The 142617-nt window shown below is 43.9% G+C and overlaps 8 protein-coding genes and 1 long non-coding RNA gene across 23 annotated transcripts in view; 6 read left to right on the forward strand and 3 right to left on the reverse strand.

Moving 5' to 3' along the window:
* The window catches only part of LOC115129132 (uncharacterized), an 8531-nt gene extending 3324 nt beyond the window's left edge, over nt 1–5207 (reverse strand). The window contains exons 1-5 of the mRNA XM_029659238.2: nt 4410–5207; nt 2711–4271; nt 1667–1695; nt 1175–1303; nt 99–165 (exon numbers count right to left, since the gene is read on the reverse strand). Coding sequence (XP_029515098.1) covers nt 99–165; nt 1175–1303; nt 1667–1695; nt 2711–4271; nt 4410–4690 — 2067 coding nt within the window. The 5' untranslated portion in view covers nt 4691–5207. The remainder of the gene's footprint in view (nt 1–98; nt 166–1174; nt 1304–1666; nt 1696–2710; nt 4272–4409) is intronic.
* Nucleotides 5208–12732: 7525 nt separating this feature from the next.
* LOC115129235 (uncharacterized) lies at nt 12733–16629 on the forward strand. Its single transcript, XR_003863641.2, has 2 exons — nt 12733–14825; nt 14941–16629. It is a non-coding gene; the product is annotated as an uncharacterized LOC115129235 (long non-coding RNA).
* Nucleotides 16630–37740: 21111 nt separating this feature from the next.
* Nucleotides 37741–64614, forward strand: LOC115129234 (N-terminal kinase-like protein). 7 transcript variants are annotated; one of them, XM_065018441.1, is made up of 18 exons: nt 37741–38168; nt 39038–39178; nt 39490–39612; nt 41602–41822; nt 41979–42069; nt 42233–42388; nt 42527–42685; nt 43072–43179; nt 43297–43410; nt 43588–43743; nt 55099–55287; nt 59400–59475; nt 60872–61078; nt 61905–62074; nt 62237–62323; nt 62687–62992; nt 63190–63268; nt 63394–64614. In XM_065018441.1, the coding sequence occupies exons 1-18, from the start codon at nt 38061–38063 to the stop codon at nt 63516–63518; spliced, it is 2616 nt and encodes an 871-aa protein (XP_064874513.1). In that variant the 5' UTR covers nt 37741–38060; the 3' UTR covers nt 63519–64614. The 7 variants fall into 7 exon arrangements, with proteins under 7 accessions (XP_064874513.1, XP_029515219.1, XP_064874512.1 ...); XM_029659359.2 differs by having other exon boundaries at nt 37744–38168; nt 62237–62332; XM_065018440.1 differs by having other exon boundaries at nt 37744–38168; nt 63391–64614.
* Nucleotides 64615–66101: 1487 nt separating this feature from the next.
* On the reverse strand, nt 66102–70242 carry LOC115129233 (phospholipase A and acyltransferase 4-like). 2 transcript variants are annotated; one of them, XM_029659351.2, is made up of 5 exons: nt 69878–70242; nt 69515–69623; nt 68253–68398; nt 67324–67455; nt 66102–67121 (listed from the first exon to the last, which is right to left on the reverse strand). In XM_029659351.2, exons 1-5 carry the CDS (start codon nt 69890–69892, stop codon nt 66990–66992), a joined length of 534 nt encoding a protein of 177 aa, XP_029515211.1. In that variant the 5' UTR covers nt 69893–70242; the 3' UTR covers nt 66102–66989. The 2 variants fall into 2 exon arrangements, with proteins under 2 accessions (XP_029515211.1, XP_029515212.1); XM_029659352.2 differs by having other exon boundaries at nt 68262–68398; nt 69878–70130.
* A 7669-nt stretch (nt 70243–77911) lies between these two features.
* LOC115129232 (neutral alpha-glucosidase AB-like) lies at nt 77912–102316 on the forward strand. Of its 3 annotated transcripts, none has more exons than XM_029659349.2 (22): nt 77912–77962; nt 86550–86660; nt 86893–87001; nt 87143–87270; nt 87605–87784; nt 89361–89442; nt 91493–91571; nt 91778–91874; nt 93915–94095; nt 94249–94402; nt 96191–96426; nt 96602–96728; nt 96845–96924; nt 97002–97142; nt 98703–98901; nt 99131–99439; nt 99553–99629; nt 99749–99823; nt 99993–100106; nt 100205–100317; nt 100408–100508; nt 100729–102316. In XM_029659349.2, exons 2-22 carry the CDS (start codon nt 86560–86562, stop codon nt 100836–100838), a joined length of 2793 nt encoding a protein of 930 aa, XP_029515209.1. In that variant the 5' UTR covers nt 77912–77962; nt 86550–86559; the 3' UTR covers nt 100839–102316. The 3 variants fall into 3 exon arrangements, with proteins under 3 accessions (XP_029515209.1, XP_029515207.1, XP_029515208.1); XM_029659347.2 differs by lacking the exon at nt 77912–77962 and adding an exon at nt 85048–85549; XM_029659348.2 differs by lacking the exon at nt 77912–77962 and adding an exon at nt 86222–86246.
* On the forward strand, nt 80925–84944 carry LOC115129231 (integrator complex subunit 5-like). The gene is made up of 2 exons (XM_029659346.2): nt 80925–81141; nt 81366–84944. The coding sequence occupies exons 1-2, from the start codon at nt 81062–81064 to the stop codon at nt 84337–84339; spliced, it is 3054 nt and encodes a 1017-aa protein (XP_029515206.1). The 5' UTR covers nt 80925–81061; the 3' UTR covers nt 84340–84944.
* A 1247-nt stretch (nt 102317–103563) lies between the features above and the next one.
* LOC115129228 (pre-mRNA-processing factor 39-like) lies at nt 103564–110825 on the forward strand. Of its 2 annotated transcripts, XM_029659338.2 has the most exons (14): nt 103564–103666; nt 104240–104481; nt 104699–104824; nt 105646–105764; nt 105920–106087; nt 106297–106459; nt 106689–106793; nt 106928–107194; nt 107300–107426; nt 107511–107782; nt 108020–108204; nt 109199–109273; nt 109425–109602; nt 109688–110825. In XM_029659338.2, the coding sequence occupies exons 1-14, from the start codon at nt 103603–103605 to the stop codon at nt 109760–109762; spliced, it is 2166 nt and encodes a 721-aa protein (XP_029515198.1). In that variant the 5' UTR covers nt 103564–103602; the 3' UTR covers nt 109763–110825. The 2 variants fall into 2 exon arrangements, with proteins under 2 accessions (XP_029515198.1, XP_029515199.1); XM_029659339.2 differs by lacking the exons at nt 109199–109273; nt 109425–109602; nt 109688–110825 and adding an exon at nt 108767–109166.
* LOC115129229 (UBX domain-containing protein 1-like) lies at nt 110649–114379 on the reverse strand. 5 transcript variants are annotated; one of them, XM_029659341.1, is made up of 10 exons: nt 114286–114379; nt 113565–113627; nt 113407–113460; nt 113118–113248; nt 112875–112959; nt 112494–112685; nt 111836–111887; nt 111599–111718; nt 111220–111403; nt 110649–110970 (listed from the first exon to the last, which is right to left on the reverse strand). In XM_029659341.1, the coding sequence occupies exons 2-10, from the start codon at nt 113621–113623 to the stop codon at nt 110930–110932; spliced, it is 918 nt and encodes a 305-aa protein (XP_029515201.1). In that variant the 5' UTR covers nt 113624–113627; nt 114286–114379; the 3' UTR covers nt 110649–110929. The 5 variants fall into 5 exon arrangements, with proteins under 5 accessions (XP_029515201.1, XP_029515203.1, XP_029515202.1 ...); XM_029659343.2 differs by having other exon boundaries at nt 113565–113623; nt 114286–114315; XM_029659342.2 differs by lacking the exon at nt 114286–114379 and adding an exon at nt 114009–114211.
* Nucleotides 114380–122208: 7829 nt separating this feature from the next.
* LOC115129200 (EH domain-containing protein 1-like) lies at nt 122209–133256 on the forward strand. The gene is made up of 7 exons (XM_029659302.2): nt 122209–122303; nt 122622–123046; nt 125806–125903; nt 127150–127391; nt 129821–129991; nt 130378–130542; nt 132339–133256. Exons 2-7 carry the CDS (start codon nt 122658–122660, stop codon nt 132876–132878), a joined length of 1605 nt encoding a protein of 534 aa, XP_029515162.1. The 5' UTR covers nt 122209–122303; nt 122622–122657; the 3' UTR covers nt 132879–133256.
* Nucleotides 133257–142617: the final 9361 nt, after the last annotated feature.

A 142617-nucleotide genomic window follows, 5' to 3' on the forward strand; every position in this document is an offset into this window, starting at 1 on the left:
TTCAACCTGGTCAGGTTCTGGCCCTAAATAAGATAATCTCAGTGTCTCTCCGTCTCTGTCTTTGTCTCTCCGTCTGTCATGTTTGACCTAATTCTTACCGCTGAGTGCAGTTTCTCCCCCAGAAGGCTGTTGGTGTGCTGGGTACCTGTGTGTGTGTCCTGGAGTCTGTAGCAAAGAGAGACAGCATCACGGCTATGAATTTTGGGCTCATGTTGTATACCATTAACCCCACCCACCCCCAAGTCCTTGGTCATGAGGCCATCTGACCTCTGACCGTAACAATAGATCAGACCATACAGATGGCAGGCAGAGAACCACTCAATTTAACCACACCAATCAGTCACACAAAGCTATTGATCAGTGGAATTTGCCTTCCAGGACAAAAATGTAGGGCAAAAAAGGGCTATTTCACAGGTTCAACAGAATGAGACATTCATAAAGTCTACTCTGTAAATCACAAAGGCCAAGCCTAGATGTGCTGCATGCCTTCCCTGGTGCTCACGGTAACTTGAAAAGGGAGAGGCAGATGTATTGTAATCACATCAAAGACATACGAGGACAAGAGCAAGCATTGTTACTACAGTATTATACAATGATTATTGTTTCTATTGACGCACTTTACACTATAGTCGTCATCAAATTAATAATGTTACTATATAACACTATAGATTCATCATATTATCATGTTACTATATAACACTATAGCATCATCATATTATCATGTTACTATATAACACTATAGATTCATCATATTATCATGTTACTATATAACACTATAGCATCATCATATTATCATGTTACTATATAACACTATAGCATCATCATATTATCATGTTACTATATAACACTATAGCATCATCATATTATCATGTTACTATATAACACTATAGATTCATCATATTATCATGTTACTATATAACACTATAGCATCATCATATTATCATGTTACTATATAACACTATAGCATCATCATATTATCATGTTACTATATAACACTATAGCATCATCATATTATCATGTTACTATATAACACTATAGCATCATCATATTATCATGTTACTATATAACACTATAGCATCATCATATTATCATGTTACTATATAACACTATAGCATCATCATATTATCATGTTACTATATAACACTAGCATCATCATATTATAATTAGCTCTGACCTCTTGAACTTCTCCTTCATGTGGCTAAGCTCCTCCCTGGCCCTGGCTAGCTCCGCCTCCAGACTCTCAATGCAGACCACTGTTTGCATCAGGTTCTGGTGCAGCTCAGCATTCTCCTCCTGCAGTGCCCTATTTACACACAGAAGGGTCATGGGAGATGGAATTTTATTACAAAAATGCACAGTCACATTTCCTAAGGCCATTTTAGCACATTAGATGCTATGGATGTAGCTCAGGTCAGCTTCTAGAGATGTTACATTTCACATAGCCTTGTTAATCCAGACTGAACGCTGTGCGTTGTACCATCATTACACACATTTCTCCTTCATCTTGTTCTTCATCCATCTTTACTGATAGAGGTGGTGAGAGAGCTCTGGAAGCCATTAGTGGAATCGATATTCAGTGACCTTTCACAATCAAACGGATGCTCTTTAGAGTGTATTGATAAACAGAGAGGAGAGGGGAGAAAGAAGGGGAAAAAATCACACTCACTGGAGTTCGCCTTTGTCACCTGTCAAGGCCTGTGGAAAGAGACAGCAGAAGAGAAGAGACGATTAGAGATGTTGATGATTTTCTAATTCAATAACTTTCAGTACAGTTGTATTAGCAATGTTATCATCTGCAGTTTTTTTCTTTGATTATTATTTGTCATTACCATATACATCAGGGATATTGTTATTGGAAGCTTTGACAAGGTACAATGCAGTTTCTTCACTTCCTAATAAAGTTTCATAAACTGAATGGAATGTTTTTTTTACAGAGATGAAAAGGGCAGAGAGAATGATAGGGACATAACAGAGCCAAAGTAATTGATTATTGAACTTAAGTTCATACGCTCCAGGAAAAGCTATTGATTGTGCGTCAGTGAGGTTAATAAAGTCAGAGCCACAGCATGGTTACTCTGGCCCTCTCTGTGCTAGCTGGCACTCAGGCAGTCTCGGGTTGGGTAGCGTGTTGTTCCCAATGCAACACATTGCCTATAAAGGTTACCTGTTACCTAATGTGGTTCATTGTGGACAAGCGTCACAGACAGAGGATGACGCTTGAGTTCTCTTTATATAACTGCTGCTTTGTGGTTTAGGGCACTAACTGACACTCCCTGTGTGGTTTGAACTTCAATAACTTTAAAGAACTTTGGGACAAATCCTAATTTACATGAATGCATGATTTACCTAACTCTACAGCTAGGACCTACTATCTATAGTATGTATTTAGACCCCTCGACTCCACCAGCATACAGATGTAAGATCTTAATTTGATCACTCTTTTGTTGCTGAGAATCCTCCTGCACAGAAAGAAATGCAAACTTATAGTGTATTTGAGTTTTAAAATGGCTTTTAAAGTCTGTCATTTCCCATTTGAAATTTCAGACTTGATTTGTCCTAACGCAAAATGTATCAACCCCTACAAAAACATCCATTAATTATAATCCACATAATAATTCACATTTCCTGTTGATGCAGGATTATTTTCCTTCTGTAGCAAACTGGCTCAAATTCAGACCCTACATCTGTAGTTGACATCAGTTAGACTCACCCTGTGTGGCTTTGGACGCCAGCGGTAGGTTGACCGGTTGTGGCGGTCGCTCTGCTCGGAGCTGGGGCTGGCCGTGTCTCGGTCTCTGTTCCGGGATGAGTCAGACTTGCTGGAGGGAGACTCCGACTCGGGCCCTGGCACTGGAGGAGGGGAGTGTGTGCGGATTGGGGTGCGGTGGGGTAGCTGGGGTTGCTGGGTGTGTGGAGATGAAGGTGGGCTATGGGTGGACCTGTGGCTCTGGTCAAGGTGTTTGTAGCTCCGGTGTTTGTGATGGCTGGGCTCAGGGCTGGAGCTGACAGTGCCGTCTGTAAGAAGGGAGCCATACCGCCCATGCCTATTACCGACAGGACCCTGGAAGTCAGGCAGGGAGGCCGGTTGGTCTTCATAGCCAGCCGGTGGGTGGGGAGGGTAGGGTTGGCTGGAGTGGCGAGTTGGGGGGCTGCCTAGACGAGGAGTGTGGTTCTTGCTTTCATACCCAAACTTTGTAGGGAGAGATATTTTCCGTGATCGTGTGTCAGAGTCATTCCTCAGTTTCCTAGGTTTAGTAACCGTCTCCCTCTCCTCCCCCTGCCCATCTCCCTGCTTTTTCAAGGGAAGCTGGGGCTGACTTTTCAGTTGAGATTTGGGGGATGCTGGGGTTTTGGCTGGACCCGGTCCTACAGTCTCGACAGGGACCCCCAGAGTATTGAGACGGGCGGGGCTGATGACCTGTTTAGTGATCTCATCCAGGAAGGCAGAGAACTGTATCTTCCCCTTCACCATGCTCTGCCTGGCTGCATCCTTCAGAGCCTCCACATCCTGCTTCCCCTTGGGCCCTGCTGTCTTGCCTGCCACACGGGGGGACAGCACCTCCATGGATTTGGCCTTGCGGATGTCCGGCGGCGCCTCCTTGTTTTTCAGGATGCCTTTACTGGGGAGCTGGATCGAGGACACTGCCCTCTTTGGCCCAGCCAGGACCTCTTCACTGAAGGCCAGGCTACGGCCCAGGCTGGCTGTCTTGTAGAGGGGTCCGTGCTTCAGGTGTGGGGGTGTCCGTGCTTTCCCTCTGTCAGTGCCTGTATTCTGCAGCAACCCCTCTTCACTGCGGCTGTGGCTCCGGTTGAGCTCGGAGTAGCTGGGCTCTTGTCCTCCCCTCCCCTGGGCCCGATGGTTGGTCCCAGGGCTTCCTCCTCCGTGCAGTTGCCCCTGTTTGACCGTGGCATACACCTGCAACTCACTGTCATCCTCCCGGAACTGTCGTCCTCCTGCAATGTTGGAGCAGGACATGGTATGCTGCGGCCGGCTGGCGTGCTTCAGGGAGAACTTGTCGTCAATGCCGGACCATTCGATGGAAGAGTCGGAGGAGGAAGAGTCGGAAGATGAGAGGGAGGAGGAAGATGCTCTGGAGAGGGTGACTGTGGTGTGGTGGTCCGACATCTCGTCGTCGTGATGAAGGTGCTGAGGATGATGATGGTGACGTCTATGGGATTGCTCCTGGTCATCTTGGAAATGGTTACCACGGTGAGGGTGGTGAACGTGGCGTTCGCTGCTGCGTCTATCATTGTCCCGTGACCTCCTGTAGCTGATATGGAGAGATGACGTAGTAATTATGTATTCATCCAATTACCACACTCAATTGTAATCTTCATCAAATGTGCATTCCTCATTACTGTTTAAAAAAGGAAACTTTAATGAAAGGGAAACTCAAAAGTGATCTTACCTGTGTATCTCCCTTTCTTGATCCCGGTGATGGTGGTGCTTCTGTGATGTGATCCCACCTGGAGGAGGACTATGAACAGGAGTGAAAAACTTCTCCATCATTTGTCTCTTCCCTGCAGGAAGGTCGTTGATGCCCTCTTGATGTCTCTCATGTAAATAGTGTTGGTCAGCTTCTGATCTCCGTCTGGGGCTGAAGTCCCTATCCCTGTCCCTATCCCTGTGTCCGTCTGATGGTGACCTCTTGGGTCTGACTGCTCCCTGTCTGTCAGCCTCAGAGATCATAGCTCCAGAGCTGAAGATGAACAACCATCACTCTGTCAGCATGTTACCCTTGTTACTTCTGTTCTGTCTGAATGAGAAATTAATAAGAAGTCCCGCAAGATAAGCACACCACAAATGCCTAAATGTCCAAAAGGATTTTTTTAAAGTCTGGGTTTAAAAAAAATCTTAAATGTTTCCAATTAACGAACCCAAAGTTGTTTCTGCTGAAAGGGGAAAGTAATTATCTCAACTAAGTATCCAGCTGTTAAGTTATTCTGGACAGTTTATTAGCCTCTCATCTTGTTGCTATCCATCTGTCTCCCTCGCCCTCCAACTCTAGAATAGCTGCGTGACAGTAGAAGGGATATGTTTGACTTGCTTTGCCACATCCCTGACTCAATATCAGTCAAACCACATCGAATCCTGATGTAATGGTGTTTCATCGAACCAATTAAAAGCGTGAGACTGACAGTTGTCCTCGTGAATGCAGAACAGGATGGAACCGATACAGCTGGAACAAGAACATTGGTGCAGTTCATTTATCCGATTGCTGTGGATTATTGTTATAAGTGTGGGGTTATCCTTGGCCTCTAGTGGCACACTTGTAGTGCTTATAGGACTATTATCATTCATTATTATGGGTCAGTGGCCTTGTCAGTGGTGGAAAAAGTAGCCAATTGTCATACATGATTTAAAGTAAATATACCTTAAAACAGAAAAATGACTCAAGTAAAAGGGAAAGCCACCCAGTAAAATACTACTTGGGTAATAGTATAAAAGTATTTGATTTAAATATAGTTAAGTATTAAATGTAAATGTAATTTCAAAAATATACTTCGGTATCAAAAGTTAAAATTAAAGTATAAATCATTTCAAATTCCTTATATCAGGCAAACCAGACGGCACCATTTTATTGTTTGTTTAATTGATGGATAGTCAGTGGCACACTAAATCACTGACATAATAACAAATGAAGCATTTGTGTTTAGTGAGGCCACCAAACCAGAGGCAGGGGATGAGCGGGGATGTTCTCTTGATAAGTGCGTGAATTGGAACATTTTCATGCCATGCTATGCAGTCAAAATGTAAGGAGTATTTGGGTGTCAGGGAAAATGTAAGGAGTAAAAAGTACATTGTTTTCTTTAGGAATGTACTGAAGTTAAAGTAAAAGTAATCAAAAATATAAATAGTAAAGTACAGATGCCCCAAAAAACTACTTAAGTAGTACTTTAAAATATGTGTACACCTCTGGGCCTTGCATAACATTGTAACCTATGTTTGAGATGAGAACAATACGTGGCCACGTCTTTGTGAGTAGTGTGAGTAGCGCTCCTGTATCTCTCACAGAACTAGAATGAGATGCACTTTCTATGATCGCTCTCCCTCTTTCTGCAGGGTTGCACTTCTTTATAGAAGTGCATTTATTTCTTTATAAAATCATCTCAGCGCGAAGCGTTCTGGAGGAGCTGTAGCACCCCTGATAAATTGAAATACATTTGCCAAAGTTATAGAATAACTGCTGTCTGTTCAGAAAGAAATTAAATCATTCAGAGTAGCCTACTACACTGCGAGAAGGCCTATAATTTAGCCACAGAGGATCAATAGTTTTTTATTAGCCTAGCTGTGGATTGTGTGTAGCCCAATAACAAGGCATAGCCTACTGTCAGGAACTCACAAAAATCTGTTTTTTATTAGCCTAGCTGTGGATTGTGTGTAGCCCAATAACAAGGCATAGCCTACTGTCAGGAACTCACAAAAATCTGTTTTTTATTAGCCTAGCTGTGGATTGTGTGTAGCCCAATAACAAGGCATAGCCTACTGTCAGGAACTCACAAAAATCTGTCAGGGAACAAACAGCATGCAGACAAAACAAGCCTTTCACAATATTTCAAATACAATCGCGGGAAAACACAGGTTGGAAACCGAATGCATTCTGCTGAAAAGAGAAGACTAATCTGTCTGCTGTGGGCTAACAAAATGTTTGATCAACTCCGAAATATTGTTTTATAAAGTACAGGTACAACTCTCCTTCCGTGGCCTCCAACTGCTCTTAAATGCAAGTAACACTAAATACATGCTCTTCATCCGATCGCTGCCCGCACCTGCCTGCCCATCCAGCATCACTAATCTGGACGGTTCTGACTTAGAATATGTGGACAACTACAAATACCTAGGTGTCTGGTTTAGACTGTAAACTCTCCTTCCAGACTAACATGAGGCATCTCCAGTCCAAAATTAAATCTAGAATCGGCTTCCTATTTCACAACAAAGCATCCTTCACTCATGCTGCCCAACATACCCTCATAAAACTGACCATCCTACCGATCCTCGACTTTGGCGATGTCATTTGCAAAATAGTCTCCAACACTCTACTCAACAAATTGGATGCAGTCTATCACAGTGCCATCCATTTTGTCACCAAAGGCCCATATACTACCCACCACAGAGACCTGTACTCTCTCGTTGGCTGGCCCTCGCTTCATACTCGTCCCCAAACACACTGGCTCCAGGTCATCTACAAGTCTTTGCTAGGCAAAGCTCCACCTTATCTCAGCTCACTGGTCACCATAGCAGCACCCACCCGTAGCACGCACTCCAGCAGGTATATCTCACTGGTCACCATAGCAGCACCCACCCGTAGCACGCACTCTAGCAGGTATATCTCACTGGTCACCATAGCAGCACCCACCCGTAGCACGCACTCCAGCAGGTATATCTCACTGGTCACCATCGCAGCACCCACCTGTAGCACGCACTCCAGCAGGTATATCTCACTGGTCACCATAGCAGCACCCACCCGTAGCACGCACTCAAATCAAATCAAATCAAATCACATTTATTTATATAGCCCTTCGTACCTCAGCTGATATCTCAAAGTGCTGTACAGAAACCCAGCCTAAAACCCCAATCAGCAAGCAATGCAGGTGTAGAGGCTAGGAAAAACTCCTTAGAAAGGCCAAAACCTAGGAAGAAACCTAGAGAGGAACCAGGCTATGTGGGGTGGCCAGTCCTCTTCTGGCTGTGCCGGGTGGAGATTATAACAGAACATGGTCAAGATGTTCAAATGTTCATAAATGACCAGCATGGTCCAATAATAATAAGGCAGAACAGTTGAAACTGGAGCAGCAGCACGGTCAGGTGGACTGGGGACAGCAAGGAGTCATCATTTCAGGTAGTCCTGGGGCATGGTCCTAGGGCTCAGGTCCTCCGAGAGAGAGAAAGAAAGAGAGAATTAGAGAGAGCATATGTGGGGTGGCCAGTCCTCTTCTGGCTGTGCCGGGTGGAGATTATAACAGAACATGGCCAAGATGTTCAAATGTTCATAAATGACCAGCATGGTCCAATAATAATAAGGCAGAACAGTTGAAACTGGAGCAGCAGCACGGCCAGGTGGACCAATTTGTAAGTCGCTCTGGATAAGAGCGTCTGCTAAATGACTTAAATGTAAATGTAAATGGACTGGGGACAGCAAGGAGTCATCATGTCAGGTAGTCCTGGGGCATGGTCCTAGGGCTCAGGTCCTCCGAGAGAGAGAAAGAAAGAGAGAAGGAGAGAATTAAAGAACGCACACTTCGATTCACACAGGACACCGAATAGGACAGGAGAAGTACTCCAGATATAACAAACTGACCCTAGCCCCCCGACACATAAACTACTGCAGCATAAATACTGGAGGCTGAGACAGGAGGGGTCAGGAGACACTGTGGCCCCATCCGAGGACACCCCCGGACAGGGCCAAACAGGAAGGATATAACCCCACCCACTTTGCCAAAGCACAGCCCCCACACCACTAGAGGGATATCTTCAACCACCAACTTACCATCCTGAGACAAGGCTGAGTATAGCCCACAAAGATCTCCGCCATGGCACAACCCAAGGGGGGTATCAACCCAGACAGGATGACCACATCAGTGAATCAACCCACTCAGGTGACGCACCCCTTCCAGGGACGACATGAAAGAGCCCCAGTAAGCCAGTGACTCAGCCCCTGTAATAGGGTTAGAGGCAGAGAATCCCAGTGGAAAGAGGGGAACCGGCCAGGCAGAGACAGCAAGGGCGGTTCGTTGCTCCAGAGCCTTTCCGTTCACCTTCCCACTCCTGGGCCAGACTACACTCAATCATATGACCCACTGAAGAGATAAGTCTTCAGTAAAGACTTAAAGGTTGAGACTGAGTTTGCGTCTCTCACATGGGTAGGCAGACCGTTCCATAAAAATGGAGCTCTATAGGAGAAAGCCCTGCCTCCAGCTGTTTGCTTAGAAATTCTAGGGACAATTAGGAGGCCTTCGTCTTGTGACGTGTAGGTATGTACGGCAGGACCAAATCAGAGAGATAGGTAGGAGCAAGCCCATGTAATGCTTTGTAGGTTAGCAGTAAAACCTTGAAATCAGCCCTTGCTTTGACAGGAAGCCAGTGTAGGGAGGCTAGCACTGGAGTAATATGATCAAATATTTTGGTTCTAGTCACGATTCTAGCAGCCGTATTTAGCACTAACTGAAGTTTATTTAGTGCTTTATCCGGGTAGCTGGAAAGTAGAGCATTGCGGTAGTCTAACCTAGAAGTGACTAAAGCATGGATTAATTTTTCTGCATCATTTTTGGACAGAAAGTTTCTGATTTTTGCAATGTTACGTAGATGGAAAAAAGCTGTCCTTGAAATGGTCTTGATATGTTCTTCAAAAGAGAGATCAGGGTCCAGAGTAACGCAGAGGTCCTTCACAGTTTTATTTGAGACGACTGTACAACCATTAAGATTAATTGTCAGATTCAACAGAAGATCTCTTTGTTTCTTGGGACCTAGAACAAGCATCTCTGTTTTGTCCGAATTTAAAAGTAGAAAGTTTGCAGCTTGGGGCTTCACCATGTTTCATTGAAATGTACAGCTGTGTGTCATCTGCATAGCAGTGAAAGTTAACATTATGTTTTCGAATGACATCCCCAAGAGGTAAAATATATAGTGAAAACTATAGTGGTCCTAAAACGGAACCTTGAGGAACACCGAAATGTACAGTTGATTTGTCAGAGGACAAACCATTCACAGAGACAAACTATGAGACAAACACTCCAGCAGGTATATCTCACTGGTCACCATAGCAGCACCCACTAGTAGCACGCACTCCAGCAGATATATCTCACTGGTCACCATAGCAGCACCCACCCGTAGCACGCACTCCAGCAGGTATATCTCACTGGTCACCATAGCAGCACCCACCCGTAGCACGCACTCCAGCAGGTATATCTCACTGGTCACCATAGCAGCACCCACCCGTAGCACGCACTCCAGCAGGTATATCTCACTGGTCACCATAGCAGCACCCACCCGTAGCATGCGCTCCAGCAGTTATATCTCACTGGTCATCCCCAAAGCCTATTCCTCCTTTGGCAGCCTGTCCTTCCAGTTCTCTGCTGCCAATGATTGGAACGAACTGCAAAAATCCCTGAAGCTGGAGACATATCTCCCTCACTAGCTTTAAGCACCAGCTGTCAGAGCAGCTCACAGATCACTGCACCTGTACATAGCCCACCTGTAAATAGCCCATCCAACTACCTCCTCCTCATACTGTATTTATTTATTTATCTTGCTCCTTTGCACCCCAGTATTTCTACTTGCACATTCATCTTCTGCACATCTATCACTCCAGTGTTTAATTGCTATATTGTAATTACTTTGCCACCATGGCCTATTTATTGCCTTACCTCCCTTATCTTACCTCATTTGCACACACTGTATATAGACTTTTTTCTACTATATTATTGACTGTATGTTTGTTTATTCCATGTGTTACACTGTGTTGTTGTATGTGTCAAACTGTCAAACTGTTCCCCATGTGTGCAACGTCTCTAAGTGCCTCTAGTCTACTGCTCAATGCCACTACTCAAATGCGATGATATGCATGCAACATTTTATTATAAAGGTGTTTTTTTTCATCATGCGTTCCGGTACCTCAGAGCTTCCCAGGTCACCACCCTCTCTTGCTTACTTTTTGTTCCTGCACCTCCCAATTTACAAATGAAGCACTGGGCCTGTCACACATGAAACACGTGCAGACTGGGGGCCATTTTGTAGCCTGCCATCTGGTTGAATGTGAGCCCAAACTTGTACTTCCAACAAGGGTATGTGTAACAGAAGTGAATTCACATGTAATGCTGTTGAAGCAGTCACTATACTATGACAATAGGCTACTGTAAATAGAGGCATATAACTTAACAAAGCCTAAACAAACACTATATCCTGTTTAAACTCCCACCAGACAAGACATGATTACATTAAATCTGTTGAGGTCATGAGAGGCTGAAACTAGCAACATCCAGAGGACAGAACTTCACTCCCTACTCTCACCAATCATTAGATTAGTTGCCTAAAGGAAGGCTGGCAACACTCATAATCAATGGTGATAGCAGCAGGCTACCCAGCCCTGCTCTTGAAAAATAAAAACACATTGACTGATAGTGTTTTTGCCTGGAGCGACTGATAAGGACAGATTGTGCCATTCAAAATGTACATGTTCAGACACCACCCAAATGAATGCCTGTTCTATTGTATTGTGTGTGATCTAGTTCAAAGAACCTTGCAGAGAAGCAGCAGTTCTTCCAGGACCTTTGGACTTGTTGTTTTGTATTTTTGCTTATATCTTCTCTATTATATAGGCCCAGGCCATAATATTTCCTATTCAGTCTACTCTCCTTCATCAACCTCCTACATTAATCTGGGCTTGTCCCTTGATGTCATTGTGATGATGACGTAAGTGTGATGGAGACTGAATTCTACTCAGAACCAAATATAGGCTCTGCGCCATCTGGGCCTACTGTTCGCTTTTAGAGATGATCTTCCTATTCCTTTCCTAGTTTGGTCTTCATTATGACACGTTTGACAATCGAGTGATTCATAAGGTTTTGTGAATTAGCTTTGCGCCATCTGGTGGTGAATGCAAACTCATTCCTCTGCCTTCCAGATCCAGGCAGTAGTTTTCCACTCAGACACAAACTGAGCCTTTTGTTGGATTCTCAAGATTCCAGCTTTATCTTTTAGATTGAAGACACAAAATGCCCTTGGCTATCAGATATTGATCACTGGGTGTCTAAATAGACAGATAGGCCCAGATAATTCAATAATTACGGTTTTTTTCTCCTCCCTTTTATTTAATTGGATTGTTGTGCCAAGATATCACATTAAAAAAGCTGATTATAAGACACAAATAAACCTGCTGACGGATCTGGTATGGCTGCTGCCAATGTTGGCTTCATGAATAATCATCACTTTTCCAGCATATAAACCACACAGGTTTGTTCTGGGCTACTGCAGCCATCTTGGGTTTTGTTCTGATGTAATATTTTGAATGCCACTGATGAGTCATGTTACAGCTCGTCCACCTATTTTTGTTAAAGGACAATTAAACTGGTTTGTTCTCCCACACAGTTCTCATCTAGCTCTTCTGCAAATGTGTAGTTATATTGTTTCAAATGTGGGTGAGAGTCCTTGGTTGGTAGGCTACACAATCAAAGACGTGTGACACAATATCCGAAATCAGTCAAATCCAACTTCAGCAATGCAGTATAAGAGAAGTAGACCCGGTAGAATGAACGAGTGACTTCCAGTTTCATCCGGTTTGTAAGGACTGTTCACATCTAGCTCTGTATTCATCCGAGCACCAAATGCTTTGACGTCAGCTGTTGTTATTTGAAAATGTCGAATGACTGACTCACTCTTCCAACTGCAGCGTCTGTGACCAACGAAATGAGTAGACTTTATAATAAAGAATGGCAGTATGTACAGTACTGTATTATGGTTGGCAAGTTTGAAACTGTTTATATAAATAGGTTGGTTCATGGATGAGATGAAAGCAAAGTGCACATTTTGATGGGCTCCCATAGTTACTTTCTTCCGAACCCCTTTTTTCCTTACCATAAATCAAAATTAATAGGTTTGTAAGCTTATGTTTCACGGTAAAGTAACACAGTGTAAGTAAAAGTACGTAGTCATTTCATAAAGGCTCGACAAAGTTGGACCTATTTCGTAGAATCACTAGGTCGGAGGTATTCGCATTGTGACGTTAGCCGCATCACAACTAGACTATAAATTCAGTCAGCAAACCACCCCTTCTAAACACTGCGTTGATGCTCTCTGGTCGTTGTGATTTTATTAGAATTTTCAGAATCGCGTATTTTGCTTATTTTATTTGAGTAGTGCGTAATGATATGGTTAACTGTAGTAGTACAGGTTTAATAGCAGCAGTGTAGTGTGAAACTAGGTGAAGTTGACCAGATAATATAGCTATGCTACTGTAGCTAACGTTAGCTGTTGAGTTGTCATTTGACGCCTAGATTTGTTACTATCTATATCTATCGCTTTCTAGCGACGGATCGTACATGATTTTGTATTTGTTTAAAAACAAAGAAGGTGACGTTAAGTCATAGCAACTCGCTAGCTAAGGACATTTTTTAATTCTGACGTGTCAGTTGACAAAAGTCAAGATGGTGGCCACAAAAACGAGATTAACGTTCGGTGGCAGGGTCTTGTTTTTAGCAGCGGAGGTTACCTAATATACCTCAGAAGTATGCTTAGTTCAACTGAACTGGCATCGGCATTAATTCTAAGCTAAGTAACAGCGAAATTTTTAGTAAAATTGTTTGCCAAACAAAATACTGGTCTTGTGGCGCACTTGTAGGCCCGATTCAAAATGGCGATTAGGGAGAAACGGATGTCCTGGCGATTCGGTGCAGTTATCTGAAGATCAAGCTACGAATGTCATTTTCGAAGATCAGAAAATAATCAGGTTGTATAAGAAGCGTTATCGAAAGAACCAAGTTACAATTCAATACAACCTGATACAATTCAATTAAGTTCCCATTTATCTGAGGCAGTATAGTTACTTCAATGTGTCTATTTGATCTTTTTCCTCAAATGAACAATACGTTACAAGAAAATAATCATATGAAGCCTTGTGAATACGAAGCTAAATATGCACGTTGCTAGACGGTCTTGTGAAGAATTGTGACGTCATACGAATAGCCAGCTAAATATTTGAATAGTGGGCGGTGGTCTCAGGCAGTTAAGCTAACTTCAAGTGGTGTTGCAAGTTGATCACATATCGGGAAGAAATACATTTTATACCGAATAAGATTCAGCAATAGGAGTTAGGTGAATATCAGATGCATTTTCACGTTTTTGTTATATTAAGCCTAAAATTACGAATACGTGGACCTGCTGATAGTTGATTACATGTAAGGACAATCGTAGAAAGTTAATGTAGGAAGCAAGTTTCAAGACTAATACCTTGTGAAAAGATATGATGCCTTTGAGAACAGCCAACAACAAATTGAAGAATCGAAGTTGGGTGATGGTCCCATTTATCAGATGTGTTTTAGCAACTTCAAGACGTTTTTGTTTTTACTTTACTTGAAGAACAAGTTCTGATAGTTGTCTGCTTGTCAGAAAAAAAATCTGTATAGGTAACACAACACGTGAGAGAAAAAAGCTAGTAAACTTGAACGATATGAAACGTGAAGCCTTATTCATTTGAATAGCAAGCAAAGTATTGGAAGAGAATTTGGCCTGACGGTACCTGTATCAGTCATTTGAGCTACTTCAAGAATTAACCACGTTTTTAAACCTAAAATGTCAGATGTGCTGCTGATTAAGTATCCAAGTGAAGTGGTCGCCTAAAGAGCACGTGCTGTAATTACTGGAATCGCAGGCTCAAATGTGACCTTGTGTTGTCACGCCTCAGATGTTTTTTTTACTTTTTCAAAACACAATTGGCTCTAGTGAAGAAAAGAAGGCTTTTTTTTCTGAGAATGGACTGAGTTTGAGTTGTGAGGGGAAGGACTTAGCTAGTTAGCAGTGTGTAAGGAAGGACTATTTCAGGAGCAGAGGGAGGAACCAGGCCACGGGCAAACTGGGAGGACCAGCGGGGAGCGAGGCAGGATCGAGGGAGGAGCAGATGGGAGCCAGTCGTGGGAAGCAGCCGGGTGTTCATCAGAGGGAGCGAGCCAGATGGCAGGGTAGCGAGCCTTGCAGTGAGCCGAGCGCGGAGAAGTTCCAGGTCGACTGTTGCCCTAAGCCAGCCAGTGGGTCCCAGCAGCAATGAGGCAGACGTGTTAAAGAGCATACGTGTAAAAGGGTCAACTAGCTTCGCCAGTCACAGGAAAAGTGTTTGGTTTGTATGATGGGCAGTGGTAACATTTAATGAGGCCAAGAGTCTTAATTTAAAAGTCACTTTTTAAATCTGTCAAGAACAGTTGCTCGCGAAGTTTTGTTTCTTCCTATTTCAGGTAATGGTGTGGTAAAGCGTTTATTTTCCTGGTTTCCCTTTCCTGTGTGCTGAGTGTCTGCTGTGATGAGTCCCCCGTGGCCTTCTTGGTAGTGGGCTGGTGAGAGGAGGACCGTCTTAAAAGGATTTCACCCTACATCTGCAGCACAGATGTAGTGCCCCCGGGGCGGAGGAGTTTCTCCTGTCATTGAGTTCAATAGGTCTACCCCCCAAGATGCGGTCTACATGGGAGTGTGTTGAGTGGGAGGTCTTCTGTACGTCCGTACCGCAACGCCCCTTTGGTGCTGAGCAGCTACATCTGCTGGTTAAAGTGAGCAGTGAGTTTAAATGCATGATCTGATCACATGCGGAGTAACTATTCCCCTAGCTAAATATTGATATCAAATTTACATTTGCCTTCATATTGGTAATTACGGGATTATCCCTGAATTTCTATCTAGTCTCGTATTATTGGTCCAACTGTAGTGCCTTTGTGGATGGGGGGGGACAATTTCCGAGTTCTTCTTTTCACAGGCTCGCCCCTTAAAGCAAAGCTGACCGTCCAAGGGAGTCCCTCTTTAGTACTACCCACCACATTAATCAAAAAGAGTTGGGGACATCGCGTAAATGATAGTTCTAGGATGGATCAAGTGACCCCTCCGGCGTTAAAGTGATGTAGGAAGGTATTTTGTGCTAGTTTTCTGTAGTGAGTTGATCACATTTGAATATGTACTACCATACTTATGTTAAGTGTTTTTCTTCAATGCATTTGAACTGGGCAGCCATATTTGGGTTGTGGGGGGGAGGGGGGTTGTTAATCCAAATTTCTTCCTAGAATTCTTTCACACAGCTTCGTGTAAAGCAGCATTTAAAGATCCAAATGGCTAGCATTGAGGTTTGGGGAGCAAGGAATCAACCGGGTGGTCCACATCTTTCGGGTGTCCGTTTCGCATTGTGGTGTAGAGATTCCTCGGTGTCTACAAGGGTGTAGCAAGTGGCGGGCCACGTTTTGGGAAGTCGACTCGTATTCTCCCAGGGAGTGTGGTAATGGTCACCTTTAGATTGACACATTTCTATGTCATGGAGTATAAAGTTGCATTTGGGGTCTCTGGGGTCAGGGGACTGCTTAATTGTGACTTTTCCAGATTATTATGTGACCCAACCGTTCAATGAAAGAACAACTAGAGGTCCACGTCTACCCCCGTGTGTCTTAAGGAGAAACGGTGACGCAGAGGCCAGTGGTATTTTAACGTTTTTTTGTGTGGAAAGTTAATGATTTGGGATTTCCAAATTTGGTTTTGATATTTTCATTGTATATTAGCAACTGTTAATACAATTTGATACTGTAATTGTGGTGTCTTGGTTGGTTACTGTTTGGGTATGTCTGTGTGGGTGGGAATGGTGGAAGGCTTGTTTTCCCTTCTGCATTTTCCAGTGTGCTGTGTCCTGCATTTTCAATACTCAAGACCAACAGGAACACCCCCTAACTCATTGTATGTAAACGTTTTCAATCGCTTCAAAACGCCTCGCAAGGTCTCAAGTAAGGTCACTTACAAATGTGTTCACATTTCCCTTTTTAATATTTCATAACATTTGGCAACACATAAATTGCACTCCCTTTGCAAATTAGGTAATGTTTTGTATTGATTCAACAGAGCTATCTGTAAAGGATTCATAATTGGTAATAAATGCATAGCTTATTGTGATTGAAGACATTTTGTTATGCATTTGTTATTTGGGGGAATCTTGTCTGGGGGGGGGCTTTTCTTGTGCTTTTTCAGGTGTCTTAGCTTGGTGCTTTTAGAGCACGGAAGTGACCTGGGCTTGATGGCAGCTCTTACATGGTGGAAAGTGAAGGTTTCAGATAAGTTCAATCCAGCTCATATCTGTCTGATCATGGGTAAAGTCAAGATGTGGGACATGGCTGTCTGAATGGGCCTTATTCTGGCCTCAGTTGCTTATTCTTGAATAGAGAAGCATCTACCTAGCAATGCAACTGCTCAGCACTACTTGTGGTATGTAGAAGTTGCGCTGCTGTGCTTTCCCTATGGGTGCAAATCTCTTCTGTTCCAACAGGAAGATTTGGTGGAAACCCTTCATTTTATGTAAACTATAAAGCATACTTTGGGTATGGGTAACGTGTGTTCTGGTGAGGGTGGGTATAGGGGTGTTGGCTGTTTGCTTTTGATCTTGCAGAATTGCAAAAGCCCTACCGGAGAATGCCATCTACCAGTGACGTGACCACAGGAATCGCACCGTCCTTTGATCTCGTCTCAACACAGGCAGGACAGTTTGAGCACGTTTGTTACATTTAAGACCATTTCTAGCTTTACCTATTAGATCACCTCAGCTACCAGCTCTTGTGCAACTGTTCAAGGACACAGGCAGTCTTGTATCATGGTAGCTTTTCAACTGTATAGCATTTGGTTTAATGATCTTGCAGCAGTCGCGCAACTGTGTGACAGCTTTCCCAAATGAAGGTAGCTGAGGAACACTGCGCAACTGTGCAGCTGTAATTTGGACTGAATGCAGCGCAAATGTGTTGCTTTTGGATTGGTATTTGTTGGGCTTGGGAGGGGGATTATGCACTTTTTCTCTACAGAAGTCAGTGAGCCTGGCGCAAGCACGTATGATGTCTTCTAACCTGGAACATGTGGGAAGGTGTTTACCTCTCACTCTTCATTTAGTAAGACCCCTGTCATATTTTTGTTTGATTCAATGGACATCTTCAACTGGATTTCTGTTAATTTCCATTAATGACCATAGTCAGGAAATGCTTTTAGCTGCATATACCTCAACCCCTTTGGCCTAGAGCCTTAAAGCTTTGCATCTTTAACTAAGTTAAGAAACGTCATGTAGGTGTTGATTGCTGTGGTGGGAGAATGTTTGTCGACACCTCTTCGTTTCAGATCATTCTCTCGTTTCACTGTCCACTACGATTGCGCCTCCTGCATCTATCAGCCGCCGGGAACTGTCCGCAAATGAGTGTGTCCCCTGATTGAAGTACCTACCATCTCTCCCTCTATTGGCTTGAGCTTAAAGTCCTCCCCGCCCGACGTTCTTCAGTCTCTTCTCCCTCTGTGCTGTTTGTTCCTTTCCTTTCCCCCTTTTGGTTTCTCAGGTGACTATTTCTCAATCTGAAGTACAATGGTCTTGAATTGGCATCTGTGATCCGCCCCGTAATGGAACACTGAGAACCAAGTCACTTTCAGATGAAGAGCCACAAGCTTGTCTTGCTGCTAATTGAGCATCTCTACAGTTTCTTGTTTACAAAGTTAAGTCATTTTGGTTCCCTTTTTACTTTGAACTCACCATGGCTGTGTAATTCAACCCTTTGTCTGCATGCACAATAGCTCTACATAACATAAAGATAAATAACCCAAATGTTCCTTGTAGCTATTGCGTAAAATGGGCACATTCCAGTAGTCTGGGTGGACGCAGGGAGGGTTGGGGGGGGCAACACTTTTTCTTTCTTCCTTTCAGATATCTCTTGAGTCAACTTCTGTTTCTACGGTGCACTGGGACAGCTCACAACTGCAGAGTCACAGGAAGTCGGTCTGTCTTGATTTGATCCAGTTCTAGGAAGTTGTCAGTGTGGAAAAACTGTCTGGGTGCGGTTTGTACTGTTTCGGTGGGTCACAGCAAATGACCAAGGTTTTCAATTTCAGAGAATATCAGGTTCTGCGTTGAGGGGTGGGGGGGTGTGTGTAATTGTCTCTTTTCTTATTACAGCTTGAAATTTAAGAGCTTGATCCTCGCAAGTTTGACTAACTTCTGAATCCGGACGAGTGTCGGTAATCTAGTTTCATGTATCATGGCTGAAACTTAGTAATGTTGTGGAATATTTATTGTGGCATTTAGTGTACCAATGCAGTCTCTTTTTGGGATGGGGGGGGGCGACTTATTTTCCTCTAGTTTCAGGCACGCAACGATGCTAAAGTCCTCTGGTTCGTGTAGAGCAGCAGGTAGTAAGGGTTTTTCTTTTCCTGGGAGAACAAACCATTTGGTTTTTGTTCCTCCAGGTTTTGCTTTTTGTCCTTCAACAAAAAAAAAGCAAAAGACTCCGGTGGTGGCACTCCTGATATTCCTCAGGATGGGGTTCAATTCCCTGCGAAGTCTTTGCTTTTTCAACCTGCTGCTGAGTCAGGGAATAGTTAAACAGGATAACCTAGGTACTTTAATAAGTTCTAATGAGATTGCAATTTAAAGTATTGAATAAAGTCTGTTTATAGATGGGTTAGCTGACAACGTCACAATGTGTGCATGCTTCAATGGGGCCGAAGTTGTGATTCTGGATGGCCAGGCGCTACTGACAAACTGCCATGTCTGAATCATGGGGGGGATTTGTTTCTTCTTGATACCACATCTTGTTTTGACTGATGTGATGTCAATGCTAATATGACAAATTTGCTTGCTTACCCCTGTAACAATGTATTTGAGACTAGTGCAAATGTAATTGTTTACAATTAACATTGGAGACTAAATATTTCCGACGTCAACAATATAAGCCAACCTAGTCTGGTTTGTTACGTTGCTGAGAAACCAACCTGTCTTGAGGTTGTTAATAGGGTCTGAAAATCCTGTCAGTTGTGGAATTTTAAATGGATGTCTTCCAGTTTTGGGGAAGTTGTGGAAATTAAGTTCATTAATAAGTGTAATTTTAGGCTTTTGTTCAAATAAATCAACATATCGGGCAGGATCAGAATGCCACTTGAACGCGTCTGTGTTTGCTGCATTACCTGCATGTGTGCGAGACGAGTGGGCCGTTGCTCAAGGAGAGGAAGACAGCCGGACCTTGCAGTAACAGATAGGCCTAGCCTGTAAAATGACTATGTAGCCAATTCAGAACATGTATTGTTAACTGTTTAGCTATTATGTATTAGTGTTCGTGTCATGTCCAAAAAACTGTTCCATTGACACTCAAATAAGGCAATATGAAGTTAAATAACTTTTTTAATTAATCGTTTAAACAATTTTTTGATGAATCAATGATTGACTTTGCCATTGTATTTGAGATTTGGTTCAATTTCGGTGATGTGAATAAAAATATAAACTCTGTAGATACTTCCAGTTTATTTGGACATTTTGTGTATGGGACTACAACTCAATAGCCTGCAAAGTAAGCACTTCTACGGTAGCTAAGTTAACTGGAAAAGGTACGTTTCCAGACTTAGCATTTGCTTCAGCTGCATATTTAAGGCCAAAGGGCGTGTAGTATATGGCCAAAATACCACAGCTAAGGGCTGTTAAGCACTATGTAATGCAACACCGTTAGCTGTGGTATATTGGCCATATACCACAACCCCACCGTGCCTTATTGCTATTATAAACTGTAACAATGTAATTAGAAGTAGAAATAAATGTCATAACTGGCTGACAGCAGTTGTATTTTAAAATGTATACCAATCAGTGTTCAGGGCTCAAATCACATAGTCCATAAATATTTATTTATAACCAGTTGATCTTTGAAATAAAAAAATTCTAAATGCAACTTGTTTACAATGTTATACATCAAAGGTGGTCACATAGGGCTGTGGGTGTAATGATATTTTGTCAGCTGGTTAATGTCATGCAAAAGACTACCGGTCTGATAGTAATTGACCGTTAACATGTTTAGCATCTCCAGGCCTCCACACATGCGAGCCTTTGGAACATCTACATTTTATAAAAGTCGACTAAATCAATTTAATATGCACATCACAATAAATCCATAGATATTTATGCATGTCTAAACCACATGAACAAATTGAGTTGGCCTACTGTATGTTCTGGCCATGCCACTGGCTGTACTTTTAACTAGGCGAGTCAGTTGTGAACAGTCGGGTGGGCTTGTTCATTTAACAGACAATATATTCTGTCCTGTACTATTTTAATAATAAAATATACATGCAACAATTTAAAAGCTTTTACTGAGTTAATAACAAAAATCAGGTAATTAGGCCCTTAGGGGATTTCACATGACTGGGAATACAGATATGCATCTTAGTCACAGATGCCTTAATGGTAGGTGTGTGGATCAGAGAATCAGGTCTGTTGTGACCACCATTTGCCTCATGCACAGGTCCTTTGCATCAAGTTGATTAGGCTGATTGTGGAATGTCTCTTCAATGACAGTGCGAAGTTGCTGGATATTAGCGGGAACTGGAACACGCTGTTGTACACGTCAATCCAGAGAATCCCAAACATGCTTAATGAGTGACATGTCTGAGTGTGCAGGCCATGAAGAACTGGGACATTTACAGCTTCCAGGAATTGTGACACGGGCCTGTGCATTATGTGATGGCGGTGGATGAGTGGCATGACAATGGGCCTCATCACGGTATCATTGTGCATTCATCTTAACATCGCTAAAATGCAATTGTCGGTAGTTTATGCTTGCTCATACCATAACCCCACTGCCACCATGGGGCACTTTGTTCACAACGTTGGCATTCGCAAACCGCTCGCCCAAATGACACCATACACACTTGGGGGTGACCAGTGAGAGATACCTGCTGCAGTGCGTGCTACGGGTGGGTGCTGCTATGGTGTCCAGTGAGCTAAGGCGGGGCTTTACCTAGCAGAGACTTGTAGATGACCTGGAGCCAGTGGGTTTGGTGACGAGTATGAAGCGAGGGCCAGCCAACAAGAGCGTACAGGTCGCAGGGGTGGGTGGTATATGGGGCTTTGGTGACAAAATGGATGGCACTGATAGACTGCATCCAATTTGTTGAGTAGAGTGTTGGAGGCTATTTTGTAAATGACATTGCCAAAGTCGAGGATAAGTAGGATGGTCAGTTTTACGAAGGTATGTTTGGCAGCATGAGTGAAAGATGCTTTGTGGCAAAATAGGAAGCCAATTTAACTTTGGATTGGAGATGCTTAATGTGAGTCTGGAAGGGGAGTTTACAGTCTAACCAGACACCTAGGTATTTGTAGTTGTCCACATATTCTAAGTCAGAACTGTCCAGAGTAGTGATGCTGGGCGGGCAGCGATCGGTTGAAGAGCATGCATTTCGTTTTACTTGCATTGAAGAGCAGTTGGAGGCCACGGAAGGAGAGTTGTATGGCATTGAAGCTCGCCTGGAAGTTAAGTGTCCAAAGAAGGGTCAGGTGTACAGTATACAGAATGGTCATTTGCGTAGAGGTGGATCGGAGAATCACCAGCAGCAAGAGCGACGTCATTGATGTATACAGTGAAGAGAGCCGACCCGAGACACATTGTCTGCAATTGAGGCCGGTTGGACATACTGTCAATTCTCTAAAATAACTTTGAAGGTGGTTTATGGTAGAGAAATTAACTTTCAATTTCCTGACAACTGCTCTGGTGGACATTCCTGGCAACGGCTCTGGTGGACATTCCTGGCAACGGCTCTGGTGGACATATCTGCATTTCAGCATGCCAATTGCAAGCTCCCTCAACTTGAGACATTTTGTGACATTGTGTTGTGAAAACTGCACATTTTAGTGGCCTTTTATTGTCCCCAGCTCAAGGTGTACCTGTAAGGATCATGAATTTTAGTGGCCTTTTATTGTCCCCAGCTCAAGGTGTACCTGTAAGGATCATGCATTTTAGTGGCCTTTTATTGTCCCCAGCTCAAGGTGTACCTGTAAGGATCATGCATTTTAGTGGCCTTTTATTGTCCCCAGCTCAAGGTGTACCTGTAAGGATCATGCATTTTAGTCATATTGATATGCCACCTGTCAGGTGGATGGATTATCTTGGCAAAGGAGAAATGCACACTAACATGGATGTAAACTAATTTGTGCTCAAAATTGTAGAGCAGCTTTGTGTGTATTGAAAGTTTATGGGATCTTATATTTCATGTTGCGTTTTATATTTTTGTTCAGTGTGTTATCTTTATTTAAAGAAGAATATTATTGAATTTAGTAGAATTAAATGGAAAGGATATTTTTTCCCCCATTCCTGAGGTGAATGCGTATATGAAGTGTGAAAGTGATCATTTGAAACAGATCCTATTAGGCTACACTGGAGTTTTTCTTGCCACTTCAGTTGTGAGTGATAAACCTTAATGTCTTAAACTTAAAACATATGAGCTGCATTGATTTGAAAGTCGCAATTAAAACTAGCACTCTGTTCCTTTGCGTCAGGCTGCACATGCTGTTCTCAAGTGATCGTATTTTCACACGTCACACTATTCTAAATTAAATATGGTCTTTACTAATAAGTACATTTAGTTTTAATTTAGTAGCCAATTATCAAATGGGCAGGAATGGGGGCAAAAAGACGTGTCATCCGTAGCCCATGCACTCGAATAGTGACTCTGGGGGCTGCTTTCCCACCTGTTTCAAATCAAAGTTTATTTGTCATATACACACGTTATTGCGGGTGTAGTGAAATGCTTGTTTCTAGTGCCAACAGTGCAGTAGTATCAAACAATACACCCAACCTGAAAGAATGGAATTAATTAATATAATTATTAGGACGAGCAATGTTGGAGTGACTGACTAGAATACAGTGTGTATATATACATGTGAAATTTAATAAACCAAAAAATGTAAGCATTAATGAAGTGACTAGTGTTCCCTTGTTAAAGTGGCCAGTGATATGAAGTCTATGTATATGGGGCAACAGCCTCTAATGTACAGGGTTACTTAACCGGGTGGAAGCTGCTAAGTGATGGCTATTTAAGTCTGATGGCCTTGTTTGGTTTTTCAATTATGCCAGTAGGCTACTCTGGTTATTTCACTCACTCAGACCCTGTTTGAGGAGAATGCAGCCTCTCGCTGCGCAACGAGTGATATTCTGCTCAAATTCTGTATGCCATGGTCTCTCCAACACTGTTCCAGCATGAAACCGGGTTGGAGCGAGCGGTCGCATTCGCACTTCGGCTCGCAGGTAGTATAACTTTACATTACATTTCATTACATTTCACTATAGCACAACGGTTTGATTTGTCTAATCTTAGCAATTTCTTCTTAGCTAGCTACATAGCCGTCTTTGTATCAAAGATAATTGCGTAATTATCGTATTTCGTCGTCCTAACGTAGTCTACACTGCTATCTGCCCAGCAGCTAGCCAGCTAGATAACGTCCACCGTCTACCGAATAGCAGCACTGTAAAAACTATTACACTCAACTGAACGACTTGATTAGTGTAGTGTTAGTTAGCTACATAGTTGTCTTTGCTGTCTTCGTATACAAGATAATTGTGTAGTTTAGAGTGTGTAGTCTTAGAGTGACTATCTTAATTTACCGAGGTTAGCTAGCCAGCTATTTGTCGTCCTTAACGTAGGAGACACTGCTAGCTAGCCAACAGCTAGCCAACGTCTACCGAATAGAACTTCCTCACTCAACAACCCGGTCGCATTCCGCTTCGCTTCACAGGTAGTATCACATTTTCATTTCATTTCATTACAGTACAACGGTTTGATTTGTTTGATCGTAGCTAGCTACATAGCTAGTTACATAGCCGTCTTGGTATCAAAGATAATTGTGTAGTCTAGAGCGATTTTCTAGGTTAGCTAGCCAGCTATTGTCGTTCTTTTAACGCAACGTAACGTAATCAACACTGCTAGCTAGCCAGCTAGCCCCCGAATAGCAGCACTGTAGAAACTATCACACTCAACGGAACGACTTGATTAGTGTAGTGTCAACAACGCAGCCACTGCCAGCTAGCCTACAAAGTCAACAATGCAGCCACTGCCAGCTAGCCTACTTCAGCAGTACTGTATCATTTTAATCATTTTAGTCAATAAGATTCTTGCTACGTAAGCTTAACTTTCTGAACATTCGAGACGTGTAGTCCACTTGTCATTCCAATCTCCCTTGCATTAGCGTAGCCTCTTCTGTAGCCTGTCAACTATGTGTCTGTCTATCCCTGTTCTCTCCTCTCTGCACAGACCATACAAACGCTCCACACCGCGTGGCCGCGCCACCCTAATCTGGTGGTCCCAGCGCGCACGACCCACGTGGAGTTCCAGGTCTCCGGTAGCCTCTGGAACTGCCGATCTGCGGCCAACAAGGCAGAGTTCATCTCAGCCTATGCCTCCCTCCAGTCCCTCGACTTCTTGGCACTGACGGAAACATGGATCACCACAGATAACACTGCTACTCCTACTGCTCTCTCTTCGTCCGCCCACGTGTTCTCGCACACCCCGAGAGCTTCTGGTCAGCGGGGTGGTGGCACCGGGATCCTCATCTCTCCCAAGTGGTCATTCTCTCTTTCTCCCCTTACCCATCTGTCTATCGCCTCCTTTGAATTCCATGCTGTCACAGTTACCAGCCCTTTCAAGCTTAACATCCTTATCATTTATCGCCCTCCAGGTTCCCTCGGAGAGTTCATCAATGAGCTTGATGCCTTGATAAGCTCCTTTCCTGAGGACGGCTCACCTCTCACAGTTCTGGGCGACTTTAACCTCCCCACGTCTACCTTTGACTCATTCCTCTCTGCCTCCTTCTTTCCACTCCTCTCCTCTTTTGACCTCACCCTCTCACCTTCCCCCCTACTCACAAGGCAGGCAATACGCTCGACCTCATCTTTACTAGATGCTGTTCTTCCACTAACCTCATTGCAACTCCCCTCCAAGTCTCCGACCACTACCTTGTATCCTTTTCCCTCTCGCTCTCATCCAACACTTCCCACACTGCCCCTACTCGGATGGTATTGCGCCGTCCCAACCTTCGCTCTCTCTCCCCGCTACTCTCTCCTCTTCCATCCTATCATCTCTTCCCTCTGCTCAAACCTTCTCCAACCTATCTCCTGATTCTGCCTCCTCAACCCTCCTCTCCTCCCTTTCTGCATCCTTTGACTCTCTATGTCCCCTATCCTCCAGGCCGGCTCGGTCCTCCCCTCCCGCTCCGTGGCTCGACGACTCATTGCGAGCTCACAGAACAAGGCTCCGGGCAGCCGAGCGGAAATGGAGGAAAACTCGCCTCCCTGCGGACCTGGCATCCTTTCACTCCCTCCTCTCTACATTTTCCTCTTCTGTCTCTGCTGCTAAAGCCACTTTCTTCCACTCTAAATTCCAAGCATCTGCCTCTAACCCTAGGAAGCTCTTTGCCACCTTCTCCTCCCTCCTGAATCCTCCCCCCTCCTCTCTGCAGATGACTTCGTCAACCATTTTGAAAAGAAGGTCGACGACATCCGATCCTCGTTTGCTAAGTCAAACGACACCGCTGGTTCTGCTCACACTGCCCTACCCTGTGCTCTGACCTCTTTCTCCTCTCTCTCCAGATGAAATCTCGCGTCTTGTGACGGCCGGCCGCCCAACAACCTGCCCGCTTGACCCTATCCCCTCCTCTCTTCTCCAGACCATTTCCGGAGACCTTCTCCCTTACCTCACCTCGCTCATCAACTCATCCCTGACCGCTGGCTACGTCCCTTCCGTCTTCAAGAGAGCGAGAGTTGCACCCCTTCTGAAAAACCTACACTCGATCCCTCCGATGTCAACAACTACAGACCAGTATCCCTTCTTTCTTTTCTCTCCAAAACTCTTGAACGTGCCGTCCTTGGCCAGCTCTCCCGCTATCTCTCTCAGAATGACCTTCTTGATCCAAATCAGTCAGGTTTCAAGACTAGTCATTCAACTGAGACTGCTCTTCTCTGTATCACGGAGGCGCTCCGCACTGCTAAAGCTAACTCTCTCTCCTCTGCTCTCATCCTTCTAGACCTATCGGCTGCCTTCGATACTGTGAACCATCAGATCCTCCTCTCCACCCTCTCCGAGTTGGGCATCTCCGGCGCGGCCCACGCTTGGATTGCGTCCTACCTGACAGGTCGCTCCTACCAGGTGGCGTGGCGAGAATCTGTCTCCTCACCACGCGCTCTCACCACTGGCGTCCCCAGGGCTCTGTTCTAGGCCCTCTCCTATTCTCGCTATACACCAAGTCACTTGGCTCTGTCATAACCTCACATGGTCTCTCCTATCATTGCTATGCAGACGACACACAATTAATCTTCTCCTTTCCCCCTTCTGATGACCAGGTGGCGAATCGCATCTCTGCATGTCTGGCAGACATATCAGTGTGGATGACGGATCACCACCTCAAGCTGAACCTCGGCAAGACGGAGCTGCTCTTCCTCCCGGGAAGGACTGCCCTTTCCATGATCTCGCCATCACGGTTGACAACTCCATTGTGTCCTCCTCCCAGAGCGCTAAGAACCTTGGCGTGATCCTGGACAACACCCTGTCGTTCTCAACTAACATCAAGGCGGTGGCCCGTTCCTGTAGGTTCATGCTCTACAACATCCGCAGAGTACGACCCTGCCTCACACAGGAAGCGGCGCAGGTCCTAATCCAGGCACTTGTCATCTCCCGTCTGGATTACTGCAACTCGCTGTTGGCTGGGCTCCCTGCCTGTGCCATTAAACCCCTACAACTCATCCAGAACGCCGCAGCCCGTCTGGTGTTCAACCTTCCCAAGTTCTCTCACGTCACTCCGCTCCTCCGCTCCCTCCACTGGCTTCCAGTTGAAGCTCGCATCCTCTACAAGACCATGGTGCTTGCCTACGGAGCTGTGAGGGGAACGGCACCTCAGTACCTCCAGGCTCTGATCAGGCCCTACACCCAAACAAGGGCACTGCGTTCATCCACCTCTGGCCTGCTCGCCTCCCTACCACTGAGGAAGTACAGTTCCCGCTCAGCCCAGTCAAAACTGTTCGCTGCTCTGGCCCCCCAATGGTGGAACAAACTCCCTCACGACGCCAGGACAGCGGAGTAAATCACCACCTTCCGGAGACACCTGAAACCCCACCTCTTTAAGGAATACCTAGGATAGGATAAAGTAATCCTTCTCACCCCCCCCTTAAAAGATTTAGATGCACTATTGTAAAGTGGCTGTTCCACTGGATGTCATAAGGTGAACGCACCAATTTGTAAGTCGCTCTGGATAAGAGCGTCTGCTAAATGACTTAAATGTAAATGTAAATGAAACCAAGTGAAATCTGTTTGGGAACATCAACATTGATGTTTTCACCATGAAACATGTAATTAAACTGACAGCCCTTCTGTTTGTGCTTGAGAAGGGAATGGGGGTAGGAGATGGAAACTCATTGGTGAGATATTCTGTAGCTAATGGCCTATTAATTATGAAAATATAAAAAATTCCCTATTGCTAGGCTAATCAAATACAAACTCCCTATAATTGTAGGATAACTAAGCAGCGCTGCACAACCAATGAACCAACGGCTAGGCCTATACTTTCTCTCCCAGACTACTGGGTAGGGTGTTTGGCGCGTAGCATAAGGTAGCCCGTCCATCCATTATCGATGATAATACAGTCCACACTCAAAGATGATTCATGTTTTTCTGACGTGCAAAATGTGTTAGGCTATGTATTTTATAATGGCAGAATATTTTTATTTTTTTAAGCGTGGGCTCATATACACACACACGCACGCACAGTGCCTTGCAAAAGTATTCATCCCCCTTGGCGTTTTTACTATTTGTTGCGTTACAACCTGTAATTTAAATAGATTTTTATTTAGATTTCATGTAATGGACATACACAAAATAGTCCAAATTGGTGAAGTGAAATGGAAAAAGTTGATCTGTCACATGTTCTCAGTGTGTAAATATATTACATTACACCTGTTCTGAAAGGCACGAGAGTCTGCAACAACACTAGGCAAGGGGCACCATGAAGACTAAGGAGCTCTCCTAACAGGTCAGGGACAAAGTTGTGGAGAAGTACAAATCAGAGTTGTGTCCTAAAAAATATATACAGTGGGGCAAAAAAGTATTTAGTCAGCCACCAATTGTGCAAGTTCTCCCACTTAAAAGGATGAGAGGCCTGTAATTTTCATCATAGGTACACTTCAATTATGACAGAAAATGAGGGGGGAAAAATCCAGAAAATTACATTGTACGATTTTTTTAATGCATTTATTTGCAAATTATGGTGGAAAATAAGTATTTTTCATTGGCAGGGACTGGGAAACTGGTCAGAATTGAAGGAATGGTGGATGGTGCTAAATACAGGGAAATTATTGAGGGAAACCTCTTCCAGTGATTTGAGACTGGGACGGAGGTTCACCTTCAAGTAAGAAAATGACCCTAAGCATACTGCTAAAGCAACACTTGAGTGGTTTAAGGGGAAGCATTTAAATATCTTGGAATGGCCTAGTCAAAGCCCAGACCTCAATCCAATTGAGAGTCTGTGGTATGACTTAATGATTGCTGTACACCAGTGGAACCCATCCAACTTGAAGGAGCCGGAGCTGTTTTGCCTTGAAGAATGGGCAAAAATCCCAATGGCTAGATGTGCCAAGCTTATAGAGACATACCCCAAGAGACTTTCAGCTGTAATTGCTGCAGAAGGTGGCTCTACACAAAGTATTGACTTTGGGGGGGTGAGTAGTTATGCACTCTCAAGTTTTCAGTTTTTTTTTTTGTCTTATTTCTTTGCATCTTCAAGTGGTAGCCGCAATGACAATGTTTTCCACTTGTTTTCAACCTGTTGAACTTTCTTCAAATTGATCAATCGCAGTGAGGTGAGTTTTAAAAGTAAAAGTGTTTGTGATTTTCAATTGCCTTGATGTTATTGGTTAGAAGGCCAATAGAGCCCTAAGTAGCAGGCCATTAGCGAGTTGGATACTACCAACGCATGTCCTGAATGCATAAGGAGATTACAGTGACTCAGTGGTCACGTTGAATTTTACTATGGTCATGACTGCGGGTGTGGCGGTAGGACGGTCACCGCAACAGTCCTATGGTCAACCATCCTCCAGGAGAGCTAATGGTTGTGCAGGCTTTTATACCAGTCCCTCTAACAAACCATATAAGTGAAGTTAGCTGCTCAACCGGACCTTGATAAACTGTCTCTCTTTGAGCAGGGCTTGATCAGAAGGGCTTGCACACCCAGTAGCTCTCCAGACTGAGGGTTGATCGTGTGTTTTAATACAGTTGTCTAACAGGTATTCTACTTTGTGGGTGGTTAAGTACCTTGCATAATGGCAGGAGATGGTACATGGGATCAGAGATCAGCCTCACTGTCAATACAACATTACTCTTACTTTTTTTTGTAAGTACATAGCGACGTACAATGTGGGTAAAAGTCATGAAATTCCATCTGTCAAAATGTGTAGGAACCCTGTTTAGTATGAACCCTGTTTAGAATGCACCCCTTATGACAAAGAGTTCATATCAATCTGCTTTATTAAACATTTGTGTTCCAATATGCAGAGATCAATGTTTTGACATTTTACATATCTTCAATAAATTGTCCAACTCTCTGTTTCCATGTATACAATTGCTCAATTACACAACCAACTATGCCTGAATGTCATGAGAAACTGGAATTTTCGACTGGATTTTTTTTGGGGGGGGGATTAGTCTATTGGTTGGGTGTGAGTATCATGACTTGCAGTTCGAGACATAAGAGAACTGTTGGAAATGGTGTTACTGTATGAACAAAATCAATTAACATTACAATTCAAACTTGTGTTCAATCTTGACCTTTCTATTTCTCTGGCTTTATTTGGGTTACACATGTCTCGATGTGCTTTTTTTAAATTAAAGAAACAAGCCAGTGGCCAGATTGTTTTTCTGAATCATGAAATGTTTATTTTATTAGTGAGTACAGTAAGCCTATATGACCAAGGAATTCAGGGGGAGGGATGTCCCCATAAGGCCTGTTATTGATCAGCACAGTACCAGAGGCAATGGTGCATGTCAGGAGTACAACAGCACAGAACAGTCTCACATACTGCTTCTCTAATTCATTACTAAATATACAAACCGGTCCCGTGTAGCTCAATTGGTCGAGTTTGGCACTTTCAACGCCAGGTTTGTGGGTTCAATTTCCACCGGGGACCAGTACGAAATGAAGTGTGCACTTAAAAAATATAAAAATATATATTTCACCTTTATTTAACCAGGTAGGCCAGTTGAGAACAAGTTCTCATTTACAACTGGGACCTGGCCAAGATAAAGCAAAGCAGTGCGACACAAACAACACAGAGTTACACATGGAATAAACAAACGTACAGTCAATAACACAATAGAAAAAAATCTATATACAGTGTGTGCAGATGAGGTAAGATTAGGGAGGTAAAGGCAATAAATAGGCCATCGTGGAGAAGTAATTACAATTTAGCAATTAAACACTGGAGTGATAGATTTGCAGAAGATGAATGTGCAAGTAGAGATACTGGGGTGCAAAGGAACAACCACAAAAAATAAGGGGATGAGGTAGTTGGATGGGCCATTTACAGATGAGCTATGTGCAGGTGCAATGATCTGTGAGCGGCTCTGACAGCTGATGCTTAACGTTAGTGAGGGAGATGTGAGTCTCCAGCTTCAGTGATTTTTACAATTCGTTCCAGTCATTGGCAGCAGAGAACTGTAAGGAAAGGCGGCCAAAGGAGGAATAGGCTTTGGCGGTGACCAGTGAAATAAACCTTCTGGAGCGTGTGCTACGGGTGGGTGCTGCTATGGTGACCAGTGAGCTGAGATAAGGCAGGGCTTTATCTAGCAAAGACTTATAGATGACCTAGAGCCAGTGGGTTTGGTGACGAATATGAAGCGAGCATACAGGTCGCAGTGGTGTGTAGTATATGGGGCTTTGGTGACAAAATGGATGGCACTGTGATGCACTCACTCTGGATAAGAGCGTCTGTTAATTTACTAAAATGCCAATTGTAAACCGACAGGGCAATAGGTTCCATGACCATGTAGAAGAGGCAAAGGATTTATTTACTGGCGTTGTGCCGAAAAGCTCCCCCCTGCCAGAATCCCCCCCTTCGCGTGAACACGCACGCACTCAATTCTTCATTGCTTTGCTCGTTGAGACACGTTCGGCTGCGTTTCATTTTATTTTTTATTTCGGTTTGATAACAGCGGGGAGGCACTAATGTCTGCAGTTTTCGCATTGGCTGTTTGTTTCAAGTATATTAGTCTATAAATAAATCTCTTTGCCAAAATTCGTCACCTCTCCCATGTCTTATTCGATTAGTAGTTCTGAAATGTTTATTAATTGCCTACATTTGACTCCCTCCTCTATGTTTAATATAACACACATACATTAATTATTAATTTCGGTTGCCTATCCTGACATGAAGTTTGTTCTATAGAAAGTATTTGACTCTGATGTGTGCCACAGAAAGTATTTGACTCTAGCCACAAAATAAAGCCCTGCCGAAATCCCCCCTTCCCCCTTCTATCTTGGGACTGCAAGGCCTGGCACACTTCAGAATCATTTTGGCAGCTCATGTTGACCAGTAGTGTGTGCCACAGAAAGCAAAATTAGAGTATAAAGAAACATGATTTATTTTAGAAACATTTTGTAATGTTTAAGAAAACAATGATAATACATAAATATTATCACACAATAACAAAAAACATCATAGAAAGTTAAGTTTGACAAAACTTCTTATGGCTGGGGGGCAGTATTGAGTAGCTTGGATGAATAAGGTGCCCAGAGTAAACTGCCTGCTACTCAGGCCCAGAAGCTAAGATATGCATATTATTAGTAGATTTTGATAGAAAACACTCTTAGGTTTCTAAAACTGTTTGAATGATGTATGTGAGTATAACAGGGCTCATATGGCAGGCAAAAACCTGAGAAGAAATCCAACCAGGAAGTGGGAAATCTGAGGTTTGTAGTTTTTCAACTCTTTGCCTATCCAAGATACAGTGTAAATTTGGTCCGATTGCACTTCCTAAGGCTTCCACTAGATGTCAACAGTCTTTAAGAACCTTGTTTGAGGCTTCTACTGTGAAGGAGGAGAGAATGAGAGCTGTTTCAACCAGAGGTCTGGTAGAAGGCCATGAGCTCAGTCAGGCGTGTGCCCGTGAGAGGTAGCTGCGTTCCATTGCATTTCTAAAGACAAAGGAATTCTCCGGTTGAAACATTATTGAAGATTTATGTTAAAAACATCCTAAAGATTGATTCTATACATCGTTTGACATGTTTCTACGAACTGTAACGGAACTTTTTGACTTTTCGTCTGGCCTGCGCGTCGTGAATATTGATTTGCGAACAAAAAAGAGGTATTTGGACATAAATGATGGACTTTATCGAACAAAACAAACGTTTATTGTGGAACTGGGATTCCTGGGAGTGCATTCTGATGAAGATCATCAAAGGTAAGTAAATATTTATAATGCTATTTCTGACTTCTGTTGACTCCACAACATGGCGGGTATCTGTATGGCTTGTTTTTGTGTCTGAGCGCCGTACTCAGATTATTGCATGGTGTGCTTTTTCAGTAAAGTTGTTTTGAAATCTGACACATTGGTTGCATTAAGGAGAAGTTTATCTAAAGTTCCATGCATAACACTTGTATATTTTATCAATGTTTATTATGAGTATTTCTGTAAATTGATGTGGCTCTCTGCAAAATCACTGGATGTTTTGGAAGCAAAACATTACTGAACATATCGCACCAATGTAAACTGAGATTTTTGGATATAAATATGAACTTTATCAAACAAAACATACATGTATTGTGTAACATGAAGTCCTATGAGTGTCATCTGATGAAGATCATCAAAGGTTAGTGATTAATTCTCTCTCTATTTCTGCTTTTTGTGACTCCTCTCTTTGGCTGGAAAAATGGCTGTGTTTTTCTGTGACTAGGTACTGACCTAACATAATCGTTTGGTGTGCTTTCGTCGTAAAGCCTTTTTGAAATTGGACACTGTGGTGGGATTAACAACAAGTTTATCTTTAAAATGGTGTAAAATACTTGTATGTTTGAGGAATTTTAATTATGAGATTTCTGGTGTTTGAATTTGGCGCCCTGCACTTTCACTGGCTGTTGTCATATCGATCCCGTTAGCGGGATCTCAGCCGTAAGAAGTTTTAACAAACACTAAATAAGAAATACACATTTCGATCTTTGCATAATAAGATTTAAAATGACAATAAATAACAAACAAATATTGGAAATATACAACAGCTTGTCTGAACATTTAGTCCACTTTTTATGGAAAGTTTTCCAGGTGATACTGTCACCTGGAACTCAAGCCTAACCTAATCCTGACAGGCAGCGCAGACATAATCATCCAATGATGGGATGGTTTTCATACAGGACTGGTGGAACCAACGTGGGCAGCGGTTACAACCAATCTGAAATCTATGATGAAAAAGGTTAATATATTTAAAACAAATACATTTTCTTGAATTACAATGATTTAATTATCAGACAAAGCAGATGATACTACCTAAATAAATATTACTGCTTATACCAATTCGTACTCCTAAAAATGTGCCTTTAGAAGTGAACAGGCAATTACCCAATTAGTGTCACAGTGGCACAGTTGGCTCAGGTCATCTAGCAAAACATAATGTCAAGTAGTCTATACATCTCTACATGTGTTTTTCTGAGCAAACAGGGAACAAAGGAATAGTATAGGTTTCTTGTAACATAATTATTTAAATACATGTGTTAAGCAGCCATCTAGTCAGAAGTTGGATTAGAGATAACCTTGAAAGATCCATATAAATATATATATATATTTTTTATCTACAATTATATTAAATTAGAAATTGAACATACCAGTGTTTTGGAGGAGAGTGACTGCTATTTCTTCTCTCACGATGTCAACATCTTTGTCTGTATTTGAAAAGATAATCGACTCCTTCAGGACACATTCAGCAAACTGGGGAAAATAATTTGATGGGTATTTCAGTTTTTCCCAACAAAATTATGTTACACTTAAGATTCTAATTCGCAAGTATACAACGACACAGCTATAATATAATTTGACAGTTCTGTTTTGCCTGTATTCTTTCAGTAGGTTAATTGTACATTACTTGTGCTCTCATACTTACTTTCAAGGCAAAGACCCCACAAGAAGTAACATCTTGTTGGCATGGGTGAGGAAGGGTACCACATGCCCACCTGGAGATATTACACCCCTTCTCTCTCAAGAATGAACATATATGTTAGTAAAAGTAGAGCATTTTTTAAACACTTTATTGATTACAATATAGAGATTAATAACAGAGGGGAATCTGAGAATGCAGGGATTCCAGCAGGGTGTGAGTTGAAGTAGTCAAATCTGGAGCTGCCAAGGGCTGGAATGTAAATGATGTGATCATCTCGGGTTATCCAACATCTGTGAATGGGCAGGCCTTCCCTCGGGATGAAGAGCAACTCCGTTCCAGTTGGAAATGTCAGAAAGAGATAAGATATAAGTTGAGTGTCCTATGAATATGTACTGTACATGTGTATATATATTGGTATACATATTTATTTATGTACATTTATATTATAATCATTATTGTGGTCAAGGGGTGGGGGGAGGCTGGCTGATGGGAGGCTGATGGGGATGGTGTCCCATTGAGGGCGAAGGGACCTATAGTGGAGGTGATTCTTCATGGAGACACATTCAGTCATATTATTATACACCCCCCCCCCCCCCTATTATTATAACAGTTCACTGTGATTATAGATATGCATTCATGTTTACTTATATATTTGAACTTTTTTTTTCTTTTCACATAGAGTACACGTTTAATTTATTATCCTTATTATTGTAACGAAACAGGCTGGGAGCAGGCCTCGAACCCTCAACCTTCTAGCCCGAAGTCCAGCGCGCTATCGACTGTGCCCCAAAATCATGCTCGAGCGGCAGAGTCGATATCCGCGCTTATAAACCCAGTGTCGTTACATTACTATTTTATCATTACTACTGTGCTTCCAAGCGCATTCTTCACCATTTACGACATCTCAAATGGGTTTCCCACATTTTTTTTTTTTTTTTAAGTAACCTTTTTTTAACTAGGCAAGCCAGTTAAGAACAAATTCTTATTTAGAATAACGGCCTAACCCGAATGACGCTGGGACCTTTGTGCATCGCCCAGTGGGCCTCAAAAGAGGATAATCAAAAGGATAATCTCAGGGGTGAAGACGGATGTTCAGGTTGAATAGTTGAAGAGAATTCCTGGTGTGATTGGTGACTGGCGTATGACCTGCTGGGCGAATGGAGAAAATAAGAAAGTCTGGCGGTCCTGTTGTTTTATGATAAAGAGCAAATACCTACACATGTGAAGCTTGTTTATGTAACATCGGAGGGTCTGCTGTCCGGACCTCTGGCAGTCTCTATGGGGGTGCCACAGGGTTCAATTCTTGGACTGACTCTCTTCTCTGTATACAACAACGAGGTCGCTCTTGCTGCTGGTGAGTCTCTGATCCACCTCTACTCAGACGACACCATTCTGTATACTTCCGGCCCTTCTTTGGACACTGTGTTAACAACCCTCCAGGCAAGCTTCAATGCCATACAACTCTCCTCCCGTGGCCTCCAATTGCTCTTAAATACAAGTAAAACTAAATGCATACTCTTCAACCGATCGCTACCTGCACCTACCCGCCTGTCCAACATCACTACTCTGGACGGCTCTGACTTAGAATACGTGGACAACTACAAATACTTAGGTGTCTGGTTAGACTGTAAACTCTCCTTCCAGACCCATATCAAACATCTCCAATCCAAAGTTAAATCTAGAATTGGCTTCCTATTTCGCAACAAAGCATCCTTCACTCATGCTGCCAAACATACCCTTGTAAAACTGACCATCCTACCAATCCTCGACTTTGGCGATGTCATTTACAAAATAGCCTCCAATACCCTACTCAACAAATTGGATGCAGTCTATCACAGTGCAATCCGTTTTGTCACCAAAGCCCCATATACTACCCACCATTGCGACCTGTACGCTCTCGTTGGCTGGCCCTCGCTTCATACTCGTCGCCAAACCCACCGGCTCCATGTCATCTACAAGACCATGCTAGGTAAAGTCCCCCCTTATCTCAGCTCGCTGGTCACCATAGCATCTCCCACCTGTAGCACACGCTCCAGCAGGTATATCTCTCTAGTCACCCCCAAAACCAATTATTTCTTTGGCCGCCTCTCCTTCCAGTTCTCTGCTGCCAATGACTGGAACGAACTACAAAAATCTCTGAAACTGGAAACACTTATCTCCCTCACTAGCTTTAAGCACCAACTGTCAGAGCATCTTACAGATTACTGCACCTGTACATAGCCCACCTATAATTTAGCTCAAACAACTACCTCTTTCCCAACTGTATTTAATTTATTTATTTATTTTGCTCCTTTGCACCCCATTATTTTTATTTCTACTTTGCACATTCTTCCATTGCAAAACTACCATTCCAGTGTTTTACTTGCTATATTGTATTTACTTTGCCACCATGGCCTTTTTGCCTTTACCTCCCTTCTCACCTCATTTGCTCACATTGTATATAGACTTGTTTATACTGTATTATTGACTGTATGTTTGTTTTGCTCCATGTGTAATTCTGTGTCGTTGTATCTGTCGAACTGCTTTGCTTTATCTTGGCCAGGTCGCAATTGTAAATGAGAACTTGTTCTCAACTTGCCTACCTGGTTAAATAAAGGTGAAATAAAAATAAATAAATAAACATACGCCGTAAGAGCTTTCGTCCCCAAACCACTGCAGTGTAAGAATTGTGTGTCCAGACGAACAGAGCATACTGGAGACAGGTGTGTAGAAGGACGACAGGGTCGCAATTGTAGTGGGGATCATGATCCTGAGTTCCTGGAGTGCCCTGTAAGGATAAATTGGGGTGACACAAGTTGGAGCGGTCAGTCGAATCCCTTATGCGGGGGCGATTAAAATAATTAGTTAAACAAGTAATGTTAGTGAAGAGATGGTAGTGGATACACCACAGCCTGTGGTAAATGTTAGCTGCAAAACAAAAGATACCCTGTGTGTTAAAAATGTGGATTTTGTTGAGTTCATTTCCACAGTTAGAAACTGTACAGCACAAGTCTGAAAGAAATCGAAGAAACTATGAATTATTGTGGCTGCAGTTGAAAGGTTTCGGGGACTGAAGGATTTACATCGAAAGGGGTACTGACGCCGGAAGACACGCCATCCCAGGTTTCCCTTGAGACTGTAGGGATCCGATCTGTTTATTTTTAACCGACATTTTTATTTATAATAACCAAAAGAATATTCGTTTTGGGGGGTAATAGCCTAGTAGGTGGTGGGAAGCACATTAAATTGTGTGATCGCCAAAATACCATAGAAGAAGTCAACATTTGAATCACCCACTGCCTACACTCGCCAGTCTGGCATCTGCTTCCCTCCCAAGTGGTGGAATCGACGACAGGGAAGGATCTGATCTATCCGGAGTAGCTAGCTAGCTTGCTAGCAGGCTGCGGTTCGCCATAGCTACGTAGTTGTTTGCTTGATGTAGGAGCGATGTGGTCCTTTTTCGCTCGGGATCCAGTCAAAGACTTTAATTATGACATTTTACCGGACACGCAAGACAAGTCCGGAATATGGACACTGCATCGAGGCAAGCGAAAGGTAAATACAATAGTGGGGGCATAAATATATTTGACAGATGTCTTGTTAGCTAGCTGATACAAGGCAAGGCCTCGCTAGCTAGCTATGACTGAGTTCAAGGCAGGACACCATTCTTATTTATGGGATGAAATTGAATGTTAAATTGCCATACATGATTATCACGTTGTATGTCTAATATATAGATGGCGTTGTCCGGACATTTATCGCCTAACGTTAGTTAAAACAACACGGTTAGGGAACGTTACTTGTAGACTAGCATAGTTAATGTTAGCTATGTTTTGTTTATGCAGGGACACGTATTATCGCCACGTCAATCTCTGCTACAGTTATTAGCTAGCTAACGTTAGCTATCTAGCCACTGGTGTCACCTATAACGAGATAGAAACGTCACCTAGTTAACGTTACATGCTAATGCAAAATGTATTTCGACAAAACTGTCATGACAAATAATGATGTCGTTAGCACACTGTCGTTCTTGTTTTGCCTGGTAGCTAGTTAGCTAACTACTAACGTTATCGGCTAATTTGTCAAAGGTTCCGCTAAGCATTGTTTGTTCCTTTTACTTATTGTTCAATGTCATGCAGATGCAATGGTGGAACCTTTGGCGTACTTGTGTAGGTGTCGTGCTGTGTTTAACCTTAAATAGGTAGCTAGTTGACTGAGACAAATCGTATGGTGACATGACAACAACCCTTATTGCAAGGTTCAGGATCGAACAACACCACTCCTGTGATTGAGGTCTGGCCTCAGCAGGGAGACTGTAACTTAATCTCCCCTAAATCACAATAACATCACCGCTAAACCTCAATAACATCTCTTCTCATACTAATGATGGATCATGACATTGTCACATTTTGACATCTCCTTAGACGGGTGGGGAACCACTATCGGTGTTTGTGTACGAGGTATCAACAGGGACAGAGGAACAGACCCAGCTAGCCAAGGCAGCGTTCAAACGTATGAAGACCCTCCGACATCCCAACATCCTGGCCTATGTAGATGGATTGGAGGTGTGTGGCTGTGTGTATTTCCTACCAAATGCAAATAACATCACAATTTAGTTGATATTTAAAACAATCATTCTGTCACCATTTTCTCAGTATTCTGTATTTGTTTTTCTTGTAATTGTTTTTCATGCAGAGTGTGGTGAGTATCAAGGACTGAATCAGTTAGTTCCCATGTCTCTTCTAGAGAGAAACAGTAGCTAGTGTACTAGTCGTTAGTGTACTAACTGTATAATAGAACCATACTTAAGACTAATGCACATTTTAACAATGTCATTGTGAATGCATTAATGTTGTCTCTTTCTGGTGCGTTGCAGACAGAGAAGAGCCTGTACCTGGTCACAGAGCAGGTCACCCCCCTAGCAGCCCACCTGAAGGCCCAGTCAGAGAGGGGGGGCTCTGGAGAGCTGGAGGTGTCCTGGGGCCTGCATCAGACTGTGGTCAGTAGACTGGAGAGGAAATGAGTGCTCTGATTTCCTGATGTTTCTTTATGTTGAGTGCTGCTTGTCCTTAATCAAATCAAAATCAAATCACATTTATTTATATAGCCCTTCGTACATCAGCTGATATCTCAAAGTGCTGTACAGAAACCCAGCCTAAAACCCCAAACAGCAAGCAATGCAGGTGTAGAAGCACGGTGGCTCGGAAAACTCCCTAGAAAGGCCAAAACCTAGGAAGAAACCTAAAGAGGAACCAGGCTATGAGGGATGGCCAGTCCTCTTCTGGCTGTGCCGGGTGGAGATTATAACAGAACATGGCCAAGATGTTCAAATGTTCATAAATGACCAGCATGGTCCAATAATAATAAGGCAGAACAGTTGAAACTGGAGCAGCAGCAAGGCCAGGTGGACTGGGGACAGCAAGGAGTCATCATGTCAGGTAGTCCTGAGGCATGGTCCTAGGGCCATGAGAGAGAGAGAATTAGAGAGAGCACACTTAAATTCACACAGGACACCGAATAGGACAGGAGAAGTACTCCAGATATAACAAACTGACCCTAGCCCCCCGACACATAAACTACTGCAGCATAAATACTGGAGGCTGAGACAGGAGGGGTCAGGAGACACTGTGGCCCCATCCGAGGACACCCCCGGACAGGGCCAAACAGGAAGGATATAACCCCACCCACTTTGCCAAAGCATAGCCCCCACACCATTAGAGGGATATCTTCAACCACCAACTTACCATCCTGAGACAAGGCCGAGTATAGCCCTCAAAGATCTCTGCAACGGCACAACACAAGGGGGGGCGCCAACCCAGACAGGAAGATCACATCAGTGACTCAACCCACTCAGGTGACGCACCCCTCCCAGGGACGGTATGAAAGAGCCCCAGTAAGCCAGTGACTCAGCCCCTGTAATAGGGTTAGAGGCAGAGAATCCCAGTGGAAAGAGGGGAACCGGCCAGGCAGAGACAGCAAGGGCAGTTCGTTGCTCCAGAGCCTTTCCGTTCACCTTCCCACTCCTGGGCCAGACTACACTCAATCATATGACCCACTGAAGAGATGAGTCTTCAGTAAAGACTTAAAGGTTGAGACCGAGTTTGCGTCTCTTACATGGGTAGGCAGACCGTTCCATAAAAATGGAGCTCTATAGGAGAAGGCCCTGCCTCCAGCTGTTTGCTTAGAAATTCTAGGGACAATTAGGAGGCCTGCGTCTTGTGACCAGAGCGTACGTGTAGGTATGTACGGCAGGACCAAATCAGAGAGATAAGTAGGAGCAAGCCCATGTAATGCTTTGTAGGTTAGCAGTAAAACCTTGAAATCAGCCCTTGCCTTGACAGGAAGCCAGTGTAGGGAGGCTAGCACTGGAGTAATATGATCAATTTTTTTGGTTCTAGTCAGGATTCTAGCAGCCGTATTTAGCACTAACTGAAGTTTATTTAGTGCTTTATCCGGATAGCCGGAAAGTAGAGCATTGCAGTAGTCTAACCTAGAAGTGACAAAAGCATGGATAAATTCATTTTCAATCCTCTTCCACCTCTACTCCATTATCCCCCTCCTTCCTCTCTATCAATCTTTTACTCAATGGAAAGATGACTCCATCTTGTCTTAGAAGGCACTTATATATTAATCACACAGTACTGAATGTTCTCTAAACACCAGCCCGAAAGGCTAGTAGGAAGTCACATCAGCTGCTACAGAGTTAAACAGGTTCACAGATACATTATAAGTGTGTCCCCGGCCCAGAATGGCGTCAAACTTTAACCATACCATTCAACAGGTCAAAGGTAGAGCATCAGTACTCAGTTACAACAGATGATTCTAGACTAACTTTCCTCAAAGGAATGCATCTCTCTAAGTCTTCCCACACTTAAAATTATGTTTATTACATATCAATCTATACCAAATCATGTTCAGGCAAATAATTAGTCCATTGTTATGGGGAATTATTTGATTATCTCTCACACACTCTATTTCCCCCCTGTAGAAAGCCCTTAGTTTCCTGGTGAATGACTGCCACCTCCTCCACAACAACCTGGGTATCTGGGCTGTGTTTGTGGACCGAGCCGGAGAATGGAAGCTTGGCGGTCTGGACCACATGACCCCAGAGAATGGGGACGCCTCCACATCACTACCCTCCGCCAAAGCTGTTCACCCTGAAATGGATAAATACGACGCCCCTGAATCACCAAACAGTGGAGAGAAATGGTGAGGCGGACAGTGAATAAGTTAAGAATGAAAGACTGATTTCATGAAAAATTGTCTTCCTGGGATCTCCCATACAAAGGTTTTAGTTCAATGCTTGATGTAGTCTGAAGATACTTCATATTTTGTATTGTCTGAGTCCATCTCTCTGTCCTCAAGGGCTGGGGATGTGTGGCGGCTGGGCTGTCTGATCTGGGAAGTGTTCAATGGTCCACTTCCCCGAGCCTCCTCCCTACGCTCCCTCGGAAAGGTACCCTCCTTTCCCGCCCTTTACCTTCTAACATTTTACCAGAGCATCACACATTTAAAGAAAATCCTAAAGTGATTCTAATGTCCTCCTGTCAAAAAAAAAATCAAAGATCATGAATGAATTGGAAGTGATGTGAAACGTATTATGGTTTGTTGTCCCTCAGATCCCTAAAGCATTGGTGCCACACTACTGTGAGCTGGTGGGGGCCAATGCCAGGGCCCGGCCTAACCCAGCCCGCTTCCTGCAAAACTGCAGAGCTCCCGGAGGATTCCTTAGCAACAGCTTCGTTGAGAGCAACCTTTTCCTAGAGGAGATCCAGGTGTGATTCCGGACCCCTGTCCTGATATAGAAAAAGCTTAACACATTAGAGGTGACGCAGCTCTCATTGAAATGTGTTGACTTATCGATAAAACATTTTATTCAGTGAAATCTATCTTATCTATTCAATCTGATCCAGATCAAAGACCCAGCAGAGAAGCAGCAGTTCTTTCAGGACCTGAGTGAGAACCTGGACTCATTCCCAGAGGACTTCTGTAAGCACAAGGTGCTGCCACAGCTACTCACTGCCTTTGAGTTTGGCAACGCCGGTGCTGTCGTCCTCACACCTCTGTTTAAGGTATGTGTGCTGTGGAGGCAGAGAGGAGGGATTTAGATAGGAGAATGGATCACCGGCCTGGCATTTAATTGCTCCTCTCTTTTATGCGGAAGTGGGAAAACTATGTCATATCTATGTAAAGCATAATCATTAAATGGCTTTCAAAGACATTTCTTCATGGGGAAACATGCTTTTGGCAACTAATCATCTCCCACCCTCCAATCAATCAAATGTATTTTGTAAAGCCTTTTTTTACATCAGTAGTTGACACAACAGATACCCATCCAACCAGGGAGAATATAACCCCCCCACACACCACCAAGAGGATGTCAACAGACCACAAACCCACCCCAGGATACCGAGAGGGCAGAACATTTTCCATGTCTCTTTCTTTCTGTCTCTGTCAGGTGGGGAAGTTCCTGTCTGCGGAAGAGTACCAGCAGAAGATCATTCCTGTCATTGTGAAGATGTTCTCCTCTACAGACCGGGCCATGAGGATACGACTGCTTCAACAGGTACTGAGTACCACACGTCAGAGTACAGAGGCGGCCATTACACCAGAATGAGTGTTTGCTGCAGAACCCTTGTTTTATTCCTCTTTCCAACCCCATCCTCATCTCTCTTTCCTTCAGATGGAGCAGTTTGTTCAGTATCTAAATGATGCAGCGGTGAACTCGCAGATCTTCCCTCATGTTGTTCACGGTTTCACAGACACAAACCCAGCCATCAGAGAACAGACTGTCAAGGTATAACTGGCTCACCAACTCTGTCAGACTTATGCTCACAAGACCAGGTGGCTTCACTCACTTCTTTATTCAAGTGGAACTGAAAGTATACCTTCCCTGTGGTTAATGGTGTTCCCAAAGGTCTGTTCTTGTTGTTAAATGGTTTTTATGCCTCTTTCTGTTCTCTCCTTCTCCCAGTCCATGCTGCTGCTGGCCCCCAAGCTGAATGAGAGTAATCTGAATCAGGAACTGATGAGGCACTTTGCACGGCTGCAGGCGAGAGACGAGCAGGGACCAATCCGCTGCAACACCACTGTGTGCCTGGGAAAGATCGCCCCCTACCTCAACGCTGGGGTAACTCACCTGCTTTCTCTCTCTCTCTCTCTCTCTCTCCATAGATTTCTCTCTCTCCATAGATCTATAGATGGAATGGGTTGTATTTACAATGGTGCTTGTTCTTCACTGGTTGTCCTTGTGGCAACAAATCTTGCTGCTGTGATGGCACACTATGATATTTCACCCAATAGATATGGTTTATCAAAATTGGATTTGTTTTCAAATTTGTGCGTCTGTGTAATCTGAGGGAAATCTGTGTCTCTTGTATGGTCGTACATTGGGCAGGAGGTTAGGAAGTGCAGCTCAGTTTCCACCTCATTTTGTGGGCAGTGTGCACATAGCTTGTCTTCTCTTGAGAGCCAGGTCTGCCCACAAGGCTATGCTCACGGAGTCTGTACATAGTCAAAGCTGTCCTTAATTAAGTTTGGGTCAGTCAGTGGTCAGGTATTATGCCACAGTGTACTCTCTGTTTAGGGCCAAATAGCATTCTAGTTTGCTCTGATTTTTCGTAAATTCTTTCCAATGTGTCAAGGAATATTTTTTTGTTTTCTTGTGATTTGGTTGGTTCTAATTGTGTTGCTGTCCTGGGGCTCTGTGGGGTCTGTTTGTGAACAGAGCCCCAGGACTAGGGCTGTTGCGGTGACCGTATTACCGCTACACAGGTAGTCACGAGTCATGAAGGCAGTCAAATTCCACGTGACAGTTTAGTCACGGTAATTAGGCTTCTGCAAGCTCTGATGCTGATGATGGTCATTGGTAGCCTACCAAACTTGCTAACTGCCTGGTATTCAGTGTAGTTATTCCCTCCACAAGGCAATCAAACAAGCAAAATGCTGGGAAACGGGGACAAAGTGGAGTCGCAATTCAACGGCTCAGACACGAGACGTATGTGGCAGGGTCTACAGGAAATCCGACTACAAAAGGAAAACCAGCCACGTCATGGACACCGACATCACACTTCCAGACAAACTAAACACCTTCTTTGTCCACTTTGATGATAACATAGTGCCACTGTTGCGGCCCGCTAACAAGGACTGCACTCCTTCTCCGTGGCCGACGCGAGTAAAACATTTAAACTTGTTAACCCTCGCAGGGCTGCTGGCTCAGGCGGCATCCCTAGCCATGTCCTCAGATCATCATATTCTTATTAAATACTTTTTTCTTTGCATAGTTGAATGTGCTGACAACAAAATCACACAAATTATCAATGGAAATCAAATTTATCAACCCATGGAGGGTCTGGATTTGGAGTCACACTCAAAATTAAAGTGGAAAACCACACTACAGGCTGATCCAACTTTGATGTAATGTCCTTAAAACAAGTCAAAATGAGGCTCAGTAGTGTGTGTGGCCTCCACGTGCCTGTATGACCTCCCTACAACGCCTGGGCATGCTCCTGATGAGGTGGCGGATGGTCTCCTGAGGGATCTCCTCCCAGACCTGGACTAAAGCATCCGCCAACTCCTGGACAGTCTGTGGTGCAACGTGGCGTTGGTGGATGGAGCGAGACATGATGTCCCAGATGTGCTCAATTGGATTCAGATCTGTGGGCGGGCCAGTCCATAGCATCAATGCCTTCCTCTTGCAGGAACTGCTGACACACTCCAGCCACATGAGGTCTTGCATTAGGAGGAACCCAGGGTCAACCGCACCAGCATATGGTCTCACAAGGGGTCTGAGGATCTCATCTCGGTACCTAATGGCAGTCAGGCTACCTCTGGCGAGCACATGGAGGGCTGTGCGGCCCCCCCAAAGAAATGCCACCCCACACCATGACTGACCCACCGCCAAACCGGTCATGCTGGAGGATGTTGCAGGCAGCAGAACCTTCTCCACGGTGTCTCCAGACTGTCACGTCTGTCACATGCTCAGTGTGAACCTGCTTTCATCTGTGGAGAGCACAGGGTGCCAGTGGCGAATTTGCCAATGTTGGTGTTCTCTGGCAAATGCCAAACGTCCTGCACGGTGTTGGGCTGTAAGCACAACCCCCACCTGTGGACGTCGGGCCCTCATACCACCCTCATGGAGTCTGTTTCTGACCGTTTGAGCAGACACATGCACATTTGTGGCCTGCTGGAGGTCATTTTGCAGGGCTCTGGCAGTGCTCCTCCTTGCACAAAGGCGGAGGTAGCGGTCCTGCTGCTGGGTTGTTGCCCTCCTACGGCCTCCTCCACGTCTCCTGATGTACTGGCCTGTCTCCTGGTAGCGCCTCCATGCTCTGGACACTACGCTGACAGACACAGCAAACCTTCTTGCCACAGCTCGCATTGATGTACCATCCTGGATGAGCTGCACTACCTTAGCCACTTGTGTGGGTTGTAGACTCCGTCTCGTGCTACCACTAGAGTGAAAGCACCGCCAGCATTCAAAGTGACCAAAACATCAGCCAGGAAGCATAGGAACTGAGAAGTGGTCTGTGGTTGCCACCTGCAGAACCACTCCTTTATTTGGGGTGTCTTGCTAATTGCCTATAATTTCCACCTGTTGTCTATTATATTTGCACAACAGCATGTGAAATTTATTGTCAATCAGTGTTGCTTCCTAAGTGGACAGTTTGATTTCACAGAAGTGTGATTGACTTGGAGTTACATTGTGTTGTTTAAGTGTTGCCTTTATTTTTTTGAGCAGTGTATATGTGTCCAATAAAATGTGATTTGATTTGTTGCGCAACATTTCAATAGGCTATGCAATTGCGTGAGAAAATGAGAATGATGATCCGTTTTCTATAGGCTAGGTCTACTATATTTATTTCAGTTTTCTATAGGCTAGGTCTACTATATTTATTTCAGTTTTCTATAGGCTAGGTCTACTATATTTATTTCAGTTTTCTATAGGCTAGGTCTACTATATTTATTTCAGTTTTCTATAGGCTAGGTCTACTATATTTATTCATCAGCTTTCTTAATATTAAGCATGTAGGCTATATTCTTGTTGTAAATATAACCAACCAGGCTGGCATGAAAATAAACCACGGGAAAAGCATCCTCCAGCTGCCCCTGTTGTGCAGGATAATGGTCCATTCTAAATCAAAGTTAATTTCACACACATATCATTTAGTGTATGTAAAGACGAGATTAAATCAAGAATATATAGCCTATCACTTGTGAATTATATATCATTTATGAATAATGCCCAGCATAAGAAACCAAGCCTTTTTTTGCGACTTTTTCTAATCCTAGTCGCACACCTCATGTAGCCTAGCCCATAGGCCTATATGTTTGTATCACAACTAAAGTGGCCAAATAACTTCTTAAAATTAATAACATTAATCCGCTTTACAAGGGGTGTAGAGCCTAACATAAGCAGCGCGTGAGTTTCAAGGTTGGGGAAGATGGATTTTCACCATAAATGCACCTTTTTATAATAAAAGCATTACATGCATAATTGCATTTGCGGTCACTTTTGATAATGGTGTTTTCCACTGAGATTTTTTTACACCTTTATTTACCTAGGCAAGTCAGTTAAGAACACATTCTTATTTTCAATGACGGCCTAGGAACGGTAGGTTAACTGTCTTGTTCAGGGGCAGAACGACAGTTTTTTGCCTTGTCAGCTCGAGGGATTCAATCTTGCAACCTTAGTTAACTAGTCCAACGCTCTGACCACCTGATTACATTGCACTCCACAAGAAGACTGCCTGTTATGCGAATGCAGTAAGCATTAAACTTATCTTAGCATTAAACTTATCTTGTAAAAAAACAATCAATCATAATCACTAGTCAACTACACATGGTTGATATTACTAGTTTATCTAGCGTGTCCTGCGTTGCATATAATTGATGCGGTGCGTATCATTGCTCCAATGTGTACCTAACTACAAACATCAATGCCTTTCTTAAAATCAATACACAGAAGTATATATTTTTAAACCTGCATATTTAGCTAAAAGAAATCCAGGTTAGCAGGCAATATTAACCAGGTGAAATTGTGTCACTTCGAATTTTACGTAATTATGACATAACATTGAAGGTTGTGCAATATAACAGGAATATTTAGACTTATGGATGCCACCCGTTGGATAAAATACGTAACGGCTCTGTATTTCACTGAAAGAATAAACGCCTTGTTTTCGAGATGATGGTTTCCAGATTCGACCATATTAATGACCTAAGGCTGGTATTTCTGTGTGTTATTATGTTATAACTAAGTCTATGATTTGATAGAGCAGTCTGACTGAGCGGTGGTAGGCACCAGCAGGCTCGTAAGCATTCATTCAAACAGCACTTTCCTGCGGTTGCCAGCAGCTGTTTATGACTTCAAGCCTATCAACTCCCGAGATTAGGCTGGTGTAACTGATGTGAAATGGCTAGCGTTTCAAATGTCACTCGCTCTGAGACTTGGAGTAGTTATATATGCTTCGAGGGTGGCTGTTGTTGATGTGTTGCTGGTTCGAGCCCAGGTAGGAGCGAGGAGAGGGACGGAAGCTATACTGATACACTGGCAATACTAAAGTGCCTATAAGAACATCCAATAGTCAAAGGTTAATGAAATACAAATGGTATAGAGAGAAATAGTCCTGTAATTCCTATAACTACAACCTGAAACTTCTTACCTGGGAATATTGAAGACTCCTGTTAAAAGGAACCACCAGCTTTAAATGTTTTCATGTTCTGAGCAAGGAACTTAAACGTTAGCTTTCTTACATGGCAAATATTGCACTTTTACTTCTCCAACACTTTGTTTTTGCCTTATTTAAACCAAATTGAACATGTTTCATTATTTATTTGAGGCTAAATTGATTTTGATGTATTATATTAATTAAAATAAGTGTTAATTCAGTATTGTTGTAATTGTCATTATTACAAATACACGTAAAAAATTGGCCGATTTAATCGGTATCGGCTTTTTTGGGTCCTCCAATAATTGGGATCGGCTTTTTTGGGTACTCCAATAATCGGTATAGACGTTGAAAAATCATAATCGGTCGACCTCTACTTTGTACTATGGAGGCTAGTAGATTGACATAGGCTAGTGCTTTTGCTGTTAAACTGTTCGTTAGGCCTACTCATCTGTTGGCTGACGAAAAGTAAATGTGGACAGTTCTTCAAATCTTCAATATGCACCTCGTAATTCGATAAGGACATGCACAGTTGTGTCCCTGATGTGTCTGTCTTTACTTGTAGCCTGTGAGAAAGTCCCAACCACGTGATGGAGCGCTCAGGGAGAAGGGCACTATGGGCACTGGCCACAAGTAAAGACAGACAGGCCATGATTTTTTTTTAGAGTGCATGTCAGAGCAAAAACCAAGCCATGAGGTCGTATGAATTGTCCGTAGAGCTCCGAGACAGGATTGTGTCGAGGCACAGATCTGGGGAAGGATACCAAAACATTTCTGTAGCATTGAAGGTCCCCGAGAACACAATGGCCTCCATCATTCTTAAATGGAAGAAGTTTAGAACCACCAAGACTCTTCCTAGATCAGTCTCAAAGTGAGAAATCAGGGGAGAAGGGCCTTGATCAGGGAGGTGACCGAGAACCCAATGGTCATTCTGACAGAGCTCTAGAGTTCCTCTGTGGAGGTGGTTGCCCTTCTGGAAGGTTCTCCCATCTCGGCAGCACTCCACCAATCAGGCGTTTATGGTAGAGTGGCCAGACTTAAGCCACTCCTCAGTAAAAGGCACATGACATCCCACTTGGAATTTGCCAGATTTTCTGGTCTGATGAAACCAAGATTGAACTCTTTGGCCTGAATGCCAAGCGTCACATCTGGAGGCAACCAGGCACCGCTCATCACTTGGCCAATACCTTCTCTACGGTGAAGGCAGCATCATGCTGTGGGGATTTTCAGCAGAAGGGACTGGGAGGCTAGTCAGGATCAAGGGAAAGATGTATGGAGCAAAGTACAGAGATCCTTTATGAAAACGTGCTCAGGACCTCAGACTGGGGCGAAGGTTCACCTTCCAACAGGACAATGACCGTAAGCACACAGCCAAGATAATGCAGGAGTGGCTTTGGGACAAGTCTCTGAATGTCCTTGAGTGGCCCAGCCAGAGCCCGGACTTTAACTTGATTGAACATTTCTGGAGAGACCTGAAAATAGCTGTGCAGCGACACTCCCTATCCAGCCTGACAGAGCTTTAGAGGATCTGCATAGAAGAATGGGAGAAACTCCCCAAACACAGGTATGCCAAGCCTGTAGCGTCATACCTAAGAAGACGTGAGGCTGTAAATGGTGCGAAAGGTGCCTCAACAAAGTACTGAGTAAAGGGTCGGAATACTTATGGAAATGTTTTTTAATTTAAATTTGCAAACATTTCTAAAACCCCGTTTTTGCTTTGTCATTATGGAGTATTATGTGTAGATTGAGGGGTAAAAAATATTTGATCCATTTTAGAATAAATCTGTAAAGTAACAATGCGGTAAAAGTCAAGGTGTCTCAATACTTTCCAAATGCACCGTGTGGAAGGTTTGGGAATCGCTTCCTTTTAGATGGTTGTAGAATTTCTAGGTTTTGATATTTAGTGGGTATCTGCCTAATTCGGTGTTTTACGTTGTACACAGATGTTTTTGCAGAGTTCTGCATGCAGTCTCAGTTGGTGTTTGTCCCGTTTTGTGGTTGGTGAGCAGACCCCAGACCTCACAACCATAAATGGCAATGGTTTCTATAACTAATTAATGTATTTTTTAGCCAGATCTTAATTGGGATGTTGAATTTGATGTTCCTTTTGATGGTGGAGAAGGCCCCTCATACCTTGTTTCTCAGATTGTTCACAGCTTAGTGGAAGTTATCTGTGGTGCTGATATTAAGGCCGAGGTAGATATAGTGTTTTGTGTGCTCTAGGGCAACTCCGTTGAGATAGAATTGGACCTTTTTTTGGAACACCATTATTTTTTGTCTTACTGAGATTTACTGTCAGGGCCCAGGTCTGACAGAACCTGTGCAGAAGATCTAACCAACAGTGCAGTTCAAGAAAGAGTTAAGAAAATATTTACCAAATAAACGAAAGTAACACAATACAATAACAATTGCTATATACAAGGTGTACTGAGTCAATGAGCGGGGGTACACGTTAGAGGTAATTTGTACATGTAGGTAGGGGTGAAGTGACTATGCATAGATAATAATAAATGGTGAGTAGCAGCAGTGTACAAAACAAATGGAAGGGTGTTGGTGTCAATGTAAATAGTCTGGTGGCCATTTGAGTCATTGTTCAGCAGTCTTATGGCTTGGGGGTAGAAAATGTTAAGGAGCCTTTTGGTCCTAGATTTGGCACTCCAGCACCCCTTGCCGTGCAGTAGGAGACAAAACACTCTGACTTGGGTGAGTGGAGTCTCTTGACAATTTTTTTGGGCTTTCCTCTGACCACCTAGTGTATAGGTCCTGGATGGCAGGAAGCTTGGCCCCAGTGATGTGCTGGGCCGTATGCGCTACCTTTTGTAGCGCCTTTCGGTTATATGCCGAGCAGTTGCCATATCAGGCGGAGATGCAACCGGTCAGGATGCTCTCGATGGTGCAGCTGTAGAACCTTTTGAGGATCTGGGGACCCATGCCAAATCTTTTCAGTCTCTTGAGGGGGTAAAGGTGGTGTCGTGCCCTCTTCTCGACTGTCTTGGTGTGTTTGGACCATGATAGTTCTTGGTGATGTGGATTCAGATTCTAGTAGTGTGAGGGCGGGGGCTGTAGACTGTTCTAGTGCCCCTGCCAATTCATTGATATATGCAGTTGAAGTCGAAGTTTACATACATTTATGTTGGAGTCATTAAAACTAGTTTTTCAACCAATCCACAAATTTCTTGTTAACAAACTATAGTTTTGGCAAGTCAGTTAGGACATCTACTTTGTGCATGACACAAGTAATTTTTACAACAATTGTTTACAGAGAGTTTATTTCACTTATAATTTACTATCACAATTCCAGTGGGTCAGAAGTTAACATACACTAAGTTGACTGTGCCTTTAACCTCTGACTCCCCATCCCGGGTCCAGGAGCGTAATCATCGACTGACACTAATTAGCATAACGCAACGGACATAAATATTCCTATTCATGAAAATCACAAGTGAAATATATTGAGACACAGCTTAGCCTTTTGTTAATCACCCTGTCATCTCAGATTTTCAAAATATGCTTTACAGCCAAAGCTAGACAAGCATTTGTGTAAGTTTATCGATAGCCTAGCATAGCATTTTGTCCAGCTAGCAGCAGGTAACTTGGTCACGGAAATCAGAAAAGCAATCAAATTAAATTGTTTACCTTTGAGCTTCGGATGTTTTCACTCACGAGACTCCCAGTTAGATAGCCAATGTTCCTTTTTTCCCAAAATATTATTTTTGTAGGCGAAATAGCTCCGTTTGTTCTTCACGTTTGGCTGAGAAATCGACGGGAAATTGCAGTCACGAAAACGCCGACAAATATTCCAAATTAGCTCCATAATATCGACAGAAACATGGCAAACGTTGTTTATTATCAATCCTCAAGTTGTTTTTCAAATATCTATTCGATAATATATCCACCGGGACAATTGTTTTTTCAGTAGGACCGATTGGAATAATGGCTACCTCCTGTATTTTACGCGAGAATCACTCAGAGCCATCAGGTGACCACTTGCGCAATGTAGCTGCTTACGGGTATTCTTCAACATAAATTCGTAAAACTACGTCACAATGCTGTAGACACCTTGGGGAATACGGAGAAAAAGTAATCTGGTTGATAGCCCATTCACTGCTCAATAGGGACTCATTGGAACGCAGCGCTTTCAAAACATGAGGCACTTCCGGATTGGATTTTTCTCAGGCTTTCGCCTGCAATATTAGTTCTGTTATACTCAAAGACAATATTTTTACAGTTTTGGAAACTTTAGAGTGTTTTCTATCCTAAGCTGTCAATTATATGCATATTCTAGCATCTTGTCCTGACAAAACAGGAACGTTATTTTTCCAAAAATGAAAATACTGCCCCCTAGTCACAAAAGGTTAAACAGCTTGGAAAATTCCAGAAAATGATGTCATGGCTTTAGAAGCTTCTGATAGGCTAATTGACATAATTTGAGACAATTGGAGGTGTACCTGTGGATATATTTCAAGGCCTACCTTCAAACTCAGTGCCTCTTTGCTTGACATCATGGGAAAATCAAATGAAATCAGCCGAGTCCTCAGGGGGTAAAAAGTAGACCTCCACAAGTCTGGTTCATCCTTGGGAGCAATTTCCAAACGCCTGAAGGTGCCACGTTCATCTGTACAAACAATAGTATGCAGGTATAAACACCGTGCGACCACGTAGCCGTCATACCTCTCAGGATGGAGACACGTTCTGTCTCCGAGATTAACATACTTTGGTGCGAAAAGTGCTAATCAATCCCAGAATAACAGCGAAGGACTTTGTGAAGATGCTGGCGGAAACCGGTACAAAAGTATCTATATCCACAGTTAAACGTGTTCTATATCGACACACCCTGAAAGGCCGGTCAGCAAGGAAGAAGCCTCTGCTCCAAAACCGCCATTAAAAAAGACAGCCTACGGTTTGCAACTGCACATAGGAACAAAGATCGTACTTTTTGGAGAAATGTCCCCGGGTCTGATGAAACAAAAATAGAGCTGTTTGGCCATAATGACCATCGTTATGTTTGGAGGAGAAAGGGGAAGCTTGCAAGCTGAAGAACACCATCCCAACCGTGAAGGACGGGGGTGGCAGCATCATGTTGTAGGGTTGCTGGTGCACTTCACAAAATAGATGGCTTCATGAGGATGGAAAATTATGTGGATATATTGAAGCAATCTCAGACATCAGTCAGGAAGTTAAAGCTTTGTCGCAAATGGGTCTTCTAAATGGACATTGACCCAAAGCATACTTCCAAAGTTGTGGCAAAATGGCTTAAGGACAACAGAGTTGAGGTATTGGAGTGGCCATCACAAAGTCCCGACTTCAATCCTATAGAACATTTGTGGGCAGAACTGAAAAAGCGTGTGCGAGCAAGGAGACCTACAAACCTGACTCAGTTACACCAGCTCTGTCAGGAGGAATGGGACAAAATTCACCCAACTTATTGTGGGAAGCTTGTGGAAGGCTCCCCGAAATGTTTGACTCAAGTTAAACAATTTAAAGGCAATGCTACCTAATACTAATTGAGTTTGTTAACCTCCTGACCCACTGGGAACGTGATGAAAGAATTAAAAGCGGAAATAAATCACTCTCAACTATTTTTCCTGACATTTCACATTCTTAAAATAGTGATGATCCTAACTGACTTAAGACAGGGAATTTGTACTAGGATTAAATGTCAGGAATTGTGAAAAACTGAGTTTAAATGTAGTTGGCTAAGGTGTATGTAAACTTCAGTGGGGTTCAAGCTCACTCCCTGTCTCAACCCACGGCCCTGTGGAAATAAATGTTTTTTTTGTGCCAATTTTAACTGCGCACTTGTGTACATGTTTTTTACAAAGTCGTATGTTTTTCCCCCCAACACTGCTTTCCATCAATTTGTATAGCAGACCCTCATGCCAGAGTCCAGCTTTTTTTATTTATTAAAAAAAGCATGAGAAGGTGTGTCAGTGGGCTGAAAGTGAACACTCTGAGAGAGACTGTGTTGAGGTCAGTGATAAAGTCATCTACACTACTACTGCCAAGAGATGAGCTATAGGTGTACCTACCATAGAGGTCCCCTTGAAGCCTACCATTGACTATGTACAGACCCAGCGTGCGACAGAGCTCCAGGAGTTGTGACCCATGTTTGTCATAGTTGTGTCTAGGGTGGCATATTAGGGAGGGAATGGTGTCACCTCCAGGTAGGTGTTTGTCCCCTTGTGTGCTGAGGGTGTTGTGTTCTGTCATGTAGTTCGCCACAGACCAGTACATGTCCCTGAGCCTGGAAATGGTTGATCTCCCCCTCTAGGATGGAGAAGCTGTCACATTAAAGTACATGGATACTGTAGGGGGATATAGGTAGCACACATGAGGACATTTTTCTCTGAGATCATTTCCTTATTCATTTGTTCCTGTTTTGACTAATTGAATAGAGTGGGATAGGTCTGCTCTACCAAATTAGCATACCCCTTGAGTCTCTTCCCTGTTTCACACCTGGTAGTTTGATGGATGGGACTACCATGTTTCTTGTGGGATGACAATGTCTGTATTTCCAATTTCTTTGAAGTCTAGGTTCTTGCTCTTTAGTCCAAAGGGAGATGACCTCAGGCCTTGTATATTCCAGCATGATATAGTAAAAGCTTGGATTTCTGTACTGTCTAGTGGTGTTTTGTGTGGTTTAGGCTCGGACCATTACAGTAGGTGTGAGCAGAGCATGTTGAGCAGCTCTCTCCCTCGCTCTCTCTGTTTAGCTCGCTCGCTCCCTCTCCCCCTTTCTCTTCCCGTCTCCCCCTTTCTCGCTCTCACTCTCCCCCCTCGTTTGTGCTCTTATTCATACCTCCTTTCCTCCACAGACACGGCAACGAGTGTTGATCTCGGCGTTCTCTCGGGCCACTAAGGACCCCTTTCCCGCCTCTCGGGCGGCCGGGGTTCTGGGCTTTGCAGCGACCCACAACTACTACAGTGTGACAGAGAGTGCAGCACGGGTACTACCAACACTCTGTACCCTCACTGTTGACCCTGACAAGAACGTTAGAGATCAGGTGAGAAGCACTACAAACACCTTACACATTGAAATAACTGCATTAGTACATTTAGTTTGCATTAGGTTTAGAAATATTGGTGGGATTTTTGTGTCTGTAAAATATATTATGCGAGAAATGGCTGTGGAAACGCTTTTATGCGCAAATATTTATATAATAACCAACATATGGAAGTAAACTTTGAGTCCCGTGATGACATGTGGTGTGGTCCTCTCATTACAACTGGAGAAAGCATGCAGTTTGTTAGGCTACAGATGTAATCAGTAATGAACTTCACAGGGTGGTAACAGTACAAGGTGATGAGCTTGATGCTACTTTCCAATAAATATCCAGGGTCTTATTCTGGGGACATGATCGACGCTTGGCTTCCATTTGACAAGCAAAAAATGATTTTGCTCCTTTGTCCATAATAATGTCATCATGTAAGCTATACCTGCACTGTGTTTGCAAGCTGTTCGCTAGAGCGCAAAGTGCCAACTAGAGCGCAGTGCCAACACCAGAGTGGGTATATTTAGCTATATAGCGCAACATTTCTGGTGATGAAACCATCAGTGGAGTTGATTGCGATGGAAATCCATTTGAACTTTTGTATTTTTATGGGAATTAAACGCAAAAGTTATTTTTATGTGCGCTACGTCAGACTTTTGATCACAAGTAAATTTGATGGAAATTCATATCTGGTGAGGAAATAAGCATAATTGTATTTAATGCCTTATATTCTTTTACGTTTATTTAAAAAAAAAAATTTTTTTTTAGATGTGTGTGTATGTATGTATATATATATATATATATATATATATATATATATATATATATATATATATATATATATATATATATATATATACAGTGCCTTGCGAAAGTATTCGGCCCCTTTGAACTTTGCGACCTTTTGCTACATTTCAGGCTTCAAAGATAAAGATATAAAACTGTATTTTTTTGTGAAGAATCAACAACAAGTGGGACACAATCATGAAGTGGAACAACATTTATTGGATATTTCAAACTTTTTTAACAAATCAAAAACTGAAAAATTGGGCGTGCAAAATTATTCAGCCCCCTTAAGTTAATACTTTCTAGCGCCACCTTTTGCTGCGATTACAGCTGTAAGTCGCTTGGGGTATGTCTCTATCAGTTTTGCACATCGAGAGACTGACATTTTTTCCCATTCCTCCTTGCAAAACAGCTCGAGCTCAGTGAGGTTGGATGGAGAGTATTTGTGAACAGCAGTTTTCAGTTCTTTCAACAGATTCTCGATTGGATTCAGGTCTGGACTTTGACTTGGCCATTCTAACACCTGGATATGTTTATTTTTGAACCATTCCATTGTAGATTTTGCTTTATGTTTTGGATCATTGTCTTGTTGGAAGACAAATCTCCGTCCCAGTCTCAGGTCTTTTGCAGACTCCATCAGGTTTTCTTCCAGAATGGTCCTGTATTTGGCTCCATCCATCTTCCCATCAATTTTAACCATCTTCCCTGTCCCTGCTGAAGAAAAGCAGGCCCAAACCATGATGCTGCCACCACCATGTTTGACAGTGGGGATGGTGTGTTCAGGGTGATGAGCTGTGTTGCTTTTACGCCAAACATAATGTTTTGCATTGTTGCCAAAAAGTTCAATTTTGGTTTCATCTGACCAGAGCACCTTCTTCCACATGTTTGGTGTGTCTCCCAGGTGGCTTGTGGCAAACTTTAAACGACACTTTTTATGGATATCTTTAAGAAATGGCTTTCTTCTTGCCACTCTTCCATAAAGGCCAGATTTGTGCAATATACGACTGATTGTTGTCTTATGGACAGAGTCTCCCACCTCAGCTGTAGAGCTCTGCAGTTCATCCAGAGTGATCATGGGCCTCTTGGCTGCATCTCTGATCAGTCTTCTCCTTGTATGAGCTGAAAGTTTAGAGGGACGGCCAGGTCTTGGTAGATTTGCAGTGGTCGGATACTCCTTCCATTTCAATATTATCGCTTGCACAGTGCTCCTTGGGATGTTTAAAGCTTGGGAAATCTTTTTGTATCCAAATCCAGCTTTAAACTTCTTCACAACAGTATCTCGGACCTGCCTGGTGTGTTCCTTGTTCTTCATGATGCTCTCTGCGCTTTTAACGGACCTCTGAGACTATCACAGTGCAGGTGCATTTATACGGAGACTTGATTACACACAGGTGGATTGTATTTATCATCATTAGTCATTTAGGTCAACATTGGATCATTCAGAGATCCTCACTGAACTTCTGGAGAGAGTTTGCTGCACTGAAAGTAAAGGGGCTGAATAATTTTGCACGCCCAATTTTTCAGTTTTTGATTTGTTAAAAAAGTTTGAAATATCCAATAAATGTCGTTCCACTTCATGATTGTGTCCCACTTGTTGTTGATTCTTCACAAAAAAAAATACAGTTTTATATCTTTGTTTGAAGCCTGAAATGTGGCAAAAGGTCGCAAAGTTCAAGGGGGCCGAATACTTTCGCAAGGCACTGTATATATATATACTGCTCAAAAAAATAAAGGGAACACTTACATTGTGTTTAACTCCAAGTCAATCCCATTCTGTGAAATCAAACTGTCCACTTAGGAAGCAACACTGACAATAAATTTCACATACTGTTGTGCAAATGGAATAGACAACAGGTGGAAATTATAGGCAATTAGCAAGACACCCCCAATAAAGGAGTGGTTCTGCAGGTGGCAACCACAGACCACTTCTCAGTTCCTATGCTTCCTGGCTGATGTTTTGGTCACTTTTGAAAGCTGACGGTGCTTTCACTCTAGTGGTAGCATGAGACGGAGTCTACAACCCACACAAGTGGCTCAGGTAGTGCAGCTCATCCAGTATGGAACATCAATGCGAGCTGTGGCAAGAAGGTTTGCTGTGTCTGTCAGCGTAGTGTCCAGAGCATGGAGGCGCTACCAGGAGACAGGCCAGTACATCAGGAGACGTGGAGGATGCCGTAGGAGGGCAACAACCCAGCAGCAGGACCGCTACCTCCGCCTTTGTGCAAGGAGGAGCAGGAGGAGCACTGCCAGAGCCCTGCAAAATGACCTCCAGCAGGCCACAAATGTGCATGTGTCTGCTCAAACGGTCAGAAACAGACTCCATGAGGGTGCTATGAGGGCCCGACGTCCACAGGTGGAGGTTGTGCTTACAGCCCAACACTGTGCAGGACGTTTGGCATTTGCCAGAGAACACCAAGATTGGCAAATTCGCCACTGGCGCCCTGTGCTCTTCACAGATGAAAGCAGATTCATACTGAGCACATGTGACAGTCTGGAGACGCCGTGGAGAAGGTTCTGCTGCCTGCAACATCCTCCAGCATGACCGGTTTGGTGGTGGGTCAGTCATGGTGTGGGGGGGCCGCACAGCCCTCCGTGTGCTCGCCAGAGGTAGCCTGACTGCAATTAGGTACCGAGATGAGATCCTCAGACCCCTTGTGAGACCATATGCTGGTGCGGTTGGCCCTGGGTTCCTCCTAATGCAAGACAATGCTATACCTCATGTGGCTGGAGTGTGTCAGCAGTTCCTGCAAGAGGAAGGCATTGATGCTATGGACTGGCCCGCCCGTTCCCCAGACCTGAATCCAATTGAGCACATCTGGGACATCATGTCTCGCTCCATCCACCAACGCCACGTTGCACCACAGACTGTCCAGGAGTTGGCGGATGCTTTTGTCCAGGTCTGGGAGGAGATCCCTCAGGAGACCATCCGCCACCTCATCAGGAGCATGCCCAGGCGTTGTAGGGAGGTCATACAGGCACGTGGAGGCCACACACACTACTGAGCCTCATTTTGACTTGTTTTAAGGACATTACATCAAAGTTGGATCAGCCTGTAGTGTGGTTTTCCACTTTAATTTTGAGTGTCACTCCATATCCAGACCTCCATGGTTTGATAAATTTGATTTCCATTGATAATTTTCGTGTGATTTTGTTGTCAGCACATTCAACTATGTAAAGAAAAAAGTATTTAATAAGAATATTTCATTCATTCAGATCTAGGATGTGTTATTTTAGTGTTCCCTTTATTTTTTTGAGCAGTGTATATATTTGCATGAAAAGTTGTTGCCAATTGGATAGAAACCTAGCTTGTGAAACATGTTTTTTTTTCTGTCCCTCAGTCATTCAAAGCAATAAAGAGTTTCTTGACGAAGCTGGAGACTGTTTCTGAAGATCCAACCAAGCTGGCTGAAATAGGTCTGTACACAATCGCAAACGTCCAGGTCGCCAAAAACAACAAAGCCTCAAGCACTGATCTCACATTAAAGGGATAGTATGGGATTTTGGCAATGAAGTCCTTTATCTGCTTCCCCAGAGTCCGATGATCTAGTGGATAAAAATGTTTCTGTGTCCAGTATGAAGGAAGTTCGAGTTAGTTTTGTGACCTAATGCTAACTAGTGTTAGCTGTACCCAAAGACTTCCAGTCATTGCGCTAAACTCGGTATCATTTGCTCGCAAACTACACTATAAATATATAACACACACAAAAGTATGTGGACACACCCCTTCACATTAGTGGATTAGACTATTTCAGCCACACCTGTTGCTGACAGGTGTTTTAAAATCGAGCACACAGCCATGCGATCTCCATAGACAAACATTGGCAGTAGAATGGCCTTACTGAAGAGCTCAGTGACTTCAACGTGGCACCATCATAGGATGCCACCTTTCCTACAAGTCAGTTCGTCAAATTTCTGTCCTGCTAGAGCTGCCCGATCAACTGTACGTGCTGTTATTGTGAAGTGGAAACGTCTAGGAGCTTCATGAAATTGGTTTCAAATGGCCGAGCAGCCGCACACAAGCTTAAGATCACCATGTCAATGCCAAGCGGCGACTGGAGTGGTGTAAAGATTTCCGTCATTGGACTCTGGAGCAGTGGAAACGCGTTCTCTGGAGTGATGAATCACGCTTCACCATCTGGCAGTCCAATGGATGAGTCTGGGTTTGGCGGATGCCAGGAGAACGCTACCTAAAGTTACCTGTAAAGTTTGGTGGATGAGGAATAATGGTCTGGGGCTGTTTTTCATGGTTGGGCTAGAACCCTTAGTTCCAGTGAAGTGAAATCTTGGCGCCACAGCATACAACATTCTAGAAGATTCTCTGCTTCCAACTTGGTGGCAAGTTTGGGGAAGGTCCTTTCATGTATCAGAATGACAATGCCCCCATGCACGAGGTCCATGCAGTAATGGTTTGTCGAGATCGGTGTGGAAGAAATTGACTGCCTTGATCTCAACCCCATCGAACACATTTGGGATGAATTGGAACGCTGACTGCGAGCCAGGCCTAATCGCCCAACATCAGTGCCCGACCTCACTAATGCGCTTGTGGCTAATAGCAAGTCCCCGCAGCAATGTTCCAGCATCTAGTGGAAAGCCTTCCCAGAAGAGTGGAGGCTGTTATAGTAGGGGGGAATCAACTCCATATTAATGTCCATGATTTTGGAATGAGATGTTTGACGAGCAGCTGTCCACACTCTTGGTCATGTGGTATACCTGTAACTTCCTTCATTGCCAAAATCCCAAACTATCCCTTATAAGGAATATTTTTGCAGCCTTTGAGTGTCTAATATTACGTATCTCCTTCTCAACCTAGAAAAGGATGTGATGTCATCAGCCCAGCCGGCTGGGGCAGCGGCCAGTTGGGCAGGCTGGGCAGTGACGGGGGTGTCTTCTCTGACCTCCAAGCTCATCCGGACCGGCCCGGGGGCAGAGGGGGGCAGCCCGGCTGAGAACACCCCTGTTGGTGGTGGTACTGCATCTCCTTGCGCTGGGAGCCCTGTGATAGATGGAGTACCCGGGGGTAAGGAACTGACTTATTTGCAGGATTACTTGGATCTTAAATATGTTTCTGTTTTGATTTGGCATGGGTCCCCAGATCCTCAATGTTATACAGCTGCACAAACCGAGAGCATCCTGACTGGTTGCATCACTTCCTGGTATGGCAACTGCTCAGCATCTGACCGTAAGACGCTACAGAGGGTAGTGCCTACAGCCCAGTACATCAAGCTTCCTGCCATCCAGGACCTATATACTAGGCGGTGTCAGAGAGGGAGGCCCAAAAAATGGTCAGACTCCAGTCACCCAAGTCGTAGACTGTTCTCTCTGCACGTCAAGCGGTACCGGAGCGCCAAGTCTAGGTCCAAAAGGCTCCTTAACAACTTCAATCCCCAAGACATAAGACTGTTAATCAAATGGCCACCCAGACTATTTGCATTGACCCCCCCCCCCCCCCGTTTTTACACTGCTGCTACTCGCTGTTTATTATCTATGCGTAGTCGCTTTACCGCTACCTACATGTTCAAATTACCTCGCCTAACCTGTACCCCCACACATTGACCCGGTACCCCCTGTATATAGCCTCGTTACTGTTGTTTTATTCTAACTTTTTAAATGTATTTTACTTAAGTTTATATTAAATATTTTTTAACTCTATTTTCTTAACTGCATTGTTGGTTAAGGGCTTGTAAGTAAGCATTTCACAGTAAGGTCTGTTGTATTTGGCACGTGACAAATCAAATTTGATTATATTTTTGGTCATTCTATACTTAAGGGTGGCATCCCCCATAGAAACATAGGAAGAGCCGGCAAAGCTGTATCCATCAGTTAATGGCATCCGCTATTTACAGCCCCCTTTCACCTCATTCCTCCAGGCTCTGAAGTTAAACCCCCACCGGCCTCCATGACTCTACCCATTGCTTCTGGCCTTGCTAGCCAATCAGACTCTGCTAAGGTGTCCGAAAAGAATGAGGAGCCAATCGGAGACCGGTGGGATGACGAGGACTGGGGAAGTTTGGAGGTAATTGGCATGGAATGGTTTTGGGGTGGGATTTGACAGTTGGGACTGTGGGACGTCAACTGTCACGGAACATGGGGAACAGTGATGTTTGTATTGGAGAGGCATGTTCTATTTGATCAGTTAACTCATTCAACTACCCTCGCGCTCTCTCTCCCCCCACAGGACCCAGAGAAGGTACAGGCAGCAGACCCAGATGACTGGAACTCTTCTGATTGGTCAGGAATGTCTTCTGTCAAAAAGAAGGCCAGTGTAAGAGGAGTACGTATCTGGTTTTCAGGGAGGCAGAATGTTTGAATAGTCAAAGATAATGGCACATTGCATAGTCATGCTATTTCCGTAAAGTAACAAACACACTTGTCTTTTCTTACTAGCTCTGGCTTTGATGATATAAACTTAATTGAGGAAAAAATGTACTTACTATGACTGAGAGATGTGGTTGCCTCACCTAGCTGTCTTCTCTCTGGATAAGAGCATCTGCTAAATGACTAATTTGTAAATACATTTCTGTCTGCAATTTCCAACCTACTGAACAATGGTCCATGATTTAAAACCGTGTGCATGCTGAAACTTCATGGGGGGTATTCATTCATTGCTGTCTCCTTTTCCATCCAGGTGGGTCTAGCAACTTCTGAGGCGGTGAAAAAGCAGAGCTCTGATTGGAGCAGCTCGGGCTGGGATGCTGACGACAGCTGGTCCAATGAGAAGGAGGCTGACGGCCAGGGTCAGAGTTCACCAGGAGAGGAGACGTGGGGCAATGACTGGGAGGAGGAGGGAACGACTGCTCCGGCCACTAAGAGTGCTGCTCTGCTGGAGGGGGTTCGGTTAGCCAGCGAGTATGACTGGGACAGTAAGGGAGCCACGCAGACAGACTTCCTTGCCAACGTGTCTCAGAGAGCAATGCCCACCCCAATTGCTACGGTGAGGAGAGGGGGGGGTGGGGCTTTATAAATAAACGTTTGACAGGAGTAGGCTTTGTGTTTTGAAGAACTGACAAACAGGCTTGTTAAAGTGGAGGTAAAAGTTAGGTGTTGATGTGAAGTGAGGAACATTTTGAGGTGGAAATGGAAGGACAGTGCATGTTTTTAATGTGCGCTGTGCTTTCTGGTTCATGCTAGGCTGGTGATGGCTGGAGTGCAGAGCCTGCTGGAGACTGGGGAGCTGAGGAGAGCTGGGAGTCTGTGGACGGAAGTCAAGGTGAGTCTCAACCTGCTCTAACTTCTCTATTCTCCATCTCTCTCAATGATCTGAAACCAGAGAGTCCTTTTATTGAGATGTTGTTCATGTTATAACAGCTGTCTGTCTTTTTGTTTCCTAAGCAGGCCTAAGCAAGGCAGAGCTGGCCAAGAAGAAACGTGAGGAGAGGAGGAAAGAACTGGAGGCCAAACGGGCAGAACGCAAGGCAGTGAAGGGTCCTCTCAAACTGGGTGCTCGGAAACTGGACTGACTGGAAGGAAGAGGAGGGTTGGTGGAAGACAGGAAGCGAAGCAGACAGAGTGCTATGATGACTTTCCCCTGACTCCCACAGTGGAATGTATGGAAGGTTCAACATTCCATAATGAAAAAAAGATTGAAAAAGAGACACTGAACTTGACTGTACAAGCTGCTCATTGGCTGAGAGGGGATCAGAGTGCCAGAAGCTGAGACATTTCTCATCCAGACTATTACGGGGTTTAAACATTGCATTCATATTACAACACAAATATTGTTTTTATATAAAAACAAAGATGTAAAGAAATGTACATAGTTGGTGCATTTGTCTGAAACTTTTTTTTAAATTATATTGATATAAAATGTGTATATGCTGAATGTTCACATATACGCATAAATGGGTTATGAATGTTAGATAAGCTGTCAGTCACACTGCAGAAATAAGACTGATAGTCTGCATGCATGGGTCTGTATATGAGTGACCTACCAGAAGGCATACAGTACTTCCCTGAAGGGTAATGGTGGGACACGTTCAGCAGGGCACAATGTTGTGGAACAGTCTGATAGAAATATGTTATGTAGAACAAACATTCCTCTCACATAGAATAAGGGATCATGTCATTTCTATATTTGTTTGCCAACTGAACGTGTCTCTGATTAACGGTACCTCACTGTACACAGATGAATAATATACACCTGGCCTAGATCCCCTCGGAGCCAATCAGTCATCATTAGTGGTGGTGGGTTGACTGACTTGAAGCCTTCATATTCAGCATGGACGGTGTTATCATGCAATTTTATCTGTAGCTTCCTCCTCCTATATATTTATGGAGTCACTTAGCTATTTAAAATCAAATCATAAAGTGAAAGATAATTCTGCCCATCAACTATCTTGTCAGATTGGTAGTGTTGGGTGGGTCAAGGGAAAGAGAAGGTTCTGTTTGTGCCTTTTATTTGATGGCAGCACGGTTTACTGGAGTCAGATGAACTGTGCTCTGTGATGTTTAAATATGTTGTGGGTGGCGAGGGAAGTCCAGTGAAATCAGATGCATTGTTTTATAGAGAGAGAATCTTGTGTACAATTCCCAAAATAAAACCATGACAAAAAAGTGTTATGCGAAAGGGTGTGAACTGTTTTACAAATATATATTCAGAACAATTTCTGCTTCTGCCAACATCCAAATCCACTAGAAAATTCCTTGTGGGACAACAGAGGTGTTTCTGTTTACTAAGAGAAGTATGTTAATCAGACCACAAACCTAGAGACCAAATAATGTTTATTCAAAATGTACAAACTTACATTGCAGAGCATGTCAAGACAGACCAGATCAACTAATCTAAAATGACGAGATTCAGTTTATTCATTATCAATATATTTCAACTTAATGTGCAAACAAGTTTACGGATCAAGCACTGGTTAAGATAAAATATTTTCAATCCAACATCTAGAAATTGCTAGTATACTCATGAATAAAGATTTTGTTCATAACGCTGTCAGTCATTTCAAGGCGATATAAGGAGCATTAGATGTATCCAGTGGCGATTTCTGGTGGGGCAAACTCCCCCCAAAATATTTTGGATGCATGCCTGCAAAGCCACAACACTATGACTGTGACAAACTGTTAGGGCCTACATAAAGCTGTCCCAACACCAGAGCTTTCTTTTCAGCACCATGGAGTGAATCCTTACCACCGCTACACCTGGTTATCAGTGGAGCCTTGTTTAGCAGCAAAGCAGTTCATTCAGCCTCATTTACTGCCTTTAAAAAAAAACATTGCTGATATGGCTGACTTGCTTAAACAAATGTGGTTTCTACTGACAATTGAGATGTACAAACTATGGCAGAAGGGGACGAAGAGCGGATAAGAGGCAATCCGTCATTTCTATTAAGATATTAATGAGCGAGCTAGGATGGACACGAAGTCAGAACAATAAATAATGGGGGCATATAAGCAGACAATGAAAGCTCTTACAATATTCAATGATTATATTTCTCTAAAACAGGCTATAGGCTACATGTACACCTCCAAGTCAGAACAGTAGGCTAAGTTATGAGGGGGAAAGGGACCAAATTATTAAGGTGAGGCACATGGGCTACTAACAGCTTACTACACAACATACACTTAGTATTACTTTCTTAGCTACGGCATACAAATCTCCCTGGCACATTACATCATTTATGCAGCAGCATAAAATACATTTTTGGACTCACCTTGTTGTGCTGTGCTCACTTGAACAGGAAGGTGGCGCGGCGGTCTTTGTAGGAAAATGTCATCAAAGTCTGGCATTCTCTGGATTTATGGTGCTTTCAAGACAACTGGGAACTCTGGGAAAAAAACTAGGTTGAATCATGACTTCAGTGGTCTTCAGGTCAGAGCTCTAGAAAGAGGCCAGTGTTCCTGACTTGGAATTACAAGTTGGATGACCGTTCAAAACGTATTTTCCCAGTCGGAGCTAGTTTTTTTCAGAGTTCCCAGTTCTATTGAACTGACTGACGTCTGAGATTTCCCAGTTCTGAGTTTCCAGTTGTTTTGAAAGCACTGAGCTAGGCTGAACCACCTCCATTTTGGAGCTGCCTTACTCAAGAAAGCAAAAAAGAGACCATGTTTGTATTGTTTTATTAAACTCAATGATTCTTTAAAAAAAAAAAAAAAAATTTTTTATTTTTTTTACAATGTTTGCAAACTGATATGTGACACGTTTAATTGCCAAAATAACATGTAAAACAGGCACACGTTTTTTTAAAATATATATTTTTAATTTTTTTATTAGCTAAACAGGTGGGGGCTCAAGACGCCCACTGGACGTATCCACTCCGACCCTAACCAGGAGTAGTTCTGTGAGTCCTAAAGACAATTGAATTCATGATAGAAATATCAGAACTTCAGTGGAATACCATTTTATCCCACTATAAAAAGATCTCAGTCTAGATAAATATGTTGAAACTTTAGTAGGGAAACTTCATAGCTTATAAGTAAATGATCATTTTTTTGTTAAATCAGCTAGAAGCCTGCAAGACACCTCCAAGCCTTTAAACCTCGGAATTATAACAAGACACTGTTCCTCGTTTCCTTTGTGCTTTCAAATCATGTCTGTGTAATTGTAAAAGTTTTTTAAAAAGATGTACGAAAATACTCAAACCTCCCCTCTGAAAACAACAGAATTATTCAAGTGACGAAGGCAGTAGTACTGTAGTTGAATAATTCATCTCTATCAGGCCTATTGGTGATTGGCTGCTCAGGAAGCTATCATATTTTTTAATATTTTATTTATTTATTTGACCTTTATTTACTGCAATTTATGCCGTTCTTCAGTTAAGAACAAATTCTTATTTTCAATGACTGCCTAGGAACAGTGGGTTAACTGCCTGTTCAGGGGCAGAACGACAGATTTGTACCTTGTCAGCTCGGCGATTTGAACTTACAACCTTTCGGTTACTAGTCCAACGCTCTAACCACTAGGCTACCCTGCCGCCCCATACAGGTGCTCACTTATATTCTCCCCCTTTATTCTTCTTTTTGCTTCCACCTCCAAAGATGGCTGCCGCGATACCTGCAACAGCAAGGACTCCAAAGCCCACCATTGCGGCCATTCCCACTGTTTCCACAGCCTGCTGAACCTGGCAGAAAAATACATTCATTTGAATGAATGACTGATTCAGAAATAGTCATAGATGCTTTGAATGTATAACAACAAGTAATCCAGTTACTCTACACTCTCTTGACACACAGTAATAGCTTGAGAATGTCATTATGGCTCACAAGATAACTCTATGCTGAGCACAGTACACCTATTGTTGAGCACCAGTCCAGTGTACCTACCTGTCGAGACTCAGCCTTCCCATATCTCAGCTCTGTGACAAAGTGCTCACAGTTCCCCTTGAAGACACAGAAGGGCAGCTCCTGGTCCACATAGGCCTGGGCGTCCTTCAGTATCTCACAGATGGGTCTGACCTATAATAATATAATGCATGACATTTAGCAGATCATTTTATGCTAAGCAATTTATGCCATTTAGCAGACGTTTTTATCTTAAGCGAACTTACACTAGTGCATGCATACATTTTCATTTGGTTGGCCCCAGCGGGAATCAAAACACTATTCTGGCATTACAAGCACCATGCTCTATCAACTGAGCCACATAGGATCACACAGGCTGGCACCTTATTCCCAGCGGTGGAAAAAGTACCCAAGTGTCATACTTGAGTAAAAGTAAAGATACCTTTAATAGAAAATGACTTAAGTAAAAGTGAAAGTCACCCAGTAAAATACTACTTGAGTAAAAGTCTCAAAGGTATTTTGGTTTTAAATATACTTAAGTATCAAAAGTAAATGGAATTGCTAAAATGTACTTAAGTATCAAAAGCAAAAGTAAACCATTTCAAACATATTAAATAAAACAGACAGAATCATTTTCTTTTATTTATTTATTCGCAGACAGCCAAGGGCACACTCCAACACTCAGACATCATTTACAAATGAAGCATTTGTGTTTAGTGAGTCCGCCAGATCAGAGGCAGTAGGGATGACCAGGGATGTTCTCTTTTTAAGTACTTTTGGGTTTCAGGGAAAATGTATGGAGTAAAAAGTACATCTTTTTTTAGGAACGTAGTGAAGTAAAAGTAAAAGTTGGCAAAAATATAAATAGTAAAGTAAAGTACAGATACCCCCCAAAAATACTTAAGTAGTACACTATGTTTGACCAGGGCCCCATGGGGTGCTATTTTGGGTCGCAACAATACTGTACTTACTGTACTTACCTGGTAATCCTTATCAAGCTGGTTGTTGATGCACCACTGATCATGCCCCACCACGTCCCAGATCTTTTCCTTCTTCACCTTAGCCTTGTCACTGAGCACAGACATCAGGCTGTTGGAACTGGCTCCAGGGACCTCGGCTGGGGAGCAAAGAGACATGGGAGAAGGAGAGGGAAAAGTTCCAACGGAGGGGGTGCACAGACAAAACATGTCATAAAACATATCATCAGTGCCAAAGATGAGTTTAAAGTTGAGTTTTGTCACATTAGTTTTTATCAGAAAGTATTCACACCCCTTGACATTTTCCACATTTTTGTTGCGTACAAATTTAAAATGGAAGAAATTGAGATTTTGTGTCACTGGCCTACACACAATAACCCATAATGCCAAAGTGCTTTTCATTTTTTTTATTTTTTTTTTTTTACAAATGAATTAAAAATGAAAATCTGAAATGTCTTCAGTCAATAAGTATCCCTTTGTTATGACAAGCCTAAATAAGTTCAAGGGTAAACATAATACGTTTTTTGTCTTCACCTTTCAGCAGAACAATATTCTAAAACACAGGGTCAAATATACACTGGAGTTGTTTACCAGGGCGACAATGAATGTTCCTGAGTGGCCTAGTAGCAGTTTTGACTTAAATCGTCATGAAAATCTATGGAAAAACTTGAAAATAGCTGTCTAGCAATAATCAACAACCAACTTGACAGAGCTTGAGGATTTTTTTAAAGAATAATGAGCAAATATTGTACAATCCAAGTGTACAATATCTCTTAGAGACTTACCCAGAAAGACTCACAGATGTCATCGCTGCCTAATGTGATTCAAACATTGACTTGGGGACAAATACTTCTAATCAAAAAACAGTGCATTCAGAAAGAATTCAGACCCCTTGACTTTTTCCACATTTTGTTACGTTACAGACTTATTCTAAAATATCAATCTACGCACAATACCCCATAATAGCAAAGCAAAAACAGGTTTTTAGAAATGCTAGCAAATGTATAAAAATAAAAACTGAAATACCTTATTATTATTTTGCATCTTCAAAGTGGTAGGCATGTTGTTTAAATCAAATGATACAAACCCCCCAAAAATCTATTTTAATTCCAGGTTGTAAGGCAACAAAATAGGAAAAATGCCAAGGGGGGTGAATACTTTCACAAGCCACTGTATGTAGGCTACTGTATATAAATGGTTGAGTGCACTATATCTTCTAAAATAAAGATTTGATCATACTCAATAGTATAACTCACAGGGTGGGGCCAGGTGAACGACAAAACCGTCACCAACGTACAAAGTCCAGTGCTGGAAGTTGCATCTGAATATCTCTATCAGGTCCCCTGGCTCTGGCTTCTCATCGTACTGTCAAGGGAGAAATAATAAGTAGGATTTGGCAAATCTGTGTATTGCCACATACAGGGGTGTTGTTGCTAGACACCCTCTTGTTGAAGTATGCAACCGCCAACCAACTGCCAAGTATGCCGTTCTGAAAGGGAAAGTGCTCAGATCTCGTCGTGCAAACACTACTTTGTACAAACAAAATGTAAATATTTGCATAAAAACAGATTACACAGAGACAGTGGACACAATCAACATTTGGATTGGACTTTACTTACCAATGTTGGAGCCATGGTTACCGTTATTTCCTTTCCACAGTTGATTTCCCTTCTGCTTGTAAATAACTTTACGTTTTTCCTGAGCTTTATCTCGACCCTGTAAAGTCAGAACAAAATCTATATGTTATATTTAGGGGGGCTGTTTTCCTAAGACATTAGCTAACAAAATATTATGCAATAAACTAGATACTGATCTAATTTCACTATGTTCTGGTGTCTATAAAAAAATCAGTGGAGTGTATTCATGGATGCCAAGGAGAGCCAGGGTACACCAAAAAAATTAAATAATATATATATATATAATTTTTCAATTACTTTTGTCTCTCCGTTTCAGAATTTTTCTTCAATTCATTCCCAAGAGGCTGAATGTATCTATGGAGCAAGATAGCTGCCAAAAGCTAAAACGTATGTATCGTTAGGATCGTAAGGAAATCGATATGTAAATTGTTAGGATCCTAAGAAAAGCCATGTGTGAAACAGAAAACGTAACCGTTAAATTAGATCTGTAAACGTACAAACCCTATGATACGACCGTTAAATTAGATCTGTAAACGTACAAACCCTATGATACGACCGTTAAATTAGATCTGTAAACGTACAAACCCTATGATACGACCGTTAAATTAGATCTGTAAACGTACAAACCCTATGATACGACCGTTAAATTAGATCTGTAAACGTACAAACCCTATGATACGACCGTTAAATTAGATCTGTAAACGTACAAACCCTATGATACGACCGTTAAATTAGATCTGTAAACGTACAAACCCTATGATACGACTATGGATGAACATTTACACGTTTCATTCTTACTTTACGTCTCCCTTTACTCGGGTTACACATCTTTTTTTATAAGCACAAACGTGTGACATCTGCAAAGGACATGAACCGAATGTAGCTAGTCAAAGATCGCTAGTCAATCATGCAACTCTAGCCAAGACTTTATAGTTGATTTGCAGCTTCCGGTTTCATTTCCAGAATAATAGTCTAGAGCATTCCATAAGGACGTTATAACAGTAGATGACGTAATACAGGCTTGGGCCTTCAGCAAATTACTTGTGTGAGAATTGTATTATAAAGACACAGAAGACCCTTGTCTAAAATAATCACCTGAGTTGCAAAATAGAAAGTAAATATGATTTAGGCTAGGCCTATTCCACTATCTAAATATGCCATACTGTTGTGTGTTATCTAACAGTCATATAATTGCATCATTTATTTTTTAATAGCCGCGTGGGGGCTACTGTGGTGATCATGTACACTTTTTCCCGTATTTGGGAGCACGGACTGTAGGCCTTATACTAGGCATTTTGACTGTTGTATTTGCGAATTCCACTCTGTATGTAGGCTTGTAGCCATTTGCATTGCACAACCCCATCACGCAGAGGCTATATCCATATCAATAAATTAGATTAAAGAAATATTGATTAAGTCTTAGCTATAACCTGTCCTGAGCTAAATAGCCAAGGGGTCCCAAATGGTCAAGACTATGAATAGCCTATTCTTATTGCCACTGCATGTGCTTCTTCAACTATTTAGTTTCAAATGTATTTAGAGGCCTGTGAGCTGGGTCCTCTTTTTAAGGGGAGGCCTATAATAAAAGCAGTAATAAAACACAAATAGAGTACTGCAAGACACCAGTACACAAAATGATAGCCTAAATTGCAATGCCTACAGGTTTGTAGATAGGCCTAAATGAAACATTGAAATATTAGTAATATAGAATGGAGAATTTTAACTTGAAAACATGCAGGATACCTCTTTCTGGTTTCCCTTACTTCCGTTTTTTGTATACTGTGTTATGCTTGTTCTCATAGTACTCCTCACAAGTTTTTATTGTTGGTGAGATGAAATTGCCAAAACTTGGAAAGGTATTATTGTACATCAGAATTGCAACACAAGATTTGTTCAAGACTAAAAGTTTTCTCCGTAATCACAACATGGTGTTTATATGTTCACAGATTAAATTTCACATTTACCTTTCACGCATGGCTTTTCTTACGATCCTAACAATTTACGTATGGATTTTCTTACGATCCTAACGATTCATACGTTCAACCTTTTGGCAGCTATCTGGCTCCATATGTATCTCACCGGAGAAAGCATGTGAGCGACCAAAACAGTGCCCCTCTGTCTCTTTATGTGTAGGCCATCTATCTGATGCTGTCTGGTTCAAACAAGCATGACATTGTTGCCGCCCATAGCATTGAATGGAATGCAAGGGAAGCATGCGTGCATTTAGCTTACCTTGATTAAAAAAAGTATAAAAAATGTGCCAATCAGCGTTGAGCTAAACTGAGCGAGCTCAACTGTGAATGGTCTTGGCGCACCAAAAGAAAGTGTCAAGGGAAGCCAGCTTGGATTTTGGTGTCACTCCTATCAAATCACATTGAGCGCATACGTCATTGACAGAAACAACTTGAATTGTTGCATCTTGTTGTCGTCCGGTGGCTAGCTAGCTAGCTAAAATGGTCCCTTTCCTAAATTAGCCATGGATGGAGATAGAGATTTGAACATGTGGTTTTACTTAATTCTCCTTACTGGCCAATGATTGTAACGGTGATTCTGATCCAACCATTAATTCATACATTGTTGTGCCCCTGGCCTGAGAGGATGGAAGTGCAATATGTAGCTAGATGTAGAAGGCTAATGTTAACTAGCTAACATTGCCCATGAATGGAAGTCAGCCTAGCAAACAACCATTTTAGCAAGGTAGCCTAGGACAACAAGAAATAAAAGCCTGTCCTGTATGACAGAGTGATAGACTGTTTTGTCAACATGAAAGAGAGGAGGATGGCATTGGAGGTTCTCGACAAGTAGGGTGTAAACATATTTTTCTACTTGCACAAACAGAAATCAGAACCATGGACAGCCGCATCTTAAATATATATATAGAGAGAGCGAACAGACACAGAGAGCATGGGCTCCTGAGTTCTTCTGCAAAAAGATAGAATTTAGAGTTGGATAAATGTAAATAAACTTGAATTTTTTTCGCTAGGACATCAAAACCTTCATTCCATAACTAAAACCTTCATTTTGAACAAAATTACCTGAATGGACTATTACTAGCAAGAATTATCAAGAAGAAAAAAAACTTCTAACAAACCAAAACCTGCATAAGAAACACAGCGGAATATGGAAACACCATCTAACAGAAAACTAGGTGAATAATGTTCAGTCTGAACTTACTTCTGAAGACAAAAATTAAAAGACAATCTCTTGGTAATATTGTTATATAAAGCTTAATAAATAAGGATACGAAGCTGCTATGAAAGAAACTGACTGAAATTCGCACAGAAGTGTGAAGTGAGAGGTGTGAAAACTCTTGAGCCTAACAATGGCAGGAGAGTTTCCCGTCCCATTGGTGCAGAGGTAACTGCCCACAAAATTAGGTGGAAACTGAGCTGCACTTCCTAGCCTCCTGCCCAATGTATGACCATATTAGAGACACATATTTCCCTCAGATCACACAGATCCAAAGAACTCCAAAACAAACTCAATTTTGATAAACTCCCATATCTACTGGGTGAAATCCCACAGTGTGCCATCACAGCAGCAAGATTTGTGACCTGTTGCCACAAGAAAAGAGCAACCAGTGAAGAACAAACACCATTATAGATACAACCCTTATTTATGCTTATTTATTTTCCCTTTTGTACATTGTTACAAAACTATATATATACATAATATGACATTTGTAATGTCTTTATTGTTTTGAAACTTCTGTATGTGTAATGTTTACTGTTCATTTGTATTGTTTATTTCACTTTTGTATATTATCTACCTCACTTGCTTTGGCAATGTTAACACATGTTTCCCATGCCAATAAAACCCTTGAATTGAATTGAATTAAAATACAGTACCCCCTGGATTCATCTATATTTTTAACTGATATGCAGCCTTCAATTGTAAATTACATCAATAAGAAACAATATTGTTGCTTTGATCACATCAGAAGATATCCTCCTCAGAATCTCCAAAATACAACAGCCACAGGACAACTTTATTCGGCCGTCTTAAAGGACCATTCGCCGTCACTCACACTGTTGGGGCGAGTGACTCTGAACTTAAAATGGCTAGCCCCAAGTCGTTCTTTGTTTCTCTGGGGCTTTATGCTATTTGCCTCATGACTCCTGCGTGTGTAACAGTATAGCTTCTGTCCCTCTCCTCGCCCCAACCTGGGCTCCAACCAGGGACCCTCTGCACACATCAACCAGTTACTCACGAAGCATCGTTACCCATCACGCCACAAAAGCTGCGGCCCTTGCAGAGCAAGGGGAACAACTACTTCTAGGTCTCAGAGCGAGTGACGTCACCAACTGAAACACTATTAACGCGCACCACCGCTAACTAGCTAGCCATTTCACATCGGCCACACGTGCTTTGTTGACTATGAACTTTCTTGTTTACCCAACCGTGGGTTCTAACCACCTCTCGCCAGCTTTGTATTCATGTTACCTGATGAAATTGCTTTACAATATGATCTTGTGCATGTATACCCAGGCCAATTTACTGTTGCTAACCCCAATTCTGGTTTCTGCTCTGATATCTGCTTCACAGATTTCTGCTCTCGTAAAAGCCTGGGTTTTCTGCATGTTAACACTAGAAGGTTTTAACATAAAATGTATCAATTGAAAGTGTGGGTTCACAGCTCCAATCCAGATGTGTTTGTCATTACTGAGACGGTGTTAAGAAAGAGTGTTTTGAATACTGATGTTAACCTTTCTGGTTATAACCTTTTTCGGCAAGACAGATCTTCCAAAGGTGGAGTGGCAATCTTTACCAAGGCCACCTTCAGTGCTCGGTTGTCTCCACCAAGTCTGTCCCCAAACAACTTGATTTCCTGGTTTTACGCATTAAACGTTCAAATAACTCTTTGTTGACTTGTTGCTGGATGTTATCGGCCACCATGATCCCCTCTGTCGAAGACACCTGGACCATCTTTTGTTAAATTTTCAGTGGTATCGTTAACAAATACGCACCCATTAAGAAAATGATCATTAAAAATAGGTTCAGTCCCTGGTTCGACCGTGATCTGTCAGAGTTACTCCACCTCAAGAATTCCATCTGGCAAATCGCTCGGCACACGCATACTCAGGCTGACTGGCTCTCGTTCAGGCAAATTAGAAATAAGTGCACTCAGGCTATCAAGAAGGCCAAAGTTAGTTACTTTAAGGAGCAGTTCTCTCTCTGTGGGTCTAACTGCAAGAAGTTCTGGAAAACGGTTAAAGACCTGGAGAATAAACCCTCCTCCTCACAGCTGCCCATGTCCCTTAATGTTGATGATGTGGTTGTTACTGACAAGGAGCACATGGCTGAGCTCTTTAATCACCACTTCATTAAGTCAGGATTCCTATTTGACTCAGCCATGACTCCTTGAACCATTAAACATTTAATCATATCCCACCCCTTCTAATGCAACTTTCCCTGATGCTGCTCCCTCTTTTTCCCCTGCCATGCTACAAAGTCTCCCTGCAGGCGGTCACTGAGTCTGAGGTGCTAAAGGAGCTCCTTAAACTTGACCCCAACAAAAACATCTGGGCCAGATGGTTTAGACGCTTTCTTCTTTAAGGTTGCTGCCCCTATCATCGCCAAGCCTGTCTCTCCTCTCTAGAGAGGTTCCCATTGCTTGGAAGGCAGCCACTGGGCATCCTTTATTTAAAGGGCGAGACCAAACTGATCCTAACTGTTATAGGCCTATTTCTATTTTGCCCTGTTTATCAAAAGTGTTGGAAAAACTTGCCAAAAATGAACTGACTGGCTTTCTTGACGTCTATAGTATTCTCTCGGGTACACAATCTGGTTTCCGCTTAGGTTATGGATGTGTCACTGCAACCTTAAAGGTCCTCAATGATGTCACCATTGCCCTTGATTCTAAGAAATGTTGTGCTGCTATTTTTATTGACTTGGCCAAAGCATTTGATACGCTAGACCATTCCATTCTTGTGGGTCGGCTAAGGATTATTGGTGTCTCTGAGGGGTCTTTGGCCTGGTTTGCTAACTACCTCTCTCAAAGAGTGCAGTGTATAAAGTCAGAACATCTGCTGTCTCAGCCACTGTCTGTCACCAAGGGAGTACCCCAAAGGCTCGATCCTAGGTCCCACGCTCTTCTCAATTTACATCAACAACATAGCACAAGCAGTAGGAAGTGCTCTCATCCATTTATATGCAGATGACACAGTCTTATACTCAGCTGGCCCCTCCCCGGATTTTGTATTAAACGCTCTATAACAAAGCTTTCTTAGTGTCCAATAAGCTTTCTCTGTCCTTAACCTTGTTCTGAACAACTCTAAAACAAAGTTAATCTGGTTTGGTAGCAAGAATGCCCCTCTCCCCACTGGTGTGATTACTACCTCTGAGGGTTTAGAGCTTGAGGTAGTCACCTCATACAAGTACTTGGGAGTATGGCTAGATGGTACACTGTCCTTCTCTCAGCACATATCAAAGCTACAGGCTAAGGTTAAATCTAGACTTGGTTTCCTCTATGGTAATCGCTCCTCTTTCACCCCAGCTGCCAAACTAACCCTGATTCAGATGACCATCCTACCCATGTTAGACTACAGAGACGTGATTTATAGATCGGCAAGTAAGAGTGATCTCGAGCGGCTAGATGTTCTTTACCATTCGGCCATCAGATTTGCCACAAATGCTCCTTATAGGACACATCACTGCACTCTATACTACTCTGTAAACTGGCCACCTCTGTATACCCATCTCAAGGCCCACTGGTTGATGCTTATTTATAAAACCCTCTTAGGCCTCAGGCCCCCCTATCTGAGATACCTACTGCAGTCCTTATCCTCCAACATACAACACCCGTTCTGCCAGTCACATTCTGATAAAGGTTCCCAAAGCACACAGATCCCTGGGTCACTCCTCTTTTCAGTTCTCTGCAGCTAAGGCCTGGTACGAGCTGCAAAAAAATACTCAAACTGGACAGTTTTATCTACATCTGTTCATTCAAAGACTCAATCATGGACACTCTTACTGACAGTTGTGGTTGCTTCACGTGATGCATTGTTGTCTCTACTTTCTTGCCATTTGTGGTGCTATCTGTGCCCAATAATGTTTGTACCATAGTTTGTGCTGTGTCATGACTCTCCTTTGAGGATCCAAAGATCAGGTTACAGTGGATCAGCGTCTACAGAGCCCTCTCACCCGCAGAGGGGGGAAGGGATTGATGTGGGGGGTTTTATGACACCTCACGTCGATCATAAATTGTGGGCAGCAGATGACTCCTTTTGGTCTCTAGTATGGGTGAATGGAATGTCTCTTTGTTACAGAAGATTTTGCCACCCACAACATCCAACAAGGAACACTGGGACAATATATTTCAACATCTGAATGTTGGGAATGATGAAAGATGGAATTTGGAAAATTAATGTCTATTTTATGATGTCATTAAAAATGGTATAAACACGTTATAACGAAAAAAATTGTAACTTGAGGAGCTTTTACACTGTGTATATCAGGTTTACATCCTTTACGTGGTGTAGAAAATATCAAGGATGAAGAGAATGTTTTTGTGATGATAGGATTGTGATTTTAGTTCTCTAACAAGATCATAGTAATTATAATACTTTGCCTCTTAACTAGCCACGCCCCAGGGAGCCCAGCGAGCATGTCATCATGATGAAAATGCCCATTTTACCCAGAAGGTATAAAAGATTGAGTTAAGAATTAACATACCAGACTAAACGGACCATAAGCTGCAGCTAGGTCACGACCAATGAAAATCAACATGAGGTTGAAGTAGACGAAGTAGCCTCTAACAGTCAATGTTACAGTTGAGTAGCTATATCTAAGAAAGGGAATTTGAGTATGAACACCTGGTTACTCTTTTCAAATCATCACCGACTACACTGCTTTCATCACCACTTGGGATCATTGACACGGCTGTTAGCCGTCCTCAGAAGACCACTCTTCAAGAACAAGTGCAAGTAAACAGTCAACTAAGAAGGGCATTGTGACCTGTTGTGAACGATCAGAGCCTTACACCTGAGAACGAAGGAGAAGGCCCAATCGAACCCTTTTCACGAAGGCCTGGGTCCAACAGAGATACACGACGAAGACCTTCAACACGTAAATACATGCATTACTTCTTACCCAACAGGGCAGCAGTTTGGGACAAGGTATTAGGGTTACTGTGAGCATAGTTCCCCAAAGTATCCAAGTGTTGTCTCTCTTTCTCTTTAACTCTCCATCTTTTGTAACAACTGTCATATTGTGTTAGTCCGCCAGGTACCTGTCATCATATTAAGTTTCTAATCAATAACCTATACTGTGTGTGTGGGTGTCTGTGTGTATCCTGTGTTATCATTTAGTGTGTTAGTAAATAAATAATGAAATAAATGTATGTGGTACAAAATTATCAGTAAGACTCAGATTTGTGCAGATTCAATAAGTCTGCGACGTTCAGAATGAGACTGATATGAGGTAATGATTAATAAGTGACTGTTTTTGATATATATATCCTTTAGGTAATTCGGGAGATGGTAACTCATTAAACAATTTCTCCCGTGGTGCCCCAAAGTCCTAATGAGTTAATTGTTACATTATTAATTTAATCTGGTAAGAATTAGACATAGTAGGTAATTATTTGATAAATAACAGTCATCACATTAATGAGAGTCACGTCACGACTAGAGGTCGACCAATTAATCTGAAGTTTTCATAACATTCAGAAATCTGTATTCTTTTTTTTTTACACCTTTATTTAATCTTTATTTAACTAGGCAAGTCAGTTAAGAACACATTCTTATTTTCAATGACGGCCTAGGAATGGTGGGTTAACTGCCTCTTTCAAGGGCAGAACGACAGATTTTCACTTTGTCAGCTCGGGGGATCCAATCTTAAAGTTAACTAGTCCAGCGCAATAACGACCTGCCTCTCTCTCGTTGCACTCCACAAGGAGACTGCCTGTTACGCAAATGCAGTAAGCCAAGGTAAATTGCTAGCTAGCATTAAACTTATGTTATAAAAAACAATCAATCATAATCACTAGTTAACTACACATGGTTGATGATATTGTCTAGCGTGTCATGCGTTGCGTATAATCTGACTGAGCATACAAGTATCTAAGTATCTGACTGAGCGGTGGTAGGCAGAAGCAGGCGCGTAAATATGAATTCAAACAGCACTTTCTGCGTTTTGCCAGCAGGTCTTCCTTGTGCGTCAAGCATTTCCCTGTTTATGACTTCAAGCATATCAACTCCTGAGATGATGCTGGTGTAACCGAAGTGAAATGGCTGGCTAGTTAACGCACACTAATAGCGTTTCAAACGTCACTCGCTCGCTCTGAGCCTTGGAGTGGTTGTTTCCCTTGCTCTGCATGGCTGTTGTCGTTGTGTACCTGGTTCGAGCCCAGGGAGGAGCGAGGAGAAGGACAGAAGCTATACTGTTACACTGGCAATACTAAAGTGCCTATAAGAACATCCAATAGTCAAAGGTTAATGAAATACAAATGGTATAGAGAGAAATAGTCCTATAATTCCTATAATAACTACAACCTAAAACTTCCTCCTGGGAATATTGAAGATTCGTGTTAAAAGGATGTTCTGAGCAAGGAACTTAAACGTTAGCTTTCTTACATGGCAAATATTGCACTTTTACTTTCTTCTCCAACACTTTGTTTTTGCATTATTTAAACCAAATTGAACATGTTTCATTATTTATTTGAGGCTAAATTGATTTTATTGATATATTATATTAAGTTAAAATAAGTGTTCATTCAGTATTGTTGTAATTGTCATTATTTAAAAAATAAATGTCAAATTAAGATTAATTGGTATCGGCTTTATTGGTCCTCCAATAATCGGTATCGGCACTGAAAAATCATAATCTGTCGTCCTCTAGTCACGACTGCTGCTACCATGTTGTGCTGCTGCCATGTTGTGTTGCTACCATGTTGTTTTCATGTTGTGTTGCTACCATGCTGTATTTTTATGTGTTGCTGCCATGCTGTTGTTGGCTTAGGTCTCTCTTTATGTAGTGTTGTGGTGTCTCTCATGTCGTGATGTGTGTTTTGTCCTATATTTTTATTTTATTTTGTATTTTGAATCCCAGCCCCCGTCCCCGCAGGAGGCCTTTTGCCTTTTGGTTGGCCGTCATTGTAAATAAGAATTTGTTCTTAACTGACTTGCCAAGTTAAATAATGGTTAAATAAAAAACATAATATATATCTTGATTGGACTAAATTGTTTTTGGTATCTTTTAGTTGTCACTGTATTAGACTAAGCAACGGTGATTTGATGATGTTGAAATGGTGTTGGAATTAGTGGAGGCAACTCCTGTTTTCTTTGCAACTTGTGGTAAATATCTGTGGTTTTAAATCAATAGTTGTTTAGTGGTCCGAAAATGTCGGAAACATTAACTTGCTTGAGGTCATGTAACTGTCTATTACATGCAATATGCTATGTGGACTAAACCGAACAGAGGCTGCTATCCAGTTTTGTGATAAAAGAAAGGTTTGGGTGAATTTATTCTGCAACTGTCTTATTGTCTCGGGCTTTAGGCCTAAATAACACTGTGGCAACATTTTACTTAACAGGTTATAGAGCAAACAACACAATTATCACAACACATAGGTTGTAATATGGCTTTTTTTCTGGCTTCCTCAGTGATTTTACCCACGCACCGCTACTGTAAAAAAAAAAAATTAATTATGCAAGGAAATAGCTAGCTACTTTAGCTACGTTATTGTAACTGACCACAAACGGCACACAACATAGACTATCTTTGCATGCTGTCAAGACATTCGATCCCATTTAGCTAACTAGATATTTGTAATTCTCACAAGTACTTTAGTCTAGATAATCACTAAATACTTGACCCTTCTTATAACTTACAGTAAATTCCGTGTCGTTGCTACGATGTTGATTGCTTTACATCGAACACAGAAATGACTTTAGACGTCAACGATCAGCTGACTCGAAAAAAAAGCAAACCAATCCGAGGGCGTATCTCCTCGCAGCGTGCGTGCTGACGTGATTTCCAAGTACAGTGTCAGGCCAGTAGATGGCAATAAATTACCCCGAAATACAATGATAGAATAAGAAAATAAAGACTTCCGGTTTTGGAGCGCACTTGTAACAAGCTACGAATAATCAACTCTACACGTCAAATATGATGATATAAGGGGAGAGTTCTTCATGTTCTATTTTCAGTTTGGGAAGTTGAACGATGTGTGCCGTGTTTGACGGGACTTCCCTGACAGTCACCATGCAGACCTCTCTCACTCACACACCGCAGAATGCATTTAGGTGAGTTGCTTAGCATAGCTAGCATGCTAGCTAGTTAGCCAGTAGTTGTAGCTATGTGGCTGCTTCCCTACTGTACCAACAAGTTCTAAGGCTGTTATTGTGCTAAGGTTAGATGCAGTGGTCAGCATTTTTCAAGCATATTTATGAAATATTATAGTCTGAGAGAAAATACAATTGATACCAATTGTTTTTAGAGCGAAACTTAACTTTTATCGTGTGTGTAGCCCCCAGGAACTGTCCCAGGAGATAAAATCCTTCATCAGTGGTGTGGACCAGACCCAGGGTCGTAAACTCAGCGTCCGTGAGCATGCCCGCTGTGCCGTGCGTCTACTACGGTCTGTGCCTGCCTGTCGCGGGGCGGTCCTCGAGCACCTAAGGGGCGTGTACAACGAGCACGTCTCAGCCTTTCTTCACAATCTAGAGACAAACGGCGATGGCAACGGGGACTCCAACCTGGAGGATGTCATCACGGAGGTCCATGGCGTCCTGGCGGAGTTCATTAAGCTCAACCCCCGAGCCTGGGCTCCCCTTGTCTCAACCTGGGCTGTAGACCTGCTGGGGCAGCTGAGCTCCAAGCATGCTGGCCGCAGGGCAGCTCCCCACTCCTCCAGCCTCAACGAGCTGCTGCAGCTGTGGATGTCCTGTGCGGCTACACGCTCCCTCATGGAGGCCTATACCCAGTGCCTGGCAGCTATGATAGCCTGGTGTCCTGACCAATGTGTGGACGCTCTCCTGGACACCTCCGTGCAGCACTCCCCCCACTTCGACTGGGTGGTGGCTCACATCGGATCCTCCTTCCCGGGCACCATCATCAGCCGTGTCCTGGCCTGTGGCCTTAAAGACTTCTGCTCCCACGGGACGGCTGACAAGTGTCAGGGAGACAAGAGCAGCCGAGTGCCTAAGATCGGCTCTGTGGTGGGGATCCTAGGCCACCTGGCGGCGCGGCACTCTGACAGCATCCGGCGGGAGCTGCTGAGGATGTTCCAGGAGAGCCTCAGTCCCCCGACTATACCCCCCAGCTCTGGGTCCACCTCCTTGGAGCACTCAGCCCAGCTCCGCAGAGCCACAGTGCCCTTCCTTCTCCAGCTGGCGGCGCTGTCTCCTTCTCTTCTGGGCGCCGTATCTACAGAGCTGGTGGAGTCTCTACGGCCTCCAGTCTTGCTCCAGCTCCAGGCTGTTCTACAGGGCCTTCCCAGGGACGAGCTTGACAACATGCTGGGGCTGGCTGTCCACCTCATCGCCCAGAGCCCTGCTGGAGGGGCACGCATCCTCCGCTTCCTAGCTGACACGGCCACCCCCGCCTCTGTCATCATCTCCGGCCCTACGTCTTCCCCTCACGAGGGGGTCCGGGAGGCCTGCGACCTCCTCCTCCAGATGCTCCTGCTGCACCTCCACAAGCTGGTCTACACCCGCTCAGAAGGGGATGATGGCTACTACAGCCGCCCCCACTCTCCCTCCTCCCAGGCGCCCCGTGTGGTCCCCTTCCTAGAGGAGCTGCAGTCCCACGTGGGAGAGCTCTGTGCTGAGATGCTGAGACTGGAGAGGAAGCGTCATCTCTGGCTGCACCAGCTGCTGTGTCTGCTGTGTCTGTTGTCTGTATACGGGGGCCCTAGCGTGGCCACGGAGGCCCTCTGTCAGCTGCTCACCCTGGCCCGGAACCCAGACCAGCTGGCCCTGGCCTGGCAGCTTCACACCCCACTGTCCGCCTGCCTGCCGGGCCTCATCCCTGCCGCAGTGATCCGCTGCGTGGCCCAGATCCATACACACACCCTGGGACCCAGGCAGCTCTGCCAGCTCCTTCTCAACCTGGGCTCTGCCATGCAGAGTGTACAGGAGGAGGAGAGGAAGGGCCCAGGAGGAGGCATGGGAGGAGGAGGTGCTAGTCCTCAGTCCTCCATGGCAGTGCAGGTTGGAGCAGCGGTCTCAGGACACCTCCATGACTTCTGTCCTCTGCTCCTCCACGGTGACCCGGCGGTATCCCACGCTGCTGTGCGGCTCCTGTCCCGCAGCCCCCTCCCCCGTGCTGCCCTGCCTTCCCACCTGTTGCTTGTTTGTCGGGCTGCCGTCACACACTTCTTTCTGGCACTGCGGAGGAGAGGAGAGACAGGGAAGGGGAGAGACGAAGGCCAGGGAGGAGAGGCGGTGAACTGTTCGGTGCTCCTCCTGTCCCGTCTGGTAGGTTACTCCCCTCTAACCCTCAAATGTGTCCTGCAGCACCTGGTGGAGGGAGCTCTACATAAAGGAAACACTGACTTGTTCGGAGGGCAGAGTGAGGACATTGGAGGGGACACCCCCATCTCCCCGTCCCTGGCCCCTGACCGGGTGGGCTCCCTGCTGGACATCAACTGCAGGTTCGGCACCACGGTCAACTTCTCTGGCAGTGTGTGGTCTGTGTTCCATGCTGGGGTGATAGGGAAGGGTCTGAAGCAGCGCAGCGCTACGCCTCACCCCGACGCTGCCAGTGTCATACAGAATGTCCAGACTCTGCTGGCTGTCACCGTCCAGTGCTGCAGTGCACCATCCGGGAATGGCGGCAACGGTGGAGGCACCCGACACCAGCCCTCCGTTCCAGATGAGCCGCCGCCCATCAACGCTGAGGCGGCCAAAATGATGGCAGTGACGCTAGTGGAGTATATCTGCCCCGACGTGGCCAACGGGGAACTGTCATGGCCGCCAGAGGAACACGCCCGCACAACTGTAGAGCGTGACATACACATCCGCCGCTGCTTCGAGGCCCACCCTGTCCTCTTCCCTTTACTCCATGTTGTTGCTGCCGGGCGTCCTGCTCTCTGTTACTGTTCTGCGGTGCTCCGGGGCCTGCTGGCCACTCTGCTGGCCCACTGGGAGGCTTCGAGGGAGGCTTTGGCGATGGACTCCCCGTGGCACCTCCAGGCCTCATGCATGCTGGTGTCCTGTATGGGTGAGGGCCAGCTGCTTCCCCCTGTGCTGGGCAACGTCCACGAGGCTTTCCCCTACCTGACGCCGTTCGAAGTGAGGCTTCTCCTCCTGGCTGTGTGGGAATATGTAAGGGGTAACGGCCCCATGCCACAGAAGTTTGTCTTCAGTGCCGAGAAGGGCCTGTTCTGCCGGGATTTCTCGCGGGACGGAGACGTGGCGAGATACGTAGCACCCATTCACAGTGTCCTGCATAAGAACATTGACCGGCTGGGGCATCTATGCTGGCGTTTCCAGCTCTGAACAAGGGAAGGAGAGAACTGATGGACAGGAAAAAGGTGCAAGAAGTGGGACGGTTGGAATTGTTTGTGAAAGATGAGGATAGGGGTGGTTGGTGATCGGGAATTGTGGAGATGTTGCTTTGCTGTTTTCTTGTTTGTTGCTCTAACTTGAATCTAGATCTGTATGCGCTCTGAAGCATAGTTGAGCATGTTATATCTACTGTTTATCTTTCTCCTGTTTTGTATCATTTTTATAGATTAAGTATAATTTTTTATGTAGCTGTTACTGTAGGGGGATAAAAACATGTAGTATACCATAAATAAATTAGCAGAAAAGGGAGTGATCATAATTTTGTTGTTTCAAATATCTGGCCTTTGAACTTGACTGTCTACATTTCGAGTTACAGCAGTTCTGAATTTCAATTCAACTTATTTTTTCTCGAATTGAAACAGAAGTACAACTTTGTAATGAGAAGGTACATCAATGATAATGTAATAATTTTACATCAACTAACACAGCCTGCAGGTATATGATGAATCACACAAACATTCCTTAAAATGTCTTTACATACAGCACAATTTATGTTTGAACCAGATCTCCTAATAAATGTGCAAGAGTGTAGCAAAGCTGAGACTGTTATTTTGTCAACCTAGAGGGGAATTCTATCAACACTACACCTTTGACACTTAATGGGCCATTTTCAATTCATTAATTGGGTTTGAATTAATCTGAATTGACCCCAAATGTGCATGCCATTCTAAACAGAGCCATTACATATCTGTAAAAGATCATTGTCTCTGACTTCCATATGCTCTGTGCAAATGTTTCACAATGTAGTTTTATATTGGTAGAGCCTGTAAGTGTGTTTGTCCCTGAAGGAAAAATAAGCAAGTGCAGTGCAACCATAGTACAAAATAATCACAGAGAATTGCTCCAGAACTGACCACCTCAAGCTGACGTGTCCTTGTCTGAGAGGATAAAGAAATACAAGGAGGGGATAAACGGTGAATAATTCCAGAAGACTCATAAATACAAAATAACAGTTTCAAATCTAATTGCCGATGAAAATTGAATATATATAATAAATAAATACTGAAAATAATCCACCAATATCGTCCTACATATTTAAAGACTACAAAAACATATTGTTACTCCACGATATTTGTTAGTTTGAGTGAAACCGGGTGGGCCAAGGTTGAAACTAAACCAAGATGGCCGCCTTCGTAGTAAGGTAAGACAAAGCATTTCTGCGGTTAAATTATACATTTAACTAGTGGTTTCGAAAAATATTTCGCATGCACAGTGATTCGCTTGCAATATCCAGGAGTTGACCGGTTGAGTTATCTTTTTACTGTCTCTAGCTAGCAGCTCGAGCCTTTAATTGAAATAGCGGCCTGACAGCGCTCTCTAAGCAGCTAACGTTAACCTTTTGGGATGATGATCTATCTAGTTAGATAATGATGGACATACATTGATAACTATTTCGATCGGTGAAATATCATATGTGCGTATCACTGTCCTACATCTTGTATTACGACGGGGATTTAGGTAGCTAGCAACCGGTGTTGGCTAACTAGCCAGATTTGACAGGACCAAATCGACGTTAGCAGTTAACGTTAGCTTGCCAGATGAATAGCTCTAACAGCATTTTAGGACGCAGCGAGCGCAAATGACAAGAAGCCATGTTAGCCAGATAATAGTTTGCCAAAGATGGCCTTTCTATTAACCATGCATACTAGCTAATTAACATATATAGCTAAGTTAACTAGCTATAACGTTAGTGATTCATAAAACAGTTAAGACGAGGTTAATCAACAACAGGATATGGTACCCGGAAGTAGCAACTTCGGGTCCTTGAGTACAACATATATTTTTGTTGTAACCCCAGACAAAAACACTTGATTCAACTTGTCTGAATCACTTCAAAGGTAACGCGTATCTCACATGTGGGGTACAACATTCATGTTGTGAAGGGTGTGATTGCTATGAGGATTTCCTCCTTTTAATGTGGTGATTGTAGTCTAATCGGGTGCACCAGTTGACCAGTAGAATCAGGTCTGCTTGTCTTGGGGCACAACAGACATGTGCTGTTGGGAGTACTCGAGGATCTCAGTTGGAATATGTTTATGACTTGTTGTCAGCGTTATCTATCACTGTAACGTTACAGAGCTGAATGTATGTAGTATTTTTCCACTTAACATTTACTTCCAATGTTCTGTTTCTCTCATCAGCCCTCTCAAGATGGGGCCTCTGTTAGTGTTGTGGCTGGCTGGCTGCCTCAGTGGGACCTGGGCAGTGGACCGGGGGAACTTCAAAACCTGTGACCAGAGTGCATTCTGCAAGTGAGTTCTAGATGATACGCAGCTACACCACTTAGCACCTTCACAGAGATTGTACACAGTCAATGAGAGTAGACTGTCAGTCTAAGTAACTGATGGTAACGTGTAAGTCCTCAACAAGTCTACCTCCATTCTCTTCCACACTTATGGTCCAGTGTTCACAATATGTACTTCTACGTTGACATAACACAAACCTTAATAAACATGTTATAACTCTGTGTGTTTGTGCACTCAGGCGTCAGCGAGCGTTAAAGCCTGGCCAGTCCCCATACAGAGCCCTGCTGGAGACCCTGGAGCTCACCAACACCAAACTCACACTGCAGCTCATCAATGACAACAACAAGGTTTGTTAGACACACACACAGACTTTAATTCACAGATTATATAATATGTTATTGTACATCCATCCATACATGTATTAACAGGTGTGCTGAAACCCCTTTGGGTCCTGGTCTCGTCTTTTTTAACCCCCACCTCTCCCTCAGGTGCGTCTGCTGCTTGAGCTCTATCGTCTCCAGGGCAACATGACCAGGGTGAAGATAAATGAATTGAAGCCACTGAAGCCTCGTTTTGAGGTCCCCGATGTGCTCATCAATGACCCACCCACAGAGCCGTAAGTCTCATAGGGAGCTATCTGGAGTAGTGGATGTGTGACATTGAGCCATGTGGATGGGGAGAATTAAATAATTGGTTAGGACAGAGACCAGCAATGGAGTTAAAAGGAAATGTAGTTAGTGGAGGAAGCAGGCAAACACTACCTGAGGGCATGCAGTAGATAAATTGCCTGGCTCTCAGTTGATAATATCATAACCTCCAGCATTAAGAGAGAATACATCTGTGAATACACAGTGGAGACAAGATGGCACAGAATAATTTGTTGGGTGTTTTCTGTTTCTTCCACCCATCAATTTACCTATTTCACACATCTTGTTCTCCCTCTCCTTCAGTTTGTCTCTCCTGTCTCGGGATGAGAACGGGGTGGTTCTGTCTTTGGGGGCAGACTCTCAGCGGCTGATCGTCAGCGCTAAGCCGTTCCGATTGGACATCATGGAGGGGCGGGAGGTTCTTCTGTCACTTAACTCCCGTGGCCTGCTGGCCTTCGAGCACCTCCGGATCCGCAAGGATACGTGAGTCACACCCACATCCCACGCACCAACTCACATCCCACGCACCAACTCACATCCCACGCACCAACTCACATCCCACGCACCAACTCACATCCCACGCACCAACTCACATCCCACGCACCCCACACATCCCACGCACCAACACACATCCCACGCACCAACACACATCCCACGCACCAACTCACATCCCACGCACCAACACACATCCCACCAACTCATCCCACGCACAACACACATCCCACGCACCAACACACATCCCACGCACCAACTCACATCCCACGCACCAACTCACATCCCACGCACCAACTCACATCCCACGCACGACGACGCACCAACTCACATCCCACGCACCAACACACATCCCACGCACCAACTCACATCCCACGCACCAACACACACCCCACGCACCCCACGCACCAACTCACATCCCACGCACCAACACACATCCCACGCACCAACTCACATCCCACGCACCAACTCACATCCCACGCACCAACTCACATCCCACGCACCAACTCACATCCCACGCACCAACTCACATCCCACGCACCAACACACATCCCACGCACCAACTCACATCCCACGCACCAACTCACATCCCACGCACCAACTCACATCCCACGCACCAACTCACAGCCCATGCACCCCTTATTATACATGTTTCTTTGTTTTCTTGCTTTTTCACTGCTTGCTATTGTGTTCTCCATTTCATTATTATTTTCCTCCATTCTGTCCCGTTCTTCTCTTCTACCTCTCAGCATCTCCTATAAGATAAAAACCAAAGTTAATAGCATGTGGGAAAACATCAAGTGGGTATTCTCTAGGTAAATTCCTTTACCTTTGTAGGTTTGTATTTGTCTGTGCTGGCAATGTAGGAGTATGGAATTGAGTTGTAGTTTAGACATCCAAGAAGTTTAGACATCCAAAAATGACATGACCAAATGGCTCAAGGATGTGGTGACTTGGGCTGGTAGCATTTTCTGAAATATTTTCCTGTCTAGGCATGAAGGCCAGTTCTAAGCTCACTACCATTTGGTCTGCTCTTTACTGGTCTTCAGAGGAGATGCTCACATGCCTTTTTCCTCCCACATTTCCACATTTCTCTTGACTTCAAATGTCTTCATGATACAGCCATTTCACCACACTGTTGACCCAACAGTCATGTCATATGTAGAGGCGGCATAGTCTAATCCCATAGCACTGAGTAGACCACGATGTCTCTCCCCTCAAGGCTTGTTTGTTCTGGTCAGTGTGTGCTTTCACAGGGGTAGTATGTATGTGTTCGCTGAGGAAGTCTGTGTAAGACAGGGTACCGGTAGTCACTTGGGGGTTAGTCCCTTGGTGTTTACATCAAAATAACCACAAGGTAGGGAATTGTTATCCTCTTGTTCCCCTTTGTCATTAGAGTGAAATTTTAAAAGGTAGGTTGACACGAACACTATTTTGATTCTAGTGAGAAGGCTGTGTGGGGTCATGATTTTCCTTCTGTTCTCTTTTCCATGTGTGCCTCTTGTTCCATTTGGGATTTTTATTTACTCAGTTGTCAGCAGGTTATGTGTCTCTCTCTCTCCCACAGCAAGGTAGACCCAGAAGGAACTGAGAATAAAGAAGAAACTGAGGCTGAGGCTGCCAAGGAACCGGCAGAAGGAGAGGAAGAGGTATGGGAGGGGTAACGAAGGATTCCCACAGGCTTTTGATCAGGATCAGTAAACTGAACAAAAGATGCAGTTAAAGGTTTTTTTTAAATATTGCTTTCTTTTGTAACTTTACTGCCCCTGGGCTGAAATCAACCCCTTTCTGTTGTAACCTTACTGCCCCTGGGCTGAAATCAACCCCTTTCTGTTGTAACCTTACTGCCCCTGGGCTGAAATCAACCCCTTTCTGTTGTAACCTTACTGCCCCTGGGCTGAAATCAACCCCTTTCTGTTGTAACCTTACTGCCCCTGGGCTGAAATCAACCCCTTTCTGTTGTAACCTTACTGCCCCTGGGCTGAAATCAACCCCTTTCTGTTGTAACCTTACTGCCCCTGGGCTGAAATCAACCCCTTTCTGTTGTAACCTTACTGCCCCTGGGCTGAAATCAACCCCTTTCTGCTGTAACCTTACTGCCCCTGGGCTGAAATCAACTCCTTTCTGTTGTAACCTTACTGCCCCTGGGTGGGCTGAAATCAACCCCTTTCTGTTGTAACCTTACTGCCCCTGGGTGGGCTGAAATCAACCCCTTTCTGTTGTAACCTTACTGCCCCTGGGCTGAAATCAACTCCTTTCTGTTGTAACCTTACTGCCCCTGGGCTGAAATCAACCCCTTTCTGTTGTAACCTTACTGCCCCTGGGCTGAAATCAACCCCTTTCTGTTGTAACCTTACTGCCCCTGGGCTGAAATCAACCCCTTTCTGTTGTAACCTTACTGCCCCTGGGCTGAAATCAACCCCTTTATGTTGTAACCTTACTGCCCCTGGGCTGAAATCAACTCCTTTATGTTGTAACCTTACTGCCCCTGGGCTGAAATCAACCCCTTTCTGTTGTAACCTTACTGCCCCTGGGCTGAAATCAACTCCTTTCTGTTGTAACCTTACTGCCCCTGGGCTGAAATCAACCCCTTTCTGTTGTAACCTTACTGCCCCTGGGCTGAAATCAACCCCTTTCTGTTGTAACCTTACTGCCCCTGGGCTGAAATCAACTCCTTTCTGTTGTAACTAGAGATTAAATGGTATGAGAATTTCATATCACGATTATAGTGACCAAAATAATCACGGTTAGCCGTATTATTGCGGTATTGTTAAAACGTGCAGAAAGTACTGATACTCACACACACTGAAATCATTTCACCAAGTTTTATATTGAAAACCAACAAACAATTAATTAGCAGCACTATGCACTTTGTGTGCATAAACATTAAATAATATCATTAAAGATGGCACCATGTGGCCATGAGAGGTAAAAGTGTCCCTTGTGTAGGTTTTAATGAACACAACCTTAAGTAAGCAAATCAAATGTGCAAATGACAAGCTATTAGCAAGTTAGACAGACACCATGACATTTTCTCCCGTTCAAAGTCCCTACATCATGCATTGAGCTAAAACTTACCTAACTTTGCATTCGCTATAAAGTAGTGGGTGGTGGTTAAGAAGATGACTCGATAGATTTGAATTGTTGCCCCCTTATATGCATTTTTTTGTTGTTGTTGCGTATTCTGCAGACAGGGTGACCATCTTCGATTAAGTTTCCCTCAGCACTCTTGTAAAACCCAAAATACGACCACACTTCAGATTTGGTCCTCTTAGACGGCAGAAAAATCTCCCGAGCGCTGTCACTGCCTTCCGCCATGTTTTCACACAAAACAAAACCCACGTTGCATCCTGCGCCAGACTGTTGCTAACTTTGGTTGATGTTGGACAGTGTTTACCGTGAGTTTTTCAAACCGTGGTAATCAAACACGGTTTTAATGATTTATTTAAAATTTGAAACGGTAATACTAACCTTCGGGAATTTTACCATGGTTTATCGTGAAGCCGGTAACCATTTCATCCCTAGTTTTAACATTACTGCCTCTGGGCTGAAATCAAACCCCTTTCTGTTGTACCATTACTGTCACTGGGCTGAAATCAAACCCCTTGTTGCTTTTCCCATTCTCTCTCGCACCACAAGGCTCCTCTGCAATTATTTCCATCTGTCTCCACCTTTGTTCTTTTGTTCCTTCTTTCCTAGAAGGCGAAGGAGGATGAGAAAGTGGAAGATGGAATGTGGGAGGAGACATTCAAATCGCACACAGACAGCAAACCCAATGGTACGTATACTTTTCTGTGGACCCTAATTTCAATTGACAGGTGAAAGAGGCGGCTTGCAGTTGAGTACTTGGTATTCTGATCCTGAGTACTCACTGCTCATCTCCTGGAGATATTATTTTATGATTGGATGAGTTTTATGACTTGCGTTAGGCACAGTGACCAGTCAGTGTTGATGTGTATCTTGATTGGCTGTTATCTCTCTTAGGCCCTTCCTCCATCAGTCTAGACTTCTCTCTGCCAGGGGTGGAGAACGTCTATGGCATCCCAGAACACGCAGACAGCCTCAAACTCAAAGCCACTGAGTAAGTGACTGACATTGACCATGACATTGGTTAATCCGCCATCGATAAAAGACACTACTGTGCAGCCGTATTCATCGGCCTGGCCTAAGTTTTCGACTCAACAGCCACATTCACCTCTCGCCGTCTCTATGGGGGTGCCACAGGGTTCAATTCTCGGGCCGACTCTTTTCTTTGTATACTTCAATGATGTCGCTCTTGCTGCTGGTGATTCTCTGATCCACCTCTATGCAGACGACACCATTCTGTATACATCTGGCCCTTCTTTGTGTTACGGATGTCAAACGGCTAGCTAGTTAGCTGTGGTGCGTGCTAAATAGCGTTTCAATCGGTGACGTCACTTGCTCTGAGACCTTGAAGTAGTGGTTCTCCTTGCTCTGCAAGGGCCGCGGCTTTTGTGGAGCGATGGGTAACGATGCTTCGTGGGTGACTGTTGTTGATGTGTGCAGAGGGTCCCTGGTTCGCGCCCGGGTATGGGCGAGGGGACGGCCTAAAGTTATACTGTTACATTGATGTTGTTGAGCCGGATCACTGGTTGCTGCGGAAAGAGGAGGGTGCGTGTGCAGAGGGTCCCTGGTTCGCGCCCGGGTAGGGGCGAGGGGACGGCCTAAAGTTATACTGTTACGTTGATGCTGTTGACCCGGATCACTGGTTGCTGCGGAAAGAGGAGGAGGGGACGGACATAAAGTTACATTTGGACACTGTGTTAACTAACCTCCAGACGAGCTTCAATGCCATACAACACTCCTTCCGTGGCCTCCAACTGCTCTTAAATGCAAGTAAAACTAAATGCATGCTCTTCAACCGATCGCTGCCCGCACCTGCCCGCCCGTCTAGCATAACTACTCTGGACGGTTCTGACTTAGAATATGTGGACAACTTCAAATACTTAGGTGTCTGGTTAGACTGTAAACTCTCCTTCCAGGTGCACATTAAGCATCTCCAATCCAAAAATCTAGAATTGGCATCCTATTTTGCAACAAAGCATCCTTAACTCATGCTGCCAAACACCCTCGTAAAACTGACTATCCTCCCGATCCTTGACTTCGGCAATATCATTTACAGAATAGCCTCCAACACTCAGACTGCATCCAGTTTGCTGAGTAATCACTGTGCCATCCGTTTTGTCACCAAAGCCCCATATACTACCCACCACTGTTACCTGTATGCTATCGTTGGCTGGCCCTCGCTTCATATTCGTCGCCAAACCCACTGGCTCTCCAGGTCATCTATAAGTCTTTGCTAGGTAAAGCCCCGCCTTATCTCAGCTCACTGGTCACCATAGCAGCACCCACCCGTAGCACGCGCTCCAGCAGGTACATCTCACTGGTCACCTCCAAAGCAAACATCTCATTTGGCCACCTTTCCTTCCAGTTCTCTGCTGCCAATGACTGGAACGAATTGCAAAAATCACTGAAGCTGAATACTCATATCTCCCTCACCAACTTTAAGCATCAGCTGTCAGAGCAGCTTACAGATCATTGCACCTGTACACAGCCCATCTGTAAATAGCTCACCCAACTACCTCCTCCCCATATTGTTATATTGTTTTTTTCCTCCTTTGCACCCCAGTATCTCTACTTGCACATTCGTCTTCTGCACATCTATCACGCCAGTGCTTTATTGCTAAATTGTCATTACTTTGCCACTATGGCCTATTTATTGCCTTACCTCCCTTATCTTACCTCATTTGCACACACTGTATATAGACTTTTCTATTTTGTTATATGTACGTTTTGTTTATTCCATGTGTAACACTGTTGTGTCGCACTGCTTTGCTTTATCTCGGCCAGGTCGCAGTTGTAAATGAGAACTTGTTCTCAACTGGCCTACCTGGTTAAATAAAGGTGAAAAAAACAAACATTGAGACAGTAGTTAACTAAGGACTAGTGTATGTATTTTCTAACGGTGCAGGACATCCTTATATGCATTTGATTTTATCTTTTTCAACATTGTGGGTTGAAGATTTTTAAATAACACAAAATGACCGACTATATGACAATACAATAATATATATATATATATATATTATGCGTTTTCCAGTGGAGGGGATCCATACCGGTTGTTTAACTTAGACGTGTTCCAGTATGAGGTGTTCAACCCTATGGCCCTGTACGGTGCCATCCCTGTCATGCTGTCTCACAGTGCACAGCGCACAATGGGCATCTTCTGGCTCAACGCTGCTGAGACCTGGGTGGACATCAGCTCCAACACCGCCGGCAAGGTAAGATCGACACACACAGTCAGTCAATCCTCTTTCTCCAGGTTCTGAGTGAGACAAACACATCTGAGCCACCCTGTGTATAGACATTGAAGGGTACAGTCAGAGAGAACACACACCCTCTTACCCCTATGCTGGTTCTCTCTGGTGGTGCAGACAGTGTTTGGCCAGATGCTGGACTACGTTCAGGGCTCCAGTGAGACGCCACAGACAGACGTGCGTTGGATCTCAGAGAGCGGCATCATCGACGTCTTCATCATGCTGGGACCCACTCCCACTGATGTCTTCTCCCAGTACGCCTCACTCACAGGTCAGACTCCCACTACAGAAACCCAGTTCATATTCCCAGTCCACCAGTCTATTTCCACTTCCTTCATCACCCTCACACACCTAGTCTCTCTAGGCAGACTGTTTTCTTCCGGCGATGTATCATCGCTCCAGCTAAAAGTTCTGGCGTCAATTGGGACCGAGAGGACCAGTCGGAAATGGGACGCGTCACCAGTAACATCGCTGCCGTATCCGCTTGTTGCCCTAGCTACAAATTAGCATAATTCCCACCCGAATTTCAAGGCCCGCTTAGAGTTGTCTATCTGAAGAGCAGGTTGGCATTTATTGAGATGACTCATGTACTGTAGGCAGCTCTGCAGGGTAGTTTAAAAAAAAGTATTGTTATTATTTGTTTACCATTTAAATGGGCGAGTCAGTAAAGAAAACAATATTTGTATTTACAATGCTTTTCAAACCCTACCCTAACCCGGACGACGATGGGCCAATTGTGCGCTGCCCTATGGCACTCCCGATCACGGCCAGTTGTGATACAGCCCGGGATCGAACCAGGGTCTGTAGTGACGCCTCTAGCACTGGGATGCGGTAGACCGCTGCTCCACTCGGGAGCAGGGTAGTCACTAGCTGGAATGGTCAGCTGGCATGGCCACAGTCATAAAATCAGATTTTTTTACCTTAACCATACTGCTAACCTGAGACCTAACCTTAAAAACAAAAAAGCTAATTTGTGTTTTCAGGATTTGTTCATATATATAGATCTCTCTCTCTATATCCGCTCAACTCTGCCTTCAGGACAAGATTCGTCCCAATAAACGTCAACCAACGTCTTGGGAGGCCACTCCCCAGAATATTTTTCTCCCATTTCAAATGTCAGAGAACCTGACATCCTCCCCAGACCTTGTGCCTTTGCATATAGGTACCCTTCCCTCCCCTGTCTGCGCTGGCCTGCCACCAGGGTCCCTCATAATACAACTGTCTGTATATGACCACCCAGCTCTCTCCCCCACCAGGTACCCAGGCCTTCCCTCCCCTGTCTGCGCTGGCCTGCCACCAGGGTCCCTCATAATACAACTGTCTGTATATGACCACCCAGCTCTCTTCCCCCACCAGGTACCCAGGCCTTCCCTCCCCTGTCTGCGCTGGCCTGCCACCAGGGTCCCTCATAATACAACTGTCTGTATATGACCACCCAGCTCTCTCCCCCCACCAGGTACCCAGGCCTTCCCTCCCCTGTCTGCACTGGCCTACCACCAGGGTCCCTCATAATACAACTGTCTGTATATGACCACCCAGCTCTCTCCCCCACCAGGTACCCAGGCCTTCCCTCCCCTGTCTGCGCTGGCCTGCCACCAGGGTCCCTCATAATACAACTGTCTGTATATGACCACCCAGCTCTCTTCCCCCCCACCAGGTACCCAGGCCTTCCCTCCCCTGTCTGCGCTGGCCTGCCACCAGGGTCCCTCATAATACAACTGTCTGTATATGACCACCCAGCTCTCTTCCCCCACCAGGTACCCAGGCCTTCCCTCCCCTGTCTGCGCTGGCCTGCCACCAGGGTCCCTCATAATACAACTGTCTGTATATGACCACCCAGCTCTCTCCCCCCACCAGGTACCCAGGCCTTCCCTCCCCTGTCTGCGCTGGCCTGCCACCAGGGTCCCTCATAATACAACTGTCTGTATATGACCACCCAGCTCTCTTCCCCCCACCAGGTACCCAGGCCTTCCCTCCCCTGTCTGCGCTGGCCTACCACCAGGGTCCCTCATAATACAACTGTCTGTATATGACCACCCAGCTCTCTTCCCCCCACCAGGTACCCAGGCCTTCCCTCCCCTGTCTGCACTGGCCTACCATCAGTGCCGCTGGAACTACAACGACCAGGAGGATGTGGCAGCGGTGGACCAGGGCTTTGATGACCACGACATCCCCTACGACTTCATCTGGCTGGACATAGAGCACACGGACGGCAAGCGTTACTTCACCTGGGACCCTCACAAGTTCCCCCAGCCCAAAGACATGCTGCAGGGTCTTTTAGACAAGAGACGCAAGGTGAGCACATTAATGTGTTACAGCTGTCTGGCCAGGGCTCCCTTGTAGTAGATGTTTCTGGGTTCTGTCGACTGGATGAATGGAGAAGGTAAAAGGTTCTGAGACACGTTGACAAGTCATCTCGTTTCATTTTTGCTATTTTCCTTCTCCCTCATGTTCTCCCTGTACGATTTAGATGGTGACCATTGTGGACCCCCACATCAAGGTGGACAGCAGCTACAAGATCCACAATGAGATCCGCTCCAAAGGCTTCTACGTCAAAAGCAAAGATGGCGGAGACTATGAGGGCTGGTGCTGGCCTGGTAAGAGATGGCGAAATTGGTCTGACCCACAATCAAAGAAAGGGAAGGAAATTAATTGCAGCTACACATTGCAATTACTCAACATCTCCCTCTAATCTTTCCTCATTCTATTGTAGGTAATTCTGGTTACCCAGACTTTACCAACCCTGAGATGAGAGCTTGGTGGGCCAGTATGTTTGCCTACGATCAGTACGAGGTAAGTCCATTCTGCCTGGGTTTGACCTATGTGTCGTTCTATTGATGAAATATCTCTTCCCCCATCTCTGATCTCAGGGTTCCATGGAGAACATGTATACATGGAACGATATGAACGAGCCGTCAGTGTTTAATGGACCAGAGGTCACCATGCATAAAGATGCCCTGCATGGGAACTGGGAGAACCGTGACCTCCACAACCTCTACGGATTATACGTGGTGAGTGTTTGCCTGTGTTGTATGTGCACATCTTCACTCTAGTAGAACTTGGACTTGCAATGGTAGACTTTTTCTTGAATAATAGAGTCGCACATTATATATCTAACCCATTATATATCTAACCCATTATATATCTAACCCAGTAAGATAGTAATGTATTGGGTGAAACACCGTCTCGGCATCATTTTGCCTTCAGGGTGATGTCATGAATGCTTGAATCGGGTTATGTAGACAAAATATGCAATTAGTGCAACCATTGACAATAGAGAAGGGTGTGTCATATTTATTAAGTTGATTAGAATGAATTGAGTGAAACTGTTAAAATACAATAGGTTACAGCATATATAATATATATTAGGCTGTTATCATATGGAAACATAATTAGATATTTTACATAATATTAGCATCAACATACATTGTTTAATTTAATTTCACATACCACCCTGCATACCACTGCTGGCTTGCTTCTGAAGCTAAGCAGGGTTGGTCCTGGTCAGTCCCTGGATGGGAGACCAGATGCTGCTGGAAGTGGTGTTGGAGGGCCAGTAGGAGGCACTATTTCCTCTGGTCTAAAAAATAAATATCCCAATGCCCCACGGCATGATTGGGGACACTGCCCTGTGTAGGGTGCTGTCTTTCAGATGGGACGTTAAACGGGTGTCCTGACTCTCTGAGGTCATTGAAGATCCCATGGCACATATCGTAAGAGTAGGGGTGTTAACCCCGGTGTCCTGGCTAAATTCCCAATCTGGCCCTCAAACCATCACGGTCACCTAATAATCCCCAGTTTACAATTGGCTCATTCATCCCTCTCCCCTGTAACTATTCCCCAGGTCGTTGCTGCAAATGAGAACGTGTTCTCAGTCAACTTACCTGGTAAAATAACGGATAAATTAAAAATTAAATTACATTTCATTGTTTCCAATGTCATTTTTGTTCCATGTAATCATTTGGTTCAACCATAATGCATAATAAGCATCACCAACAGGGGGAACATATTGAGTGTATGCTGATAAGCTGTAGAAAGAAGACATTTTAAGCAATAAGGCCCAAGGGGATGTAGTATATGGCCAATATACCATGGCTAAGGGCTATTCATTTGCGTGACGCAACGCAGAGTTTCTGGAGACAGCCCTTAGTCGTGGTATATTGGCGATATATCACAAACCCCCGAGGTGCCTTGTTACTATTATAATAAACTGGTTACCAATGTAATTAGACCAGTAAAAATAACTTATCAAAACCGTGGTATACAGTCTGATATACCACGGCTGTCAGCCAATCAGCATTCAAGGTTCAAACCACCCCATTTATAATAATAATTTATTAGACTTGTTCATAAAGAAGAGAGAATAATTGTTCATGAGAAGGGCCTGAGATCAAAGTCAATATTCAGACCACTAGGGGTCGATGTTTTTAGACAGGATATCCAGTAAGCCTTCCTCTGTAGTAGTAGGACCTCCATTTTACCTCTACTTTTTTTTGAAGAAATGACTGTTAATGTTTCTACCGAGCTTTTCTGCTTGAACTTGCAGTAACCACCTCTTCTCTTTCCCTCAGCAAAGGGCCACAGCAGAGGGTCTGATTGAGCGCTCAGGGGGAGTGGAGAGACCTTTTGTCCTGGCCAGAGCCTTCTTTGCTGGCTCCCAGCGCTACGGTGCTGTGTGGACAGGTGATAACGCTGCTGAGTGGGAACATCTGAAGATCTCCATCCCCATGTGTCTCAGTCTGGGCCTGGTTGGTGTCTCTTTCTGTGGAGGTGAGTCTGACTCAATCTTAGCTAATACCACTATTTTCCCCTCTACTAAAAGCCACAGCTAAGCAATTAATACATCAGAAATATTTTGCTACATTTTATTTTGGTGTTATCTGCTTTTTTACATGACTTGTTTACATTACATTATTACGGTTCATTGCCTGTTTGTTTACACCTCACTACATTGTTATCTCTGTACCACTCCTCATCCTCCTCTCTCCCCCTCTCCTAGCTGATGTGGGTGGCTTCTTCAAGTCTCCCAGTACTGAGCTCCTGGTGCGTTGGTACCAGACGGGGGCGTACCAGCCCTTCTTCCGAGCCCATGCCCATCTGGACACCCCCCGCAGGGAGCCCTGGCTGTTTGGCCCCGAGAACACTGCTCTGATCAGGGAGGCTGTCCGCCAGCGTTACGCCCTCCTGCCCTACTGGTACCAGCTGTTCTACCACGCCCACCACTCTGGCCAGCCCGTCATGAGACCTCTGTGGGTGGAGTATCCTCAGGATACGGCCACGTTCTCCATGGATGACCAGTTCCTGCTTGGTGAGTGAGATTGTGTTATTCCCTAGTATAGCTCAGTAGATATTCCTGTCTTTACGTACCCTTTATGACTGATACCATGACTGAGTCACATTCCTTCAATCCTGCTGTTTCAGGGAGAGATCTGCTGGTGCACCCCGTGACTGAGGAGGGGGCTAGGGGTGTTACTGCCTACCTGCCTGGAAAAGGAGAGGTGAGTCTCTCTCAGGAACTGTCATAACATTATGTCACTATTATAACAGTCTTATGTAGGTTATATGTCAGCCGTCTAATTGAAACCCTCTCCTAGCTGCTCTGTTCTGTGTCCTTCAGGTCTGGTTTGACGTCCACACGTTCCAGAAACACAACGGAGCCCAGAACCTCTACATCCCTGTCACCATCAGCTCTGTAAGAAACTCTACAACACACTCACTAACAACCAGTCAGTCACGCCCAGGGGGCTACATGCTTAGTTAAACAGTCACATACAGTTAAGACCATATCCTGAAAGTTCTGTTGAGAGAACTGGGTAAGATTGGAAAGACACTCCCTGACTGACTCTCTCTCCCCTTACCAGATTCCGGTATTCCAACGCGGTGGTTCCATTATTCCCAGGAAGGCCCGGGTTCGAAGGTCATCTTCATGCATGGAACACGACCCCTACACCTTATTCGTTGCTCTCAGCCCCAAGGTAACACAAACACACACTTTGTCACTTATACTGTTGCCCCAAATTTGGATGGGTTCAGGATTTGACCTTTAAACATTTTCAAATGTTATGTCTGTTAGCGATTTGCCCAGGGTGAGCTCTACATAGACGACGGCCACACCTTCAACTTTGACAAACAGAAGCAGTTCATCCACAGACGATTTTCCTTTGCCAATAATGCCCTTTCCTCCAGGTCTGTCAAATAATTTCTCTCACATATTCTGTTTATTTTTGTTGTTACTCTCCTTGATTTTGAATGTAACTGAATTCTCTCTCCCTGCAGGAACCTGGCCCCTGGCTCTCAGTTCACCACTTTTTCCTGGGTTGAGAAGATTGTCATATTGGGGGCCAGTAAGCCCAGCAAGGCCACTCTGAAGACTCCTGGTGAGTTTTTCCAGTGTCTTATTCATATTATGGGTTAGTGTACCAAGTTAAGATGCCAGTAAGTCATTGTGTTTGAATGTTTCCTGTTTTCACACCCAAGTAGGCAATTATGAGATGGAAACAGTTGGTCATTCTTTGTGGTTATTGATTACTGTGTGTGTATAATGGCAGGTCTGTCTCAAATGACTTATTGATCTATTCTGATGTCTTTTCTCTGTAGATGGCAAGGAGAGTCAGCTGGAGTTTGAGTTTGATGCCTCCATGTCGGTGTTAACCCTTCGCAAGCCGGGTGTCAACGCAGGGCTGGACTGGACTGTGGTGCTTCAGTAACAATGGAGAAGGGGGAGGACGACGATGACTGAACCGGACTGAACGAGAGATGGAGCAAGATATTTGACCAACTGCTTTAATGTGGTACACAGACTGGACAGGGGATAGAGGACTATCCAAACACACAATATTTCATACCAAGCACACAATATTTCATACCAAGCTTGCATACAAACACTGCCTGTAGATCTAAAACCGTGTCTCTTCCATGTCCATCTTGCGTTCAGTCAAACTGACAGTTGGTCAACTTACTGAAGGGTTGCTAGGTAGATTTATTGTTAGTTGCATTTTAGGGAAATTCTTCACAGTTCAAATCATGATGTTGTAGTGAATGTTTGGAAGTACTCAAAGACATTCAAGTCTGATGGATGATTATTTTAGGTTTTCCGTCAAGTATTCTTTAGATGTAAGATATCATTGAATAAGTTTGCTGACAACAAAATGAAGACACTCATTCAGAGGCTGTAGTGTAGTTAGTATGTGTTAATAATTCCATATCTGGCCATGTCTTATGACTTGAAATAAGAAGAAATAAGAATTTAATGTTTTCATTCCATTACCCCCTGTAATTACTGAAGAGCAATCAACAGGATAGCCAAACCGCTCCCTTTACTTTCATCTCGTGCCACATTCTATTTAGTTTTATTAGAAACTCCACCAAGCAACAATGCAGCACTGATCCAAGACCATCTGTAAATGTCGTGGCATTTCTCTTCTTATTGCCATAAGGTGTATTGAGTCTTACCTCTGATATCCCTAATTTAAGGTTACTCATTCCTCCTAATTTATCCCCAAATTAGTTTCTGATAAGATTGTGTGCACTTACATCAGTCATTACTATGCCATGTTTTTATGTACTGGTGGTAAAAGACAAACACATGGTCAGTAACAACTTCATGGAAGAGGATTTGGCTTTTTAAGTTTGCTCATATTGGAATTATTCAGGGGTTAGGACCACTGACTTTGTGGAAACTCATCCTAATAACATGTTTCTGTTCTGACTTGTTCAATTTGTTTACTTGATTATCAAATGCACTTGAGAGGAAGGTGAGAGCTTTTTTTCCCAGATTGAACTCAAAGCAGTTAGGGTCAGGCATTGGGGTTAATTTGTGGGTTGGGGTTCACGGTCCAGTGTCTTCAGTGTCTCTTGCTCTTAATATTTTTCATAAAATGTGTCAATGTATTAAATGTGACTAAGGAAATAATTATATATTCAGTTAGTTTACAAAGATGCAGTTCACTCTGGAGACAAGGGACCGGTCCTGGTTGATATTAGCACCTCTTTATGGGGTTGTTGCGTTCCCTACTGTCCTTGGCGATAAAGGATTTTAGAATAGTTTTTCTTGATTTATTTTGTGGTTGAGAATTAAAATCATACTGCAACATTCTCAGCAAGTGTGTTGGAACCAGGAAGGAAGGAGGCCAGTTGTATGTGATAAGATGGCAGACCAAGTGAAAATAAACTTGACCAAATGTGAGAGAGCATTGTTGTTTTTAATCATATGAATTCATGCAGCTTACGTAGATCGGGGTAATAATAAAGTAACTACATTCCCAATCAAATGTCTGTTGATTTATTGTACATAAGAAATATATTTTGTAAACTTAAAGCTTTTCAATACAATTGTGTCTCTGCCGAATACGAATTTGGACTACAATAATACCGGACGTTTTTAAGAAAGGCTGGTTTATATTATTCCTATGAATACTTTCTGTGAAATATGTCAACTGACCTTAAAACAAAGCTCGGTGCCAATTTTATTCGGTCAATGCTTTTCGGGAACCTAGGAACATATCTACTATCCTAAACCGTAACCCAGATATGCAACATCGCGAGACTTCCGAAAACACTTGCAAAATAGACCAAACAGACCCGCCAGGGTTTGGGGTTTGAGTTGTCAATGAGAGAAGTGAAAAATTCTTCCTTAAGATAATTTTCTCGAAATCTAAAAGTACAACCAAGATTCGAGCCAATTAAGTAGTTGAACATGTTATTTCTCCAACCTCGTGAGGTGACATGTTTTAATTTCCGTCAAAAACAACTTTATATCGAAGGAGTTTTGATTTGACGGACTGCACATGTGCAGTTCGACGGGAGACGACCGTTAGACCCGATTACTTGTTTCACCACAGGTGGCCGGTGGCACCTACATTAGGGAGGACGGGCTCATATTACTGGCTGTAGCGGAATAAATGGCATTGAATCGAACACATTAAACACAGTTTCCATGCGTTTGATACCATTCCAAGCCATTATTAAGATCCGATCTCCCTTCAGCAGCCTTGTGGTAGACGTCATGAGCTTTGCTTAGCCAACGTCGCAATGACATCGCCTACAAGTGTGATCGGGGATTTCTATTGAATAAGCAGTTTTAGCCTATATTCATACTGCACGGGTTGTGCCGTAACTTTAACACCGACTCTAACCTTAACCCATTTTAAATGTCAACTTCAATGGAGTATGGCTGTCCCAAGGACCCCGGATAGCACGGACCAATGCTACCACAGCCACAAAGTCTAAATGGGCTATATCGTCAACGTTCATGAAAACAAACATATTTTTAGTCTAAATGTAAAGTTACGGTTAGTCATTAGGTTAGCAGAGTGGTTAAGGTTCGGGTTAAAATAAAAATGTTAAAGAATATAAATAGGGTTTGGATTAGAAATGGGTGGAGTTATGACTTTGTGGCTGTGGTAACTAGTGACTACCTCTTGCAGAAGGTACTTGTCGCATAGGAGTGACGTTATTCTGTCATTTTCAAACATGGCGGCCGAAGGCTCGGATTTAGAAGACCTGAGCAGCAACGGGCTAATGGAGGGTCCTTCGGGTTGTAAAAACATAAAATAATACAAATATATTGATGAAGCTATTCGATAGTGACGTAGAGATCATATGAATAGTCGTTTGTAACTTCACAGGTCAGCTAGCAGTCGCAAGGACGCATGTGAAACGATGGCTAGCTTTCTAACTAGCCGACATGGCTAACATTAATTTCTGGTGCGCAAACTGGCGAAACAGAAATGGTCTTTCCCTTAGCTAGTACCAGAGTAAATCAACTAGGTAGTACTTGCTAGCCCGAGTATTTTGTTATGGTATGTTAATCTGATCTAACGACTGTAGAAGCAGACATACATCGCTGTTCTCCTGCAGAATTTCGGAAGTTTATGCCGTTTGTTGACATTGCCGACGTCATGATCTCTGTGTAGTATGTTGAAATCCTAATGAATGAATGGCTAAAAACACCATCAGTGACTGAAATTTCCTTTATAATGGCATTAATTTACATTTAGTCTGTAAATGACATCTGCTTATGTATTATCGAGCAGGCCAGCCATTTCTTTGTGTTCTAGATAAAACAGTTTTCTTCCCTGTGTAACTTTCTCAATTTCTCATTTGAAAGCTCCGGAAGCCACGGAGGCTGTCCAACATCCAACAGAGATGGAAGAGGTATCAGAGGAAAATGGTGGAGAAGAGGCTTCAGAAGCAGCAGCTGCGACAGCATACAACATGCCTCTGGTGGAGAATGAGGAGGAAGAGGACGGAGAGTTGCCGGCGGACTTTGACCGACTCTGGAAGCTGGCCCATGACAATCCACAGGATTTTTCTAGCTGGACTGACCTGCTGCAGTACAGTGAGCAAGAGGTGAGAAGAGCTGAGGGGACAGACAAGATTACTATTGGCATTTTGACATAACCAAAGATCTTCTGCATGAATAATTAATGCATAGCTAACCGTACCACTGTTGTTAAGGAATGCAGTGTTGAAGTTGAAACCAACACTTCACATCAATAATGATGACAACTAAACTCATTGTTACTTAGTGAATTTGCAGCTAACCCAGATTTCTAATGGTCCCCAGAGTCACATGACAGCATCACGTCGAGCGCTGGTTGCCTTTCTGGCGCGTTACCCCCTGTGCTACGGATATTGGAAGAAGTTTGCCGACTTGGAGCGACGTGCAGGCTACACCAACAAAGCTCAGGAGGTATGATGAAGAAGAGTGTTTGGTAAAAGTGACACGGATGTGTGTCTTGTGCTAAGCGATTCGTGATTTTTTTTTAGATGTTTTGGTTAGATTATTTAAAAACAATCACTGTTTTCGATTTCTCTTTCAATTCTTTTTTTAAACATTAAATTCATTATGAAATACCTATTTAATGGAAATTTGAAAGCCAAAAATAGCAAACATTCAATTGCCAAAACATTGAAAATATTCATTGTCTCTATCAGGTCCATATAGAAAAAAAGGAAATTACTATGGGATTCCCAATCACAACCGGCCATGATTGGGAGTCCCATAGGGCGGCGCACAATTGGCCCAGCGTCTTCCGGGTTCGGATTATGCCGGGGTAGGCCGTAATTGTAAATAAGAATTTGTTCTTAATAACTGACTTGCCTAGTTAAATAAAACATTTGACTAATCTCTGCACAGGCAGTAGCATCCTGCCAGCCAACAATCTACCGTTATCTCTGTGCTCCCCATACTGAACTGTCAGTAGTCATCCTATTTAACTAGCCTGCCGAAGTATGCTGTCTGACAATTATTTTACTCGTTTTTCAAAGTAGATAAGCTATACTTTCATCTCTCTATCTCTCTATATATATATATATTACACACTAAATGGAATTCCAGTAATTGAACCGATGTCGGTCAATTAGTCGTTTAATAACCAGCATCTGCTATGTTTAATAGCCATTGACTTAACAAAGGGCACATACCGCAGTGCTACATTCTTTGAAAGTCTTTGGCACTAGGAAATTATGTAAGTGACATGATTGCTTCATAATGTTTTTGTGTTGTTCCAGGTGTGTGTTCAGGGTCTGAAGGCCATCCCTCTGAGCGTAGATCTGTGGATCCACTACATTAACCTGCTACTGGGCACGCTGAACATGAACCTGCCAGAGTCCTCTCAGTGCATTCGCAGGTATACACTTAAACTCAGTGTCACACTTATACACATTTGTTTACTTCTTTTGCCAGCTTTACATTCAACTCTAGCCAGAACACCACCTTTTTCCATACAGTACTTATTGTTCAACAATTTTTTCTATCAGACTGATTCTTGTCTCTTCTCCCCAGTGCATTTGAAGAGGCGGTGGCAGCGGCAGGACTAGACTTCCACTCTGACCGTCTGTGGGAGCTGTACATCGAGTGGGAGAAGGAGCAGGGAGACATGAAAGCTGCCACTGGAGTCTACGACAGAATCCTCAGAGTCCCCACTCAGCTGTACAGCAGCCACTATGAGAAGTGAGACTATACACAGTCACAAACAGTACATTTTCTCTACTAAGAGAAATAGTAGAGCTTCAAATCAGTCAAAATTATGAAATGTTAACATTTTATTAAATTCTAGATTTTGATAATTGTATGATTATCATGCTCACTTCTTAATGCGGACCTCTTATTTGCTGACCTGGTGAATCTTATCCACTCTCTACATCCCTCCTCTCTCACAGATTCAAGACTCATCTTAATGCTCATGCGCCCAAGGACATCCTCTCAGCAGTGGAGTATGAGGGGTTGCTTGAGGAATCTAAACAGATACACAAGACTGAGAAGGCTGAGTTGGCTGAGGGGGAAGATGAGTTACCGCCTGGGGAAGAGAAGGAACCTACAGAGGTGGTTTACAAATGACAAATCCCTGCTAGTGTTGGAGAAGATTTAACATGAATGTCAGATTCTGCCAAAATAGCAGATAGTGGAGACATTTCAAGTTGTGGAGTGAGGTTACGGTGTAGGATCTAACTCTGTTAAACTGATTTAAAAGTCTGTCATTGTAAGTCGCTCTGGATAAGAGCGTCTGCTAAATGACTTAAATGTAAATGTATGTTATGGTTCACCCAATCAGGAAGAGGTGATTCCGAAGATGCGAGAACTCCTATTGGCTCGCAGGGAGAAGGTGTACCAGGACCTTGAGGGAGAGGTCAGGAAGAGGTGGAACTTTGAGGAAGCTGTGAGTTACCCCGGACAGACACACACACATCCCTTCTATGTGCAACTCCGAAGTTACGATTGAAGTGTGATACTTTCATTGGTTGGAAACATTGACTCACTTCTCTTCTGTTCCCATTCCTCCCTCCATTCCAGATCAAGCGTCCTTATTTCCACGTGAAGCCTCTGGACCGGACCCAGCTGAAAGCCTGGCACTCCTACCTGGACTGGGAGCTCACCCAGCTGGGAGGGGGGGGTGAAAAGGAGGTGGAGACCGAACCAGGCTCTATGGAGGGCCAGGAAGAGGAGCAAAAAGAGGGGTCAAAGAGCAGTGGGATCATTGCCGGGGGTGACCGGAGGGTACGGATCCTGTTTGAGCGCTGTCTGATTGCCTGCGCGCTCTACGAGGAGTTCTGGACCAAGGTAAGGAGGGGCTGCAGGGGTGTGTGTGTGGGTGCGCATGTGTGTGTGTCAGTAACATGTTTGTATGTCAGTGTAACTAATATATGCTTTATGCATATTTCTCAGTATGTTCAGTACCTGGAACCTCAGAGTCTGTACGAGGCACGGGGAGTGTTCAGGCGAGCCTGTGAGATCCACCTGGCACACAAACACACCATGCACCTGCAGTGGGCCACTTTTGAGGAGAGGCATGGTGAGAGAGGAAGAGACATAAAACACAGGATATCATTACCCAGTGTTGTAGCTCACTCACGCCCTCCTCCCCTCCTCCTCCCAGGTGATCTAACAGAGGCACGGCGTGTTCTAGAATCTCTGGAAACCTCTATCCCAGGATTGGCCATGGTCCGGCTGCGCAGGGCGGGGCTAGAGAGACGGGCGGGCCGGCTAGATGAGTCAGAAGCTCTGCTCAGGGACGCGGTGGACCAAGCCAAAGAGACTCCTCACCTCCATGCATTCTACTCCATCAAACTAGCCCGGCTGTTGCTGAAGCTTTGCAAGAACCCCAGCAAGGCCCGGGGTGTCCTGCAGGAGGCGCTGGAGATTAGCCCGGTGAGAGAAGGGGGGATTGAGGGAATAACAGCTGGAAGCTTTTAGTACAGAGGGGAAGAAGATCACTTGCTCTAACTTTTACATGAAGCCTTAACCTAAACCTCAAGAGAAGAGATCACTTATGGTTTAATGCCAGATCTCCCTTTCTTGATGATCTCTTGACCAAGCAGTAGGCTATAACTCTCTGTCCCTCTCTTTCCTCCCTTACTCTCCACCTATTCTCTCTCCCTTTCCCAGGATAACGGTAAACTGCACCTGAACCTGCTGGAGCTGGAGGTGTCCGGTGACCCCAGAGGGTCACCCGAGGGGGTGCAGCAGTGTGTGACTCGGGCACTGGCCGCACCCCTCTCCCCACGGACCAAGATCCTCTTTTCCCAGAGGGGCCTACAGTACGCTGAGGACTATGGGACTTCTGTGCAAAGGTCAGGGGTCACAGGATTGTTTGTTGTTTTTAGATACAATCAGGAACCCAGAGAAAAATAAACATGTCAAGGCATTTTATTGAATGAATGAAACTGGGAGAAATGCAATTTACCATGTTTTAAAATGTTGCTGTTTCTGTCCTCTGGCCTGCAGTGTGCCTAACAGTCTATGAAGAGCATACCATGTTTTAAATGTTACTGTTTCTGTCCTCTGGCCTGCAGTGTGCCTAACAGTCTATGAAGAGCATACCATGTTTTAAATGTTGCTGTTTCTGTCCTCTGGCCTGCAGTGTGCCTAACAGTCTATGAAGAGCATACCATGTTTTAAATGTTGCTGTTTCTGTCCTCTGGCCTGCAGTGTGCCTAACAGTCTATGAAGAGCATACCATGTTTTAAATGTTACTGTTTCTGTCCTCTGGCCTGCAGTGTGCCTAACAGTCTATGAAGAGCATACCATGTTTTAAATGTTACTGTTTCTGTCCTCTGGCCTGCAGTGTGCCTAACAGTCTATGAAGAGCATACCATGTTTTAAATGTTACTGTTGCTGTCCTCTGGCCTGCAGTGTGCTAACAGTCTATGAAGAGCATCACTTTACCATGTTTTAAATGTTACTGTTGCTGTCCTCTGGCCTGCAGTGTGCTAACAGTCTATGAAGAGCATCACTTTACCATGTTTTAAATGTTACTGTTGCTGTCCTCTGGCCTGCAGTGTGCTAACAGTCTATGAAGAGCATACCATGTTTTAAATGTTACTGTTGCTGTCCTCTGGCCTGCAGTGTGCTAACAGTCTATGAAGAGCATCACTTTACCATGTTTTAAATGTTACTGTTGCTGTCCTCTGGCCTGCAGTGTGCTAACAGTCTATGAAGAGCATCACTTTACCATGTTTTAAATGTTACTGTTGCTGTCCTCTGGCCTGCAGTGTGCTAACAGTCTATGAAGAGCATCACTTTACCATGTTTTAAATGTTACTGTTGCTGTCCTCTGGCCTGCAGTGTGCTAACAGTCTATGAAGAGCATCAGAAGCTGCTGAAAGAGCTTGGCAACAAGAAGAGAAGGGCTGAGAACGGGTGAGATTATAGCACATCTGTCTATCATTACCAATAAAATAGTGTGATGTAGTGACTCAATATTGAGATTTGACAGTCAACCATGGAGAAGCAAATGTATAAACTTCATGGATTGGTTATTGACGTAGTTGTTGTATTGATTGATCTGCAGAGACAGCGAGGACCCAGAGAAGATGAGTAAAGGAGAAGACTGCTCCGCTGTGCCCGCTCCACCACCAGCCCCTCCCACAATGCCCCATGTTCCCATGACGACACCACCTCCACCCATGATGGGTGGGGACATGAGTGCGGCTCATGCAGGCTACGCAGGCTATGGAAGCTGGTATCAGGTACGACAGGGATAGGGTAACCTCATAGGGTAAGATTTGAATACCCCTGCACTCAAGTGTTGATTACTGTTTTTTTCTCTTTCAGCAACCACAGTACGGAGGATACGGAGGCTACCAGCAACCCTGGAACTACAATCAGGGTTACTACCCTCCCAGCTAAGGGGGAAGAGAAATGCTGTGACACCATTGTTCAGTGAACTCACCACCACCTCACTTTAAATTCCACGGATGAGTCCAAATGGCACCTTATTTCCTATGTATTGCACTATCTTTGACCAGGGTCCAGGTCAAAAGTAGTGCACTTTGTAGGGAATAGGTTGCCATTAGGGATTTAACTAATATCAGGAACAGGGGTGTGACATCTACTACTTGTTTGGTCTTTGAAAATGTGCTCTTGTACATTGTTTTAACGATAAACTATTTTTGTATTCTCTTCTACATGCAGCCCCTTTCAATTTAAGCAAACCCCTCTCTCCACAGGTCCTGTATTATTTAAAGTCTTGCATCATTCCAGAAGTATAGGCTAGTCTTTTTTTCTAATGTACATAATGGTGTTTTATAGTATGAAGTCGGAGCTCTTTCATATACGAGCAGGTTAAGATCAATCTATTGTCCCTCATTCAAAGCTTGAGGATCGCCATTGAAGTTTCTGCCCAGTTGAGTCCTCCAGACAGAAGATAGGGAAGCCATGTTGTTGTATGCAGGTACCAGTGCCTCTGGTCAAGCAAGGCGTAATAAGTGGATGTACGCTGTGCTGTACCTAATGGACATTTCCAAAACTAACAGCATTGGTCATGTTTGGTAAAATTTTAGGAGTAGGAAACTGTTAAATGTTTGTCAATCCACTTAAACCAAACTTTTGCCTTTATCACTGTTTTTGAAAATGTAACTTTTTAATCTTCACTTTTAACATTGCTTAATGTGAATTTGATGTATGTAGATTAAGTATCTGTTAAACTGATTTGGAGCCCTGGATTGTGCAGCTTCATAAAAAATAACAGATTATTCCTGTACATTTTGAGTTGTTGCATTCTCAGTCCACCACATTACTCTCCAAGTAAGTTTATTCAAGTATGCAATAACACCACTGTAAAATGATTTAACTTTGAAAATTTACAATGCAGTGGACAGTGTCAACGAGCCAGGTCTAACTTTAGGCCCCATGATAATCAATATAGTCATCCATTTTGTGTTGCCATTAAAGATTCAGATTAAAGTTCAAAGTGTTTGTTGAAGGAGAATCAATCCATAGTTGACATCCTGGTCTCTGTCCTGTTGGGGGTGATAAATGATGTTGGCTCATAAAGCATCTTATTACTTCAGGTCCTTATTTCTTTGCAACGACCAGCACAGCTGAAGGCACCAAACCTGAACAATGACACAAAACATTTAAGACCATATCAAATGTTATTGGTCGCTACACAAACTAGAACACACCTTCAATCTCATATTAGATTCATCTATAACTGCAACACAGCATAGAAGAAAGCAATATGTCTTTGGCTGGTTTTGACCTCTCCAGTCCTTTCAGATTAGTGCGGATGAAGGAGAGGAAGTCACTTTGGACTATTGTAACTGTACAAGCCCAGTAAGAGGGGCATCGTCCTGTCTGCTCACCCAACTCCTGTAGAGGTTTCTCCATGTCCAGTTCTGTGTAAACGCGCCGTGGGTACGGGGACAGCAGCGTGAAGTCCTGGCCCTCGGGGGCGTCGCCATTCATCTGGATGTAGACACGCACGGCAGCCAGCGGCTCCTGGGCCTTGAACACGGAGGTCAGTGCCGAGCCGTCAAGCATACGCACCTGCGGACAGGAGGATGAATGAATAAACTTTATTGACTGTTGAGACACCGAACAACGGTTGTCTAAAGATTATTGTGCAAACAAACTCATAAAAAAATATCTGTTGTATTACAACTGTTGTGTCAAATGCGTTGTACATCCGTTGTGAGTATGAACAGAATGAGAACTAAGCCATAGACATCCATGGCCCCTTACCTGGATTCTACACTCGTTATAGTCCTTCTTGGCGGGAGGCGGGCCCTGACTGGGCGGAGAGGAGGGAGGGCCCTCTGCTGAAGGGGAGGTTACAGCTCTACTAGAAGAACCACCTCCAAACTGGAGAAGAGAGGCGTAGAAGGGGTTAGTGAGTTCAACTCTTTCTATGAAAGACATGGAGACGTTATTCAGCAACAGTTCAGCATACGAGTCAGATGCTGTAGGTGCAGTCAGTACCTTAAGTGCTCTCTCCTCTCTGTCGCGTGCTATCTTGTCTCGCACCCGCTGCCTGAGAGAGAGAACAGTCATTTGATTTAAAAAATATATATATTTAACTAGGCAAGTCAGTTAAGAGCAATTTCTTATTTACAATGACGGCCTAACCCGGCCAAACCTGGATGATGCTGGGCCAATTGTGCGCCGCCCCATGGGACTCCCAAACACGGCCGGATGTGATACAGCCTGGATTCATACCAGGGACTGTAGTGATGCCTCTTGCACTGAGATGGAGTGCTTTAGACCGCTGTGCCACTCGGGAGCAAGGGAAGAGTTGTGGAGTTGGAATAGACCTAATTTGCACGAAGCCGTTTAGAAGAAGCAACTATTGGCTGTGTCTGAAAACATTACTAGCTATTTTTGTTTCCTAAATTCCTCTCAAAGCTCATTGGAAGAGGTTCGAGGGAGGAACCTTGGATCCTCTCCTCCAATGTGCTTTGAGACAACAGCCACTGGCCATGTCGAGAGCATCAAATCCCTTGGTGATGTATTGTGGGTAAATTGTGACTGACTAAATGATCTACAAATAATATAGTAAGTATTTTGTAGATCAGATAATTGGCAGTCACCTGCAATGCTGACTGAAATGACTAACAAGCCCATTGACTTCATGGCTTACTTGGCCATTTTGTCGTCGTTCTTCTCTCTCTGGCGCAGGTCGACCATTTTCTTCATCTCATCCTCCTGCAGTTTCTGTTTGACCTGCAGCAGCTCCTGGCCCTGCCTCCTCCTCTGCTTCTCTCTGTCCACCTCTTCCGCTCGCTCCCTCTCTCTCCGCTCCTCCTGCTTCACCCGCATCAGATCCTCTAGCCTGGTTCACACACACGCAGGCAGACACGCAGGGAGACACACACAGGTTTCATTGTATGTCATCTCTTTGTATTTCCAACAGAAGGCCTACCCTTTTGCTGATCTCATTGAGTAACACCTTTTGACCAAACCCCAGTTTCTGACAGAATAAGATAAGTGTGCAAACAGAGGTAGAGGTTAATTATCTGACCTCTTTATCTGCTCACGTTTCTCCTCCTCTGTCATTGGTTGTTTGGTATCCCCGTCATGGATCATCTGGTCACCCCCATCTGTAGCTAAAAGGTAGAGTTAACATATAAGAGGTGAGGGACAAGAAGACAATGCAAACCAACAACCATGTTAACCTATGTAATGGGAAGCCATTGTTATAACTCGATCATAACAATATAAGTAACCATAATACAAAATGCTATCACAACAACTGACCACTTACCAGGGTCTGCTCCCTCTGCTGTGGGCTGGGCTGCTGGACTGGGCAGTTGTGGGTCACTTCCTCCAAGCACGTTCCCCACAGGAGGTACATAGGGCTCATCAATGTCTGGGTCACCCTCATGTTCCATCAACCTGTGGAAGAAGCATGATAGAAGAGACATCATGAATCAGTTATCCAATGTGAATAACTTAACTGAGGATGAAAAATGCTCAGAGACTAGCTCACCAATGCCCCTATCAGTTGACTTACCAGTCCATGGCCCGCTCTATGCCCCTATCAGTTGACTTACCAGTCCATGGCCCGCTCTATGCCCTGGTTTCCTGTGTGTGCCACAGCCTTTTCCCTGCAAGCAGAAGACATATGGACAGGATTAGAGTTGATCACATCATCTTATCATGATCTTCAGTTTGTAGAAGAATAGCCACATGAATTCAGTTAGCTACTTACGCCCTGTTTCTGTCAAAGCCCATTTCCAGAAGGCTGTCCAATGTTGTTTGTTCTGCCATCTTGCTGAGAATATGACAGTGAAGAAGAGTTTCACTTTGTAGTCTGATACTGTAAGCAAGTAGCTGGGCATGTGAAGTAGATCCAAGGGCCACAAACATGTATCGTTATGTCTATATGATTGAGATTCAGGTTTAACCACTTACATGCTACCTGTATAACTAGTTTAGTTAGATGGGCTGTTACATAGGTCCAGAATGTGCTGGCTCGCAAGTTGTGTAACGTTAAGTTAGCTAACGTACTTGTCTGGACTGAACTGGCTATGAAGTTAACAAAGCAGCATCACTTAGGTAACGTCCCGCAGGAAACATTTTAGTATCTACAGACCATCACATGAAAATCATTCATAAACCAAATAAGATTTGTCCAGTAACTTTGCCGTATTACCTGTGTTCCCATATAGCTGGCTAGCGGGCTAACTAGCTGTAAACTGACAGTAGCTAGTATGATGGAGGAATGAGATGGCTAATTTCAGTTAGACTCTCCTGCTAGCTTGTAACAAGAACACTGTTTCCAGAGTAAATTGATGATGGCCTGTAAAATATATCTAGGGTGACTATTACATTGCACTTGTGAAAATGATGGCGCTCAACCATTTCATAAACGTTATTTGACTAAATAGCATTATTTGTTTGTGCAACATTAGCTAACGTTAGCAACTCACATTCAGAATCAGTCAACCCACAACACCGCTTTCTGACCGTACAGTCCACATGCAAGTACGGAGGCCCGATAGGATAAAAGAAAGTGACCACATTTTCCAAACATTCTCATTCATAGCTCATTGCTGCCATCTAGTGGACCTCACGCCTACCCTGTCTAGTGGACCTTACGCTTTCCCTGTCTAGTGGACCTTACACATCCCTATCCAGTGGACCTCACACCTCCCTGTCTAGTGGACATTACACCCCCTATTTAGTGGACCTTAAGCCTTCCCTGTCTAGTGGACATTACACCCCCTATCTAGTGGACCATACGCCTTCCCTGTCTAGTGGACCTTACACATCCCTATCTAGTGGACCTTAAGCCTTCCCTGTCTAGTGGACCTTACACATCCCTATCCAGTGGACCTTAACCCTTCCCTGTCTAGTGGACCTTACACATCCCTATCTAGTGGACCTTAAGCCTTCCCTATCTAGTGGACCTTAAGCCTTCCCTATCTAGTGGACCTTAAGCCTTCCCTGTCTAGTGGACATTACACATCCCTATCTAGTGGACCTTAAGCCTTCCCTGTCTAGTGGACCTTACACATCCCTATCTAGTGGACCTTAAGCCTTCCCTGTCTAGTGGACCTTAAGCCTTCCCTGTCTAGTGGACCTTAAGCCTTCCCTATCTAGTGGACCTTACACATCCCTATCCAGTGGACCTTAATCCTTCCCTGTCTAGTGGACATTACACATCCCTATCCAGTGGACCTTACACATCCCTATCCAGTGGACCTCACACCTCCCTGTCTAGTGGACATTACACCCCCTATTTAGTGGACCTTAAGCCTTCCCTGTCTAGTGGACATTACACATCCCTATCCAGTGGACCTTAAGCCTTCCCTGTCTAGTGGACATTACACCCCCTATCTAGTGGACCTTACGCATCCCTGTCTAGTGGACATTACACATCCCTATCTAGTGGACCTTAAGCCTTCCCTGTCTAGTGGACCTTACACATCCCTATCTAGTGGACCTTACACATCCCTATCTAGTGGACCTTACGCCTTCCCTGTCTAGTGGACCTTACACATCCCTATCTAGTGGATCTTACACATCCCTATCTAGTGGACCTTACACATCCCTATCTAGTGGACCTTAAGCCTTCCCTGTCTAGTGGACCTTACACATCCCTATCTAGTGGACCTTAAGCCTTCCCTGTCTAGTGGAACTTACACATCCCTATCTAGTGGATCTTACACATCCCTATCTAGTGGATCTTACACATCCCTATCTAGTGGATCTTACACATCCCTATCTAGTGGACCTTACACATCCCTATCTAGTGGATCTTACACATCCCTATCTAGTGGACCTTACACATCCCTGTCTAGTGGACCTTACACATCCCTGCCTAGTGGACCTTACACATCCCTATCTAGTGGACCTTACACCTCCCTATCTAGTGGACCTTACGCATCCCTATCTAGTGGACCTTACGCATCCCTATCTAGTGGATCTTACGCATCCCTATCTAGTGGACCTTACGCATCCCTATCTAGTGGATCTTACGCATCCCTATCTAGTGGACCTTACACATCCCTGTCTAGTGGACCTTACACATCCCTGTCTAGTGGACCTTACACATCCCTGCCTAGTGGACCTTACACATCCCTATCTAGTGGACCTTACACCTCCCTATCTAGTGGACCTTACGCATCCCTATCTAGTGGACCTTACGCATCCCTATCTAGTGGATCTTACGCATCCCTATCTAGTGGACCTTACACATCCCTGTCTAGTGGACCTTACACATCCCTGCCTAGTGGACCTTACACATCCCTATCTAGTGGACCTTACACCTCCCTATCTAGTGGACCTTACACATCCCTATCTAGTGGACCTTACGCATCCCTATCTAGTGGATCTTACACATCCCTATCTAGTGGACCTTACACATCCCTGTCTAGTGGACCTTACACATCCCTGTCTAGTGGACCTTACACCTCCCTATCTAGTGGACCTTACACATCCCTGTCTAGTGGACCTTACACCTCCCTATCTAGTGGACCTTACACATCCCTGTCTAGTGGACCTTACACATCCCTGTCTAGTGGACCTTACACATCCCTGTTTAGTGGACCTTACACATCCCTGTCTAGTGGACCTTACACATCCCTGTCTAGTGGACCTTACACATCCCTGTCTAGTGGACCTTACACATCCCTGCCTAGTGGACCTTACACATCCCTATCTAGTGGACCTTACACATCCCTATCTAGTGGACCTTACGCCTTCCCTGTCTAGTGGCCCTTACACATCCCTATCTAGTGGACCTTAAGCCTTCCCTGTCTAGTGGACCTTACACATCCCTATCCAGTGGACCTTACACATCCCTGCCTAGTGGACCTTACACATCCCTGTCTAGTGGACCTTACACCTCCCTATCTAGTGGACCTTACACATCCCTGTCTAGTGGACCTTACACATCCCTGCCTAGTGGACCTTACACATCCCTGTCTAGTGGACCTTACACATCCCTGTCTAGTGGACCTTACACATCCCTATCTAGTGGACCTTACACATCCCTGTCTAGTGGACCTTTCACATCCCTATCTAGTGGACCTTACACATCCCTGTCTAGTGGACCTTACACCTCCCTATCTAGTGGACCTTACACCTCCCTATCTAGTGGACCTTACACCTCCCTATCTAGTGGACCTTACACATCCCTGTCTAGTGGACCTTACACATCCCTGTCTAGTGGACCTTACACCTCCCTGTCTAGTGGACCTTACACATCCCTGTCTAGTGGACCTTACACATCCCTGTCTAGTGGACCTTATACCTTCCCTGACGTCACCCTGAATTGAATTGCTGCTGCTCTATGGATCACGGAGAAGAAACAGTTGGCTGGAGCGATGTGAATGGGGTAGCCAGGTAACACTACACTAACAGGGTCTTTCTAACATTTTCTGAACACTGTGTGATTCATACACACATTATAGTTTCATCATGGGTAATCTCCACTTTTGTTTGCCCCCTGTATTATATATAAAGTCAAGATTCCTGAGCATGCTTTTACTGATACTATTTGGGTTTAGGGTGTGTGTGAGCGTGTGTGTGTGTGTGAGCGTGTTTGTGTGTGTGTGTGTGTGTGTGTGCGTGCCCATGTGTGTAGGTTTTGTGTGTTTGCTAAGGTTTTACTGTATGACTGTATACCTGTAGGTATTCAAACAGGATGCAGAGTTTATGGGCAGGGCCTGTTACATATTTACTGTACATATAATTATTCATTTATCTCTCCCTCTCACAGCCTTAAGCAGCCCTCACTCACTTCCTTGACCAGTCCTTTACTGAACTTCCGTTCCTGAGGGTGAGTAGGTTCAGTTTGTTTTCAAATTATTATGTTTAAATCAACCTTTCTACATTATGAGATTAAGAAATTTAGTAAAGTGCAATAGATCATTCCATCCATAGTCAGTTTTATTTAGAACACTGGTAGCCTTTCATCTTGTGGTTTTCTCTTATTGTAACTGATAGGCACAGAGAAAGTCGGCTAATTTCCGAACTTGTTTCCGTACTTGATTTAACGGATGAAGTACTTGTAATTCTAAATGATTACACGATTATATTTTGTGATATGTGATTTCACTGATCAGACAAAGAAACTCAAATGAATGCAAAAATATAGAAAGAGAGCAACATGTAAGACAGAAAGGTGAACAAAGTTGAAGGAGGAAATAAGGGTCCAAAGTCACTCTCTTGTGATTTGATTTTATTGTTTTAGTTTTGCAAAGCTGGAAGGGTGGGGGGTAAAGATCAGTGAGTCAAAGTCTAGAGAGATTCTGGGAAGGACAGCGAAAAAGAGAAGGCCTAATATTTTGGAACTAGAGAAGGTCTAGGATTTATACTATGTTTATCATAGTAAGTTCAATACTGTTTGAAATCCTCTCAATTCAATTAATGTAATTGAAATTCATTCATGAATGCATAAAAAAAAGTATTTCATTGATTGAAGTTGAATAACTGAATCCCCTTTGCAGGACTCCCAGACTACCTATGTGCTGATTGATACCAACCCTTTGAGAACATTGCACTGGCGGGCACAATCACCATGCCCTTTAGTCATATTCTATCAATCAGATAATCACCATGCCCTTTAGTCATATTCTATCATTCAGATAATCACCATGCCCTTTAGTCATATTCTATCATTCAGATAATCAACATGCCCTTTAGTCATATTCTTTCATTCAGATAATCACTGTGCCCGTTAGTCATATTCTTTCATTCAGATAATCAACATGCCCTTTAGTCATATTCTTTCATTCAGATAATCACCATGCCCTTTAGTCATATTCTATCATTCAGATAATCACCATGCACTTTAGTCATATTCTTTCATTCAGATAATCACCATGCCCTTTAGTCATATTCTTTCATTCAGATAATCACCATGCCCTTTAGTCATACTCTTTCATTCAGATAATCACCATGCCCTTTAGTCATATTCTATCATTCAGATAATCACCATGATTTTATTTGCATAATAAGTGATACACAATCTGTATTGAAAATGAGCAAAAAGCTAGATCAAAAAGTAACAACATGATGTATGTATCAATTTTGAAGCTCTGTGTTGTAATTCTCCTTGACCAACAGGAGGCAGTCTAATCTCACACTACATGACATGACTCCTTGAGACTTGTGATACAGTACTTAAATGGTTTACTGTTGAATATTGTGTGTTTATGGCTGTGTGATAAGGTGCAGTGTAGCTCCAGTGTCTGGTGCTCGCTGGCTGTAACAGCATCTCCATATGGAATAGCTCAGAGTTCCAGTGGAGCTGCTGTTATGGGCGGAGAGACATCTCAACATCAACTGTTCAGAGGAGACTGTGTGAATCAGGCCTTCATGGTCAAATTGCTGCAAAGAAACCACGACTGAAGGACACCAATAAGAAGAAGAGACTTGCTTGGGCCAAGAAACATGAGCATTGGACATTACACCGGTGGAAATCTGTCCTTTGGTCTGATGAGTCCAAATTTGAGATTTTTGGTTCCAACCACCATGTCTTTGTGAGGCGCAGAGTAGGTGAATGGATGATCTCTGCATGTGTGGTTTCCACAATGACGCATGAATTAGGAGGTGTGATGGTGTAGGGGTGCTTTGCTGGTGACACTGTCTGTGATTTATTTACAATTCAAGGCACACTTAACCAGCATGGTTACCACAGCATTCTGCAGCGATACGCCATCCCATCTGGTTTGCGCTTAGCGGGACTATCATTTGTTTTTCAACAGGACAATGACCAAGCACACCTCCAGGCTGTGTAAGGGATATTTGACCAAGAAGGAGAGTGATGGAGTGCTGCATCAGATGACCTAGCGTCCGCAATCACCCGACCTCAACCAAATTGAGATGGTTTGGGATGAGTTGGACCGCAGAGTGAAGGAAAAGCAGCCAACAAGTGCTCAGCATATATGGGAACTCCTTCAAGACTGTTGGAAAAGCATTCCAGGTGAAGTTGGTTGAGAGAATGCCAAGAGTGTGCAAAGCTGTCATCAAGGCAAAGGGTGGCTACTTTGAAGAATATAACATCTGAAATATATTTGGACTTGTTTAACACTTTTTTGGTTACTACATGATTCCATGTGTTATTTCATAGTTTATTTCACTATTATTCTACAATCAAATCAAAGTTTATTTGTCATGTGTGCCGAATACAACAGGTGTAGTAGACCTTACAGTGAAATGCTTACTTACAGGTTCTAACCAATAGTGCAACAAAGGTGTTAGGTGAACAATAGTTAAGTAAAGAAATAAAACAACAGTAAAAAGACAGGCTATATACAGTAGCGAGGCTATAAAGGTAGCGAGGCTACATACAGACACCGGTTAGTCAGGCTTATTGAGGTAGTATGTACATGTAGATATGGTTAAAGTGACTATGCATATATGATAAACAGAGAGTATCAGCAGTGTAAAAAGAGGGGTTGGGGGGGCACACAATGCAAACAGTCCGGGTAGCCATTTGATTACCTGTTCAGGAGTCTTATGGTTTGGGGGTAAAAACTGTTGAGAAGACTTTTTGTCCTAGACTTAGCACTCCGCTACCGCTTGCCATGCAGTAGTCTATGACTAGGGTGGCTGAGGTCTTTGACCATTTTTAGGGCCTTCCTCTGACACCGCCTGGTGTATAGGTCCTGGATGATAGGCAGCTTAGCCCCAGTGATGTACTGGGCCGTTCGCACTACCCTCTGAAGTGCCTTGCGGTCGGAGGCCGAGCAATTGCCGTACCAGGCAGTAATGCAACCAGTCAGGATGCTCTCAATGTTGCAGCTGTAGCACCTTTTGAGGATCTCAGGACCCATGCAAAATCTTTTTAGTTTCCTGAGGGGGAATAGTCTTTGTCGTGCTCTCTTCACGACTGTCTTGGTGTGTTTGGACCATTCTAGTTGGTTGTTGATGTGGACACCAAGAAACTTGAAGCTCTCAACCTCCTCCACTACAGCCCCGTAGATGAGAATGGGGACGTGCTCGGTCCTCCTTTTCCTGTAGTCCACAATCATCTCCTTAGTCTTAATTACATTGAGGGATAGGTTGTTATTCTGGCACCACCCAGCCAGGTCTCTGACCTCCCTATAGGCTGTCTCGTCGTTGTCGGTGATCAGGCCTACACCATCATTAAGTTTGCAGACAACACAACAGTGGAGCTCTACAGGGGTGCATGCTCAGTCCCCTCCTATACTCCCTGTTCACCCACGACTCCAACACCATCATTAAGTTTGCAAACTTAATGATGGTGTTGGAGTCGTGGGTGAACAGGGAGTACAGGAGGGGACTGAGCACGCATTCCTGTGGAGCTCCAGTGTTGAGGATCAGCGTGGCAGATGTGTTGCTACCTACCCTTACCACCTGGGGGCGGCCCGTCAGGAAGTCCAGGATCTAGTTGCAGAGGGAGGTGTTTAGTTCCAGGATCCTTAGAAATGTAGAAAATAGTAAAAACCTTGTATGAGTAGGTGTGTCCAAACTTTTGACTGGTATTGTAAGTAAAGTAAATTGTTTTCCATTGTAATGTGGATGTGACATTGCACCCTTCACAATAAAGTATCCTGTTCACTGTATCTGGTCTTTGTACATCACAGCCTATTTGCAATGATGCTACCTAAACAATGGACCAGCAATAAACACACACACACACACACACACACACACACACACACACACACACACACACACACACACACACACACACATTATATGACATGACTCCTTGAGACTTGTGATACAGTACTTAAATGGTTTACTGTTGAATATTGTGGGTTTATGGCTGTGTGATAAGGTGCAGTGTAGCTCCAGTGTCTGGTGCTCGCTGGCTGTAACAGCATCTCCATATGGAATAGCTCAGAGTTCCAGTGGAGCTGTTGTTATGGGCGGAGAGACACCTCTGGTCGTCACCCTGGATGTACGGTGTAGACCTAAATCTACTGTATGTGATGTTGTCTATGTACTTGTATGTACTTGATTAGCACTTTCAATTCTCATGTATTTGTATAATGTTTCTTTTCACAATAAAGATACTGGTATTTATGGTAATTGTCTCTCCTTGTCACGGTATCTGGTCTTTAACACAGCCTACCACATATTTGGGCCAACAATGAACACGCACACACACACAATCATACACACAGCAGATGTTTCTTTGGCTATCAGATGGGCCACTATAAAGCTGAGTCCATCTTTTAATGAATTGCAGAATAGGGAGGGCAAACCAGCAACGTGCAGCAGCTGTCACAAGACTGGGTGAGACGACGAGAAGTCAGGTATTAATTGGCTGTTACTTCATCATGATTCCTCACCATCATCTGAATGAGTTTGAGCAATCATAGGCCTACGCACTTCATTATTTCGCTGGGACATTTATTTTGACGTTCACATTCCACTTCCGCTTCCTGCGTGTCTCACACACACGCAAGTGTCAGCCAGTCAGCCAGTCAGCCGGTGAACGCGGCCTCAGAACACAAAAGGACAGGTAAAAAAGGACAGTTATCCCTCCTTTTAACGGATAGCGTGTGTTTTTTATTAAACGTTTAAGATAAATTACGCTCTCAACTCCTACAAAGATAGCTGTCTAGATACATTAATTATCAAGGTAATGGAGTGGGATTTGTGCTTGGCGGTTGATTGGCTACTAGTAATAACTAGCTGGGGCGTGTTTGGCTAGTCAGGAAGGAGGAACGATCAACACTTCAAGACCTCGCCTACTTTAGCATCTCTAGCTAATGTTACTCTACTACTGTTGTATGTGATAGTTGCGCTAGCTACTTCGCCATCTCTCTCTTGTTTTCAGATCGAAAGTGACTCTGCTGTGTCAAACCAGCTCAACATGTTCCGCAGTAGGGACAAAAAAACGCCTGAACAGTTCCAGGATGTTTCGCAAGGGTTGAAAAAACTATATCGGACTAAACTCTTTCCCCTGGAGGACACCTACCAATTCCACGACTTTCACTCACCGTCGCTCGAAGATGCCGACTTCGACAACAAACCCATGGTTCTCTTGGTCGGTCAGTACTCGACCGGGAAAACCACCTTTATTCGGCACCTGATGGAGCAGGACTTTCCCGGTATGAGGATAGGGCCCGAGCCGACGACAGACTCATTCATAGCCGTGATGCACGGTGACCAGGACGGGATGATACCTGGAAACGCCTTGGTTGTCGACCCCAAAAAACCCTTCCGCAAACTCAACGCATTTGGTAACGCGTTCCTCAACAGGTAAATAAATACTCATGCCAAATTCCCAGGCCCCAGGGGAGCTTATGGCTGTCAGGTGACACCCATAAATGAGGAATTTAATAGGATCTCTATGGGAACACCTCTCAACATTCCATAATACCTCCCTCACAAGCCTCTGCATGTAGGGACTCTTTGAAACAAAACGATCTCTACTGTTCCTCCTCTCATTCCCCTTTATTTCATCACCACAACAGATTGTAGTATCTGTTCCATCCACCATGTCTGTTAACCCACCTGTAAAAGTCACCCTGCCAAGTTGAGACATCCTTTTCCCCTTGGGCTGTTTGAACAGTATAACAATACCTAGCCTAATCTAAACTATAGTCACGACCTAGTCTGTCAGCATCGTTTAGCCTGTTTAGCCTGCAGCAGCACTGTAAGGTAAATGGAAAATAATGGTTTGTGTTTTGAGTAGCCAGGCAAAAGTGTGTTATCTGTCTTCTCCTTAGTTTCACACCCCAGGGCAGGCTACAGTTGCCACATCAGTAGTAACAGCTGGCCAACTCTCACTGAGGCTTCTGCCTGCTATGAGGCATTAGGAAATCCTAGTCAAATTGCAGTGCTGGTATGTTCTTTATGGTAGTGTGACAGCACAGTCAGTCAGTCAGCATCTAGGCTATGGCTTCTCAGGTCTCAGCTGGTCTTGTGTGTTGAGTTACTCATTATCATGATACATCAAAGTGATTCAGCAATCCAGACTGCTCTATGGCGCATTCTGACACCACAGTCAGTTGTTCAACGTGGCATTATGACAGCAATCGATTAGTCTGTCTGTTCTGTGGCTTCAAACACACAATCCTTCAAGGTTGTATTTATTGTAGTGTCCTTTGCTCAAGTATCTTCTAGAGAGAAGGTCTATCTCCCCTCTGTGAGAGCTTTGCTGGCACCACAATACACAGCACTCAAACAGATGGTCTGATAACCCTGGCCTTGTCTCTCTCCATGTTGGAGAGACACAGACTGACTGACTACAGGTTTTAGAGGAAGTCCTGTGCTCAACCTGGCGATGATGGGGGATTTCCTCAACCCCAGATTAGCTGTGGTGCCTCACACACCACCATATGCTAGCTCAAGACACATGGGTCAACACTGATGCTGGATTAAACTCCTCCTCATCCCTGTTCTAGGGTACTACATTTCCCAGGATGCATATGTACAATTGATTTTTGTTGATTCATAGCCGTGAAGGTCAATGAGTCAATTGATAATTAGCCTTGCTTAGAGGCTAATTGATGAGATGAACAAGGCATCACAAGGCCCATGAGACGGGCTGTTTCACAACAAGACTGATGACTTTTGTAACCGAGAGGGAGTAGTAAGAGTCAGCGGGAATGGGTTGGGGTTCCGTTTTACTGAACTTAGCCTGTTATTTCAGGACACTGACTGACTGCACATTTCTGCATGCGGGCTTCCAGTAACATCTCAAAGTGAAATGTGTTGTAAAGTACGCAGGCCTACTTGTCTTGCACAGAAGTACACTCCGTCCTCATCGCTCATACAATGAATGGCAATGCTGATAGTATTTCTTCACTTTGGGAAGTTGAAGGTCTGCCTGGTGGGGGCTCGGGGTGATGAGGGGGACAGCAGGATGTGAGTTACTGTTTGAGTGTGTGATGGAGAGAGATTCTGAGGTTAGCCCAATTGTGTGGAGCGTTGTGTGGAAAATGTTAGATAAACGGGAAGGCTTGGACAGACTGCCACAGAATGTATAACATACGAAAAGCTGAAGTGGAAAAATTTACATTTTTGTTATACTTGGCAAATATTCTCGTTGTAATATGATACTACTCTACCACAGGATCTCCCACCCTCCCCCATATTTCTTTGACTTGTTGTTTGGCCTTAAAGGTTCTCTCCCTCCCTCTCTCCAGTTGTAGGATAGATCTGCTCTCCTGGCAAAAAGCAAGTTAAGAGCTTAGTTCTAGTAGTCTTGTAACCTAATGCCGATAGCATAATGTCCGGGAATGTCTGTTCCCGAGGGAGCGGTGTCCGGGAATGTCTGTTCCCGAGGGAGCGGTGTCCGGGAATGTCTGTTCCCGAGGGAGCGGTGTCCGGGAATGTCTGTTCCCGAGGGAGCGGTGTCCGGGAATGTCTGTTCCCGAGGGAGCGGTGTCCGGGAATGTCTGTTCCCGAGGGAGCGGTGTCCGGGAATGTCTGTTCCCGAGGGAGCGGTGTCCGGGAATGTCTGTTCCCGAGGGAGCGGTGTCCGGGAATGTCTGTGCCCGAGGGAGCGGTGTCCGGGAATGTCTGTGCCCGAGGGAGCGGTGGGACAGCAGAGTTCTGGGTTGAGAAGGAATAGAAATTGTAAAGCGTAACAATCCCCTTCTTTGTTCCTGCTTGAGGAAACTGCAGTTTTCTGTTTGACTGACCTTGCCCTCTCTCTCCAGATACAAAACATGTGATTATATCTGTGTGTCATTGTTTGCTCCAACTTGGTTGAAAAACCTTTATGTTTGGGGTGACTAATGCAAGATGACAACATCATGTGTTGTATGGGCTTGGACAGTGAATCAAGGTTATTCTATGGACAATTGAAGAAATTATGCAGCATTCAACTCAAACAGAAAACCGTTCTCTCCTTGTTTGAATTGAGCTTTGTTCCACTTCCAGTCAAACCATTCAGTTTCCATTTCCAGCAGTGACCGGTTGACTGGAAGCATAGTTTGGGCCTACATTAATGCCTAGTTTAGTTTCAACATCCTCACCGCTCTCTCTCTCTCTCTCTCTCTCTCTTGCAGATTTATGTGTGCTCAGATGCCCAACCCAGTCCTGGAGAGCATCAGTATCATCGATACCCCTGGAATCTTGTCAGGAGAGAAACAGAGAATAAGCAGAGGTCAGCCACACACAAACTAATATATCACCGTTATCTCAATAAATGTGTTAAGCCTGACAGTGTCAACCACTCAAAGCGGGTCAGAGGTAACACACGCCATTTAAAACTCACCTAAGAGGAGAGAATAGTATCAAATACTTATATTTTCTGTCAAGAGGAGTGCATCTAATCCAACTGTCTTGTATGACATATTGGTCCTAGGAAGGGAAGCTGACTAGAGATGACTGAATTTCCCCATATCCCCTTATTTTGCATTCTTCAGATATTGCTCCGCCAATATTTTCCTTATTGGCTGATTCTGTTGATTTTGTAAAATCATCTTTTATTGGGTCAGTTTTTCTCCCCCCTACAAGTGGGAGAGGGATCCTACGAGGGGGGGGGGGCACGCGCGATACTGGAATACCGCATTCCTCCCGGCTATGATTCCACACACAGGGCTGACGGTATTGTTCATCAGCAGTATGACCGTGCCGGGGACTGGGTTAGAAGCAACACTTGGCATTGTGCGGCGACAGTGGGGAAGGCCTGAACATGGGTAGACTGTAGAGAGTGGTGTAGTTGTCATTGTGGGGACACTTGGTAGACTGTCTCCCACACACTCTTTCCCCTGGTCCCCCCCCACGACACGCACGCCCAAAGTGTCCCCCTGCAATGCATGTGCAGCAGAGCTGGTGCTGATTGTGTGGTCAGCTGCATAGATGAGATTTTTAGACAGACTGACTGCATTCTTCTCAGATCAGATGACACCAGCACCAATCAAAACCATCATTCTCTATTTCTTTATTTTATTTTCTTTTTAAAGAGCCTCGGCTCGCTGTGCCAGAACTCCCCAGGCTTCTGTTCAGAAAAGCAAAAGGCCTCTCTGTTCCAATTGTTGTTCAGCCTGTTTCCTGTTGTTTTTTAAATAGGTCAAAGAGGATGGAACTGAATACATTATTTATTTTGATATATGTATGTATTTTAACCCCCCCATTACGATCTTCTCTCATCGCTGCATTAGCAATGTTTTGAAACATGTTGTATATTGTCTATAGTTTCAGTGTGTAATTGTCAATTATAGTATCATGCTCGTGTCCAACCCTCAGAATACACCACAATCCAAAACCCCAAACCCACTTTTCCTCTTTATTTTGTCTCCAACATCTCATCTTTCTCCTCAGTCTCATTTGGGGTTCCTCCTCAACATAATTCTTGGTGTGTGTGTGTGTGTGTGTACCATAACCCTCCTCCCGTTGCATCTCTGAAGGGTATGACTTTGCGGCGGTACTGGAGTGGTTTGCGGAGCGTGTGGACCGCATCATCCTCCTGTTTGACGCCCACAAGCTGGACATCTCAGACGAGTTCTCTGAGGTGATCCGCGCCCTGAAGAACCACGAGGACAAGATGCGCGTGGTGCTGAACAAGGCTGACCAGATCAACACGCAGCAGCTGATGAGGGTCTACGGCGCCCTCATGTGGTCGCTGGGAAAGATCATTAACACCCCTGAGGTAAAATTTTAAAAACATTCATTTCGACAAATGTGCGTCCCAAATGGCACCCTATTCCCTATATAGTGCACCTATTTTAAACAGGGTCTACATATGTCTCTCAAATGGCACCCTATTCCCTATATAGTGCACCTATTTTAAACAGGGTCTACATATGTCTCTCAAATGGCACCCTATTCCCTATATAGTGCACCTATTTTAAACAGGGTCCACATAGGTCTTTCAAATGGCATTCTCTTCTCTATATAGTGCACTACTTTGCCATGGTCAAAATTAGCGCACTATTTTGGGAATAGGGTGCCATTTCAGATGCAGACAATTTAAAATGCATATAGAGTTGCCTTAGTCATCAGACTACAGTACAAACATTAAGGATGTGAAGTGTACCGTCAAGTTTACCGTAAAGTCAACCAACTTATTTCCATTGTGGTCCTGCTGGGGCCGTGCCTGGCTACCCAGACTCCTTGCTACGGCCAAATGCTACCCCACACCCATGGATGTTAGTTTTTTCTCAATGAGTCTGGATCTGAGTACTTATCTATATCTCTATATCTCAGACACACAGTACCAGTCAAAAGTTTGGACACGCCTACTACATTTTTTTTTTTTTTACTATTTTCTACATTTGTAGAATAATAGTGAAGACATCACTATGAAATAACACATGGAATCATGTAGTAACCAAAGCAACCAGCTTCATGAGTTAGTCACCTGGAAGGCTTTGCCAACAGTCTTGAAGGAGTTCCCACATATGCTGAGCACTTGTTGGCTGCTTTTCCTTCACTCTGCGGTCCAACTCATCCTAAACCATCTCAATTGGGTTGAGGTCAGGTGATTGTGGAGGCCAGGTCATCTGATGCAGCACTCCATCACTCTCCTTCTTGGTCAAATAGCACTTACACAGCCTGGAGGTGTGTTGGGTCATTGTCCTGTTGAAAAACAAATGATAGTCCCACTAAGCGCAAACCAGATGGAATGGAGTATCGCTGCAGAATTTTGTGTTAGCCATGCTGGTTAAGTGTGCCTTGAATTCTAAATAAATCACCCTCAGTGTCACTAGCAAAGCCCCCACACACCACCACCTCCATGCTTCACGGTGGGAACCACACATGCGGAAGTCATCCATTCACCTACTCTGCGTTTCACAGAGGCATGGTGGTTGGTACCAAAAATCTCACATTTGGACTCATCAGACCAAAGAACAGATTTCCACCTGTCTCTAATGTCCATTGCTTGTGTTTCTTGGCCCAAGCAAGTCTCTTCTTTATTGGTGTCCTTTAGTAGTGGTTTCTTTGACCATGAAGGCCTGATTTCACGCAGTCCCATCTCAACATTAACTGTTCAGAGGTCTGTTACTTGAACTCTGAAGCATTTATTTGGGCTGCAATTTCTGAGGTTGGTAACTAATGAACGTATCCTCAGCAGCAGAGGTAACTCTGGGTCTTCTTTTCCTGTGGTGGTCCTCCATGAGAGCCAGTTTCATCATAGCGCTTGATGGTTTTTGCGACTGCACTTGAAGAAACTTTAGAAGTTCTTGAAATTTTACCGGATTGACTGACCTTAATGTCTTAAAGTAATGTCATTTCTCTTATTTGAGCTGTCCTTACCATAATATAGACTTGGTCTTTTACCAAATAAGGCTATCTTCTGTTTACCAACCCTGCCTTGTCACAACACAACTGATTGGCTCAAACGCATTAAGAAGGAAAGAAATTCCACAAATGAACTTTTAGCAAGGCACACCTGTTAATTGAAATGCATTCCAGGTGACTACCTCATGAAGCTGGTTGAGAGAATGCCAATAGTGTGCAAAGGGTGGCTACTTTGAAGAATCTCAAATATATATAATACATTTTGATTTAACACTTTTTGGTTACTACATTATTCCATATTTGTTATTTCATTGTTTTGATGTCTTCACTATTATTCTACAATAAAGAAAAAATAAAGAAAAACCCTTGAATGAGTAGGTGTCCAACTTTTGACTGGTACGGTATATATGTTTGATTTATTTAACTAGGCAAGTCAGGTAAGAACAAATTCTTATTTACAATGACGGCCGTACCCGGACAAACCCCAACCCGGACGATGCTGGGCCAATTGTGCGCCACCCTATGGGACTCCCAATCATGGCCAGTTGTGATAGAGCCTGGAATCAAACCAGGGTGTCTGTAGTGACGCCTCTAGCACTGAGATGCTGTGCCTTAGACCGCTGAGCCACAAACCCCACCACAGAACCAGGGTGTCTGGTGATGTCTCTAGCACTGAGATGCAGTGCCTTAGACCGCTGAGCCACAAACCCCACCACAGAACCAGGGTGTCTGTGGTGACACCTCTAGCACTGAGATGCTGTGTCTTAGACCACTGCACCACTCAGGAGCCCATATATTTATTTGTCTTTATTGATTTAGGTGTATTGTGGTCCTTAGGTGGTCAGGGTGTACATCGGGTCGTTCTGGGCCCAGCCTCTCCTGATCGCTGACAACAGGAAGCTGTTTGAGGCTGAGGAACAGGACTTGTTCCAGGACATCCAGGGGCTGCCCCGGAACGCAGCGATACGGAAACTCAACGACCTCATCAAAAGGGCACGGCTGGCTAAGGTGAGGGGAGGGGTCCAGATGTTTGTAGGAATGTAGAGGAAAAGAGAAGGAAGTGGAGGGAACTCAACCAACGGGAGTCGAGGTGCAACATTTATTTTAAAAATATATTATTGAAAAGGTGCAACACTCGCTCACCATTATTAACTCGTTCTATTTAAGCTAAATTAAAAGAATGGGACTTGGAATAAGGGAATATCCAAGAGGGCACTTTTGCAGAAAGGAGCAGCGTTAAAGCTAGTAGTTTTTTGTTGTGGGCCAACAGGTAGTTTCTCCAGGATGTTTGAACCCTTGTCCACATCCTCAACTAGATGGTTTATTATGGCAGAATATCAGTCTGGTCAATAGCTTGTTTCTATAGGTTGTGTGAACGTTTAACCTTTGTCCAGGTCCATGCCTACATCATCATCTCTCTGAAGAAGGAGATGCCCAGTGTGTTTGGAAAGGAGAACAAGAAGAAGGAACTGATCGCCAACCTGGGAGAGACGTACCTGAAGATAGAGAGGGAACATCAGATCTCCCCTGGAGACTTCCCTAAACTCAAGAAGATGCAGGTGAGATGGAGCCTCTGAATCCATATCTAGTTTTGCCTTTGTTTCCTCAGAGAAATGTTGCTGGAATATTTTCCGTACACACCAGAGGTTAATCAATGTGACTCTATAAACTGAGGTCTTATCCCGTCCTCTTTATGTTGAAGTAATGAAGACCATCCAATGATGAACATATTATTTGTTACTGACGTCAGACCTTTAACATACACTGCTCAAAAAAATAAAGGGAACACTTAAACAACACAATGTAACTCCAAGTCAATCACACGTCTGTGAAATCAAACTGTCCACTTAGGAAGCAACACTGATTGACAATACATTTCACATGCTGTTGTGCAAATGGAATAGACAACAGGTGGAAATTATAGGCAATTAGCAAGACACACCCAATAAAGGAGTGGTTCTGCAGGTGGTGACCACAGACCACTTCTCAGTTCCTATGCTTCCTGGCTGATGTTTTGGTCACTTTTCAATGCTGGCGGTGCTTTCACTCTAGTGGTAGCATGAGACGTAGTCTACAACCCACACAAGTGGCTCAGGTAGTGCAGCTCATCCAGGATGGCACATCAATGCGAGCTGTGGCAAGAAGGTTTGCTGTGTCTGTCAGCGTAGTTTCCAGAGCATGGAGGAGCTACCAGGAGACAGGCCAGTACATCAGGAGATGTGGAGGAGGCCGTAGGAGGGCAACAACACAGCAGCAGGACCGCTACCTCCGCCTTTGTGCAAGGAGGAGCACTGCCAGAGCACTGCAAAATGACCTCCAGTAGGCCACAAATGTGCATGTGTCTGCTCAAACGGTCAGAAACAGACTCCATGAGGGTGGTATGAGGGCCCGACGTCCACAGGTGGAGGTTGTGCTTACAGCCCAACACTGTGCAGGACGTTTGGCATTTGCCAGAGAACACCAAGATTGGCAAATTCGCCACTGGCGCCCTGTGCTCTTCACAGATGAAAGCAGATTCACACTGAGCACATGTGACAGACGTGACAGTCTGGAGACGCCGTGGAGAACGTTCTGCTGCCTGCAACATCCTCCAGCTTGATTGGTTTGGCGGTGGGTCAGTCATAGTGTGGGGTGGCATTTCTTTGGGGGGCCGCACAGCCCTCCATGTGCTTGCCAGAGGTAGCCTGACTGCCATTAGGTACCGAGATGAGATCCTCAGACCCCTTGTGAGACCATATGCTGGTGCGGTTGGCCCTGGGTTCCTTCTAATGCAAGACAATGCTAGACCTCATGTGGCTGGAGTGTCAGCAGTTCCTGCAAGAGGAAGGCATTGATGCTATGGACTGGCCCGCCCGTTCCCCAGACCTGAATCCAATTGAGCACATCTGGGACGACATGTCTCGCTCCATCCACCAACGCCACGTTGCACCACAGACTGTCCAGGAGTTGGCGGATGCTTTAGTCCTGGTCTGGGAGGAGATCCCTCAGGAGACCATCCGCCACCTCATCAGGAGCATGCCCAGGCGTTGTAGGGAGGTCATACAGGCACGTGGAGGCCACACACACTACTGAGCCTCATTTTGACTTGTTTTAAGGACATTACATCAAAGTTGGATCAGCCTGTAGTGTGGTTTTCCACTTTCATTTTGAGTGTGATTCTAAATCCAGACCTCCATGGGTTGATAAATTTGATTTCCATTGATAATTTTTGTGATTTTGTTGTCAGCACATTCAACTATATAAAGAAAAAAGTATTTAATAAGAATATTTAATTCATTCAGATCTAGGATGTTATTTTAGTGTTTATTTTTTTGAGCAGTGTAGTATACATCTCCACTCTCCCTCGTCTCTATAGGAGCTCCTGGCTGGCCACGACTTCTCTAAGTTCCCTACCATGAAGCCCAAGCTACTGGAGGCTGTGGAGGACATGTTGGCCAACGACATCGCTCGCCTCATGACCCTGGTCCGTCAGGAGGAAGCCGCCATGCCCAGCCAGGCTGTCCACGGAGGTGCCTTTGAGGGCACCATGTCCGGCCCCTTCGGTCACGGCTACGGAGAGGGTGCCGGGGAAGGCATCGATGAGCTGGAGTGGGTGGTGGCCCGGGACAAACCTTCGTACGATGAGATTTTCTACACGCTGTCGCCGATCAATGGGAAAGTGTCAGGCGCGGCAGCCAAGAAGGAGATGGTGAAGTCCAAGCTGCCCAACACGGTCCTGGGTAAGATCTGGAAGCTGGCCGACGTGGATAAGGATGGTTACCTAGACGACGAAGAGTTTGCGTTGGCCAATCACCTGATCAGAGTGAAGCTGGAGGGACATGAGCTGCCGGGTAAACTTCCGGAACACCTGGTGCCACCTTCTAAACGCCACCAGGAGATTGATATGGGAGAGTGATGTGGGGCTGGGAGGAAGGGGGGGAAACGCAATCTGATGATACTGGGGAGGGCTGGGTTAGGGAGGGGTTGTTTTGCGTTGTGGGGGAAATGTTAATGAATATTTGCTGAGGGAGGGAGAGTAATGGAGAGTAATGCAACATAACGTGTTGAAGCTGTGTGAGGAGATGGGAAACGGGTTAAAGACATTTAAAATATACTGTCCATATGTTGATCCAAAGAAACATAATGAACTTGTTCTTTTTGGAGAAAAAAGATTCTAACTTAGAATTGTTTTATCTATATTTTTGTATTTCCTGTCGGTTTACTATGAGATGTTTTCAAATGCTTCCGTTTGATTATTTTCTCCGATTTAATAAACATTTAATATTTATCCCAATTAAGTAGTGTATGTTGGAAACTCTTATTTTGAAATGTCTACCTATATTGAATTGAATACATAAGTGCCCCCTGTAGGTGAGAACCGGTCACTGTCAGCTGAGCTGGACACAAGCACCTGAGGACAGGACTCCACTTATGTATCTGCTTGTTAAATATGTTTTGACCAAGGGTGTAGAGATACAGCTGTAGGCCTACTGATCAACTGAAGATACAGACAGGAAGAAGGAAGTGATTATGAGATTCTGGAACACATTCATGGTGAACATGTGGAGATCATTTAGAAATCTGGAAGCACAATTGAGAAAGTTCCAGAACTGTGACACATATAAAGAGAAACTTTTGGGTTTAAACTATTGAAGCTTTCAAAAGCAGGTTTTAAACTACTAGACTGGTTTCACCTCAACCCTAGATATTGTTGGCATGTCTAGATGTGCCAGTTTAGCATAATTCAAATTTTCTTATTTCCATATATTTGATTCAAACTGAGCACTTGAGAGAGTAACCAAATGTTTACACTTCCACTCAACAAACTAAACTCAGCAAAAAAAGAAATGTCCCTTTTTCAGGACCCTGTCTTTCAAAGATAATTTGTAAAAATCCAAATAACTTCACAGATCTTCATTGTAAAGTGTTTGAACACTGTTTCCCATGCTTGAACCATCAGTTAATGAACATGCACCTGTGGGATGGTTGTTAAGACACTATCAGCTTACAGAAGGTAGGCCATTCAGGTCATGGTTCTGTAAACTTAGGACACTAAAGAGGTCTTTTCTACTGACTGAAAAACACCAAAAGAAAGATGCCCATGGTCCCTGCTCATCTGCGTGAATGTGCCTTAGGCATGCTGCAAGGAGGCATGAGGACTGCAGATGTGGCCAAGGCAATAAATTGCAATGTCCGTACTGTGAGACTCCTAAGACAGCAGTACAGGGAGACGACTGACAGCTGATCGTCTTCGCAATGGCAGACCACATGTAACAACACCTGCACAGGATCGGTACATCCGAACATCACACCTGCGGGACAGGTACAGGATAGCAACAACTGCCCGAGTTACACCAGGAGCGCTCAATCCTTCCATCAGTGCTCAGACTGTCCGCGAGAGGCTGGAATGAGGGCTTGTAGGCTTGTTGTAAGGCAGGTCCTCACCGGCAACAACATCGCCAATGGGCACAAACCCACCGTCGCTGGACCAGACAGGACTGGCAAAAAGTGCTCTTCACTGACGAGTCGCGGTTTTGTCTCACCAGGGGTGATAGTTGGATTTGCATTTATCGTCAAAGGAATAAGGCCTGTACTCTGGAGCGGGATCGAGGTGGAGGGTCCATCATAGTCTGTGGCGGTGTGTCACAGCGTCATCTGACTGAGCTTGTTGTCATTGCAGGCAATCTCAACGCTGTGCGTGACAGGAAAGACATCCTCCTCCCTCATGTGGTACCCTTCCTGCAGGCTCATCCTGACATGACCCTCCAGCATGACAATGCCACCAGCCATACTGCTCGTTCTGTGCGTGATTTCCTGCAAGACAGGAATGTCAGTGTTCTGCAATGGCCTATGAAGAGCCCGGATCTCAATCCCATTGAGCACGTCTGGGACCTGTTTGTTCGGAGGGTGAGGGCTAGGGCCATTCCCCCTTGAAATGTCCGGGAACGTGCAGGCGCCTTGGTGGAAGAGTGGGGTAACATCTCACAGCAAGAACTATCAAATCTGTTGCGGTCCATGTGGAGGAGATGCACTTCAGTACTTAATGCAGCTGGTGGCCACACCAAATACTGACTTATTTTGATTTTGACCCTCCCTTTGTTCAGGGACACATTATTCCCTTTCTGTTAGTCACATGTCTGTGGAACTTGTTCAGTTTATGTCTCAGTTGTTGAATCTTATGTTCAAACAAATATTTTCACATGTTAAGTTTGCTGAAAATAAACACAGTTGACAGTGAGAGGATGTTTCTTTCTTTGCTGAGTTTATGTACTTGATTGATTGCACTTGACAATGTTTACTTTCTCACAACTCACATACCATTATGATGAGTTACGCAGAGGTACTCTGATCTGATTTCCTGTGTGTTAGTCAGTGCATGTATGTTTACTGTATAACAGGCTCATCTGCTGTTTGAATGCAGCATGTGGGTTATTTTACATCTGTAGAAGCAGCTGTGGCTTTACACCTTGAAGCTTGTTTTTGTGCTCTGTTGCACCTCTTAATACTTGAACTTGATGCCCATTACACACAAAGGTTATACCTACTACACAATGGTGACTGCACTTGATTTCTTCTATGTTTCCTTTGTGTCTCCATAACAGCTCGGAATTTGTCTGCATCTTTATCCCCTTTAGAACCTGATTTTGGGGGTTTATGTTATCTTTCGCTAGCATCAAACACACACGCCTTGTGTCAAACCCTCAGCTAGGGGCCCAGCATGAAACTCAGACTGTGTGATACTCTGTCATGCTCTGACCCTGTTCCACATGATCCCAACAACATGCCTCTGGCGAGACAGGATTAGGTTTGAACTGGTTTACACTGTTTTCATTTTGATTGGGACTTGGCCAATCTCTTGAGTTATTCCTACACATGATGTATATGTTACTGTTCTACTGACTGACCTGTAAATGCTATAGTTCCTCTTGTGAGTAATGGATATGGGTGAGATACTGTTTCAAAAGTTTCCACCAATCCAGTGCTTGTGTGGCGTGTTTGTAATCGGCTACTGTATGTCTGTGTTGAAAGTATCTGTACAGCACACTTAAACTAGAACAATCTGTTAACCGCTCAAATGATCTTTGCTTCTATACTTCAAAGTCATCATAATAACAGTAGTAGTAGAAAGCTATCAGTATTCTAAAGTAAACCAACAGCACATTATGTAAGACATGTGACAAGACACTAATTAGCCATTTCACACATCTTCCTTAGCATCGCTCAGTGTTCTTCACACTCTTGATTAAATAGAACAGATAACACACCATGCACAGTAGAGTATGTCAAAAATAACCTTGCCACTCATAACATTGACTCCACCATGGCCTGAATGTACAGCCGAGAGAGACCCACCCAGTTGTCCGGTTTAAACCACTCTTCAAAAGCAGTATTTCAGTTTTAGAACACATTGTGCAAAGGGTGCTAGAATGGCTACGGTGGTGTGAAGTGAGTCGATGTGCATATCGTCCTCTTAACTCAACCCTTATCCTCCGACTGCCTCTCTTTCTCTTCCCCTGTCTCTTCCTCTGTCTTTCTCTTCCCCTGTCTCTCTCCCTCTGTCTTTCTCTTCCCCTGTCTCTCTCCCTCTGTCTTTCTCTTCTCCTGTCTCTCTCCCTCTGTCTTTCTCTTCCCCTGTCTCTCTCCCTCTGTCTTTCTCTTCCCCTGTCTCTCTCCCTCTGTCTTTCTCTTCCCCTGTCTCTCTCCCTCTGTCTTTCTCTTCCCCTGTCTCTCTCCCTCTCTTTCTCTTCCCTTGTCTCTCTCCCTCTCTTTCTCTTCCCCTGTCTCTCTCCCTCTGTCTTTCTCTTCCCCTGTCTCGCTCTCCCTCTGTCTCTCTCTACCCCTGTTTGTAAAGCTGTCTCTCTACCCCTGTTTGTAAAGCTGTCTCTCTCTACCCTTGTTTGTAAAGCTGTCTCTCTACCCCCTCTTTGTAAAGCTGTCTCTCTCTACCCCCTGTTTGTAAAGCTGTCTCTCTCTACCCCTGTTTGTAAAGCTGTCTCTCTACCCCTGTTTGTAAAGCTGTCTCTCTCTACCCCTGTTTGTAAAGCTGTCTCTCTCTACCCCTGTTTGTAAAGCTGTCTCTCTACCCCTGTTTGTAAAGCTGTCTCTCTACCCCTGTTTGTAAAGCTGTCTCTCTACCCCTGTTTGTAAAGCTGTCTCTCTCTTCCCCTGTTTGTAAAGCTGTCTCTCTCTACCCCTGTTTGTAAAGCTGTCTCTACCCCTGTTTGTAAAGCTGTCTCTCTCTACCCCTGTTTGTAAAACTGTCTCTCTACCCCTGTTTGTAAAGCTGTCTCTCTCTTCCCCTGTTTGTAAAGCTGTCTCTCTCTACCCCTGTTTGTAAAACTGTCTCTCTACCCCTGTTTGTAAAGCTGTCTCTCTCTTCCCCTGTTTGTAAAGCTGTCTCTCTCTACCCCTGTTTGTAAAGCTGTCTCTCTCTCTCCTTCTCTTTCTCTCTACCTCCATCAGTCCATTTCTGGGTCACTGTCATTCTGTGCTTATCTGAAAGTACCTCGGGCCCCATAGACCTAGATAGACATTGCAACATTGTATCTGTCCCATTATGCCGTCTGTGAGAGCATGGGTAGTGCCATTGATGTTGCACATAATTTTGAAAGAAATACATTTTCTTCTTCTACTACTTCTATAAGTTGGCAAACCAACTGAAAGGGTGCACTGCCATCTATAGTGTGTTGTTAGAACAGGTATAAAGCCAAGGTTGGCGATTTACTGCCACCTGCAGTTATGGAATGTTTCCTCACCAGTATCATTCATTGGCTGATCCCTCCTGATGACCTGGATGGAATTATGTGATCCGTCTTTAACCCATATAAAATCCCACCCAGTCGACTACTTCAAAATGGCACTAGAAGCAGCCAGGGGGGTTTGTAACACGTGTGTGTGTGTGTGTGTGTGTGTGTGTGTGTGTGTGTGTGTGTGTGTGTGTGAGAGAGAGAGGGTATGGAATGTCTGGGGCACATGTCTAGTTCCAGTAACCATACAGGTAGCCTAGTGGTTAGAGCATTTGGGCCAGTAAGGAAAAAGGTTGCTGGATCGAATCCCTGAGCTGACAACATAAAATCTGTAGTTCTGAGCAAGGCAGTTAACCCACAGTTTTCCCAGTGCCAACGATGTCGAGTAAGGCAGCCCCCCCCCACCTCTCTGATTCAGAAGGGTTGGGTTAAATGCAGACGACACATTTCAGTTGAAGGCATTCAGTTGTACAACTGACTAGCTATCCCTCTTTCCCACACATGACTAATATAACACATGACTCTCTGAAGTTACTGAGAGTCGGGTGATGTATGTGAAGTCATGACTTTGTGTCCTTGAACAAAAAAAGACATGTTACATGATCACAAGGCTGTTAGGATGGGGAATAGTAAATTACTAGCTTGTTTGACTAGCCAAAAATCTAACCATAGTATACACTAAAAGGACAGGGAGTTCATTTAGGAATTTCAATTAGATTGAATTTGACAGAACACAGATATACAACATGAACACATCTAATAATAACACATGTAACACTGTCAAACTTGTAACGTGTGTAATAACAGGAAGACAGAAAGGAATGATAATGTTTCATGAGGAAGACTGAAAGGAATGATAATGTTTCGTGAGGAAGACAGAAAGGAATGATAATGTTTCGTGAGGAAGACAGAAAGGAATGATAATGTTTCGTGAGGAAGACAGAAAGGATTGATAATGTTTCATGAGGAAGACAGAAAGGAATGATGTTTCATGAGGAAGACAAAGGAATGATAATGTTTTATGAGGAAGACAGAAAGGAATGATAATGTTTCGTGAGGAAGACAGAAAGGAATGATAATGTTTCATGAGGAAGACAGAAAGGAATGATGTTTCATGAGAAGACAGAAAGGAATGATAATGTTTCGTGAGGAAGACAGAAAGGAATGATAATGTTTCATGAGGAAGACAGAAAGGAATGATAATTTTTCGTGAGGAAGACAGAAAGGAATGATAATGTTTCATGAGGAAGACAGAAAGGAATGATGTTTCATGAGGAAGACAGAAAGGAATGATGATGTTTCATGAGGAAGACAGAAAGGAATGATAATGTTTTATGAGGAAGACAGAAAGGAATGATAATGTTTTATGAGGAAGACAGAAAGGAGAGCTTAAAAAGGGTGTTGCGCAATGACCAGATGCCAGTACAGCTTCAATGCGCCTCGGCATAGATTCTACAAGTGGACCTAAACAATGCCAGAAAAATGCACCCCACACGATAACATATACTTTGTATCCCTTGTAAACTCTAGTGTTTCCTTTATTTTGGCAGTTATGGTATGTCTATAGTTGGGAAGGCCGCAGCTTGGGCAGCATACTAACTATAGGCTACAGCTTGTTCCTTCATGATCATAGACAAATATTCCATAGAAGGATTTTGTAACCTCTAACCCTGGCAATATGACTGTTAAACTAGCAATGGATGCCAGTCCTGACTTCAATGGAAACTGCTGTCTATGGTTTATATTTCTATGGTTGGTTGCGGCTGTCAGATTGAAAAGAGAAGACTAATCTGTCTGTAGAACCAATAGAAACATATTTTCCCAACAACTCCCAAATTGTATCGAACAGCAGCACTGTTTTTCAAAGTAGATCATCTTGAGATAGGCTGCCTTGACGAGCGCATCTGCCATCGCAGCCTATGGCCTCATCTTCATCATTAGGTGTGTCAGTGTGCCTCTGGAAATGTCATTTAGTAACCTCTTGCAGCCTATGGCTTCATCTTCATCATTAGGTGTGTCAGTGTGCCTCTGGAAATGTCATTTAGTAACCTCTTGCAGCCTATGGCTTCATCTTCATCATTAGGTGTGTCAGTGTGCCTCTGGAAATGTAATTTAGTAACCTCTTGCAGCCTATGGCTTCATCTTCATCATTAGGTGTGTCAGTGTGCCTCTGGAAATGTCATTTAGTAACCTCTTGCAGCCTATGGCCTCATCTTCATCATTAGGTGTGTCAGTGTGCCTCTGGAAATGTCATTTAGTAACCTCTTGCAGCCTATGATTCAGTATATAACCTATACTGTATCATACTGCCTCCTAGCATTGAACAATCTGCATGTCGCTTCATCGGCCTGAGATACACACACACACACACACACACACACACACACACACACACACACACACACAGACTGTCAGCAAATGCACATTGATTTCCTCATAATACACATCCTTTTTCACACACACCCAACCAGTGCTCACCTGAGTAGACAGACGAACTGACCCAAGGTCAGCTGGAATGGAACCAGGAATTTGGTCTTGTCCAGTAGGGAAGGGTCTTCTCACGGGGGTAACGCTCTACATTCACCTTTGCAGTCACAGCACACAAATAGACAACTGTTAGCATTCCTTGCATTTTATTGGACGCAATAATTTACCATAATGTTAAGAGCAGCAAAATTGCTCACAGGTAACTTGTTTGGGAATTTAATACAAATACTGCACACTTCATGTTTTCTTGTCACTCAAAAAAACATAACAGAAGAACATTACCACCTTATTATAGACCACTAGAATGACAATAGAATAGAACAAGAGACTATAATAGAAGAACCAACCAAGGATTATTTTTTGTTTGAAAGGCATCAGCTCCATAGATTTCTCGAAGGGAGGCATTTTTCTTCTCGTGGTGGTTTTTCTTCTTTCTGTTTATCGTTGTCTCTGATTGGAGGGCAGCCGCCCTGCAGGAGGCCCACGCCCACCAGAAGGTCCACTTCACCCGGCGGCTGCAGCAGATCAGCGGGGTGGGACCAAGCAGCGCCACCCCTCTGCCACCCAGGATGCGCATCAAGCCCCAAAGCGCTGCAACGCTGAAGGGCTGCTGACGGGCCTTGACTCCTAACACCGCCATTGGTTGCTAGACTGTCGAACGGAAGGACGTGTCCAGAATTGATGGAGACATGTCATGGACATAATTATTTTTTATTTAAGTATCGGAAAGAAGGAACATTTATATATTTATAATGGAAAGCAGACCTATTCCTCCAGGCCTATCCATCTGATTTGTTTTGAGCAGGGTGTCCATTTCCTCTTCGTTTTGAGTGGAGACTTCTGCAGTAAACAAGCACACGTGGGTCCTCTGACTGTTATTGGTATCTATTACAGACGTTGTGACAGCACTTTGCAGGGTTTTATAGTAGGTTGATCAGTGATCTTGAAATGCAAAGACAGAGAGCTTTGGGCCAGTAACAGGTCACTTGTTCGAATCTCTTGAGGCGACTAGGTGAAAAATCTTATCGATGTGCCCTTGAGCAAGGCACTTAAGCCGACGAATTGCTCCTGTAAGTCGCTCTGGATAAAAGCGTCTGCTAAATGGCTCAAATGTAAATGCAAATGTAAAATGATTGGGGATCATATTTAGGTAGCCATTTTCCCTTTTGTGTTCGTGGGTTCTTGTCTATGTGTAGTTGCCTGTCAGCACTCATTTGTATAGCTCACGGTTCGTTTTGTTATTTTGTTCAGTGTTCATTCTTTTAATAAATAAGAATGTACGCATACAACGCTGCACCTTGGTCCCACGCTGCACCTTGGTCCGATCCTTATAACGAACGTGACACTGTATTCATGTTTCTTACTACACACAGGGTACATCTGAAAACAGATATATGGGGGCAGCATTCTGGAATGGTGGGAATGGAACATACACTACCATTGCACAACGCCCATTGTTGGTCTGCATGAGTTTGTTGTTTTTGAAGTTTTCACAATCTCTCTCCTTTTCTCTAACTCCCTCCCTCTGTGCACACCCACACACAGACACACACACACACACACACACCATGTAATTATCAGGGATATACATTGTGTAGGGGTTACTGTGATTTTGACAGTAGCTTACAGGCAGCTTAGTGGCAAGTAAAATTCTGTATTTTATATTACTGTACACCTACTGTAATATGAATATGGTATCAAAGCAAGTACTGTGTAATGACACAACACAATATTGTACAATGTACTGTATTATACTGAAAAAGGTCAATGCTACCATAATTAGAATTAATCAATTAATGGATGACTGAATGAAATTAGTAGAAGGGGGGGTTTATATTTCACAGTATTTTACTTTAATTACAAGGGATTGGTGCAAGCAGGTTGGCTGCTAGGTAAAGTGTTTACAAACATTACAGCATATTACTTCATATTTTGTGTTTTATATCATTGGCACTTCTAGAGGCCATAGCTCTTTCCTGCAGTCAAATGACCTTGTGGCCTCAGGGATTCCTATTTTTCATAATTTTATAACTAATAAACATAGTTTAAAAAACCCTCAGAAAATCCAGTTTCTATGTCAAACAGTTTTGTTATATTTCATTCTTCTGTGATGTATAATATTGGGATGCAAACTCAAAATTGTAACATTTCAACTCTATCTCTCCCTTTGCATTGTATGCACCTTGAAAAGCCCAAGGGGGTAAAGTGGCACTTTAGGGATTTGTTTATCTTGCTCTCTAGGTAGGAGAATGTTGCTCCACCTACACAATTAGAGAACAATCCCCTTTGAAATGCTCTCACCTTTGTTGTACAGTGAGAAAACATGAATTATAGAATTGATCTAGAGAGCAAAGAAGCTACTGTAGACCCAAACCAAAACGGCTCTTGGAATGAACCACATTTGTATACCCGTAGGCAAAG

This window comes from Oncorhynchus nerka, linkage group LG5 (genome assembly GCF_034236695.1).
Source record: "Oncorhynchus nerka isolate Pitt River linkage group LG5, Oner_Uvic_2.0, whole genome shotgun sequence".
NCBI classification, from domain to species: domain Eukaryota; kingdom Metazoa; phylum Chordata; class Actinopteri; order Salmoniformes; family Salmonidae; genus Oncorhynchus; species Oncorhynchus nerka.

What these genes read in the sequence shown, in the direction of transcription:
- LOC115129234 (XM_029659356.2), top strand. Translation starts at nt 38,061, where the DNA reads ATGTGGTCCTTTTTCGCTCGGGATCCAGTCAAAGACTTTAATTATGAC. An exon ending in CCTATGTAGATGGATTGGAG is followed by an intron (nt 39,179 to 39,489) that starts GTGTGTGGCTGT and finishes GGTGCGTTGCAG; the next exon opens with ACAGAGAAGAGCCTGTACCT. An exon ending in CCCCCTACCTCAACGCTGGG is followed by an intron (nt 43,744 to 55,098) that starts GTAACTCACCTG and finishes TTTCCTCCACAG; the next exon opens with ACACGGCAACGAGTGTTGAT.
- LOC115129233 (XM_029659351.2), bottom strand. An exon ending in AGGATTACCAGGTAAGTACA is followed by an intron (nt 67,456 to 68,252) that starts GTAAGTACAGTA and finishes ATATTATTATAG; the next exon opens with GTCAGACCCATCTGTGAGAT. An exon ending in GGAAGGCTGAGTCTCGACAG is followed by an intron (nt 67,122 to 67,323) that starts GTAGGTACACTG and finishes TTTTTCTGCCAG; the next exon opens with GTTCAGCAGGCTGTGGAAAC.
- LOC115129231 (XM_029659346.2), top strand. Translation starts at nt 81,062, where the DNA reads ATGTGTGCCGTGTTTGACGGGACTTCCCTGACAGTCACCATGCAGACC. An exon ending in ACACCGCAGAATGCATTTAG is followed by an intron (nt 81,142 to 81,365) that starts GTGAGTTGCTTA and finishes TCGTGTGTGTAG; the next exon opens with CCCCCAGGAACTGTCCCAGG.
- LOC115129232 (XM_029659347.2), top strand. Translation starts at nt 85,530, where the DNA reads ATGGCCGCCTTCGTAGTAAG. An exon ending in ACCTCTACGGATTATACGTG is followed by an intron (nt 97,143 to 98,702) that starts GTGAGTGTTTGC and finishes TCTTTCCCTCAG; the next exon opens with CAAAGGGCCACAGCAGAGGG. An exon ending in ACCTGCCTGGAAAAGGAGAG is followed by an intron (nt 99,630 to 99,748) that starts GTGAGTCTCTCT and finishes TGTGTCCTTCAG; the next exon opens with GTCTGGTTTGACGTCCACAC.
- LOC115129228 (XM_029659338.2), top strand. Translation starts at nt 103,603, where the DNA reads ATGGCGGCCGAAGGCTCGGATTTAGAAGACCTGAGCAGCAACGGGCTA. An exon ending in ACACCAACAAAGCTCAGGAG is followed by an intron (nt 104,825 to 105,645) that starts GTATGATGAAGA and finishes GTGTTGTTCCAG; the next exon opens with GTGTGTGTTCAGGGTCTGAA. An exon ending in ACGAGGAGTTCTGGACCAAG is followed by an intron (nt 107,195 to 107,299) that starts GTAAGGAGGGGC and finishes CATATTTCTCAG; the next exon opens with TATGTTCAGTACCTGGAACC.
- LOC115129229 (XM_029659340.1), bottom strand. An exon ending in ATAGAGCGGGCCATGGACTG is followed by an intron (nt 113,249 to 113,406) that starts GTAAGTCAACTG and finishes CTTCTTCCACAG; the next exon opens with GTTGATGGAACATGAGGGTG. An exon ending in ATAACGAGTGTAGAATCCAG is followed by an intron (nt 111,404 to 111,598) that starts GTAAGGGGCCAT and finishes TCCTGTCCGCAG; the next exon opens with GTGCGTATGCTTGACGGCTC.
- LOC115129200 (XM_029659302.2), top strand. Translation starts at nt 122,658, where the DNA reads ATGTTCCGCAGTAGGGACAAAAAAACGCCTGAACAGTTCCAGGATGTT. An exon ending in GGTAACGCGTTCCTCAACAG is followed by an intron (nt 123,047 to 125,805) that starts GTAAATAAATAC and finishes TCTCTCTTGCAG; the next exon opens with ATTTATGTGTGCTCAGATGC. An exon ending in GAAACAGAGAATAAGCAGAG is followed by an intron (nt 125,904 to 127,149) that starts GTCAGCCACACA and finishes GCATCTCTGAAG; the next exon opens with GGTATGACTTTGCGGCGGTA.